At 50.4% G+C, this 104,234-nt stretch overlaps 2 protein-coding genes and 1 long non-coding RNA gene across 5 annotated transcripts; 1 reads left to right on the plus strand and 2 right to left on the minus strand.

Moving 5' to 3' along the window:
- Positions 1 to 14,221: 14,221 nt before the first annotated feature.
- LOC124525712 (uncharacterized) lies at positions 14,222 to 44,984 on the minus strand. Its single transcript, XR_006965545.1, has 4 exons — positions 44,831 to 44,984; positions 18,690 to 18,774; positions 17,767 to 17,901; positions 14,222 to 14,336 (listed from the first exon to the last, which is right to left on the minus strand). It is a non-coding gene; the product is annotated as an uncharacterized LOC124525712 (long non-coding RNA).
- A 433-nt stretch (positions 44,985 to 45,417) lies between these two features.
- Positions 45,418 to 51,635, plus strand: DGCR6L (DiGeorge syndrome critical region gene 6 like). Its single transcript, XM_047098236.1, has 5 exons — positions 45,418 to 45,611; positions 45,696 to 45,856; positions 49,554 to 49,654; positions 50,475 to 50,615; positions 51,080 to 51,635. The coding sequence occupies exons 1-5, from the start codon at positions 45,502 to 45,504 to the stop codon at positions 51,161 to 51,163; spliced, it is 597 nt and encodes a 198-aa protein (XP_046954192.1). The 5' UTR covers positions 45,418 to 45,501; the 3' UTR covers positions 51,164 to 51,635.
- A 616-nt stretch (positions 51,636 to 52,251) lies between these two features.
- Positions 52,252 to 76,096, minus strand: PRODH (proline dehydrogenase 1). Of its 3 annotated transcripts, XM_047098235.1 has the most exons (14): positions 75,682 to 76,096; positions 71,001 to 71,209; positions 65,538 to 65,572; positions 64,892 to 65,041; positions 63,362 to 63,426; positions 63,041 to 63,157; positions 62,584 to 62,663; positions 61,763 to 61,844; positions 60,273 to 60,365; positions 60,034 to 60,180; positions 59,053 to 59,228; positions 57,779 to 57,877; positions 52,904 to 52,992; positions 52,546 to 52,827 (listed from the first exon to the last, which is right to left on the minus strand). In XM_047098235.1, exons 1-14 carry the CDS (start codon positions 75,970 to 75,972, stop codon positions 52,640 to 52,642), a joined length of 1,821 nt encoding a protein of 606 aa, XP_046954191.1. In that variant the 5' UTR covers positions 75,973 to 76,096; the 3' UTR covers positions 52,546 to 52,639. The 3 variants fall into 3 exon arrangements, with proteins under 3 accessions (XP_046954189.1, XP_046954190.1, XP_046954191.1); XM_047098233.1 differs by having other exon boundaries at positions 52,252 to 52,992; positions 75,682 to 76,094; XM_047098234.1 differs by lacking the exon at positions 64,892 to 65,041 and having other exon boundaries at positions 52,252 to 52,992; positions 75,682 to 76,094.
- Positions 76,097 to 104,234: the final 28,138 nt, after the last annotated feature.

A 104,234-nucleotide genomic window follows, 5' to 3' on the forward strand; every position in this document is an offset into this window, starting at 1 on the left:
TGCCATTGAAATTAATCTGGTATGAATCCAATTAGAATGTTGGAAATTAAGACATTAGTTGTAATCTCCAGTGAAACTACTAAGTATTCCCTGAATATATAGTAAAAGAAACAACATGGGAATTTAGTTGGTACACTAGAAAATAACACAGAAGAAAGCAGGAATGGAGGAATATTAAAACAAGAAGATACAACATATACAGAAATAATGAAAAAACAATAGATTTCGATGCTACCTGATAAGTACTTAAGGGCACATGGAGTTTACATCCAATTAAGAGGCAGATATTGACAGAATGGGTAGAAAACAACAATCTCTCTCTATGCCATCTACAGGAGAGTCATGCTTTAAACCTAAGACACAAAGGCATTGAAAGTAAAAAGGATGGAAAATATATACCAAGCAAATAGTAATCAAGAGAACTAGACTGGCTTTGTGAAGACAAATAAGCTTTGTGACAGTTTTTTTCTAGAGACAAAGAAGGACATGGTACAGTGACAAAGTGTCCATCCTTCAAAGAGATCATTGTAAACATTTTGCACTCAAAAGGAGAGCGTCAAAGTACATGGAACTGACAATTAAAAGGAGAAACTGATCTCTCAACAATAAAACTAGGAGACTTCAATATTACACTTCTAATAGTGAAGAAAACCTGTTAATTCTGGTGATGCTCATGAATGGACTGTGGGGTGGGCAGAGAAGGGGCTGGGACCTATATTTTATGGTTCAGGGCATTGACATTTAGAGAGATTAAGTGGCTCACTCAGAATCACAGCACTGATGACTTATGGTTCAGAGGCAGGGGATACAGACAATTTCCTGAGGACAGAGATCTCTGATCACCTGGATAGGAGATCATGCCCTGCATACTGAAACCAAGCCCTTTCCTCACTCCCTGGCCCACATCCTTTGGCTGCAAGGTTGCTGCAGGCCGACAGCTGGCTCCCTAAGGAGGTGCTGGCCCAAGAGAATGGCCCAAAACCCAACCCAACTCCTGCCTCTCTATTTCAATCCCTGACCCAGAAAACAATGCCTTTTCCCCCTGATGGATGGGGCCTGGGAAGGTGTGAGAATGAAAAACACATCCCCATCTCCCCATCCCGTGCCCCCCAGTACTTAATGCTACTAGCTGCCTTGCTGGTGGCCAGGTGACCACCCTGAATGACCACTGGTCTGTTTGACTCCCAAATGTCTCAGAACCCAGAACATTCCAAACCAACTGCCCACAGGACAGTTTCCCAGTGAATTAGCGTCATCTTCAACTGACCCAACCTGGGTGATGAGCAGTTGATAGTAGCTAGGAAAGGGGTCTGCTAGGTTGGTGCTCTGGAAGATGAAGTCTAGAGGCCCCGGTGTCTCCCTGATGAACAATCTGACCCACCATCTGAGCAGCCTGGATAAAGGCATGGCTAGGAGCGGGCAGGGGCTCCCTGCCTCTGAGTGTACACCTTCCCTGCTCCTTTCATCCTCACCAACATCCAGTCTCCACTGTACAAACTACCCTTACTCCTCTTGAATCTACTTACTGATTTTATACCCACACTACCTTCTTCAATGGAGTAGTCATTCATTGGGGTGTTATTTGTGGCTCGACCCTGTTGTTTGGAAAGATGTCCATCTTGATGCTGCTGAAGCACTGCTGGGGAAAGCCAGTAGATTGTCTTGAGCACAGATGCCTTTCTTGTGAGTCCTGTGTTTGAATCACTTAGGATCCTCTCTTTTTGTAATCTGAGCCATGATCCTAGAAAATACACTAAAAAGGGAGAGAACTGTTAATATGCACCTAGAATATTCATGCATCCCTAGGTCACACTCCCATTCTCCTTGTTCACCAGTGACTGGGGAGCCAGCTGAGTCTGAGCTGGGCTTAGAAGAGGGGTATTGCGATGTGGTATGCACTTACCACCCCCAGCAGACTTGTGCCTAGGGACCTGACATTAGATGAGACCATGTAGAAAGGACAATACAGAGGACAGTGACAGAGAGCCTGGGAGATGGTGCCTGATAACCTGTATCAGATCATACTAGAAACCACACATACTTGGGAAAGTTACCTAACCCCTCTGACCTCAGTTCCCTGTTCTGTGATATGGGACCTACTTACTAGTATTATAAAGCTTACTATAAGAAAATCCAAATAATGCCTAAGGAAAATGATTGGGACCTCCTAAGTGCTCCATATGTGACCCGATATTGCATGCCTGGAAGAACAAGCAAGAAATGTAGGAGTGGTTGCCTGCAGAGAGGAAACCTGGATGGCCACAGGGCAAGGGTGGGTGGAAGGTAACCTTTCCACCTTAATGTGGGTATGAGGCTTTCCTGGTCATGGAGAATATCTGCCATCATCTCCTGTGATCCCCATCAGACTCCATGGAATGCACAGAGCAGGGCATTAACCCATATTTTGTAGTTCATGACACTGAAATTCAGAGATTTTAAGCAACTAGAGTGAAGAAGCTGATGACAGGACAGTCTGGGACAGGAATGTAGTTGGTTTCTAGGGACAGAGATCCCGGAGTCCCCAGAGTTCTCTAGCTCCTGTTTTCCCTCTGATCCCCAAACTCTCCTGCTGTGAAATTCCAAAGGGAGCACATGCCTGCCTCAGCCTCCACCCATAGGTTTCGATCCCTGACCCAAAAGCAACGTCACTCCGAAAAGGAAGTCCCTTGAAGGGTCAGGGTGTCCCCTCTATGACTCTCCTCCTGCAGCATCTTCACACATCAGTTGTCCAATGTGAGCTCCTGGGCATCTGACTAGTGGTCTACATGCCCCCATGCAGCTCAGAATGTGGGCATTTCCAAGCCCACTACCCACATGACAGCTCTCTAGTGAATGAGCTTGGTCTTCAACAACCAACCCCAGATGAACAGCACTGATTAATGAGGGCATGACTTGCTGGGCTGGTGTTTGGTGCTTTAATGGATGAAGCTGGCATGTCCCCCACTGCCTACTGACCACTAATGTGAGCAACTGTCAGAGCAGCCTGGCTGAGGGAGGGCAGGGGCTGCACTGGCTCTGAGTGTGCAACTTTTCTACTTCCCTATGTGACAAAATCTCTCCAGACTCCTTGTCCTTCTCTGGCCCTGGCAGTGGAAGGGGACAGAGTCCCATGTCCTCTTAAAGGGTCCCCTCCATAGCCACAGCCTGTGACACCCACCCCAGGGCTCTCCCTGAGAGTCACTCAGATTCTCCTTCCCTCTGTCATCAAATATTTATTCCACCAACCCAATGGCACTGTCCCTTCTCACCACCCCTGGGGCAACACGCAAAGTGCCACTGACCCTGTCCACATCCACCCACTGGAACCCCACTGTGAGATCTCAATTTGCTTCCCAAATCTCCAGATTTATGCTGTATGGTTTTGGATTTTGACATCTACATCCAGGAGAGTTGACCTGTGTGCCCCCCTTTCCTGTCATGCCTACTGCTGGAGTGGCATCAATTTTCTTCTGATCCAATGAAAGCAATGTGGGCATATTCCCTCTGTATCTGTTCTCTGGAAGAGTGTGTATTTCCGTGTCTGGAAGGAAATTTCTCTGGAAGAGACAGGCATTTCCATCTTCAATGTTTGTTTGAAATTAAAGGAAGCCACCTGGGCTTGAAGTGTGCTTCATGTGAAAATTTATTTCTTATATTGCCTTTTTTTTAATGGCTGCTTTATCTATTGTATGTATAGTGCACACATCTTAAGTACAGCTTTATGGTTTCTTATAAACATATCTGCTGCGAATCCTAGTTCCACATACAGAATGGCTCTAGCACCCTGGCAGCCTCCTGTAGAAGGAGATAAAAATAATTGCTAACTTATTAGGTTAAGGAATGAAATCGGTTACCATGTATTTCCCAAGCATGATGATTATACATAATTAGGGCACAAAAGAGTGTGGTGGCACCCTGGGAAGGTAGTGGAACAAACTGGAGAGCTGGGAGGATCCAATTTCCACTGTGCAGGCATGGCGGCAGGGCAAAGAAGCTGGAAGACGCTTCTCAGAAGCATTTGTCTGAATCCCCTTACTTGGCAATGAGAAAGAATGAAATCTAGCCATTTGTAGCAACGTGGATGGAACTGGAGGGTATTATGCTAAGTGAAATAAGTCAGGCAGAGAAAGACAGATACCATATGTTTTCACTCATATGTGGATCCTGAGAAACTTAATAGAGAACCATGGGGGGAGTGGAAGGGGGGGGGAAAGTTACAGAGAGGGAGGAAGGCAAACCATAAGAGACTCTTAAATACCGAGAACAAACTGAGGGTGGATGGGGGGGGGTGGGGGAGAGGGGAAAATGGGTGATGGGCAGGGAGGAGGGCACCTGTTGGGATGAGCACTGGGTGTTGTATGGAAAGCATTTTGACAATAAATTATATTTAATATAAAGAAAAGAAAAAATAAAAAAAAACCTAAAAATCTATTTTAAAAAAAGAGAGAGAAGCATTTGTCTTTCACAGAGGGAAAATCACCGCTACAGAGTGTGGTGCCCACGGTAATTCAGCTTCTGCTACCTATGCATCATGTGCTTTTGTGTGTTTTATTTTACATAAAAATGACTTCAAGATAAAGCAGGCAAAAGATACATTTTTCTTGATATAAAATCCTCCAGAATTAACTATAAAACATATCTCTGCAACTAAGGCAGAATCTATACAATTCACATGCTCAGAGGCTGGCACTGAGTTAGCGGGTAGCCCTTCGTCCATGACCTCCTGTCTTCTTTTTAAGCTTCTAGACACTTAGGTGCTCTGAGACCCCAGCCGACACTTGCTTAGTGCTTCCTTCACAGGTGTCAAAGCAGCAGCAAACATGGGTACCCTATTCCCTGCAGAAGCACAGAGGTGGAGGGAGGAGGGGTGCCTGGGGTGGGTGTGTGGGACCCCGAAGATTCCTCCAGTCTTGGAAGGTGACCTTGGGCCAAGACACCGCCAGGGGCCTGTTTGGGGTTCTTGGCTAAGGGGATTGTCGTTGGCTGACAGTGTTAAGTGTCCTCCAGGAGAGATTTAACCTGGGCATGTGGCTGTGCAGCCCTCAAGCATCTGGTCCCTTGAACAGAGTATTGGAGCAGAAGAAAGGGGAGGCTCCGGACTGCAGGAGGAAAATCCCAAGTCCCACCCCTGGCCTGTGAGGAGCAGGAGGTCTGATGACACAGGGCTGGAGGGGGAGAGGTGATGATGTCCCCTCATCCACCTGTGATAGGGCCTAGCATGACATCTGCACCATCGAAGTGACACTTCGAGGGCTTCCCTTTTCTTCCTCAGTATCTTTTCTCCCCATTACATCCAAATGCCTGACATGTGCCTTTCCATTTAAAGAAGCTTATGATGAGGTAGTTAAAAAATAATAATCTTTATGGCTTAATGTGTTTCAGTGCGAAAAGGCTACAGAAGACACTACTGTCTAAGATGTAATGAAACCTTAAAAAAATAAAAATAAAAATAACACAAATGGAATTAAACCAGTTATATTTGAATTAATTAAAAAAATTAGAAAATAAAAGAAACATAAGCAATTTGCAATTCAACTCCTTACAAATTCCCTAATGGACACTGCACTGAATTTCCCTTCATTTCCATGTGTGTGTTGATTTTTACATATATATATATATATTAGAACAAAAAATTATAGAACCCCAGTTTGAGGTGATCCAGGCTGTCCACCGGGCTCCGCAGAAGCTGACAGACCCCAAGGGCTTGGGCTACTCCCAGCCTGGGCTGGAGGCTGCGGTGGCCCCTACTTGATGCCCAGGCTGCTGTGTGGTCACAGGTCTGCAGATCTGGACCTGGGGAGCCGCCCTGCTTGCATGCCAGGGAGCACAGGGCCTCTGCCTTCACTTTTCCCAGGAGGCCTGACTTGGGCAGAGTCAGGGCCATGCACCCCTGGAAATATGGAGCAGGTATCCGTTTCCAGGAGAGATGTGCTCAGGGCATCCCTCCCCTTTCCTGCGCTGGTTGTTACCACCCTCCTGTCTCTCCCTTGCACGATCACGTGCAATATGGCCGCCACGGGGCTCCCTTCCCTTTGGTTGCCTTTCCCGAAGGGCCAAGAGAAAGGGAAGCCACGGAGATGTGGGCCCTTATTTGCCTTCTGCTTTTGCTCCCGCCCTCTCCACATTCCACATTTCCTCTTATTCTTCCACTTTATTGCCTCTCACCTTCTTCACCCACCCCCCTCTTGAGCCTGGGGGAAGAGACTTTCTGACCCCTGCCAGCTGGTGAGAAGAGAAGGATCGAGCCCGTCCAGAGCACCATGCCCTTCCCCGGGGCAGGAGAGCACCAATTGCGCGGTTCCTGGAACCCCCAGTCTTCTGGGGGAGCCTCTCAGGCAGATGGGCCCATCCATCCTCCGCCCCCACCCTGCTCCCAGTCCACCACTCAGGGTGGCTGAGCAGGATCCAGGAGTGCAGACTCAGGTCTGGACCCAAGGCGCTGCTCGGAAAGCGGGTGAGGGGGTGGTGGGAGATCTTATAGACACTGGAGATGTGAGGATGTCCTGTGCCTGGACAGGACCAGGTTCTTCAGGATGAGAATCATTCAAAGAGGGAGTGGTGAAGAGCCACAGAAGAAGGAGCTTAAGGATGGGAATGCAAGAAAGTGAAGGACATGACAGAGGAAAGAAATTAGGTGCAGGATTTTGCTCCCTTTTTCTGAGTCTTCATAATCTGCAATTAATCTTTGGCATGGACCATGGCAGCTGTGGCCTGGAAGGGGTGGCCTTGGGAAAGGACAGGGGACAGTGAGAACTCATACTCACTGCTCCTGGCAGGATAAGGGCTGATCTCAGGCCCCATTCTGACCTCAGCTCTGCACTCCTCCCTGGGGCCACGATGAGGGACTGGGTCTCTGATCTCCAATGTACTTTTCCAGCCCTCACATTCCGTAATTGTGGCCTGGAATGAACGCTGGTGTCATCTTGTCCTTCTTAGAAGGCAGCCGCTGTCTCCATGCATTTCTGTGCGTGACGTTGCCTTCCTCAGTACTCACAACCTGCTGCTTCCCTTCTATCTCCCGTGATCAGTGTCCTTTCCCTTCTCCTGTCACCTCCACTGACCAGACTGTTGTGTCATATGGGTGGAGGGGGGGAATGATCACCGATATACAGCCAGCCTCCCTAACCAATCAGTTGATCAAGTAACCAATGCAGCCAACCCCCCTGGGATACCTGCCACAGGCCTGGGGTTGTGCTGGGCCCTGTCAGAGGGAATGGCAACCACTGCCACACACAGAGTGTGTGTTCTGTGCCTGGGGTGACCTTAGGTTCTTGGAGATACTTAATCCTCAGAACAACCCTGTACCTTTCCTAGACCCTAAGAGGATAAACATGAAATTAAAAGTACTTGGTCCAAATTCCCCTAATCCACAAGCAGCGTGATAGGGGTTCTATAGTAGGTAAAGCCACATGAACACTGTACCTGCCAGCCTTTGCCTGAGCCCTGGAAAGACTGGGGGGAGACCCCGGGCAGGCCTGAACGGAGGTCACAGGATGGGCCAGGACTGTGTGGCTGGAGCAGCAGGTTGTGACAGGGACAGGGACTCCTGTCTGCTGCTCGGAGTCTCTGGGCCTGGTCAGTCCCAGGGGAGAGTTCAGTGGGGCCGTTAGAGCCAGTGTGTGTGGCCAGCCCAGCAGCCGTCACACAGGCTTCTAGAATTCCCGCCAACCAGGGAGGGTCTCAGGGCAGCTGCACACAGGCCTCTCTCACATGGACTCACATGTGCAGGATTTATTCTGATCCTGAGAGAAATGTGCTCCAGGGTGCACCTCCCACCTCACTTCTGCAGGAGGCTGAGAGGGTACATTTTCTGTGATGCCCACTCCGGGAGCATTCTTTCACCAAGGGGCAAGGCTGAGGGTGTCCCATGCAGGTGCTGGTCTGAGACCTGAAGGTGCAGAGAGAGAGGGTCCCCACATCCCCAGCCTCCAGCTCACATGGTAGCACTTGGTCTCCAGTTCAAGTGTGTGACAGTGTGTCTCCCCAGACTTCTTCTGTCACAGGTCATACCAAACCCAATGTAGTAACTTCCCTGTTCAGTTTGCAAAATGTGCAAACCAAATGTAATTGAGGCTTTGATGCTCGGTGGAGAAGCAGAAAAGAGCTGGTCTTGGGGGAAAGATAATCTTGAAGAGCAAAACACACTTGAAGCCCATACACATAGTATCTCCTACTGTTATGATGCTGACACATGAAAAACAAAACAAAACAAACCTTCACATATATTTCCTCCTTCTCTCGGATTTCATACCCCATTCCTCAGTCTCCAAAGCAGCAGGGATATTCAACTGCTTGAATGTTTAACTTCATTTACTTTAATTAACTTAAGCATAAGCAGGCACATCTGATCAGTGGCTGCTCCCCTGGATAGCGCAGTTAGGGACACTGGTGTATGGATTTCTGTAGGATATTGTCACGGTGATGCACGACATTATGCATTTGTGAAAATTTATAGAATGTCAAAGCACAAAGAGTGAATTTCAATGGAAGCTGTGGACTTTAATTTAATGAAAATGTGCCATTATGATTTTGCTAGTTATACCAAAGGTACTACACTCGTGTTAGATGTTATCAGTTGGGGAAACTGGAGGGGTAGAATATGGGAACTTTCTACATTATCTGTTCAACTCTTACATTCATCTAAACCTTCTGTTCTAAATAATGCCTATTAAGGTTCTTAAAAATCCAGGGGCGCCTGGGTGGCGCAGTCGGTTAGGCGTCCGACTTCAGCCAGGTCATGATCTCGCGCTCCGTGAGTTCGAGCCCCGCGTCAGGCTCTGGGCTGATGGCTCGAGCCTGGAGCCTGTTTCCGATGCTGTGTCTCCCTCTCTCTCTGCCCCTCCCCCGTTCATGCTCTGTCTCTCTCTGTCCCAAAAATAAATAAAAAACGTTGAAAAAAAAATTAAAAAAAAAAATCTGTAAACACTGTTTTAGGAAGAGATCTATTAGAGCCAATGTTCACAAATCAGCTAAAGGTCTATACAACAGCTAGAGATGTTGTTTAGTGTAAAACGTGTGCCCAATCTTGAGTTAGAAATGTATCTTGACTTCTATACAGTTACAGCACAACTGATTGCCTTGATCATCCCCCTTTGCATACAGAAGAATATGGTTTAAATTGTTATGGTTTTCTATTAAATATGGGCCACTGACTAAAGTAGAATCCTTCTTCTTGAATGAACTTAATGAGTGAATTTCCACAATACCCCAATGGGGTCATTTATAGAGTACACCCTGTTGTTTGCCAGATGTGGAGTTTTCTGAAGCACTGCCTGGTGCCAGTTGATATTCTTGACCTCAGGGGAACATTTCTTCTTCTTCATCCTTGAAACAAGATCCTGGGAAATGCATTGCAATACAGAGAACTGCTGACACCTTGCTGTAGAAGTCCATAGGGAAATTAGTGATAATGTATTCACAATCAATCTTTTGATTCCATTATTCGCCAGCTGACCAGCAGAGCCTTGTGAAGCCAAGTTGGACGTCTAGAGATCTTGCAACTGGGTGTACACTTCGAACACCCAACAGACAGGTTTTGTGAGCAAATAGCTTTATTTCCCTGAGGCATTATAGAAGCACAGCAAGTACATAGTCCATGACTGAAGGCCTGGGTCAAAACTCTGCTTAGAAGCTCCATGTACCTGAGAAAGTTGTATAGACCCCTCTGTGACTTGTTTCTCTGTTCTGAGATATTGAAATGTTAATAGGGCCTAATTTTTAGTATTAAGTTGTGAGCTCAAAATGATTAAACACAAGTAAAGTCTTCAGAAAAATAAGTGGCTGGTGTTTCATAACTACCCTAGGTGTTCAATCACTAAATAAGGTAGACACTTGGTAGTGGTTGAATCCAGAGAGGTGTTGTGGATGGCTCCACAACAGGGGAGGATGTAAGCTTCCTGTTAGCCTTTATATGGAGAGATGCTTACAGCTCAAAGAGAATATCTGTGATCTCCTGTAGTTTCTGTGTCAGCCCTGTTGAGGTGGGAGGCGGCAGAGCAGGGCCTATCATCTGTATTTTACAGTGGGGGCATTCAAATTTAGAGAGAAAAAGTGACTCACCAAAAGTCACTAAACTGTTTAGTTGGGTGTTCAAGACAGAAATTTAGCTGGTTCCCTGGAGAGAGAGATCACTGAACACCTGAAATCATGCCCTGCACCCCTAACCAGGGGCCCCTCAGTCTCTTCCTCAAATCCTCCTGCCCCATTTTCTGTGAAGGAGACAGTTGTTGCCTTGGAGGAGGTGCCTGAGCCAAGAGAAAAACCCAGATCCTAACTCAGTTTCCCATCTCTAGGTTTCAATCCTGGACCCAAAACACGATGCAGTTGCCCCCAAGTGAAGCCCCTCTGAAGGATGAGGGGAAGCCCAATGTGGGCCATCCTTCCCCGGCATCTTCACACAATCAGCCATCTCACATGGTGCCTTCCAGGTGACCAGTTGAACACCCTCACTGAGCAGGGTTGTTTGGCTCCCAAGCTGACTCAGAAGCCAAGACATTCCAAACCAATAGTCACATGATGGCTCTACTAAGAATTAGCTTCCCTTCAACTGACCAGCTCTGGATGAGCAGGTATTGTGAAGTAATTGGGAGAGTGGCCACCTGGGCTAGTGCTTTGGTGGCTTCATAAATTGTCTGTGGCCTTCCATGTCTCACTGGCTATTGATTGAAGTGTCTAAGCTGCATGGACTAAGCCTAGCTGTTCTGGCTCTGAGTATCCACTTCCCTGCTCCTTCCTTCATCCCCCAGATCCAGTTTCTACAGACTCGTCATCCTTTTGATGAGTCTAGACCCTTTTGTGGCAGGGGACAGAGCCTTATCTCCTCTGGGAGTGCCTTCCCCATAACCACATCTTGGAGACCCCCTCCCTAGGACACTACTTGAGGATCACCAGACATATTTTCCTACTTTCTTTTTCTTTCAGGTAGCATCTATACTGATAATTTCCAATCTTTCTGACCTAGGATGGCCTCGATTCAATTTTAAAATCTCTAGCCCACACCATCTCGACTTTCTTACTCAGCAGTTCCACATGGTTGTTTCAGAACTTGGTCTCAATGTTTCCAAAGCTGAACACCAAGACCACAGAACTTCTGGAACCAGATGCTTGCTGGAGAAGTCTAGGGAGTTGAAGGGAATGGGAAAGTTATGCATTTCCAGAACCACCCAAATCAGGAAAATACCAGTGTAAGGAGTACTTGAGCTAGAAGCAGACTTCAGTGGGTCCCCAGCAGGGTGGGCCCAGCACTCTTGACTTAGCCCAGCTCCCTACCTGAACCATTCAGTGTTTTTTGACACTACTCAGTGTTGCTGTGGATACAAATAAAGATGAAACAAATGATAATAAGTACAGGTGATTTCTTCAAAATTTGCTAGAGCAAGGGAGTCAGCCACTATCCCTTGCCTTTGGGCAGACTCAGAGATGGACAGAAGTTAGAGAAACTTTGTAGAGACAGAATAATACAAGGCCTCAGTGATGCAGGAGACTATTGGCGTAAGGAAGCTATGGTGAGTGTTCTAGAAGAAGGGCATCCTATATCATTGTTAGGGGTGCATCTGTGGTTTTATCTGCTGGTCTTAAGTTGCAAGTGAGGACAAAATTCAGGGATACTCGCAGTGGCAAATCAAGTCTTGGCCATTTGGGGCCAGTCAATTCAATACAGAGGTTATTATTTAGCTTCCGGGGCTGTTTGCTCGAGAGAGTGGTCTGACACCTACACGTCTGACTTCTAGGTAATATGCCAAAACTGAAGAAAGTGGGTTGATTTCCTGGGCCGGTTGCTGCAGACCTCATGTCAGAGTCCTATTTTTATATATGGCCAGGCCACTGTCCTTTTGTATCTTCCATTCTCAGTCCCCCATTTTGGTTATGATCTCACTTTTGAGAGGTTGGCCCATTCAGAGAAAACCTGAGATCCCATACTTTGCTGCTGGACACTGTCAGCCATCTTCATAGTTAACTGTCTTGGAGGATGACCTTCATGACCAGTTTGTTCTCATCACAGCAGTCACCTGATGCGAGATCATTTTACATAAATGCATTTAAGACTCCAGATAGAATGCAATGGACCAGCAACATGACTGCTACGAAACAAAGAAACAAACAAGCAAGAACAAATAACAGTCCATGTTAGGGCCAAAATCATAACCTCTATGAAACAAACAAACAAAAAAACTAGAACAATTAATACTCCATGTTAGGTGCTTCAAAACCAGGAACTCCAATGGCCTAACCCAGGCCAAGAGAACAAATCCCATAAGCCCCGAGGGTCAGCCTTGAATCCAAACAGCTTTTTCTCAAGCACTTTATACCCTATTTTGCCTACCTGACTTTATTGGTCCAAGCACAAAAAGTGTTAGCAATGGCACAGATGCCACCATGACTAGCCAACAAGAAATCTAGGGCAACGTGACTCTCCATTACTACTCATGCCAATTGGTTGAGACTGGTGTGTATTCCAAACAGGGCATAGATTTTATTATCTAAATTTTGCCAAAATTCAAGATAGGTTTCTTTTTTAAATGTTTATTTATTTTTGAGGAAAGAGACAGAGCACGTGAGAGTGGGGGAGTGCAGAGATACAGGGGGACAGAGGATCTGAAGCAGGCTTCACGCTGTCAGCAATGATCCTGACACAGGGTTTGAACTCACAAACCATGAGATCATGACCTGAGCCAAAGTTGACACTTTACTGACTCAACCACTCAAACGCCCTTTAGAGGTAGGTTTCTTACAGGTATGTTTTTGTTTGTTTGTTTTTAAGTAGACTTCACCCCCATCATGGAACCCAGCATGGGGCTTAAACTTACGACCCTGAGATCAAGGTCTGAGCTGAGATCAAGACTTGGACCCTTAACTGACTGAACCACCCAGGTGCCCCTATAGACATCTATGCAATTTCCACCAAAGGGAGCATTGTCCTAATATTTTTCATAAGAACTAATTCCTCCAGTAGTGCACATATAATAATGACAATTGAAATATTGAAAAACTGAAATATTAAAAAATATGAGAAATGAAATGTGGCCTCATTTTGGAGCTCATATATGAGTTGGAATTTAAACCCTTGGTGATTCATTTCATTTGATGAAACCCATATTTCCCAGAAGTATTTACCATGGGGTCTGATGATGGATGGCATATCCAGCATTCAGGAAGACTGAGGGTGATGGCAACTGTTTGGGTCTCTTCTGGCCAACAATGTTTATAACTAGCATAAGGATTATAGTAAGAAAAAAGGAGGGGCGCCTGACTGACTCAGTCAGTAGAACACATGACTCTTGATCTCAGGGTTGCAAGTTCGAGCCCCACGTTGGGTGGAGATATTACTTAAAAAGAAAATCTTTTTTTTTATTATTATTATTTTTTAAATGGGCTGGGGGCCCACAGAGAGAGACAGAGCATGAACGGGGGAGGGTCAGAGAGAGAGGGAGACACAGAATTTGAAACAGGCTCCAGGCTCTGAGCTGTCAGCACAGAGCCCGACGTGGGGCTCGAACTCACGGACCGCAAGATCATGACCTGAGCCGAAGTCGGACGCTTAGCCAACTGAGCCACCCAGGCGCCCCGAAAAAAGAAAATCTTTTAAAAAAGAGAAAGAGAAAAGGAGTAAAGGGGTAATGATGGGTGGATGTCAACAAAGAATTTATGGAAAATGAGCAGAATTGTTTTAACTAAGCAGATGCAAAACAGAAAAAGAATTAGATGGGAGGTTTTGCCCAACATCTTGGGTGGAAGCTGCTCACTATCCACCACCATTTGCCTGATTTTAAAAAATATTTTACGTTTATTTATTTATTTTGAGAAAGAGAGAGAGATCATGGGAGGGACAGAGAGAAAGGAACAAAGATAATTCCAAGGAGGCTCTGCACTGTCAGCACAGAACCTGATGTAGGGTTCAAACCCACAGACCTGTGAGATCATCACCTGAGCTGAAAACAAGACTCGGACGCTTACAAAACTGAGTCATCTGGGCATCCCCATTTGTCTGTTCTGAAAACCTTGGGTCAGCTGTCTGCTTACAGAAGATCTCCAAGAAACCTGTTTGAGGTCTCCCAGTTTGAATAGCCTTCTAATTCTGAATATACAAATATATATGCATATTTAATTACACACACACACACACACACACACACACACACACACACACACATAGATACACATACACATGGTGAAATATGATGCCAAGGGTGAATCCCAGGAGTTTCACTGCTTTATTTAATTTAAACAGTACCTGATTGGGGCCTATTCCAATGACGTGTAAGAGCAGTTTTGCTCTGATGTCTGTTCCCACAGAAAAATCTCCAGTTGAAGATCATGAAGAAGCTTCTAGGAAGATGTTGAAGGAAGGCAGCCTTAAGCTGTTGGTGAAAAACTTGGGTATTAGTACAAGAGTTCTTTGCAATCTTTTGCCTTGTCTGTATGCAGTAGGGCAGTCTCGTCTGGGTGGTGAAGTTCGCAGATACATGGGTCTTCCAGCTACTAAGGTATAGTGGGTTATCCAGTGTGTTCCCAAGGGAAGTGACTGGGTAGCCATAACTGCTTGTGTGTATTTGCACCAAGGGAGCTCACAGGTTTCTGAGAGTTTTTGCTAATCTTAATGGAAGGATGGAAGTGTTTCCCCCTCTTTAAATAGGTTATGTCTGAAATAATGAACTGTGTCTGGCAAAAATGTAATTTCTTTGGAAACTCAATTATTTCTATCTTTCTAAGGTTGAGAGCAAGTAAATGGAAGCCCTTTTATAGGATTTTTTTTGTTCTCTCGACAAAGTGGGAGATCATTTACATATTGTATGAGAACTGAATTACAAGGGAAACTTAGGTTTTTTTTAAGTGTTGGTGGAGCACATGGGAAAAGTACATGGGGCATCGAAGTTCCTGGGCCATGGCCCTCCACTATGCTACTGTTCTTTCCAGGAGAGAGCAAAAAGTATTGACTCTCCTGGTCTAGAGAGACATTGAAAAAGGCAGAGCAAAGATCCATGATGCTGAAGCAAGTAGCTTTGAAGAATTGACAACAGGATGGTATTTGGGTTAGGTACTCCAGGGAAGCAAGAAATAACAATTTTGTTGATGACCCTGAGATCATGAACAAATCAGTATCCTCATTCATTTGGTGTCTTTACTGGCATAACAGGGATATTACAAACACTAGTAGAGGGTGTAGGAGGACTTTCAGATAAAAGGCTTTAAACTGCAAGTTTGATCCTTTTTTTTTTTTTTTTCTGGCTTGAAGGGATATTGGGGAAGTTCAAGTAGTGGTTTGGTAGGCTCTACCTAAACTTTTATAGGTTCTGATCCAATTGTTATGCCTATGTCAATGGGATTTTTAGCACATGGAGTGTCAGGTACAGCAACAATATCCTTATCTAAGGTATGCCTTACATATCATGGAAGAGGCAAAGGTACATCCAGAGCAGATACAACTTGATTATACACAGACGTGTAGGATCTCAAGAAATTGTCCTTGTGGTGTGCCTTCAATATTACAATTCCACGTGCAGTCTCTCCCTATTAAATCTGCCTGGGTGGAATCCTAGAGAAGTGGAGGTTAGTTTTTTCAGCTAAGGGGTCTCAGGTTGTGGTTAAGGGTAGGGAGACAAGGAAAATATTTGGGTTATTTGAGGCTAATCACATGCATAGCATGTTTACTCCAAGGAAGAGGATAAGCAGCAATGGCAGCATTTAACATCCAAATAGTAGCACCCTTATCTTCTAGGTATTGATGAAGACGATCCTATTTGTATTTAAGTCTTGCATGCTTAAGCATGTAGCAAGATTGTGAAAGCTTCTTTTCCTTGGAACACCCTCACTTATCTGATTGGAGGGATGTTTCTTGGGTCTTGGTTTCCTTTCAGCACAAGGGACCATCTAATTCCCAGTGCTGAATCTGTTGACAATATCTACAAATGTCCTTCTCCATAGGTAGTTGGTTTAGGGAGTGGGCCACCTAACTGTGTCACCCGCATGGCCACCACTTCTCCTTGTCTTGTTTTTGTTGTAAAGCCCTTTCCAAATGTTCTCCCAGGTCACTGTCGTTCAGCTAAAGGGGTTCTTTTCCCTTTTAATTTATGTTATGAAGTTAGGTCTCCAATTTCAGGTGTAACTCCATTGACAGAATGAGATGAAAGGGTTACTGTTACAACAGCACCTTTTTAAACTCATGAATGAGAATGAAAAATATTTCCTAAAAATACCTGAATTGGTATTTGGTATTTGGCTTTTTCATAACCATCACCACCCCTTTTTTGACCCTTTAGTTTATGGTAGAAAAGAGGGTCTTGTAGGTGTCTTTCTAGGTCTGTCCAATCAGCTTTTTCCGTTCGAGATTTATCATCTGAGAGCCCAACCAATATGTGTACTGGTTGATATATGTCCGTTAATCCTGGGTCATATATGCACCTAAAAGAATTCTAAATGCTTCTATGAATATTTGCTGGTCCTCTTTGGGTTAGAAACATCTTGAAGTATAAGCTCTTACAGAAGTTCAGTTTTAAGATTTACACGGTGTGCTGTTGCCTTCACACCTTGCTATGGGAGGAACAGATCTTTAGAGGCCAGGGGCACTTTGGTGTTTTAGGTGAATTTGGAGGGCAAAGTGAGGGATCTATAGAAGGGGAGGGACAGGGAGCAGGTGCAGGAGAGAGACCAGATGCATAAGAGGAGAAGCAGATACAGGGACACAACTAGGGCATGAGGAGGGGAGGATTTATTAAAGAGGTTTTTCTACTTTATTCTTGTTTAGGTGTGTCAAATTGTTCATTAGTTTTGTCCAAACAATCTTTCAGTGAGACCATTTTTGATTCAGAATTTCCTTTGGAGGTCTCAACATAGCAACCAAAAGGTATTGCCAATTAGGGTCCTTCCTTTTTCTAAGATGCTTCTCAAATGAATGATTTTGTTCAAATCAGCTAGTCCAGAGTTGGCCGTGGAGATCCAAATCATCATCGGTGAAGTCGTGGGGAACAAGAATTAAGATTATAATGAGGAGTGCCTGGGTGGCTCAGTCGGTTAAGCGTCCAACTCTGGATTTGGGCTCAGATCATGATCTCACAGTAAGTGAGTTCGAGCACCACATCAGGCTCTGTGATGACAGCACAGAGCTTACTTGGGATTCTCTCTCTCTGCCCCGTTCCTCCCTGCCCCTCCCCCACTGACCATCTCTTTCAAAACTATATAATCATTTTTTTAAAAGATTGTAATGAAGTATATGTGAAAAGCAGTAATTTTTTTTTCTGGCAGGGGAGAGGGTTTAGGTTTAGAGGATCCCAAAAGAGCTGGTGACATTTGTTAGAAATAGAACATTTGTGGACCTCATGCCTTGGGCCCCCAAAGTGACAGTTGGCCAACTGCCTGAACACAGACCCAACAATCTGTACTCCCCAGCCTGTGGGAAACCAGAGGGAATACTCTTAGGACACAACAATCAAGGTGGTGAGAGAACCTCAGCTGGCTTGATTGGTGACTTTCAGCACAGTTAATCCGGGTTGATACCAGTCTGGTGAGATCATCAAAGTCACGGTTCTGTGAGGCTGGCTCAAAGGGTCTAGACTCACAAGGGCCTGTTTGTGGCTCTATGCTCAGATTCTTCTTATAACACACAACACTTTTACACAGCACAGCACAAAATAGTAACACAAAAGACAGCATGAGGGGACAAACAAGGGGCCAGATTCCACCAAGGAGACCAAACAAACGGGAACCAAGAATAAGACCCAGGCACCAGAATGAGTGTCAATAGCCTAGAAACTCACTCCAACAGAGCAAATTTCAGATGCAGTGTTCACTCACCATGGCATCAGGGACTCGACAAGCTGCAAGCAGCAAGGCACAAGGGGCTTCTGTGGGAACCACACTTGCTTGAAGGTTGGGGTCTTGCAGAAACAGGCAGCTCAGACTGGGTCTCAGTGGGGCCTCTGTGATGAACTGCCCAATAAACAAAGGCCAACCAAATGAGCACAAGCAAAGAATATTTGTCAGAGCTTGCTAGAACAAGGGAGTCAGCCACCATTACTTGTGTTTTGGCAGAGATTCAACATCATGGAGGAGACTGGGAATTCATTTGAGTGGGGCAAAGCGAAGGCTTTAGCTATGCGCTAATGGGAGGCTATTAGCATGGGGAGCCTATAGTGAGCTGTCAAGAAGCGAGGTATCCTATGTGAATCTTAGGGGTACATATTTGTCTTTTCTCTGGTTCGTTGGCCCTCTGTTGGAAATGGGGACCAAAATTCAGAAATGTCTCTGTTATAAATATGGCCATTTGGAGCCAATTGTTACAAGGTTATGGTGTACAGTCCCGAGCAAGTTGCTAGATACAGCAGCCAGATTTCCTACAAGTCTGACTTATATATAGTAGACCTGCTTCCTCAGCAGAAAACAAGATAATGGGTCGGTTCCTGAATTAGTTGTGGGTCAGAAACCTATTTTTACATATGGTCTGGCTATTGCCCAGTGGTGTATTCAACCTTTGGTGTGGATGTGGGGGAGGGGGTCAGAAACCAGGGAAATGCTAGGGAAGTTGTTGAGCACGGCTGAAGGCAGAGGATATAGATTTGAAGATCCAAGGACATCAAGTGCCTAGATGGGACCGGTCCTTCAGGATGAGAGTCACAAAATGTGGGAAAAAGGAAATTAGTCAAAGCTACATAAAGGAGCTGAACAAGAAGAAAGAGTGAGGGTAAAACAGATGAAATAGAAAAAAAAAAAGTACCTACCTATTGTTGATCTATGTATCAGAATCTTCCAAATCACCAGAGACGTCTTCCTTGTGTACAAGGACAGGAATGGGGATGGGTTGTCCTTGGGTAAGGAAAGGGGACAGTCAGGGTGAGGTGAGAACTTGAGCTGGTGCTCCTGGGATTAGGTTGCTGACCCCAGACCTCAATTCTGTCCTCAGCACTGCAGTCCCCTCCCCCCTCCCCCTGCCCCTGCCCCTCCTGGGGCCATGATCCCTTCTTCTCTGTGATGGGGAAGTTTTCTAGGATCTTTGGGCCCTTCTCAGCTCTCAGACTCCATACCTGGGACCAGGGAGCAATGCCTATCACCCTGTTCCTCCAGGAAGCAGTCACTGTCCCCATGACTTTTATGCGTGGCATTCCTTGCCTCCCACCTCCTTCCACCTTCTCCCTGTCTTCCTTCTTCTTCTTTCTCCTACTCATTTATTTCTCATTTCCCTTCTCCTTGTCACCTCCTACAGCCAGATTGTCCTGTAATAAGGGAATAGTGTAGAAACAATCATGGGTTTACTGTCACCTTCCCTAATCAATCAATCAGTTGATCAATTAACCAATCCAGCCAACACAAGAGCACCTGCCATGGGCCCAGGGTTGCTCTGGGCCCTGTCAGAGTGACCACTAACTCAGCATATCAAGTGACTTTCCTGTGCCTCAGGGATCTTAGGTACTTGAGACACACTTATTCTTCATAACAGCTCCTAAGTTTCCAAGCCCATTGTGGGGATAAACATGAGAGTAGAGGTAAAGTAACTTGTCCAATTTCCTACAGTCTAAATTTCCTATAGTCTGAAAATGGGATGATGGAATTTCTAAAGCAGGTGTGGCCATATAAACATCGGTGCCTGCCTGCATTTAGCCCAAAACTGAAAGGACTGGGGTGAAGCCCCAGGCAGGCCTGAAGGAAGGTGACAGGGTGGACCATGACCGTGGTGTTGGGAGCAAGTCCATCACTGTGTGGCTGGAGCAGCAGGTACTGGCAAGGGCAGAGACCCTGGCCCCACTTCAGGGAGCACCTGTCCTGGGCCTGGTCAGTCCCAGGAGACATCTCAGTGGGGCTGCAAGAGCCAGTGTGTGCATCCAGCCCAGCAGCCTTCACACAGGCTTCTAGAATTCCCCCAACCAGGGAGGGTCTCAGGGCACCTGCACACAGGCCTCTGTCACATGGAGGCAAGTGCAGGATTCATTCTGGTCCTGGGACTGGGATTTGGGTGAGGAGAGGAGGAGAGAAATGTGATCCAGGGGTTGTCTCCCACCTCAATTCTGCCAAAGGTCCCGGGACAACTTGCAGGAAGCTGAGAGTGAACATTCTCTGTGATGCCCACCCCAGAAGTGCCCTTTCACCCAGGGGTAAACCTGAGGGTGTCCCATGCAGGTGTTGCTCTGTGACCTGAAGGTGCAAAGGGAGAGGGTCCCAGCTCCCCAGCACCTGACTCACAAGGAAGCACTTTGTGTCCAGTTCGAGTGTGTGTGACAGAGTGTGTCTCATGAAATGGCCTCAATATTAGGTCAATGCCAACAACGCAAACCAAAAATCTCTTATGCTCTATTCCCAAGAGATTCTAATCAAACATAACCAAAGACTTTGATGCTTGGCAATGGCAAAGGTACCCTGAACTGGTCTTCTGGGAAAGATCATCTTAAATACCAAACAACAAAAAAAATGATTACACCACTGTTGTTCAATGACAGCAGTGAGACAACAGAAAGAAATAAAAGGCTTACACATTGGCAAGGAAGAAGTCAAACTTTCACTCTTCAGACAACATGATACTCTATGTGAAAATCCAAAAGACTCCACCAAATGAGAGACCTGGGAAGATGGCGGTGTAGGAGGATGCTGGGCACACCTCATCCTGCTGATCACTTAGATTCCACCCACATCTGCCTAAATAACCCAGAAAACCACCAGAAGACTAGCGGAATGGTCTCTTCATAGACAAGAGGCCCACGGAAGAGGGTAGGAAGGGCGGAGAGGTGGTGCGTGCTACACAGACTGGTGGGAGGGAGCCGGGGTGGGGGAGGGGCAGCTCGCCTGGCAAGGCACAGCCCCCAGAGTCTGGCTTGCAAAGGTGGAGGGGCCGGACTCCATGAGTTCTGACAGCCAGCAGGACTGAACATCTGGAATGTTAAAAGTGAACAGCTCTGCTCTCGGAGAGTGGGGAGGGCAAGAGGACGCCAGGAGGAAGAGTTGTTGAGCCCCGGAAGACAGAGCTCAGCTCAGCGGGGAAACAAAGGCACTGGCAAGTGCTATTTCCCTCTCCCATCCCCCCAGCCAAAATTCCAAAGGGAGCCAGTTCCCGTCACCGAACTTGCTTGCACTGCGCAAATGCCCAAGGCTGTGCTTCTGAGGATCCATCCTTCTGACAGGCCTGCCTCCCTCCAGGTGCTTCAGGGCCCCTCCAGCAGGGGAAGACCGAGGGCAAAGTGACCTAAGCCTGCCCCTCCTACCCCTGTGCACCTTGCGGATCCACCCCAGCTAATATGCCCTTGGCCAGATCCCATCGAAGCAGCACCACAAGCCTGGCAGTATGCAAGTAGCCCAGACAAGTAGCCCACACTACTCCACAGTGAGTCCTGCCCCTGGGAGAGGGGAAACTAAGGTACACAACAGTCTGACTGTGGCCCCAGTGGTGGGCTGGGGGAAGACATCAGGTCTAACTGGGGCCCCACCCACCAACACAAGTTACTCCGGACAGCACAGGGGAAGTGCCTTGCAGTTTGCAGCTATCTCAGGGACTACCCAAAATGACGAAACGGAAGAATTCTCCTCAAAAGAGACTCCAGGAAGTAGCGACAGCTAACAAATGGATCAAAAATGATTTAAGCAATATAATGGAACAAGAATTTCGAATAATAGTCATAAAATTAATTGCTGGGCTTGAAAAAAGCATAGAGGACAGCAGAGAATCTATTGCTACAGAGATCAAAGGACTAAGAAATAGTAATGATGAAATAAAAATGCTATGAATGAGGTGCAAAATAAAATGGAGGCGGCCATTGCACGGACTGAAGAGGGAGAGGAGAGAATAGTGAATTAGAAGATAAAACTATGGAAAAAGAGGAAGCTGAGAAAAAGAGAGAGAAAAAAATCCAGGAGTACGAGGGGAGAATTAGAGAACTAAGGGATGCAATCAAACGGAACAATATCCGTATCATAGGAATTCCAGAAGAAGAAGAAAAGAGAGAAAGGGGCTGAAGGTGTACTCGAACAAATCATAGCTGAGAACTTCCCTGATCTGGAGAAGGAAAAAGGCATTGAAATCCAAGAAGCACAGAGAACTCCCTTCAGACGTAACTTGAATCGCTCTTCTGCACGACATATCATAGTGAAACTGGCAAAATACAAGGATAAAGAGAAATTTCTGAAAGCAGCTAGGGATAAACAGGCTCTAACTTACAAAGGTAGACACATAAGAATAGACCTATCTACTGAATACATAAGTAGACCTATCTACTGAAACTTGGCAGGCCAGAAAGGAGTGGCAGGAAATCTTCAATGTGATGAACAGAAAAAATATGCAGCCAAGAATCCTTTACCCAGCAAGTCTGTCATTCAGAATAGAAGGAGAGATAAAGGTCTTCCCAAACAAACAAAAACTGAAGGAATTCATCAGCGCTAAACCAGCTCTACAAGAGATCCTAAGGGGGATTCTGTGAGTGAAATGTTGCAAGGACCACAAAGTACCAGACACATCACTACAAGCATGAAACCTACAGACATCACAATGACTCTAAACCCATCTCTTTCAATAATAACACTGAATGTAAATGGACTAGATGCTCCAACCAAAAGACATAGGGTATCAGAATGGATAAAAAAATGAGACCCATATATTTTCTGTCTACAGGAGACTCATTTTAGACCTGAGGACACCTTCAGATTGAAAGTGAGGGGATGGAGAACTATCTATCATGCTACTGGAAGTCAAAAGAAAGCTGGAGTAGCCATACTTATATCAGACAAACTAGACTTCAAATTAAAGGTTGTAACAAGAGATGAAGAAGGGCATTATATAATAATTACAGGGTCTATCCATCAGGAAGAGCTAACAATTATAAGTGTCTATGCGCCGAATACGGGAGCCCCCAAATATAAACAACAATTATCACAAACATAAGTAACTTTATTGATAAGAATGTGGTAATTGCAGGGGACTTTTTTTTTTTTTTTATGAAGTTTATTGACAAATTGGTTTCCATACAACACCCAGTGCTCATCCCAAAAGGTGCCCTCCTCAATACCCATCACCCACCCGCCCCTCCCTCCCACCCCCCATCAACCCTCAGTTTGTTCTCAGTTTTTAACAGTCTCTTATGCTTTGGCTCTCTCCCACTCTAACGTCTTTTTTTTTTTTTCTCCCTTCCCCTCCCCCATGGGTTCCTGTTGAGTTTCTCAGGATCCACATAAGAGTGAAACCATATGGTATCTGTCTTTCTCTGTATGGCTTATTTCACTTAGCATCACACTCTCCAGTTCCATCCACGTTGCTACAAAAGGCCATATTTCATTTTTTCTCATTGCCACGTAGTATTCCATTGTGTATATAAACCACAATTTCTTTATCCATTCATCAGTTGATGGACATTTAGGCTCTTTCCATAATTTGGCTATTGTTGAGAGTGCTGCTATGAACATTGGGGTACAAGTGCCCCTATGCATCAGTACTCCTGTATCCCTTGGGTAGATTCCTAGCAGTGCTATTGCTGGGTCATAGGGTAGGTCTATTTTTAATTTTCTGAGGAACCTCCACACTGTTTTCCAGAGCGGCTGCACCAATTTGCATTCCCACCAACAGTGCAAGAGGGTTCCCGTTTCTCCACATCCTCTCCAGCATCTATAGTCTCCTGATTTGTTCATTTTGGCCACTCTGACTGGCGTGAGGTGATACCTGAGTGTGGTTTTGATTTGTATTTCCCTGATAAGGAGCGACGCTGAACATCTTTTCATGTGCCTGTTGGCCATCTGGATGTCTTCTTTAGAGAAGTGTCTATTCATGTTTTCTGCCCATTTCTTCACTGGGTTATTTGTTTTTCGGGTGTGGAGTTTGGTGAGCTCTTTATAGATTTTAGATACTAGCCCTTTGTCCGATATGTCATTTGCAAATATCTTTTCCCATTCCGTTGGTTGTCTTTTAGTTTTGTTGGTTGTTTCCTTTGCTGTGCAGAAGCTTTTTATCTTCATAAGGTCCCAGTAATTCACTTTTGCTTTTAATTCCCTTGCCTTTGGGGATGTGTCGAGTAAGAGATTGCTACGGCTGAGGTCAGAGAGGTCTTTTCCTGCTTTCTCCTCTAAGGTTCTGATGGTTTCCTGTCTCGCATTCAGGTCCTTTATCCATTTTGAGTTTATTTTTGTAAATGGTGTGAGAAAGTGGTCTAGTTTCAACCTTCTGCATGTTGCTGTCCAGTTCTCCCAGCACCATTTGTTAAAGAGGCTGTCTTTTTTCCATTGGATGTTCTTTCCTGCTTTGTCAAAGATGAGTTGGCCATATGTTTGTGGGTCTAGTTCTGGGGTTTCTATTCTATTCCATTGGTCTGTGTGTCTGTTTTTGTGCCAATACCATGCTGTCTTGATGATGACAGCTTTGTAGTAGAGGCTGAAGTCTGGGATTGTGATGCCTCCCGCTTTGGTCTTCTTCTTCAAAATTCCTTTGGCTATTCGGGGCCTTTTGTGGTTCCATATGAATTTTAGGATTGCTTGTTCTAGTTTCGAGAAGAATGCTGGTGCAATTTTGATTGGGATTGCATTGAATGTGTAGATAGCTTTGGGTAGTATTGACATTTTGACAATATTTATTTTTCCAATCCATGAGCAGGGAATGTCTTTCCATTTCTTTAAATCTTCTTCAATTACCTTCATAAGCTTTCTATAATTTTCAGCATACAGATCCTTTACATCTTTGGTTAGATTTATTCCTAGGTATTTTATGCTTTTTGGTGCAATTGTGAATGGGATCAGTTTCTTTATTTGTCTTTCTGTTGCTTCATTGTTAGTGTATAAGAATGCAACTGATTTCTGTACATTGATTTTGTATCCTGCAACTTTGCTGAATTCATGTATCAGTTCTAGCAGACTTTTGGTGGAGTCTATCGGATTTTCCATGTATAATATCATGTCATCTGCAAAAAGCGAAAGCTTGACTTCATCTTTGCCAATTTTGATGCCTTTGATTTCCTTTTGTTGTCTGATTGCTGATGCTAGAACTTCCAGCACTATGTTAAATAACAACGGTGAGAGTGGGCATCCCTGTCGTGTTCCTGATCTCAGGGAAAAAGCTCTCAGTTTTTCCCCGTTGAGGATGATGTTAGCTGTGGGCTTTTCATAAATGGCTTTTATGATCTTTAAGTATGTTCCTTCTATCCCGACTTTCTCAAGGGTTTTTATTAAGAAAGGGTGCTGGATTTTATCAAAGGCCTTTTCTGCATCGATTGACAGGATCATATGGTTCTTCTCTTTTTTGTTGTTAATGTGATGTATCACGTTGATTGATTTGCGAATGTTGAACCAGCCCTGCATCCCAGGAATGAATCCCACTTGATCATGGTGAATAATTCTTTTTATATGCTGTTGAATTCGATTTGCTAGTATCTTATTGAGAATTTTGGCATCCATATTCATCAGGGATATTGGCCTGTAGTTCTCTTTTTTTACTGGGTCTCTGTCTGGTTTAGGAATCAAAGTAATACTGGCTTCATAGAATGAGTCTGGAAGTTTTCCTTCCCTTTCTATTTCTTGGAATAGCTTGAGAAGGATAGGTATTATCTCTGCTTTAAACGTCTGGTAGAACTCCCCTGGGAAGCCATCTGGTCCTGGACTCTTATTTGTTGGGAGATTTTTGATAACCGATTCAATTTCTTCGCTGGTTATGGGTCTGTTCAAGCTTTCTATTTCCTCCTGATTGAGTTTTGGAAGAGTGTGGGTGTTCAGGAATTTGTCCATTTCTTCCAGGTTGTCCAATTTGTTGGCATATAATTTTTCATAGTATTCCCTGATAATTGTTTGTATCTCTGAGGGATTGGTTGTAATAATTCCATTTTCATTCATGATTTTATCTATTTGGGTCATCTCCCTTTTCTTTTTGAGAAGCCTGGCTAGAGGTTTGTCAATTTTGTTTATTTTTTCAAAAAACCAACTCTTGGTTTCGTTGATCTGCTCTACAGTTTTTTTAGATTCTATATTGTTTATTTCTGCTCTGATCTTTATTATTTCTCTTCTTCTGCTGGGTTTAGGCTGCCTTTGCTGTTCTGCTTCTATTTCCTTTAGGTGTGCTGTTAGATTTTGTATTTGGGATTTTTCTTGTTTCTTGAGATAGGCCTGGATTGCGATGTATTTTCCTCTCAGGACTGCCTTCGCTGCGTCCCAAAGCGTTTGGATTGTTGTATTTTCATTTTCGTTTGTTTCCATATATTTTTTGATTTCTTCTCTAATTGCCTGGTTGACCCACTCATTCGTGAGTAGGGTGTTCTTTAACCTCCATGCTTTTGGAGGTTTTCCAGACTTTTTCCTGTGGTTGACTTCAAGCTTCATAGCATTGTGGTCTGAAAGTATGCATGGTATAATTTCAATTCTTGTAAACTTATGAAGGGCTGATTTGTGACCCAGTATATGATCTATCTTGGAGAATGTTCCATGTGCACTCGAGAAGAAAGTATATTCTGTTGCTTTGGGATGCAGAGTTCTAAATATATCTGTCAAGTCCATCTGATCCAGTGTCTCATTCAGGGCCCTTGTTTCTTTATTGACCGTGTGTCTAGATGATCTATCCATTTCTGTAAGTGGGGTGTTAAAGTCCCCAGCAATTACCACATTCTTATCAATAAGGTTGCTTATGTTTATGAGTAATTGTTTTATATATTTGGGGGCTCCGGTATTCGGCGCATAGACATTTATAATTGTTAGCTCTTCCTGATGGATAGACCCTGTAACTATTATATAATGTCCTTCTTCATCTCTTGTTACAGCCTTTAATTTAAAGTCTAGTTTGTCTGATATAAGTATGGCTACTCCAGCTTTCTTCTGGCTTCCAGTAGCATGATAAATAGTTCTCCATCCCCTCACTCTGAATCTAAAGGTGTCCTCAGGTCTAAAATGAGTCTCTTGTAGACAGCAAATAGATGGGTCTTGTTTTTTTATCCATTCTGATACCCTATGTCTTTTGGTTGGCGCATTTAATCCATTTACATTCAGTGTTATTATAGAAAGATACGGGTTTAGAGTCATTGTGATGTCTGTATGTTTTATGCTTGTAGTGATGTCTCTGGTACTTTGTCTCACAGGGTCCCCCTTAGGATCTCTTGTAGGGCTGGTTTAGTGGTGACAAATTCCTTCAGTTTTTGTTTGTTTGGGAAGACCTTTATCTCTCCTTCTATTCTAAATGACAGACTTGCTGGATAAAGGATTCTTGGCTGCATATTTTTGCTGTCTAGCACCCTGAAAATCTCGTGCCAATTCTTTCTGGCCTGCCAAGTTTCAAAAGAGAGATCAGTCACGAGTCTTATAGGTCTCCCTTTATATGTGAGGGCACGTTTACCCCTTGCTGCTTTCAGAATTTTCTCTTTATCCTTGTATTTTGCCAGTTTCACTATGATATGTCGTGCAGAAGATCGATTCAAGTTACGTCTGAAGGGAGTTCTCTGTGCCTCTTGGATTTCAATGCCTTTTTCCTTCCCCAGTTCAGGGAAGTTCTCAGCTATGATTTCTTCAAGTACCCCTTCAGCACCTTTCCCTCTCTCTTCCTCCTCTGGGATACCAATTATGCGTAAATTATTTCTTTTTAGTGTATCACTTAGTTCTCTAATTTTCCCCTCATACTCCTGGATTTTTTTATCTCTCTTTTTCTCAGCTTCCTCTTTTTCCATAACTTTATCTTCTAGTTCACCTATTCTCTCCTCTGCCTCTTCCATCCGAGCTGTGGCGGATTGCATTTTGTTTTCCATTTCCTTTAAAGCGTTTTTCAGCTCCTCGTGACTGTTCATTAGTCCCCTGATGTCTGTAGCAAGAGATTCTCTGCTGTCCTGTATGCTGTTTTCCAGCCCAGCGATTAATTTTATGACTATTATTCTAAATTCACTTTCTGTTATATTATTTAAATCCTTTTTGATCAGCTCATTAGCTGTTGTTATTTCCTGGAGATTCTTCTGGGGGGAATTCTTCCGCTTGGTCATTTTGGATAGTCCCTGGTGTGGTGAGGGCCTGCAGGGCACTTCCCCTGTGCTGTGGTGTATAACTGGAGTTGGTGGGCGGGGCCGCAGTCCGACCTGATGTCTGCCCCCAGCCCACCGCTGGGGCCACAGTCAGACTGGTGTGTGCCTTCTCTTCCCCTCTCCTAGGGGCGGGATTCACTGTGGGGTGGCGTGGCCCGTCTGGGCTACTTGCACACTGCCAGGCTTGTGATGCTGGGGATCTGGCGTATTAGCTGGGGTGGGAAGGCAAGGTGCACGGCGGCAGGGGGGGCAGGCTTAGCTCGCTTCTCCTTAGGTGATCCACTTCAGGAGGGGCCCTGTGCAGCCGGAGGGAGTCAGATCGCTGCCGGAGGTTTGGCTCCGCAGAAGCACAGAGTTGGGTGTTCGCGCGGAGCCAGCAATTTCCCTGGCCGGAGCCGGTTCCCTTTGGGATTTTGGCTGGGGGATGGGCGGGGGAGATGGCGCTGGAGAGCGCCTTTGTTCCCCGCCAAACTGAGCTCTGTCGTCCGGGGGCTCCGCAGCTCACCCTCCCTTTGTCCTCCAGCCTTCCCGCTTTCTGAGCAGAGCTGTTAACTTATGACCTCCCAGACGCTAAGTCGCGCTTGCTGTCGGAACACAGTCCGTCAGGCCCCTCCGCTTTTGCAAGCCGGACTCGGGGGCTCTGCTTGGCCGGCGAGCTGCCCCTCCGCCCCGGCTCCCTCCCGCCAGTCCGTGGAGCGCGCACCGCCTCGCCGCCCTTCCTACCCTCTTCCGTGGGCCTCTCGTCTGCACTTGGGTCCGGTGACTCTGTTCTGCTAATCCTCTGTCGGTTTTCTGGGTTATTTAGGCAGGTGTAGGTGGAATCTAAGTGATCAGCAGGACGCGCGGTGAGCCCAGCGTCCTCCTACGCCGCCATCTTCCTAACTTCCTGCAGGGGACTTTAATACTCCACTGACAGTAATGGATAGATCATCTAGACACAGGATCAATAAGGAAACAAGGGCTCTGAATGATACATTGGACCAGATGGACTTGACAGATATATTTAGAACTCTGCATCCCAAAGCAACAGAATATACTTTATTCTCGAGTGCACATGGAACATTCCCCAAGATAGATCACATACTGGGTCACAAAACAGCCCTTCATAAGTATACAAGAATTGAGATCATACCATGCACACTTTCAGACCACAAGGCTATGAAGCTTAAAATCCACCACAGGAAAAAGTCTGGAAAACCTCCAAAAGCATGGAGGTTAAAGAACACCCTAGTAAAGAATGAATGGGTCAACCAGGCAATTAGAGAAGAAATTTAAAAATATACGGAAACAAATGAAAATGAAAATACAACAATCCAAACGCTTTGGGATGCAGCGAAGGCAGTCCTGAGAGGAAAATACATTGCAATCCAGGCCTATCTTAAGAAACAAGAAAAATCCCAAATACAAAATCTAACAGCACACCTAAAGGAAATAGAAGCAGAACAGCAAAGGCAGCCTAAACCCAGCAGAAGAAGAGAAATAATAAAGATCAGAGCAGAAATAAACAATATAGAATCTAAAAAAAACTGTAGAGCAGATCAATGAAACCAAGACTTGGTTTTTTGAAAAAATAAACAAAATTGATAAACCTCTAGCCATGCTTCTCAAAAAGAAAAGGGAGATGACCCAAATAGATAAAATCATGTATGAAAATGGCAGTATTACAACCATTCCCTCAGAAATACAAGCAATCATCAGGGAATACTATGAAAAATTATATGCCCACAAACGGGACAACCTAAAAGAAATGGACAAACTCCTAAGCACCCACACACTTCAAAAACTCAAACAGGAAGAAATAGAAAACTTGAACAGACCCATAACCAGTGAAGAAATTGAATCAGTTATCAAAAATCTCCCAACAAATAAGAGTCCAGGACCAGATGGCTTCCCTGGGGAATTCTACCAGACATTTAAAGCAGAGAAAATACCTATCCTTCTCAAGCTGTCCCAAAATATAGAAAGGGAAGGAAAGCTTCCAGACTCATTCTATGAAGCCAGCATCACTTTGATTCCCAAACCAGACAGAGACGCAGCAAAGAGAACTACAGGCCAATATCCCTGATGAATATGGATGCAAAAATTCTCAACAAGATACTAGCAAATCGAATTCAACAGCATATAAAAATAATTATTCACCATGATCAAGTGGGATTCATTCCTGGGATGCAGGGCTGGTTCAACATTCGCAAATCAATCAATGGGATACATCACATTAATAAAAGAAAAGATATGAACCATATGATCCTGTCAATTGACGCAGAAAAAGTATTTGACACAATTCAGCATCTTTTCTTAATAAAAACCCTCGAGAAAGTCAGGACAGAAGGAACGTACTTAAACATCATAAAAGCCATTTATGAAAAGCCCACAGCTAATATCATCCTCAATGGGGAAAAACTGAGAGCTTTCCCCCTGAGATCAGGAACACGACAGGGATGTCCACTCTCACCGCTGTTGTTTAACATAGTGTTGGAAGTGCTAGCATCAGCAATCAGACAACAAAAGGAAATCAAAGGCATCAAAATTGGCAAAGATGAAGTCAAGCTTTCACTTCTTGCAGATGACATGATACTATACACGGAAAACCCAATAGACTCCACCAAAAGTCTGCTAGAACTGATACATGAATTCAGCAAAGTCGCAGGATACAAAATTAATGTACAGAAATCAGTTGCATTCTTATACACTAATAATGAAGCAACAGAAAGACAAAGAAAGAAACTGATATCATTCATAATTGCACCAAGAATCATAAAATATGTAGGAATAAACGTAACCAAAGATGTCAAAGATCTGTATGCTGAAAACTATAGAAAGCTTATGAAGGAAATTGAAGACGATACAAAGAAATGGAAAAACATTCCATGCTCATGGATTGGAAGAATAAAATTGTTAAAATGTCAATACTACCCAAAGCAATCTACATATTCAATGCAATTCCAATCAAAATTGCACCAGCATTCTTCTCCAAGCTAGAACAAGCAATCCTAAAATTTGTATGGAACCACAAAAGACCCCGAATAGCCAAAGTAATATTGAAGAAGAAAACCAAAGCGGGAGGCATCACAATACCAGACTTTAGCCTCTACTACAAAGCTGTAATCATCAAGACAGCATGGTATTGGCACGAAAACAGACACATAGACGAATGGAATAGAATAGACTCCAGAACATACTTAAAGATCATAAAAGCCATTTATGAAAAGCCCACAGCTAACATCATCCTCAATGGGGAAAAACTGAGAGCTTTTTCCCTGAGATCAGGAACACGACAGGGATGCCCACACTCTCACCGCTGTTGTTTAACATAGTGTTGGAAGTGCTAGCATCAGCAATCAGACAACAAAAGGAAATCAAAGGCATCAAAATTGGCAAAGATGAAGTCAAGCTTTCACTTCTTGCAGATGACATGATATTATACATGGAATATCCGATAGACTCCACCAAAAGTCTGCTAGAACTGATACATGAATTCAGCAAAGTCGCAGGATACAAAATTAATGTACAGAAATCAGTTGCATTCTTATCCACTAACAAGGAAGCAACAGAAAGACAAATAAAGAAACTGATCCCATTCACAATTGCACCAAGAAGCATAAAATACCTAGGAATAAATCTAACCAAAGATGTCAAAGATCTGTATGCTGAAAACTATAGAAAGCTTATGAAGGTAATTGAAGAAGATTTAAAGAAATGGAAAGACATTCCCTGCTCATGGATTGGAAGAGTAAATATTGACAAAATGTCAATACTACCCAAAGCTATCTACACATTCAATGCAATCCCAATCAAAATTGCACCAGCATTCTTCTCAAAGCTAGAACAAGCAATTCTAAAATTCATATGGAAACACAAAAGGCCCCGAAGAGCCAAAGTAATTTTGAAGAAGAAGACCAAAGCAGGGGGCATCACAATCCCAGACTTTAGCCTCTACTACAAAGCTGTCATCATCAAGACAGCATGGTACTGGCACAAAAACAGACACATAGACCAATGGAATAGAATAGAAACCCCAGAACTAGACCCACAAACGTATGGCCAACTCATCTTTGATAAAGCAGGAAAGAACATCCAATGGAAAAAAGACAGTGTCTTTAACAAATGGTGCTGGGAGAACTGGACAGCAACATGCAGAAGGTTCAAACTAGACCACTTTCTCACACCATTCACAAAAATAAACTCAAAATGGATAAAGGACCTGAATGCGAGACAGGAAACCATCCAAACCCTAGAGGAGAAAGCAGGAAAAGACCTCTCTGACCTCAGCCGTAGCAATCTCTTACTCGACACATCCCCAAAGGCAAGGGAATTAAAAGCAAAAATGAATTACTGGGACCTTATGAAGATAAAAAGCTTCTGCACAGCAAAGGAAACAACCAACAACATGAAAAGGCAACCAACGGAATGGGAAAAGATATTTGCAAATGACATATCGGACAAAGGGCTAGTATCCAAAATCTATAAAGAGCTCACCAAACTCCACACCCGAAAAACAAATAACCTAGTGAAGAAATGGGCAGAAAACATGAATAGACACTTCTCTAAAGAAGACATCCGGATGGCCAACAGGCACATGAAAAGATGCTCAACGTCGCTCCTCATCAGGGAAATACAAATCAAAACCACACTCAGATATCACCTCACACCAGTCAGAGTGGCCAAAATGAACAAATCAGGAGACTATAGATGCTGGCGAGGATGTGGAGAAACAGGAACTCTCTTGCACTGTTGGTGGGAATGCAAACTGGTGCAGCCACTCTGGAAAACAGTGTGGAGAAAATTAAAAATAGACCTACCCTATGACCCAGCAACAGCACTGCTAGGAATTTACCCAAGGGATACAGGAGTGCTGATGCATAGGGGCACTTGTACCCCAATGTTCATAGCAGCACTCTCAACAATAGCCAAATTATGGAAAGAGCCTAAATGTCCATCAAGTGATGAATGGATAAAGAAATTGTGGTTTATATACACAATGGAGTACTACATGGCAATGAGAAAGAACAAAATATGGCCCTTTGTGGCAACGTGGATGGAAGTGGAGAGTGTGATGCTAAGCGAAATAAGCCATACAGAGAAAGACAGATACCATATGTTTTCACTCTTATGTGGATCCTGAGAAACTTAACAGAAACCCATGGGGGAGGGGAAGGAAAAAAAAAAGAGGTTAGAGTGGGAGAGAGCCAAAGCATAAGAGACTCTTAAAAACTGAGAACAAACTGAGGGTTTGATATTCCATTGGAATGGATTGTAGGGTATTTCTATTCTCACCTTTCTGATGATCCTCCATACTGTTCTCCACGGTGGCTGCACCAGTTTGCATTCCCACCAACATTGCAAGAGGGTTACTTTTTCTCCACATCCTCACCAATAATTGTTGTTCAAGAAATTTTTAATCGCAAGATGATTACTTAATTTGACTACAGGCCTTTAGTGATAGGTTATCTGAGAGGTCAAGCTCCTGTGTACATGGAATTGGTGGATTTAAAATTCAATGACATGCCTCTTCATGTCTTTTGCAGATTTTGTAATCAGACCATTTGTTTTTCACCACTGCATTTAGAGAGTTTTTGTAGCTTCAGACACCTGGCCTTGGTTGAGTGTGTGGTTTGTAAATACTTCCTTTCAGGATGTATTTTGTTGTTTCATCTTCTTAAAATGGTCTTTCACAGAGCCTAGGTTGTTAATTTTAATAAATTTCAGTTCATCTCTTTCTTTTTATGGATCACACTTTTGGTGTCAAGTCTAAAATCTCTTTGCCAACCCTAGACCCCCGACTTTTCTCATAGACTTTTTTTTCCTAATGTTTTACATTCTACAAATAAGTGTGTGATCCATTTAGAGTTAATGATTGTATGGGGTGTGAGTTTTAGGCTTTTAGCATAGTTTAATTTTGCCCTGATGTCCACTTGCCCTACTTCCATTTGATGGAGACACCCTCTTTCATCCCATTAATTACTTGGGCATGTTTGCCAAAACTCAGTTCAGCATATTTGTTTGAGTTTCTATTCATTGCCATTGATCAACATGCCTATCCCTCTGCCAGTACCACACATAATTTACTAGCTATGTAATAACTGTTAAAATAGGAGAGATTTTATCCTTATGTTTCAAAATTGCTTTAGCTATTCTAATTCCATTGCCTTTCCATGGGGGTATTTATTTAAGGTGCATTTTTTTTCCAAGAGAAGCTCTGAAACTTGCTATTTTCATTATCAGGTCATCATCAACCTCTTTCCATGTCAGTACCTGTAGATCTACCTCATTTATTTTAAGTTTATTTATTTATTTTGAGAGAGTGAGAATCAGGGCAGGGCAGAGAGGGAGAGAGAGAGCATCCCAAGCAGGCTCTGCACTGATAGTGCACAGGGCTCCCCACCAACCTGAGCTCATGACCTGAGCTAAGATCAAGAGTCAAATGCTTAACCAACTGAGCCAACAAGGGGCCCCTGGATCTATCTCAATTAAAAAGCAAAAATCAAAATAAAATAAAATACATCTAGTACATCATGGCATTGATGTACTAGAATTTATTTAAGCTGGTCCTTCTTAACAGCAATTATTTCCCCCCAATTTCCTGCTATATTAGGTAATGCTGAAATCAGTATCATATTCTACATGTGTTTGCACAAATGTTCCCCAAACCTGTTTGTTGCCATTTGACTTTGTTTGGGCTTTGTGCAAAGATCCATTTTGTTTAAACGTTGTGAGGTCAAGTTTATTGATCATTTGCCTAATGGCTTCTGGGCTTTGTGTTATGCTTTAGAAAGAACTTCCCCACTCCAAAATTGTAAATAACAATGATTCATCCATGTTCTCTTGGGGTACTTTCACGGTTTCAGTTTCCCAGTCCTTGTCCCGCTGAGCCCCCTCAGAACTGACCGAGTCTCCCTGGAGACCAGACCGCCTGGGCTGCTCTGGGGAAGCCCACGCAGCGCACCCTGGCCGCCAGCCTCTCAGGGAAATGTTCCAAGAACCCCGTGCGCAGCAGTGTCGTGCCTTGCCGGCCAGCAGCTCTCAGGAAGAGGCCCCGGGACGCCCTGGACGCCTACTGCCCACCCCCAGGAAGACAGATGCCTTGCGAGGTGGGCTGGGAGGAAATTACCCTATTAGACTGCCAAGGTGCACCCTCTCCAGCACCTAGACTGTGTCGTCCCCTCGAAGGCTAATAACTGTTCTATGGCGCCATCTGGTGGCCACTTTTATATACTTTTCCACCGGCATTCAGGCGAAATCTGCAAGTGTGGTGTTTTGGCCTCTGTGAGCCAGGCAGAACTCCAGGAGGCCTGTGGCACCTGCGGCAATCTTCCGGGTCCTACTGGGAGTCGGAGCATTGATGCCTATCCATTTGCTGGAAAATAAATAGGCAGCGTTTTGAGGAGTGACCGTCGCTGTCCTGCCAGGTGTGGACCACAACCTGAGGGTGCCCCTTCACACGCGGGAACCAACCAAAGTCGCTATGGTGTAACGGGAAAAAAGTGTTCGGCGCCCAGACACCTTCACACACGTGGCTCCGCCATCGGGTCTTTGTGCTATCCGTTTTTTCCCACTCCCACCCGAGGTGGGACTGGGTCATAATGGGAGGACAGGCTTGCACATCGCAGTGTCAGACGCCAGCCCGCGTGTGTCCCAGCTGTCAGCAAAAATTGTTTTCCAAGGCCCCATTCAAAATGGTAGGCCGGCACGAGCCGTCTGTGAGGGACAGAACAGGGCTCTGGCTGGGCTCAATTCCTTCGTGGGATCCAGTGATCGGAGGTGCCTCCAAGGTTTCCCGAGTTCCACTCCAGAGACACGGACCTGCTATTCCCGCACAGATGGCCCGGGAAGGTGTGTGTCCGGGCCTGGAATCGGCCCTGCGTGGGTATCGGTTGCTGGACTTTCCCATCAGCTTTTCCGAGTCCCGCTCTGGAAGTGGAGATCAGCTTGAGCCCCATGGGTTAAGTCTAGGTAGGGCCCTTCATTCCAGGTGCCTGTGTGGAACGCGGCCTTCGGAACGCCCCCACATATTCCAAGTCCCTTCTCCGGAGCTGTGGCCTGGACAGGACGGCCGATGCGAGGAGGCCTGCGAAAGGCTCTCCTGGGCCTCCCAGTCCTCCGTCATCTCACCCTGACGGACCGCGACAAGGCCAGGCCAGGCCCACAAGACCGGGGGATGCGCCCTCCTGCTTCGTGACCCAAATCCGTCCCGGTGCGGTCAGCAAAGGTGGTACTACGCCACTTGGCGGCCCCTTTTATATCGTTTTCTCCAGAGCTCAACTTGAAAAGCGCTAGGAATAAGTGCGGAGGCAAAGCCCAGAGAGTGGCCACAAACAAGGACAGGATCCTTCCAGTGGCCTCCTGAGCCCATGGGGAGCGATCCCAGAGATCGGACCGAAATCCCGGGAGGGGTGGGGGGCCGGGGAGCAGCGTCCTTCCCGCCATCCTCCCAAGCGGCTGGCTAACGTGGCGCTTAAGGGTCGACCAGCAAAAGGAGGCGTGGGTGGTTCACAGACTGGATCGCGTCCTGCATGGGCTTCACTCATTGGAGGTGCAGCTCAGAAAATTTTCCAAGTCCCCATTTACAGTCAGGGACCAGCACGGGCCGCCTTGAGCCGTTGGAAGCGGGTCCCTAGCTAGGCTGCCGTCCCTCTTGGGGTCCAGTCTTCGGAGGCACCTTCTGGGGAATGTTTCCAAGTCTCACTCTGGGACACGGACCAGCCCCTGCAGGCGGGGTAGCTGAGGAGAGGACACCCCTTGCTGGGAAATACTAACTGGGAGGTGGCTGTGCACACGGAGGGGTCAGGAGGGAAAATAGTGTCTATGAAGATAAGTTATTGAAGGGGTTTACTGTAATAGAAAATGAAAATCCTGAGATTTTTAGGAATAATGATTGCTACTATTGATGTTACTATTATTCATCATTATCGTAATTATTACTTTTTTTTTTCTGGCTAATTGTAGTTGTTGTAAAAACACTGAAGTTTCTACTCTACCCAAGAAGAGTGTCTGGTTGAGTTAAAATGATGAAGCATGGGTTTCAGTCCACAAAATTTTTAAATATTGAAATACAATTGGCATAACAATGTATATTAGTTATAGGTGTACAACGTAATTATTTGATATTTGTATATCTTGCAAAATGATCACCACGGTCCAGTTAATATCTGTCACCATACATAGTTAGAAAAATGTTTTCTTGTGGTGAGAACTTTCAAGATCCAGACTCCTAGCTACTTTCAAATATGTAGTATGATATGATTAACTATAGTCACCATGCTGTGCATCCCCATGGCATTCATTTTATAACTGTTAACTTGTACCTTTTGACTCCCTTCACCCATTTGGCCCCCCTCAGGCCCTCCATTCCCTCCTCAAGTAACCACCATTCTGTTCTCCATATCTCTGAGCTTGTTTGTGTTTTTTTTCCCTAGATTCCACATATAGTAAGATCATATGTTTCTGTTTCTGTCCGACTTATTTCACTTAGCATAATGCCCTCAAGGTCCATCCATGTTGTTGCAAAGGCAAATTTTCATTCTTTATTGTGGCTGAGTAATATTCCATTTGTCCCACAGAATTTTCTAAATCCCCTCAGAAGCCCGGGAGCTTGCTTGCTCCAACCAGTGAGGCCCTACCCTGAGAGCTGCAAGACCCAGCCTGGAAGGCCAAACCACAGCCTCCACAACTGGACCCAAGCAATCAGGACCTGATCAATATCTGACATTTTCCCCTCAATGTCCCTTTTCCTCAAAAAGCTTCCAAAATAGAAAATGGAAGAAAGCCAAGTTTTCTCCCCCTCACCAATCTTGTCTGACCTTGAGTCAGCCTGACCCTCCCATCAGGACGTGTCTTCCTTTTGTTTCCACCAGAAAGTTCTCCCACTCCTCCACCTGCCTTGGAGTCTCTGCAACTGCTGGTGGCTGATTCCCTCGCCATGTAGAGCAAGCTCTGAATACATGGTGCTTGTTCTCATTTGGAAGGTCTTCCTTTATCTCAGTAGTGGGGGAACCAAACAAAGCACTCAGAGAATCATACTGTTCCCCATGTTAACTCTTAAAAAAATATATATGTATGTATTTATCATATAATTTTTTAATTGAGATATAATTCATATACCATAAAATTCACCCTTATAAGAATGAACAATTCAGTGATTTATACTCTATTCACAAAGTTATGTAAATGTCACCACTGCCTAATTCCAGAATATTTCATTGCCCTAAAAAAGACATTCCTTCCCATTAAATAGTTTCTTTCCATTCCACCCCCTCCCCAGACCCTGGCAACCACCAATCTGCTTTTTTATCTGGATCTATGGATTTATCTGCATCTCTGTATTCTGGATATTTCATGAAAATGAAACCATACAATATGTGGCCTTATGTCTGGCTTCTTACACTCAGTGTCATGTTTTTGAGACTCATCTATGCTTTATCATATATCAGTGATTCATTTCTTTGACCTAATATATTTACACTTGAAGCCATTGGGACATTTTTTTTTTCCTGCATGTTAACAAGTCCCTTAAAAAAAAAAAAAAAAAGGTAGTAAAATGCCCATTACGTTACATTTAGATTTTTAATCATTTTAAGCTTAACTACAGTGGCATTAAGTGTCACCCTCCTCCCCAGACCCAACCTGCCCCACATACCTGGAGCCACTGGCATGCCCAGTGGACACCATTCCAGCCCAGTTGCCCCGACTCAGAATGCTCTACTGCACCCATCTACCTGAACTAGAACCTCATGGGTGGGCATCCCAAAGAGTATCCAAAAGGAATGCTATTAAAGGGGAGAGACAAAGAGAGGCTCTGGGGAGGTTGGCAGCTTCCCCACAGGACCACGGCCATGCACGGGCTGGCCAGAACAAGGAGACTATGCCTTGAGGCTGACAGTCACCCAAAGAGCTTCAGGAGGTACAGTGACTATCACTAAAGGTGTGTTCACCTCTGATTCCAGTGCCCATGCAGATCCAAGGGTGCTTGAAGGGTCAATGGCAGAGATGCTGTTTGCAGCCTTTGGCAAGCCCCTATTGGTGAACTACAGTGCAAGCCTTCAGGATTTGGGAGTAAGGCCTGCCATCATCTACAGATAATTACACTCCTTTTGAGAAACAGCTCTTAGCCCACTACTGAGTCTTAGGAGAGACTGAACACTGAACTATGGCGACCAAATTACCATGAGCTGCCCATCACCTGAGCTGCCCATCATGAACTGGGTGCCATCTGACCCACCAAGCCACAACACTGGGCATGCACAGCAGCACTTCATCATCAAATGGATGATGTCATTGGGCCTGATCAGGCCCTGAAGACAAGTAAGTTACATGAAGAAGTGGCCCAAATGCCCATGGTTCCCACTCCTGCTACACTGCCTTCTCTCCCAGCCTGCACCTATGGCCTAACATGGGGAGTTTCCTATGACAGAGAAAGAGAAGATGTGGGCCTGGTTTACAGATGGGTCTGCTTGACCACCTGAAAATGGACCGCAAGAGCACGAAAGGTCCTGTCTGGGGCATCCCTGAAAGACAACGGTGAAAGGAAACCTTCGAGTGTGTGGAACTCCTAGCAGAGCACCTGGTTGTGCACTTTGCTCAGAAAGAGAAATGGCCAGATGTGCCATTACCAATTCATAGGCTTGGCTGGATGGTCAGGGACTTGGAAGGAACATGACTGAAAAATTGGTAACAAACTTGGGGAAAGAGGTGTGTGGACAGACCTTCCTGAATAAGCAAAAGAAGGAGAAGGAGAAGAAGGGGAAGGAGAAGAAACGTGTGTCCAATGTGAACGCTCACAAAAGGGTGACCTCAGCAGAGGAGGATTTCAATCATCAAGTGGATAGGATGATCCATTCTCTGGATACCAGTCAGCCTCTTTGCCCAGCCACCCCTGTCACTGACCAATGGACTCATGAACAAAGTGGCCATGGTGGCAGGGGTGAAGGTTACATATAGATTCAGCAAAATGGACTTCTACTCACCAAACTGACTTGGTCATCACTGAGTGCCCAATCTGCCAGCAGCTGAGGCCAACACGGAATGCCAATATTGCACCACTATACAGGAGTAATGTCCAGCTACCTGGAGGCAGATTGATTCCACTGGACTCCTTCTACCGTAGAAGAGGTACTGTCTAGTCCTTACTGGAATAGACACTTACTCTGGATACAGATTGCCTTCCCTGCACACAATGCTCCTGCCAAAATTACCATCCGTGGAATTACAGAATGTCTTATCCACTATCATATATTCTATACAGCATTGCTTCTGATTAAGAAACTCACTTTATAGGGGCGCCTGGGTGGCTCAGTCAGTTAAGCATCCGACTTCGGCTCAGGTCATGATCTCGCAGTCTGTGAGTTCGAGCCCCACGTCAGGCTCTGTGCTGACAGCTCAGAGCCTGAAGCCTGTTTCAGATTCTGCATCTCCCTCTCTCTCTCTGACCCTCCCCTGTTCATGCTGTCTCTCCCTGTCTCAAAAATAAATAAACGTTAAAAAAAAATTTTTTTAATAAAAAAAAAGAAACTCACTTTACAGCAAAAGAACTACAGCAATGAGTCCATGCTCATGGAATTCACTGCTCTTACCATGTTTCCCATCATCCTGAAACAACTAGCTTCACAGAATTTTTTTTTTCTTGATAGAGAGAGAGGGAGAGAGAGGGGGAAAGAGGGAGATAGAGAGAATCTTAAGCAGGTTCAATGCCCAGTACAGGGCCTGATGCAGGGCTCAGTCTTACAACTGTGAGATCATGACCTGAGCCGAAATCAAGAGTCGGACACTTAATCAGATGCTTAACTGACTGAACCACCCAGGCGCCTGGACAGAATGATAGAATAGACTCTTGAAGACTCAATTACAGTGTCAGCTAAGTGGCAGTATCTTGCAGGGCTGAGGCAAGATTCTCCAGAAGATTGTGTACTCTCTGAATCAGCATCCAATGCATGGTGCTATTTTTCCAATAGCCAGAAGCCATAGGTCCAGGAACTGAGGGATGTAAACTGAAATAGCACCACTCCCATTACCTTAGTCACCCACTAGCAAAATTTCTGATTCCTATTCCCACAACCTCATGCTTTGCTGGCCTGAAGGTCTTGAAACACAGAGGGAGAAAGGCTTCCACTAGGAGACACAATGATTCTATTGAACTGGAGGTTAAGACTGCCACTCAGCCACTTTGGTCTCTTCATGCCTCTGAATCAATAAGCAAAGAAGGCTGGTTGGGGTGATTTACCCTGACTACCAAGGGCAAATTGGACTACTACTCCACAATGGAAGTAAGGAAGAATATATAGGAGATCCCTTAGGGCCTCTCCTAGTGTTACCATGCCTTGTGATCAAGGTTAGTGTAAAACTATAATGACCCAATTAATAGGCAGGATTATTAATGGCCCAGACCCTTCAGGAATAAAGGGTTAGGTTTACCCACCAGGTAAGGAACAAAAATTAGCTGAAGTGCTTGGTAAAGGCACAGGGACACAGAGGAGTAGTGGAAGAAGGTAACTATAAATACTAGCTACGACCACATGATCAGTTAAATGAAGACTATAATAGTCATGAATATTTCCTCCTTATTTTACTATGAATACATTTGTGTCTGTCTTTGTTTTCTTTCCTCCCTTACATTATTATCATGTAACATAAGATGTACCAATTTTTGTTATAGGATTTAAGTATGGCCAATTCTACATCATAGTGTTTAAGTTACATGGTTTCAAGGAGAAAAGTAAACATCACTCAAGGACTTCCCTCCTCCTCTAGGGAAGGAGTTAGTGCCTTTTTGGTCTTACAAAGGTTGTATCATGCTAGACAGAATCATGACCTTGTTACTGTCCTTATTTGGCATTTATTTATGGCTTAAAGATGTATATGGGTGCCAAATTGACAAGGGGTGGGCTTAGGATGGTTAATTTTATGTGTCAACCTGACTAATCATCGGGAGTCTATATTAAACATTATTTCTGGGTATGTCTGTAAAGAAATTTCCAGGTCAGAGCAGCATTTCCACTGAATCAGTGGCTTCCAAAGCATATTGTCCCCACCCTGTGTGTGGGCATCATCCAACCCACTGAGGGCCTAAATAGAAACAACAGAAAGCAGAGGAAGGAGGAATTCAACCCTTTTTCTTTGCCTTGCTGTCTGAGCTGGAACATCTCATCACATCTCCTGCTCTCAGACTGGGATTTTTATCATTGGCTCCCCTGTTCTCAGGCCTTCAGACTCACACCAAATTACACCATCAGCTTTTCTGGGTCTCCAGCTTGCAGATGGCCAGTCATGGGACTTTTCAGCCTCCATAATAACATGACCTGACTTCACGTACTAACTTCATAGATATCTGCAGCGCACACTGACAAACCCATCATGTGTTTGTCCTTGCCTCACACACCAAAAAGGATGACAAAGAAACAAAAGGGCCAGAACTGCAGCAGGGGCTGTGGTATGCCCCATCACTGAGAAGCCCATTAGGGAGCCCACACCTCAGCAGAACTCCTCAGGAGTCAGGTTGTGAGTAAAAAGTGACCTCAAAAGAGCCTCCACAGGCCTCCCCAGCATTCTAGAAGGTTCACAGATGTTCTGCCAAGACTTCCATCAGCTGTGGTTCATGCCTTTGTCTGCATGGCCTATGTGGATGTGTGCAGGGTGCCAGGACACCAGGGCAGAACCATGTCTCTATGTACACAATAAGACACTCACACACAAAAACTCAAAGCACACACAACACTCAAGCACCAACCCCTATAAAAACCTCACAGTGAAGCTTTTAGCCCCGACACACATAGATACACACCCCCTCACGCCACAGACTCAGCTGTGCCTGTTCAGGCACACAGTCAGAGACAGGGACTGTAGCTCCCCAGCACACAATACAATCAACTGTACCCGCCTGATATTGAAGAGTCAGCCCAGTGTGCTCCAGTCACCGAAGTGCTACCAGCCAGGTTCTTAGGCTTGGGAGGTCAAGTGGAGTGGACAGATAGTGACTACAGAGTGAAAGTCCATGGTAGACACTATCCAGTGTGTGAGTGTTATGTGGCTCCACTGAGTCCAGATACACAGGGGATGTGTACCCCCACTGCATGTCCCAGCTACATGCCAGTCCCCTGTTCCTGCAGACAAAGCTCCCAGTGGTGCCAAAACCATCAGCCCTGGGGATCTGGCAGTCAGAACACCTCCCTCCAGACTGGGCCCTTGTGATGACCCTGAGGTAGCCCAGGAGTCCCTGTGCCTGACTGACCCACTGTCTATGTCCACACTGGGGAGAAGGACCCCTAATGCAGGTCAGAGTAGGGTTGCCAGAGAGGGCCTTCCTGCTCCAGCAGCAGAACAAGACTGTGGAGCAGCCTCCAAACCAGGTCTGCCTGACTTTGCCCACCTGGCCTTCCCAGGACTTGGAACAACCAGATACACTGAGCTTGTATGGGCAGAGGGGCCTTATGGTCACCCAGATGACACAGCACAAATCCCTATCTTAGACTCCAGGCTTCATGCAGGTACCCTTCACAGATGGGGAAATGAGAGGTGGGCCCAGACTGAATCCCCATCACTTCCCATCACCCAGGTCTCCTTCAGAACTTGGGTGGGCACCCTCACCCAGATGCTGCTATCACCCTCTAACCATGACCTCCAGGGAGGTGACAGCATCCTGGCCTAAACCAGCCCATTCCTCCAGCCACTCACAGCTGCTCAGTGCCCAAGTCGCAGCTTCTGCTCCTGCCACCAGCTAGGAGAGTGGTGCAAGGTGCCAGTGTGCACCTCCAGCTATGGGTTTTGCCTGTCCTCCATACTCTACAGCACTGGCCTGAGTCCTTGTCATTCATTCATTGTATTCATTCCTGGCCCCAGACTCAGAGCACATGTGGGGAAGGGAGAGCCACTCCTGCCAGGACTGAGGAAACATCGTGGAGAAAACTGTGAGGACTAACTGGGGACTTCAGTACAACCCCAGATGGCTCTAGAACCCCACCTCCCTGTGTTGCCTTCCCCTGACCCTGACCCAGGTGAAGCCCTGTCATCTCACCAGCATGGTGGCTACTGAATGGCTTGTGAAAGGCAAATCTGATAATGTCTGTGCCCCCAAACCTTCAGATCTCCCTACTGCTCTTAGGACAATCCCTCAGGAGCCTCTGTAACATGTACCCCGCTGCACTCTCCCTTTGGTTGCTGCAGCCCAGCCACATGGGTCCTCTTGAGAATAGGAGAGTAGGGGACAAGGAATCTGATCGGTTTCAAGGACAATCAGATGTCAAAGGTAGGGAATTCTCTCTAAACTGACTTACCAGGATTCTTGCTGCAACTAGACTAGGCAGGCTTAAGACAGGGCCCAAGCATGAGGCCTAGTTAAAAAGAGAGCTAAAGGGAGCCTGACCAAAGTTTGGTTAAGGAGTCTTCTTCAAGGAATCAATCACCCCAGAAAACGCCCTAGTTAAGCTGCCTCCTCTCCTTGGTGCTGATCCTACATAGCCCCCAGGGGGTCAGCATGCGTTTCTCCTCCAAAGTCTGGGCATTCTATCCATAGTCAGTTGGATTTGTCTGCTCAAGTTGGCCACACAAGCCTTCTTTCTGGTTGTCTTCTTCATGAATCTACCTACTTTTGCATTTCGCTATACAGCAGCCTCTTCCCAGTTTTTGGCAGCACTGAATACTCTCCCACTGAGATGAAGAAGACATGATGCTAGTTCTCCATGGCGGGAATCCCCTGCCCCCATGAGTCCAGCAGGATATTCAGCAATCCAAACTTTGTTTTGTATATTTTTGTGGCTTATGAAGAGTGTAATTGTGGATTCCAGGACTTTTATTCTCAATGTTGGATTGAGGCATTGGGCCAGGTTTTCTTCGACATGTTGACGACGCTGGTGGAGGCAGATAAGGGGGTGGGGGGGGGTGGGAACAGAGCTCTCCCACGAAGGTGTTGGGGTTGGGGAGGGCGAGGGACTCACCGCCATCCTTCCTCCAGCGCGCAGACCCTTCCTGCACCGCCGCTGCTGGAGCTCCCAGACCCCGTGTCAGAGAGGGAGAGAGGGGTCTCGCTTGACAGGTAACCCGGACAAACGCCCCATGAGTGGAAGACAAGGAGACTGAGGCCTGAAGGTGACAAAAATGCCCCAAGGTCACGCCGCTAGTATTGGTGGAGCTCGGGACTCAGTGACTCAAGCGCTTTTGGGGGGAGCAAAGAGGAGCAAACACTTTGCGACAGCAGCAACCACACGGCATCCCAACAGGCGCATGCGCTGGACCACACCCACACCCTCGCTGAGTTAGCCCAGTGGGGCGGGGCCTCGGTCCGCGCCGACTCAGGGCGGGCAGGGTGGGCTTCTTCGAAATCTCGCGATTTCGAGGCTGTGGTGTTATGCCTCAGGTCGCGTGGGCCAAATGGCAGGATAAGGGGCGGGGACAATGAGGGACCCTCCTAGGAACCTCTGCGTAAGAGCGGAGCGAGCCTCGTACGGGAGGGCGCAGGAGGTGGGCCGCACCGCCTCAACTGTCGTAAAAGGGGGCGGGACGCGCCGCGTTCGAGATGGTCGTAAAATGGGCGGGATGCGTCTCACTCGGGCCTGACGCAGAAGAGGCGCGGGTTGCTCCGGCCGGCGGCTGGCTGGGCGCGACCACTATGGAGCGCTACGGTGGCGCCTTCGAAGAGGCGGTAGATGGGGCCCGGCAGCAGGAGCGGCACTACCAGCTGCTATCTGCACTACAGAGCCTAGTTAAAGAGCTTCCCAGGTGCGCGGCCGCGGGGTGGGGCGGAGCGGGCGGCTGAGGCGGCCCTGGGTCCCGCCCGCGCTCACCGCGTCCCTCTGCCCGCAGCTCTTTCCAGCAGCGCCTGTCCTACACCACGCTCAGCGACCTGGCCCTGGCGCTTCTTGACGGCACCGTGTTCGAGATCGTGCAGGGGCTGCTGGAAATCCAGCACCTCACCGAGAAGAGCCTGTACAATCAGCGCCTGCGGCTACAGAATGAGCACCGAGGTGCGCGGGGGAGGCGGGACGACGCACGCTTCTCCTCCGGGAGTTTAGCTCTCGGTGTCTGTGTAGGCCGAGTCCTTCCCTGGGTGTCGCTCGGATGAAGACCCTAAAATTGACCAGGTCAAGCGCGCGGAGACCGCTAGCCCTTTTTTGGTGACAAAAAGGTCAAGGCAGTTTAATTTTGTCAGTTGCACGACCCCGCATCAACATAACATCGACACTCCCTGCCCAGACTTAGCCTTGTCTCCACCCTCGTCCACGCAAGATGGCCCAAGGCCTTCCTGTGTGGTCAGTCCGTGGGCGGATCCTGGTGGTGGCGGTCAGCGGTAGCGGCTGACTACCCTCGGTGATGCTCCAAAGTGTTGACAGTTCTTCCGTGCTTTAGGGTCAGTTCCCCTTCCAGCAGCGCAGAGCCCCACACCACCCCTGCCCCCTCACCCGCACTATGCCCTGTGTCACCCTTTGGAACCAAAAACTTCTTCACTCGAGCCACACCCTCAGCCCTTGGCTCCTCCCAGGCGTACCCACTCGGGGGTCTCCGGAGCCCCTTCCTGCAAGGTATGCTGGGCAGCTCTCCCTGCCCCCATGAGATTTCCTACCTTTGTTATTGTATTTTTACCAAACTTACTTATTTAAAAAAAAAAAAAAAAAGGTTAAAATATTTAGTAAAGTTGGAAGAATAATGTATACCTGTATCCCCTCCAGGTAGATTCAATAATTAACATTTTGCCGAAGTTCTTAATACCTCTAAATATATATGCAACACCATAGGGTTTCACCCTGGATCTTCAGCATTCCTCTAGACTGGGGTTTTCTAACACAGCACTGTTATTTGTGGCTGAACAAGTCTTAATGGTGAGACAGTGTCTTGTGCATTGCAGGATGTTTAGCAGCATCCGTGGCTTTTACCCATTAGATGACAGTGGCATATTCCTCCAGTGACAGCCAAAAATGTCTCCAGACATCATTGGGGGTCAACTTTGGCCCAGGATTGGGAACCAGTGCCCTAGAACAAGAACACTCCAACGTGACCAGGGACAGCATCCTGAGAATTTAATCATTCCAGGGTGTCTTCTGACCTTCAGTCCACAGTCACATTACCCAACTTGTCACAAACTGTCTCTGTAAGGACAGTGTAGGTTTATGCATTGCATTTGGTTACTTTGGTCTCTGCTCCTGGAATAGTCTCAAAACATTTACTATGGCATTGACTTTTTGAAGAGAATGTCCCCATGCTGGGTCTGTCAGATTGCTTCCTCATGCTGTCATTTAACCATTTCTCCACCCTGTTTCCTGTAAACTGGACAGCAGTTGCAGACCCAATGATATGCAACTTAAACGTTTATGGCAGAAATTAGCATTTCTCTCAGAAATCGACATTGGATTTTGTTGAATCCCCTTTTCTATATCTATTGACATGATCATGCGGCTTTTTGGTTACTATGGTGAATTACACTGATGTTTTTAATTCCTGGGATAAATCCTAGTTGGTCAGGATGTACTATCCTTTTTGTCTATGTTGGATTTGATTTGCTAAAATCTTAAGAATTTTTGCTTCTGTGTTCATAATGAACATTAATCTGTAGTTTTTTATAATGCCTTTGCATGGGGTATTAGGGTAAGGCTGGCTTCATAGGATGAGTTGGGAAGCGTTCTCTTCAGGTTTTTAAGTTTTTATAGAATTGGTGTTACATTTTCCCTGCTGTTGGAGTGGTTGTCTTTGTAAACATTTCCATTGAGGCGTAAAATGCATACAGTCAAAAATCCAAAGTACATAGCTCATTATTCTTTATAATGCTCAAATTGGGCCACATACAGTCAGTGGGAGAGCTCTTGGGCTGGCTCCTGTGTTCTTTTGATGTGTCCCCATCATTCTTGGAGCACTTCCTTGCTTTCTGGTACAGGAAGGTGTTTAGGCTCATCTTTTCTTGTCTTTCCCTGCCTCAGTCTGTTTCCAGCTTCAGCAGCCTCCCATCAGAATGGACCTTTCCCTTTGGCCACCAAAAAGCTTTCCCATTCCTCCTGTCTGTGGTTGAGTCTCTACAAAATGCAGGCAGTGATGGTCACTTACTCTTGCTGTCAATAAGTAGTTCTCATTCTCATGTGGGTGACCTTTGTTTATCCACAGAGATTACTAGTTCAGGGAGTGAATAAAGCACTCCGAATAATAAAGGGGGGGGGGGGCAGGGAGGGCAGCAGTTTCTCCAGAGTCCTGGTTCCTTTTAGTGAAGATTTTTTGATAATCCTCTAGACACCTTGCTACTTGTGCTTCAGAAGTTTTGGACAGGTTTTGATGCCACCAGCAATGGTTTAGCACCCTGTGACTTTCTGCTTTTCCTTCCCTCTGACTCAGCAGGTGGTGGTGATTGGCTGCCATTGCTTTCCTTGGTCACTGCTAAAGCCAGGCAGTGGCCACAGCTCTCGTCTCACCCAGTGGAAGCTGGATGTTGTCCTGAGATTTGCAGCAATGTTTGATAAACAAAGTGAAGGAGATAACGTGTTCCTGCATTTATCTATTTATTTCCTCCCATCCTGCCTCCACGTGGTGTAAACATTAACCAGGGAGCATCTTCCTTGTCCTTGTGTGTATGCAGGTGTCTCAAGGGTGGTTCTTGGTTTCACACTCATTTAATGTGATAAATGCCATTGTTGAGGTGTACACAGAATGCCAAGAAACAGGAGATTGGTAAGGTTCGGGGCACAGCAGGTGCCAAACCACTGGCTAAGAGGTGTCTGCCTGAGACCTAGTGTTGGGTTTGTTTCCTTATGGCCAAGGACCCCTCCTTACAGGAGAGATCTAGCCATTTGACATGGGTCTAGGATCTATGCTGTATAGTTTTGTATATTCTGTTTTGTGATTGGTTTCTTTCCATCCCATGATACCTTTCTCCTCAGTCCAGTCCTATCAGACTAGACAACTTTGCTTATGTTTATGGTATGATTTAGTGGCAACTGTAGGAGCTTTCCTCAGTGGCCTTGGTGAACTCCTCTCCAAGTAACATAGACACCCCCCGCCCCCAGCAGAGGACCTCTAATGGCTCATCTCGTCCTTGGGCCCATCCTACTCCCTCTAGGAGTGGTGGATGGGGTGGGGCAGGTCTGCCCACCCTGAAGGGCAGCTCTGAGGGAGGGACACAACCATGCCTCTGGAAGCAGAGACCATGCCATGCTTTGGCACAATGACTCCTCATCCTCCTTTTCCCAGACCTTTGCCTGGGTGGTCTCCTGGACATCTCTGTATATATCACATGGGTGATGGGCAGCTCACACCCAGGAATGCTGGCCTGTGGCCATCTGAACCTAGAAGCCTCCAGACCGCAGTCTCCCACTCCTGTTGGTCTTCTGACCCCGGGCTTTAGCCCTGGCCCCACCCCTACGCCAGCCTGCCCTCGCTCACCCTCCTCTGTTGCATTCTTGCACCGAGTCCCCTCGATCCTCACTGCTAGAGAATGGCCCTGCCCTGGTTGAGGGAAAGACTGAGTGGGCTAGGGGATTGGGCATCCCCCAGAACTCCATCCAGCTGCTAGTGCAGGGCTTCGGGCAGGCTGGGTCATCAGGCAGGGCTTCATGTCTGCGCCTTGTCCTGGCTGCCCCATGGTGGGACAGCCAGGGCAGGTGCTGAGGCAAGAGGTGTTCCCTGACCCCCTCCCATCTCACCTCCCACCACCTACCTGACTTCTCTGGTCTCATCTCCTCCTAGTGCTCAGGCAGGCACTGCGGCAAAAGCACCAGGAAGCCCAGCAGGCCTGCCGACCTCACAACTTGCCCGTGCTCCAGGCAACTCAGCAGCGTGAGCTGGAGGTAGGGGTGTGGGCAGGGTGACTGGGCCATGGTGGAGGGGGCCCAGGGTGGAATGGGAGCTGCTGTCTCCTCTGGGCCTCAGCTTGGGTGGTCCACTAGAGACCTGATGAGCCCCCAGTATGGCTCTTCACTGTGGGGGTTGGGATGTGGCAGAACTGGGTAAAAGCATATGATTCCCTGCTCCCTGGGGCTGCAGCTGCTCGTGGCCCGGGCCTGTGCAGGGCAGGTGCTGAGTGGGAGGCTGTTGTGCCCCAAGGCTTTAGAGGTGCAAGGGCAATGGTGGGATTATGAGGCCTGTCCTGTTCCCAGATTGCTCAGGACAACCAAGAGACCCATATGTAACCGAGAAGCCATGGGTAGTAGGAGTGCATGGAGGGATTTGTGCGGGGTCCCAGACGGCCCCGAGCCAGGGCATACAGGGAAGAGGTGCTGAGCTGGGGTTGGCTGGCAGTCCCAATGGGGAGGGAACATATGCAAAGGCACAGAGGTGGTTGGCAAGTTGATAGTAAGCAGAGGTGGATCTGGCATCTGGCCAGCTCATGGTGGTCCTGAACGGTCATTGCTGGGCAAAGGAGGGACACCTGGCCGGAGGTCCTGGAAGGGAGAACATTTGGGGTGGGGCAGCCGAACTTTTCTCCAGGGTTCAGTGTGGCCGAGGAGGGAGCAACCTGGTGCAATAAGGGCACCATCAGTGGCCTTGGAATGATTGGGAAGGTGGCGGGGGGGGGGGGGAGGGCTAAAGGAAGTGGCAAGCCACCAGTGTATGTTTGAGGCATTGATGGGCAGGGGGCTAAGCCCCTGAGCTGCCCTCACTGTGCAGGCAGTGGAACACCGGATTCGTGAGGAGCAGCGGGCAATGGACCAGAAGATTGTCCTAGAGCTAGACCGGAAGGTGGCAGACCAGCAGAGCACACTGGAGAAGGCAGGGGTTGCTGGCTTCTATGTGACCACCAACCCACAGGTCAGTGCCTCAGGTCTGCCCTGGTGCAGCCCAGGGGATGCTGGTTCCCAAAGGTCCAATTCCCTCTGGGGTTTTATCATTGGTCACTGGGGAGCCAGGCCCAGGGTGTGTAGACGGAGGGGAGGAGGGAGAAATTAGTAAGGCAAGTCCCACTGCCTCTGCCTCCCCTTCCCCAGGCCTGCTACTCACAGGACCCTCATCTCCTCCCTACATACATCTCCATGTGCACCAAGCCTGGACAACTGCAGCCTTGTTGGGGGTGGCATCCCCACTTTTTCCCCTTTCTGGCAAGCCATGGGCAGGATTCACTGGAAGTCAGTCCCATGGGTTCATTGCTTGGCACTCTTAGGCCCTGGTAGCTGCCTGTGGGCTTTTGGGAAAAGGAGGCTTCTGCCTGGGGCTCTTGCCAGTGCAGGAGAGTCTAGGTGTCATGCTGGCCTCACAGCAGCCCTTCTGCATCTCAGGAGCTGACACTGCAGATGAACCTATTGGAACTCATCCGGAAGCTGCAGCAGAGGGGCTGCCAGGCGGGGAAGACAGCTCTATGACCAGATGGGGTCCCTGCCAGTTACCTGCTGCCCATCATAGCTGAGAAGACAGCCCTGTTCCTCAGTTGCTACAGGCAGCAGAAAGCTGAATGGAACCTGGCCACCACCTTCCCAGCTGCCTGCAGGAGGAGTCAACCCTCTGAGGAGAGGCCAGATGGGACTCTGGCTGTACCTGCCATCCACCTTTGCTTTTGTCCAAAGCTAGGATGGTATGGTAAAGGGAAGAGTGGGCCTATCCTGCTAATCGGATGCCTCAGAGCTGAGCACAGTAGGGCTGGAGGTCCTAGCACCTTCTCACTCCACTGGGCGCACCCAGTCTCTGCCATGCTTCAGGCTTCATGCTTGTTCTGGTCTCAGCCCTTCCCTTGGCAGATGCAGCCCAAGTCAATGGGAGAGGCTCCAAGGCCCAAGCCCTCTGAGGCCCAGAGAAATAAAGGTGCCACAGTGTGGCCTGCACGTGGCTTATATGACAGCTCTGTGGTATCTGCCATGACTGGGGCCCTCACCTGGTAGCTCCATGGCCTATGGAGGAGCCAGCAGATGCCCCCACTCCCCATGTCACAGAGGTTCCTCCCAGGGGCACCCCCTCTGGAGCTCCCTCCTGGAGCTGCAGGCCCAGCCATACCACTTTCCCCCAGGGCACTAAGACTACATCTAGTCTGCTCTGGGGCTGAGGACTAGAGGGAGGAGGCAGCTTTGAGTCAGCTCTGGTCACAATACTAGGAGCCTGATGGGTCATTAGGACAACTGGGGCGAAGGGCACCGAGCAGCAAGTGTCGGGGGGGGGGGGGGAAGTCCAGGGTGGGGAAGCAGCAAGCCCACCCCAGGAGCATCCCTGTCTGCATTGGTCTGTGCTCAGGGGCGCTGCTGTCTGTCATCTTGGGGTGGGAGTGTCTAGCACCCTACATAGCCAAATCTGTGATACAGCCTGAAGGAAGGATTGGTGGGTCCACTCCACCCATGGTGGGCCTCACTCCCAGGGACACATGGTGCCAGAGAGGCAGAGCCATCAGAACCATTCTGTCTTTGATGCTGACCCCACAGGAGGACTTGAGGGGGAAAAGCGTTGCAAGAAAGAAGTTGAGGGCTGCAGGAATAGTGGTTTATTGACCAGGCCAGCTTCCCCACTGGTGACTACCCGAGGGGCTCGGTATGGGCTGGATGAACTCTGTCAGAAGGTGGTCCTTTGGGTCCAAGGTCATGGGGTTGTGCCCACTTATTGAAGGGCAGTCCCTGACAGTTCCCAGTGGCTCTGGCAAGCATCAGACATGGTGTAGGTGCCCATGTCCTGGGCAGAGGCCAGAGGGGCACCGAGGCCCGACTTCCAGTGGATCTCATAGTCTTGGGCATAAAAAGGTGAATCCACGTGAAGTTTTGGTTGGGCTATAAATGTGGCATTGGCCTGGGAGGCCACAGCCCAGGCAAGGGAGCATCTGAAGGCCAAGTCTGAAGGTGGGTGGTGGTGCCCCACGAGCACTAGGCTGGACGGTGAAAGAGGCTGCCTGTGCGGAGCCTCCGCTTGAGCTCCTGCCACAGCAGCTGCCTCTCCCGCCAGGCACCCTTCATGACACCACTGTTCTCCAGGGCGCGGCGGGACAGGTAGGGCAGCACTTCCATCACAGGGCCATAGGGTACATACTTGTACACGGGAAAGCCCGCCTGACCTGTACACACAGGCAGAAGCAGTGAGTCCCAGTCCTAGACTTCCCCACCCCTGCTCCCCTGGGAGACTCAGCTCACCTAGTGGGAAGCTGATCTGATCACACATGCCCAGTAGCTGTCCAAAGTACACCTGACGGTCAGCAGGGTGCAGGCCCAGCTCCTCCATCCTGTAGACAGACAAGATGGCAGGTGAGCCCCCAGGGCAACTTGAGCTAGCTCTGAACCCTCCACTTCCACTCCCAGCTCTTCATACACTTTAGCTTCCATCCCCTGCAGGGTGGGGCATAGGTTTAGGCTCTGTGCTGCCCAGACCAAGCATCTGCCCTGCAAGTCCCACCTCAGGTCATGGCCACCAAGTTCCCTCCTCTCCCAGCCAGCCTCCCCCTCCCACTATGCTTGCTCCCCATGGCCCCTTCCCTCTCCCCTCTCGTCTGCCCTAACCTAGTGAGGCAGGCCTGCCCCAAAGCCTGGCCTGGGTAAGCCATCAAAAGACCCTCCTCCAACCCCTTTTTGAGCCCCTCTCCTTCAGTGCCACATCCCCTCCGTCCCACCCGGTCTCTTGTCCTCCCCTTACTGGCTGCTCTGTCCCATACAGCAGCACCAGCCACTGGTGCCCGCGGAGTCTCTGAAAGTCAACTGGTCTAAACTGAGATGTGCTGGAAGTATCTAACACACATGGGATTTTGAAAACTGGAAAAAAGAATGTATTGTTTTTCTGAAATACTGAATATAGGTAATATTTTGGATATGTTGGCCTAATTGAAAGGTATTACTGAAATTAACGTCATCTCTTATGTGGCTAGTAGAACATTTAGAATAGATGTGGCTCACATTTCTCTTAGTGCTGCCCAACATCTGGCCCCCAACTGTGCCCAGCACCCTCTCCTGACTTCATACCTCCCTTGTATGGTCTTAGAAAAATTTCCAAGGTTTGCAATGTCTACTTACTGAGGATTCTTATATTTTTACCTCCAGCTTGCTGTATCCACATGTCCAGACTCAATTACCAGCGCTCTGGAATCTGCCCTCATCCTTCCACCTCCCTCCAAGGGCATGTTTAGCCTGGGTCCTCCTCACACGCACCCAGGCTGCAGGCCAGCAGTGTGCTTCCCTGTCTCCAGGGTCCCCCTCTTCTCACTGTCTCAGGCCCCTCACTCCTAGAGCATTGAGGACATCTCACCCCGGCCCTCCACATGAGGATCATCCTCCAGAGGTCCTCTCCCTCTTTCTGTCAGAGTGGCTCCAGTGTGGGGGCCACCTACTCTAAAGCAGGCCATGGTCTCTACCATGTGGCCCCAGTCTCCAGTTTAAGTATCTCTGTCCCTCACTGGAACATGAACCCTGTGAGAGCAGGGCTGCCACCACGTTGCTGCCCACCTGACTGGCAGTGGTGGGGACATTCACGCGGTTCCTGCGGAAGTGGCTGCTGACCCCTCTCCACCCGCTAGGCCATGTGACTGCAGCTTCTCCCAGCTGGCAAGGTTCTCCACCTGGCTTCTGAGCTAGGCCTCCTGACTTCCTCTGGCCAAAAAGAGAAGAGCAAATGTGATGTGGGCAAAGGCTTGCCCTCTCAGGGCTTCTGGAAGCCTGAGACCACCATGTGGCAAAGCCTGCACTGGCCTATAGGAAACTAGATGTGATGCAGTCCCTTTGCTGCCCCAGCCATGAATGAAGCCATTTAGGTCCAGTCAGGCCTTAGCTGACCACAGATACAAGTCAGATCTCAGGGCAGGGCCAGCAGAAGCAGTCCCCAGCTGAGCCCAGCGAACACTGCTGGCCCACAGAACATGCTGTTGTTCAGGCCTCTTGAGTTCTGGGTTGGCTTGCCACTCAGCCAAAGCTTACACAGGCTGTCTGAGCTCCCTGATGTGGCATCAGAGACCCACACTACTTCGTCAGGGAAGGTAAGCCCAAGCTGCCATGGGCTCCCCAGCTCCCAGTGCAGGAACACAGAACCATGTCCTGCAGGAGCCAAGCCTTCTCCATGATAGTATTTGTGGAGCGGGGCACGGGCCCTGGGGGCTATGAGAAAGGAGAGCGCACTCAGCCGGCACTTCAGACAAAGGAAGCCGCGTCCAGGGCAGGAGCCTCCCTGGCTAAGATGCCAAGAACAGGCTTATTCTCGGCAGGAAGATTCAGAAAGCAGAAGAGAGGAAGCCCTTCTGAGGGCAGGTTATATACCTTTAGAACTTTCACTCTTTTCTGTCTAGCTGGTGAGTGGCCTACCTGTGACCCCTACCTAAAATGGGAGTGGTCAGGCAAAGCCTGCTGAGCTCATAACTGAAACCTAAGTAGATGCCACTTGTACATCACTGACCCTGTGGGCCTGCCACTTGTGTAGGGGTGCAGGTTCCCAAGTGCCAGGCCAGGGGCACAGGGAGGCTCTTTGTGTACATCATCTAGTGGATGATCAAGTTTCCATCACGGAGTAACAGAATATTTTTTAAGTCTAAGGGAAAACCAGGTTTTAAGATTTGCAACTTAAACCATCTGTTTTAAAAGTCAAACCAGAATTTTTTTTTTTTTTTCACCAAGCACAAAAGGTACCCCTGGCTCTCTGACATCCAGTCACAAGGCTGGGGCATCCAAGGCAGTAAATGAGCAGCTGGGAAGTCCCCAGGGATGGAGGGAAGAAGGTGGAGCAGTCCTGTCCAGCTAGGACTTCACTCAGCCCCTCACCAATCCCACAGAAACAGCCAGACCCTGATCCTGGCAGGGACTCTCAGGAGGGAGACTTACCACAGTCTTACTCAGCCTGGGTGGCACTGGTGGCCTCAGCACTCACATCCCCACCCTGATAGCTGCAACTGCTGTGCATTAGAAATCATGGTTTTCACTAACGGGAAAACATGCTCAGCATCACTCATCATCAGGGAAATATAAATCAAAACCACAATGAGGCACCACCTCACACCTGTCAGAATGGCTAAAATTAACAACTCAGAAAACAACAGATGTTGGTGAGGATGTGGAGAAAGGGGAACCCTCTTGCACTGCCAGTGGGAATGCAAAGTGGTGCAGCCACTCTGGAAGACAGTATGCAGGTGCCTCAAAAAATTAAAAATAGAACTACCCTAGGGATGCCTGGGTGACTCAGTAGGTTGAGCATCTGACTCTTGACTTCAGCTGAGGTCACAATCTCAGAGTTTGTGGGATTGAGCCTGCTTGAGATTCTCTCTCCCTCTCTCCCCCCTCAATCTCAAACAAACATTTAAAAAATAGAGCTAGCTACCTACAATCCAGCAATTACACTACTATGTATTTATCCAAAGGATACAAAAATTCTGATTTGAAGGGGAACATGCACCCCAATGTTTATGGCAGCACTATCAACAATAGCCAAATTACTGAAAAAGCCCAAATGTCCAACTGACGAATGGATAAAGAAGATATGGTGTGTATGTATGTATGTATGTATGTATGTATATTATATATATATACACATACATACACACACAATGGAATATTACTTGGCGACCAAAAAGAATGAAATCTTGCCATTTGCAACAATGTGGATAGAACTAGAATATATTATGCTAAGCAAAATAAGTCAGAGAAAGACATATCATGATTTCACTCATAAGTGGGATTTAAGTAACAGATGAACATAGTGGAAGGTAAGAAAAAATAAGACAAAAACAGAGAGGAAAAACAGTCCATAAGAGACTCTTAAATACAGAGAACAAACTGAGGGTTGCTGGAGGGGAGTGGGTTGGGGGAATGGGCTAAATGGGTGATGGGCATTAAGGAGGACACTTGTGATGAGCACTGGGTGTCATATGTAAGTGATGAATCACTAAATTCTCCTGAAACAAGTATTATATGTTAAATAGCTTGGATTTAAATAAAATTTTTAAAAAATAATAGTTTTCAGCTGCAATTTTAGGCTGTGAAAAAGCAGTGCCATCACAAGCAGAGAATAAGCACTGCTTCACCAAATGGGTGTAGAGTGACCAGAGTCAGCTTGTCAGGCAGCTGGCTGTGCCATGCCTTGGCTGTTCATTCACTGCTTCTTCTGGAAGCCCTGCTTGGCCACAATTTGGCTGCCCTGCTTTGCTCTTGGAAAAGGCGAGGGCCACCAAGGCCACTGCCACCGTGCTTCCTGTAGGGCCTCAAGCCCAGGAAGGTGGAGACTGGGGAGCAGGAGGAGTGGCTAGGACCCCTCATGTGGTGCTCCTTGGGTTAAGATAGAAAACACAAAAACATGGTGATAACACTGGAATATTTAAGAATTTACTTCATGGGGCACCTGGGTGACTTGGTTGAGTGTCCGACTTTGGCTCAGGTCATGATCTCTGTGGTTCACAAGTTCGAGCCCCGTGTCCGGCTCTGTGCTGACACCTCAGAACCTGGAGCCTGATTCAGAGTCTGTGTGTCTCCCTCTTTCTATGCCCCTCCCCCCTCTCATGCTCTCTCTCTGTCTCTCTCAAAAATTTAAAAACATTTAAAAAAAATTTTTTTAATTTACTTCACCTTATTCCTATATCAGACTTGCATGGATTCTACCAAAGTTTTGCCCCACAAGACACACACTTAAAGAGAAAACAGACTATATTAAGTTCCAAATGCAGTTTAAAATGTTAAGAGTAACTATTTATAAATAAGATGATATGCTGAAGGCGTCCTGAGGGGATCTGACATTGCACATTGTACTTGTGCACTTCAGTAAGCTATTTAAATCACCGAATGAAATTTAATTTCTGATTTGAAATTTCAATAAGTCAGGTATTAATTTTTAAAAACCCAAGTCACTGCAAATAGCCTTTTTGCTACTGCAGTGCCAATGGCCAGCTGGACCTGGGGAGACAGGAAGCTTGCAGGACACTAAAGGTGCCACTCTAGCTCATCCCACAGACATCACCCCTAAATGCCACCACTCTGCATAGCTTCCACACCACCCATCCCAAGCCTTCCCTCACTAAGGAACACCAGACAGCTGAAGAGGGTGCCTACCTGCGCAGCGTGAAGCGAACTGTGTCCTCATTGTGAGAGGCCACCATCACTTTGGCCTTGGCATTGTGCTTCAGCTCCTCCAGGACATAATTGAGGCACCTGAAGGGAGTGCCACGTAAGCCCCAGCCTGTAGAGGCCACAAGCAGGCCCATGGCTGTCCAGCAAGCCCACTCCAAGTGTGGCCATGGTAATGGGACCAAGGCTGTACTTGTCATTCCTCAACACCTCGTAGGTAAGAAAGAAAACCTGAGCAGTACCTGGGGCTAGACATTCAAAAGGAGACTACCTGGGACACAGTGCACTCAGGACAGATGGAGCTTTGCTTCCAGAAGGGGTCCATAAGGAAATTGAAGCCTCCCTGAGCATAAAGAGTGTGAGGGTTCTGCCATCTGGCAGCAATGGTGTGTGTCCTTATGACCATTTCCAGGAACATGTGACAACTATGTCTTTGCCCGTGAGTACAGGAGACAGGGGCAAAGTGTGCTATGAGTCACTACTGTAATGACCCGACAGCAAACCACCAAAAGCTCACAAAGATGGGCACTCTGCTGGCTGTTGGGTTAACACTGTGGGCCGGCATGCTGACACAGGAGGATCCAAATACGTGTTACATGGAAAAGCAAGGGCACAGGACTGAATGCACAATGCCAAAGCAGATGTGGGTATACCCATGGCACACTTGGATACTCCCAGAAAGCAGGGCACTGCCGGGGAGGGAGCGGGAGCCAAGGCACTCAGAGTCTATTTGCGACACACACACACACACACACACACACACAACCTCACAAAGAAAAAGCATGGGATCTGCCTGTCCTTGCTGCAGGACAAGGTCAGCAAGACAAACACAGCAAAAGCAGATGTAGAAACAGTTGATGATCCTGGTGTGTAATTTGGAAAGCAAATGGGCTGCATGCGAGGCAGGAGGGCTGCTCAGGGATCTCTTGTCCTAAGTGTCAACAAGAGCTGGCTGGGGGACCTGGGCCAGTTTAGTTTTATTCAGTGGACTTTTCTGTACTAAAAATCCACCTTAAAAGTTTTTAGAAAGGGTAAAACAAAAGCTGAGGATTCAAAAAATAAATAAAAAGCAGAGAAGATAATCAGCTCTGGTCTCAGGACAGAAGTCTTGCCCCTACAGAGGCTTCTGACACACTAGGCTGCTCCACAGTCAGATAGGGGTCACGTCAGGTCAGTTCCCCCCCCCCCCCCGCCCTGTTTTGTCATTCCCCTCCCCAGGAAGCCATGAGGCCCCCAGGGGCCAAGAAGGGCTAGCGCACCTGTGATACATGGCATGAGTGGCCTCGTACGTAGGGTTAATGGGGTCCTCATAGCCAATCTCCGCGGCACGGGCGCGTTCCTGGGCCATATATGCACCCCGCACCAGCTTGGCCCCAAAGCACCAGCCCTCACGGCGAGCCAGCTCCACATCCAGGGTGACGTTGTCATAGGCGTCCTGTGGGACCAGGGCCAAAAGTTGCTGCTGACCAGGATGGGGCCCCCTCCAGCCTGTGTCCCCTGAGGCCCAGGTGCTCAGGGAAGCAGGGAGACAAGTGTGAGTGAGGAAGGCCCTCCAATCTCCATCTCTAAGAAATGGTGACTCCTCAGTGTGGCCTGAGGACAACTTTGTTGGGGGACAGACTAGGTGCCAGCAGCCACGGTATTCTCCGGAGTCTTCTCAGGCTGACTCAGGGCCAAGGGATGTTGCCCCATCCACCCACCCACCCACCCACCCACTTCCCCCGGCCATAGAGCCTTGACACCCATCCCACACCATCTCCTCCAAATACCTGGCTGGTCCCAGCGCAGCCCAGCCCAGGTTTGTGCTCAGCGACCCCACCCTCAAGCACCCTGGGCTCCTGGAGGGTACATGCAAGATTCTCAGCAAGTCTCTTTGTGGGAAGGGGACCAGAGATTTCATCTGATCCTCAGAGGGACCCAAACTAAAAAATGGCAGGAAATAAAAATGGCAGGAAAAAACTTACTCATGAGGCCTTCAAATTTTAGGGATTAAGGCACATGAAGCATACTGCAAAAAGCCTCCTTCATCTTCCTTCTACCCCTTCAAAACCCTGTCTGGGATCTGAGGCCCAGAGAAGGGGCCAGTACACAGCCGGTAACAGAGTCCTGGGGCCTTTCCTCCCACTCAGAGGCTGGCACACTCAGGCAGAGGCCTCTCCCAGCACCAGCACAGGACTCAAGTGAGGGGCATCACCTGCAGACCGGTGGCGGAGGTGGGGGGCAGTAGGCAGGGGCCATACCTTGAGGTAGCACTGGTATGTGTTGAAGATGAGCGGCTTCTCTATGTTGAACTTGCGCTGCATTTCCAGTGTCAGGCGGCTGATGGCTGGCTGGAAGTAGGTCTGCTCGGCATCCACCATCAGCCGCACGCCCACCTCGGTGGCTTTCTGAGAAGTGCGGGGTGGGACAAAAGGTTTGACTGGGATCAAGTGAGACAGGTGCCCCCCACCCTCTCTGGGCACATCCCAGGGTCCTCAACCTTGGCCAGGATGTCCATTCTTTGCAGCATCCTCGTCATCTGCAGCTCTTCCTCCTCCGTGAACTGTGACAGGAGAGGCTCCAGCTGTCCTGTCTGGGGCAGCATATGGTCAGGCCACAGCAGGGCTCCAAGCTCCCACCTCTCAAAGCCACAGCTCCCTCTGCCTGAGGGCACCCACCTGCCCCCATGTGCAGGTCCTACCAATACCCCAGGACCAGCAAAGGCTACCCCATCCCCTGCCTTGGTCACATGGTACCCCAGAACCTTGCTGCCAGCCAGCACCCTCTGACTCACAGGGCTAGCCGCCCCAGGTCACACCTACACCCAAGGTGTCTGCTCCCACACAAGGGTGAGGAAGAAACCCTTGATCCATCCGATCACCCAGAAGGACTCAGCCCCTAGCAGAGAGAGGGATCGGAGAAAGAGTGGTGGCTACAAGCAGGAGGGAAAAGTTGCAGGAGACAGACAACACAGAGCGGGGACAGAGGCACCATCTCCAGACAGTGGTGGCCTTCAGGGAGCTGGCAGGTCAGCAGAAAGCTGGTGCTCAGCAGCTGGGGTGGGGGTAGGGGTGGGGGTGGGTTTGCGGGTGGGGAGCACCTACCCTGGAGGCCTGTGCAGCCCTGGGCCCTCTGCTAGACCCAAATGCCCACTAACACTGCCCGGGGCACTCTTAGTGGGGCCTCAAGCATGCCCTTCCATTGGCCCTCGGTGTCTTAGCTTGGGGACTGAGCCCTCCATCAGCTGGGGCCGGATACTTGTGGAAGGCAGTATCTGTGGGATGTTTTCCCAAGGGACTTCTGCTGCTTTCCATCCCAGCTCAGGGGTGGTTTCAAACAGGGCACAAATTCCAGGCACCTCCCACAGGCAGGATGGGGCAGCTGGGTGGGGGGGGGGGGGGTCTCATTCCTCTCCCCCTGAACACAGGCTGGCCTAGTAACTAACTTTTAACAAACAGAACTGGGCATAAGTGATGCTGTGGGACATCTGGAGCTAGGTAATAATGCTTCCGCCTGGCTCTCAGGGGACACTCAACCTAGGAACCCAGCCACCACATGGTAAGGAAGCCCTGGCCCACAGCCAGCATCAACTGCTGACTGTGTGAGTGGGGACCCACAATGACCCCAGCTCCCACCACCCTCTGAGAACCGCAAGGGAGACCTTGAGCTAGAACCACCCAAGCTGAGCCCTGTCCTTCCAGAACTGTGACGTGGGATAATATGATTACTGCCATTTCAGGCCAGTAATCATATTAGGTTTGAGGTGACCGGACATGCAAGGAGAGAGGACACAGGTCTCTCTCCCCTTCTGTGGGGCACTCATGGATCTGTCCTCTTCCTCCAGACCACAGGGGTGTTACGCAGCCAGGAAGGACTCTGGTTTCATCCAGCTGCGACCCCAGCTGCTGCCTCAGGGAAAGCAACAGGGAACATTTCCCTTCTCAGCCTTGTGCCCCTGTGAGACAGGGTGAGCGGGCGAGGGGTCATCACCTGCATGTTAGGGACCACCAGGTGCTTAGAGAGCTCAGTCCTGCTGTCGATGAGGCTGCTCCAGTCCAGTAGGTCCAGAGTGCTGTGGAAGAAGCTGCATCAGCACACGGGTGCTAGGATCTGTGGGGGGGCCTAGGCCCCAACCAGCCCATTCCTTAAAAGAGCATCCCAAGCCCAACCCCCACAAAACTTACCTCAGCTTTCAGTTTCAAAGGACAGACAAAATGTTAACATCATCCTCTGTTTACAAAATGGAAACCAAAACCAGAACATTCTTGCGTCAGGGTGGTGGCAGCTATAAAAACCCAGGGAGAACACCAAGAACACCACAAGCCATGTCAGGCTTGGGAAAGAGCCAAACACGGGAGGCCAGGAAGGAGGCAGACCCTGCACGTAAGGGGACAGCCTCTGCCAGTCCAGGGAACCTGGTGACCTCAGGTCCAGCCCCCAGGTCTCTCAGGATGAGGCATGGGCCCCTCCAGGATCTCAACTGCCCTGATCCTCCACCTACCTGCCGTGTGGGTCCCAGGAAGGGCTGAGTGTGGCACCCTCATGCTAGGACCTGAATAATTCTGTGAGCAGCCCTGCCGGTTGTTGTCTAAGCTAGCCCTGGGCTAGCTGCAGCCCCAGCCCCCAGGACTGCAGACTCCCTGTCAACTCCTGCTGTATGTCTCAGGGAACAGGTCCTTCAGCATTGTCACCCCAGGCCCATGCTCTTCAGGAGGGCAATCAGGACTGGGAGAAGCCGTTGCGGCTCAGCTGGAACCATGGCTGAACCAGAGCATACACTCCCAAATTCCCAGCTAGGGGGCTACTCTTACCCAGACACGCCCAAGGTCTCCGCAGTGAACCAGCTCTCAATCTCCGTCCTGGATGCGATGCCCATCTTTGCCACACTTTCCTTGAGAAGTGAGAAGGTGGCATTCCCATGGACGTGCCCCAGCCCCATTCACTAACATTTCCTGTTTCCCTGAACATTTGTGTTGCTCTTTTGACTTTATTACACCATTAGCAAGAGCAAGATAGTTTTGGCCTGTGTTTCTGTTCCATAGACAGGTCTAGTCCTACCTGTCCCTGATGCCCCTTCCCAAACCCAAAGCCAGCACTCAGCCATGTGCAGGGCAAGTACCCCCCTCCCTAAATCCTGCCGCCCAGCATGTCCTCAACCTCTGGGAACCCACCTCAAACACTGCCTGGCGAGGTCCCCCCAGGCAGGGCTCCTTCCCAAGCCCCCACTATGTCCACCCACTCATACCCACGAGGGCAGGGCTATCCCACCTGTAGCACTGCCACCTCCAGCTTCATGTCCATGGCAGCCAGCCCAGCCTTCCCTTGCTCTGCAGCCATTTGGTGAAAGAATCGTCTCCACTTGGTCAGCACGTCTGAGAACTGCAGCTGCAAGTGCAGGCCTGAGGCACCGGCTCTGGCATATGCCCAGCTCCCTGCCCCCAGGAAGCATAGCTCCAGGCCCCCTCCCAGTCCTTCCTGTGTGCCTGGCTCCCAGCACCAAGGTACCAATACATGAGCTTTCACTTAATGCTCATAGCAGCCCCAAGTTCTTACAGACTGTCTCTGCAGGTGGAAGGTTCTGGCACTTACCAGAAACTGGGGTCTCCCCAATGCGGTGAGCTTGATGGCTGAGAAGCCATCATCACTGGCTCTGCCTGTCAGAAGCCACAGGAATAACCATTAGGGCTCCACAGGGGGATGAGGAAGACCAGGAGCCTGTGCCCAGAGCATATACCACTCAAGAGTGACAGACATGTGACAGACTGCAAATGGCTGGCGTGGCCCCCTCTTCTTATCAATTACCTACAACATACATGGTACTGGGTCTCCCTGACAGATGGGCCCCCAAGACCACCAGGGAGCCTTGAATGATCCAGTTGCCAAAACTGATGACAGTGCAGTGGGACCAGCAGATCTCTCCCCCCTCCCCCATCCAAGCCTAGCAGGGGCTGCAGCAATGTCTGGGTGGGCTGCCTGCTCCCCAGCATGCATGCCTTACCCTCCCTAGAAGTAGTTCTAGTGACAGCTCAGCAATCTCAGGCTAAGGTGGGTGGCACCAAGGATCCCTGCTGCCCCCTGCCCCCAACAGGAGGGGACAGCCCAGCAAGGAGTCAGATATCCTGGGCTACTGGCTAACCATTTATGGGCAGAAGGACCATGTTTCTACCAAGCCCATAAATGCCCATGTACACAGCTACTCAGATACCCCACCTTGGAGGCGGGAACAGGCAACTTGGCAGGGTTTGTTGGCCACATGGGCCCAGGAATGCAGTGGGCAAAGGAGCCAGTGAGACTGGCCCATTCTGTCCCTGCCTCCATGTCCTCTCCCATGCCACTGGCACCCCAGGCTGCCCGTGGGGGGATTCACAAAACACAGAAATGCCCAGTGAAGCACAGGATGGAGCACCGAAGGCACTCAATCACACTTGCCTCTCTCCTCCCTTCCAGAAACCCATGACCCATCTTGGCTTCTGTGACCTTTGCTTCAGGCAGAGCAGGCACAGAGGTAAGGAGGCGCACCATGCTCTGGACCCTCTCTGCCTGGCATCTCCCCAGCGCTGATCTCAGAAGGCTGCTTCTGAGTACAACTCACTCCTGCTCCTTCTAGCGTTCAGAAGGTACAGAGCCCACTGATGGAAGGGCTGCTAGGGCCACATGGTGGGCTGCACTGTGGCTGGGGGGATGTCCTAAAGAGTAAAGGACTCAGAGGCCCACTTAACTCACCTCCCTTGGCAGGCTCTCCACATAAGGCCAGGCAGGAGGAGTCCTCTGTGGCAACAGCACAGCCATTGGCAAACCCCAGTGCCACATGTGGTGAGGCTCAAGCCCCTGACCTATATGGGGGTGCTGCTCGGCCCACTGACAGCCTTACTGAGGTTCACATCTGGGCACTAGTATCTAGGAAGGGGCAGGAGGTGCTAGGCTCCTTGGGTAGGAGCTGTACTCAGGCGTGACCCCAGTGTGACCTAAGCCCAGCCTATCTTCCCCAGTGTCACCCATGGTCATCCCTCATGACTGTCCAAGCCCCAGGCAAGTGCTCTAGCCTGGCCTTGCTTTCACCCACCAGCATCTCTACACAAAGAGGTTGAGCCTCCCTGGCAGGTGTACAGCCGGCCCCACCTGAAGCCTCAATGCAGCGCAAGAACGTCTCCATGTGGCTGTCACACTTGGCTTCATTGGCATAGAAGTAGGTGCGGGCACTGATGACACCATCCCTGCGGTCTCCAAAGGCCCGGTGGGCCTGGTACTGCTTCTCCCTCTTACTTGTACCTGGAGGGATGGGCACATGGCCTGAGCACACACAGGCTCTGTGCTGTGCTCTGGCTCCCACCCCACTCTAGGCAAACATGGGGCTTCCCCTGCATCCAGCAGGACCTGCCCATGGCCCACAGCCCTCTTCCCTCAGGACAGGCTCCTTAGCAGCCACAGCCCCCCTCCACTGTGCTGCCCACCACTCCCTGCTCCTATACTCAATGTTCCTTCCCCCTGGCCAAATCCTAGTCACATGGCAAACTCGGGCCAAAAGGCAGAACCCAGACCCACTTAGGACAAGGGGATGAGGACCCCTGGGAAGGCCCTGAGGATGTCAGCAGATCTGGAGTAATGGCCTGGGTGCACACAGGGAGAAGCCACATAGGCACAGGGAGGAGCCTTGGCCCCAAGTCTTGCCTGTGCCCTTGAACCTAGGTCTCCCAAGTAGGGGTGGTGAGGGTGAGGGGGGCAGGTGGTGAAAGTATTTGTTCCTGAATGGCCTCCTCATACTCACCACTGCCCTCCCTCTCTACAGCCGATGTACAGGACCTGTGGGAAGGAACAAGAAGGTGAGGGTGGGTCACACCACCTCAGGCTGCAAGTGACAAGCACGTATTCCCTTTGAGCAAGCAGAGGTGAGAGGAAGCCAGGAGTGGAGTCCTGAACCTGACCTGACATGGCGGACTGTACAAGAATAGCTGGGTTAGCCTGGGCAGGTAAGAGTGATTCAGGTGCCCCACCTGCCTCCTTACCCACCCCAGGCCTGCAGGGTCACCTCCCCTGAGCAGGGCAGGGCAGCAGCCTCACAGACCAACTTGGCCTACAAGCTCTGCACCCTGGAGAAGGCTCAGATTCCTCATGGGTAGGTGAGGAGTGAATAAAACTAGCTGATAGCCCAAGGCAAAGAGGAGGTGCTTGATGAAAGCTAGCTATGGGGGCATTCCTTCTGAGGGGAAGACAGAGCCTCAGGGCCAGCCAGGACTGATAAGGAACGGAGCCCGACAATTACCAAAGTACAAAATTCCCAAAGCTGAGGCCGCTTGCTCTGCCCTAAACCCCCTGCATCCAGGCACCTCCAACCACTAGGAACCCCAGGCCAGGCTCTGGGCTCCTGCCCAGATGCACAGCTAGCCCCACCTCCAGCCACTGCCTGCCAGCGCCCTGCTTCAGTCTTGCCCCTTAGGTGTATCTTCTAACCAGTAATCAGAATTTTTCTTTTAAAATGCAAGCCCTCCCCTGGCCTCCCATCACAAGGGAATAACACCCCCCAGTCCTCATGAGGACAGATCAGTGAGGCCAGTCTGAGAACATGGTTGCCTCTGCCCACCCTCAGGCCTCCCTGCAGTCCCTTGGCCATGCCCTCGCCACCCCTGCCTGGTCTGCCCCCACCCAGGTGCCCCCTCACCCAGAATGCCTGCCAGAATCACAACAGACACCATCCCCCTCTCAGTGGCTATGACATCTGGGACAGCAAATGTCATGGCTAAGCCTACTCAGATGAAGGAGCCGCTCACCATTACTGTCCTGGAGTGGCATTCGAGCAGCTTTGTCCATCATCTGACTTTGTATTTAAAGCCTCTTAAATCAGTTCCCACAGAAAGAGTGCAGCTGAAGCCCTGTGGCTTATCTGGTGAACTCCTAAATGCTCAGACCCCTGGGGGCCCCTGAGGTTCTGCCCATACTTCACAGGAAAAGGACAGTGTTTTCCCCGTCCCCCACCCCCTGCACTGGGGCACTTGAGACAGAGGTAAAGCCAGCGAAGCCACAGAAAGCTGATTGCACCTGTGGTAGCCTCAAGCTGAATCAAAGGTCTAAGGCAGCTTTTGACCTCCCTGCTCCTGCACCCAAGGGCTACCAGCCGCCTTCCAGGGAGCCCTCCCTTTAGACCCTGGTTCCTGTGTAACCCCAGGGCCCATATCTGGCAACTGTGAGCCAGGATGCCCAGGTCAGGACCCGGGAGTCCCAGTAGCTGGGACAGTTCACAGGGGCCGCGCACATGGCTACACAGCCCATAAGACCCCCACCTGGGAACAGGGGACAAGAGCCACTTCATGCCAACTAGACATATGTGCTTGACATACAGAAGAGGGTGAGGTGTGCCTGTGTGACAATATCTGACTCAGTAACATAAGGGAGGGGGTCAGCCCCACACACAACATCCCCACTGGGAACAAGGAGCACCTGTAAGACCATCCCCAAGCTGTGGTCCAGGTACAACCAGGCAAATAGCATGACTCAGGACCCACCATCTGCACTAAGGCATGGGCCTAACCAGCAAGGACGATGGCTGCTGGGGACTCGGGCCTTCTCTGTAACCACACAGCCCATGGCTCAGGGAAACACAAGTATTCACCTTCAAGGTCCCTGCCTTCTAGGTAGGCTGCATTCTTTCACATGGGCCCCCAGGGACCCAGCACTGTGTAAGGTGCCCACTCAACATTTCCACAGCTGGCCTACCCACCCTCCAAGCCCCAGCCAGCCTCCAAAGGGTGTGGGCCACTCCCATCCTCACTGCCAGTAGGTTCAGTGGCAGGAAAGCAGTCAGAGTCTGTGCTATTTCCATCCATGAACCTTCTGGGCACAAACCAGAGAGGAAGCACTTTAGAAATGGACTGAGCAGAGGAACTGGGTCGGCTGCACAACCATGTGGTCAGGGGGACAGCGGCCTGTCTCTGAGCAGATGGCACTGAGAAGGATCAGGGTCACACTGTCAACCAGACCTGGTGGGTGGGTCACGAGAAGACAAAGATGGCAGCTGCCAGGTGCAGTGGAAGGGAGGAGGGTCACGTGACTGGCAGGGAACGGAAGAGACCGCCCAGTGCAAGCACGTGCACACACACGTATGCACACATGCATGGCCCAGGATGTGAAGGAGGGAAGAGAATGCGCCAAGGGGCAGAGGGGAGAAGAAGATGAATACAAGTGGCCCAGGGGGTTGAAGAGGCAGTAGGGAGGCCCTGACCATCTCTTGGCCACCTCCAAGCTCAGCTCACTACACTGGGTGATGTGTTGACTGGACGCCTTTTAGAAAAAAGCAGAAAGTGAGGGGAATAAGGTAGCAGGAAGGAGTGAAGCACAGACAAGCCCAGTGGAGCTCATTCCTGCCTGCACATCCACATCCCTAGCCCCTCAGACCCTGGTTCCAGGCAGCACCTGAGTGTTCTGCGCATACCAGTCCTATAGAGCTGCCCCCACCTTGGGGCTCCACCGCCAGCCAGTCCTGTGTCTGCACAGGCAAGACAGACACACCTGCCATCCACACTATCCTCAGATGTCCTCGTCATAGTCAATCATCAGGAGGTACACTTTCCCTATCCCCACAGCTCTCAGCTTACTGGGGAAACCCTATGGGGCTCCTGCCTTCTACCAGGTGTTCTGAGAAACACCGTCCCGCCCCCGCCATATGTGGCTACTCTCTCCCTCTGCCACCTGTAGCCTCCTACCTCCTGCTTCCTGCCCAGGGATCCCTTCCAGGATCCCCTCCTCAGAACTTCAGGAGGCCTGCTGGGCCTCCTGTGCATTCAGACACTTCTATCCTTTCTGTGCCTCACATGGTTATGCCCACAGCAGGCCCAGCACCACCTGTACCCTTCCTACTCCAACCCCTGTGGCCTTAATTTGGGGTAGTGGCCTCTATATCACTCCCCAGAGCAGGGTCTACGTGCCTCGTGACAGGATTAGCAAAACAGACCTCTGGGCCCCACCGGGACACAGAAGTAGTTCTCTGCATGGGGGGCTGCATGGATGAAGGCTGCATGGTAGGAGTCACTCTTGACTAAACACCCAGGAAGCCAGGCAGACAACTTGACAGTATAGATGTTCAACCAGCACCCACAAGCCTGGTTCTGTCACCCTGGTCCAGGCCTCTCCAAAGGCACATGCCTGGCAGCAGACCTGGGCATGAGTGGACACCTGCCACTGGCATCAGATGGTGGGCACCATGTTAGGATGGGAGGGACCACCACTCACATCCCAAAGCCCACCAAGCAGGGCTGCTACATCATGATGGGTATCAACAGCAGCATGGCCCAGGGGCACAGGTTCCTTGGCTCCAGGACAGGGCAAGGCCAGCCCACATCCCGATGCTCCCCCTGCAGGACAGGAAGGAAGCCAGCCAGATCACCCTAGGAAAGAAGTCTTTTCACACCAGAGGGAGAAAATCCTATTGTGAAATCACTCTGCCCTCAACTTAGACACAGCGGGAACACAGAGTCCCTTAGTTATTCAACAGGCAGCCTCACTGAAGGCTGCAGCCCCAGGCCACAGTGAGGAACACACAGAGGGGTGCCAAACTGGAGAACCCTGCCTTTAAGACAGCAAATGGCTAGACAGGGGCTGGGCTCCCCAGGCCAATCCTCTGCTGCTGTTGCTGCTTGGCTTGGACATTCCGTTCCCAGGGCAGGAGCCTCATGTGATGCCTTTCCCTCCCCTCCCCTCCTGTCCCCATGCCAGAGCAAACACCCCAGCATGCGACAGGGCAGGTTACTCAGCAGGCCTGTCTCGAGCCTCACGTGGTTGGGCACAGCTGCTATCAGAACTAAGGGTCCCAAATGCAAGCAAGGGCCTGGCATGGAGGGGTGCATGTATCAGCACAGGAACCAGGCATTTTGCACAGAAAGGGCTGGTCTTGCCGGGATCTACTGTGAGGCCACCTCTCCTGGAAGCAGAGGGTGACCTTGTCCTCTAATTTTTTTCTGTGGCCCAGAAATGTAGGTCAGGGAGGTACCCATCTGTCCCTATACCCACTGCCCAGAGAACAGGTCCTACAGCAAGTTGGTGATCTCAGGAGGAGACCCCAGGCCAGCCCGTCACACTGCTCCTGGCTGCACATTCCCTTCTTGGACCCCTGGGTAGGCACCAGGCTTGACAGGCTCCATACTTACCAGGCAGGGCCCACCTGCTAATTAGAAAATCCTCCCAAGAGCTAGGCAAGGTTGGGCAGTGGTACCTGTCCAACAGATTAGCAATGCCTCAGAAGAAATGCTTTAGTAGAACAGAAAGCCGGAGCACCTCCTACATCAGGGTCAGAAAACGGTTTTTGTAAATGGTCAGGTAGCTTCTATCTTCAGCCTTGTGGGCCATATGGCATCTGTCACAGCTACTCAACTCTGTTCCTCTAGGTCAAAAGTGATTTGAATTTCATATACTTTGTTTTCAAATGTTTATTTTTGAGAGAGACAGAGAGAGAAAGAGAGACAGAGCATGAGTAGGGAAGGAACAGAGAGAGAGGAAGACACAAAATCCAAAGCAGCTCCAGGCTCTGAGCTGTCAGCACAGAGCCTGCCGCGGGGCTTGAACTCATGAACTGTGAGATCATGACCTGAGCCGAAGCTGGACGCTTAATCGACTGAGCCACCCAGGCGCCCCGAATTTCACATACCTTTAAAGTGTCACAAAATAGGGGCGCCTGGGTGGCTCAGTCAGTTGACCATCTGACTTCTGCTCAGGTCACGATCTCACAGCTCATGAGTTCAAGCCCCGCGTCAGGCTCTGTGCTGACAGCTTGAAGCCTGGAGCCTGCTTCAGATTCTGTGTCTCCCTCTCTCTCTGCCCCTAACCCACTCGCATTCTGTCTCTGTCTCTCTCAAAAATAAATAAACATTAAAAAAAAATTTTTTTTTTAAGTGTCACAAAATAGTATTCTTGTTTTCTTTCAACCATTTAAAAAAGCAACAACCAATCTCACTTTGCAAATCACACAAAACCAGGCAGGCCAGCCACACTGGGCTGTGGGTCATGGTTTGCCAACCCCTATCCTTGCCCCTCCTCTAGGCTTGTGCACGCAAGACCTTTTGTGAAAGCCCAGAGCTGTCATCCTCACAGAGCAAAAAATACAAGAACCCCAGGCGGAACACAGGAGGGCCACTGGTAAGCAGACTGACCAAGCCCTCCTATCCTTAGGGACCTCCTCCCAGCCCAGCCCCAGGTGGCCCCAGGATGCTTTGGGGTTACAACCCAATGCCCAGGCAGGCCTTACTCCATCTCCTTGTGCTCCGCCTCCTGGGGGCTCAGATCCTCCTCCACCCCGTAGTCCAGGATGGAGCCCACGCCAAAGGCCCTGTTGTGCTGGATCAGGGGCCGGATGGACTCCTGGTCCTCACCAGCCACAAACTGCCCATAGAAGGTCATCTTCATCAGCTTGTCAAACAGCCTTTGCCCCAGAAGTCTCCTGGTGAGATGGAGCAGCTGAAAGGTAGAGGGAAAGGGCTGTCCTGGCTGCCTGGCCTCCCCCATCCCAGCAGGACACCCCTGCTTCCCCACCTACTTTGCTCCAACCATAAAGCCTTGACACACATCTCCCAAAGTCAAACACAACTCAGGGCCTTGATGTAACGGTGGACACCACCGGAAGCAGCTTGCCTCTCCACTTGTAGCTACTGTCAATCTACTCATCATGCAGGGCAGAGGTCCCAGTGCCACCCCCACGGCCACTCACACTTCTCTGCCCTGCACACTCACGGGTGACCCAAGCGGCACATAGCAGTGCCAGACTATCATTTGGTGGATAAAGAAATGAATAGCAGGTCTCTCTGGGAATAGCAGTGGGTGTGTTCGTAACATCCTCTGTCTTCATACCTCAGTGGGTTATGCCAGGTAGGAGGATTCGGTACAACTTTCTAGCAGGCAAGCACCCAGATTTTTTAATATTTTTTTCACTGCTTATTCCCAGTCCCTAAAACAGTGTCTGGCAAGGGGCCGGCCCTCTAGTAGTTACTGAGCAGATGAACACATGCTAAATTCAGAAGGAGTCCGACTTCAACTGGAGCAAACATTAGGCGAATAATAAGCCAGGTGGCCTTCTACGAAGTACACAGTCATCCAGGGCCACAGCAGACCCACAGCTAGAGTGGACATGCCCCTGAAGAAGACAGTTGCCCATAAAGCACTCAGCTCCTCTAATCACATTTCACCATATCCTCAATTTCTGCCATCCTTTAAACAAAGTCCTGAGTCACTGCTTTGTGCCCAGTACAATTCCAGGCTAAACAAAAGAGAGAAGGAGCTCACATCAAGTCGGGAAGAGACCTCGATGGAGCGAGGCACCTCCACGGTGTGATTCAGAACAGGGGGTGAGGGAGTGACTGCCAGAGCACGGGTGGGAAATGTTTGCTAACTTAGACCCAGAGAGGGGGGCTTGCCAAGGCATGGAGGTGGAACGGAGTTCCTGCAGTAAGAACAGCCAGGGCAGGAAGGAGTGAGGACAATGGAGGCCCCTGAGCCTGGAAGGGATGGCTGCTTGGAGGGCACGTCTGCCACCTGTCTGGGAATTCCTATGTGTCCACTATCCCCCTCCACTTATCTCCAAGACAGAAAAAGCCTGAGGTCTGTCAAACCCAATGGATAACAGAACCCCTTTTGTGAGGAACATCTCTTGATTCAGGGCTTCAAGGAACAATCTCTAGTTTAAGCAGAAGTATGAGTAAATCAAACACCTTCATCCCCAAACCAGTCCTGAGCAGTCAGACACACCCTGAATCACAGGTGGGCATGTGGTGGAGATGCCTCAGGACCACACCTGAGGGCACCACAGGGCGTCCCAAGGACAAGGGTTTCCAGGCCATCACCTCTGCCTTGCTGCGTCCTCTCTGCAGTCGTGTCCGATTTTATTGCATCTCATTAGGATTTTGTCTGGTTTTTTTTAGAAAGAGATACAGGGAGAGAAAAAAAGGGGAGCAGGGCAGAGAGAGAGAGAGAAAATGGATCTTAAGCAGGATCCGTGCTGGGCAATGTGGGGCTCCATCTCACGACCCTGGGATCATGACCTGAGCCAAAATCAAGAGGCAGACACTCTCAACCGACTGAGCCACCCAGGTGTCCTGCATCTCATTGTTTTTATAAAGAGGATGAGAAAAAATTACAGCGCCAACTCGGGAGAATAGGACAGGGTGTCTCGACACCATACAGCCTGGGCCAGTGGTCAGGGAGTCCATCGGCCAGAGCAGCCTTGCCAGTGGAAAAGCCAGGTCTTGATTATATCAAAAATCACCCTAGTGGCAGGTGGGGCAGAATCTGACACCCCAAAATCATTATCTGGCTCTGGGAAACCCCGACATTGTACATATCAGCTCTGAGAACTGTCAGAAACCACCATGTGCAGAAATGGGCCAGTCTTCTACTCTTGGCCCAGCAAACTTTCCTGTACAGGGCCACATGGTAAATAACATAGGCTGTGTGGGCCACACAGTCTCAGTCATAACTATTCAGCTCTGCTGACAAAGCACAAAAGCAGCCACAGCCAATGCTAATAGAAGAAGCAGGAACAAGACAGATGCTGGAATTTGGCTCGGGGCGGGGGGGGGGGGGGGGGGGGGGTGGTGCCCTGGGCTGATAACCTCCCGCACACCCTGCACTTCGCACTGACCAGCTCCTCAGGTGTAGGCGGGGCTCAGAGGGAATGACAGGGAAGGCCACCCAGGTCACTGAGCCGGTCACTTACCCTCTCACTCTGCCAAAGGGGAGGCCAGCCTATCACAGAAGGTTATGGAACCACATGGGACAGGGCTGGCAGTTTTCAACGTTTATTTATTTTTGGGACAGAGAGAGACAGAGCATGAACGGGGGAGGGGCAGAGAGAGAGGGAGACACAGAATCGGAAACAGGCTCCAGGCTCTGAGGGGCTGGCAGTTTTAAAGCTATCTCCAGAGCAAAGCCGCCCCTTTAAAACCATCCTGGCATCAGGTGCATCCCTGGATGGCACAGCCTGAGATGAGGGTGGCGTCCCCTCCTCTCCAAGTAGGGGCATCCTTCATGGGTTTAGAAACTCACACCAGGAACACATATACTCGCTTTCACTGTAAAAGACTCAAACAGATGTGTGCAGATCAAGAAGGGGTAAAGCCAGTTCTCTGTCCCACAAAGGCCACCATCACCATCCATCCTGTCTCCTTCCCTTTCTGTTACCCTCTTCTGCACTGGCTTATACCCAAGTACAGAAGCCTTTGTCATGGAAGACTTGGGTTTTCTAAACTCTTGTCTTCTGGCAAGGAAGGGACAAACTGGGTGCCAAACCAATGCAGCATCTCCAACTGAGCTCCTGCAGGCTGATACTCCCTGGGAACGGATTTGATGATCCCCCACCCCGCCCCACCGAAGGTGCCACACAGACCCACACTGCTCAGCAGGAAGAATTTTCACTGCAGGCCAGAGGACAAGGTAAATGCTGGTTCTGAAGAGCAGCCTACAACCCTGCAGCCTGGTCTCTGCCCCATTTCCTCCAGCACCTTGCACCGAGGCCACGGCACCAGTGTGACCCCTAGCAATGTTGTGGTGGAACAGGTCCCACAGGGGGCAGACAGAGTGCCGTTAGTGGGCTCCCTGAAGGCACCCCCAGGACACCGGTGGGACAGGAGGGGAGCCTGGGATAAGCCTCCCCACACCTCCAGGTACCTACAGTGGTCCTTGCACTCCAGCACTTTCTGGCACTTGGACAGTGGTCACCCACAGCACCCCCACGGTCTTCAGCTGTGCTGGCTTCTCTCTGGCTTTGATCCAAAGGAAGAAAGCTCAGAGAAATACGGCCTAGATGGCTCCAGCCTTCACTCCCTCCCTTCCAGTCACATGGCAGCAGGCACAGCTCCTGCACCACTTCTGCCCCATGCATCCCAGTCCCACCCAGCAGTCCCATGATGCCCCAACAGCAGGAGCCAGGTCCCTGTCCTTGTCCTCCACGGAGACTTCATGGCCAGCCACTTTCTCCCCTAGTCGTTCCCACCCACCACCCCCGCCCCAGCTGCCTCCTCCCTCCTGACCCCTGCACCTCCAGAACTTGCTGCTCCTTTCTGCCCTTCAGACGCTGGTGCTCCTCAAAGGGTCCTCAACACCTCCACCCCTCACCAGGCTCCTTGAACCCCAAGTGTTCCTTTCTGCCCTCCTCTCCAGTTGGCCTGGGCTCTCCACAGCCACAAATTTGCCTCAGGACATCCACATCTACTGCAAACACAGATGACTTCCAGAAGCCTCCATAACTCCAGTTCTGCCCCTTCCGCCTCCTTCAGGGACCAAGGGAGGCAGTTATGATACCCTCAGCACAGCCCCGCTTGAGAAATCAACACCACCTGCATAAAGAGCCTTCCAGACACTTAGCACCAACATGCACCTTTGCAAACTGTTTCCAGGATCACCCTGAAATAACTGTCATCTCCATACACCCAGACTGACAGTGGCTAAGACGGCGTTCTGCTTTTTACTTCTCCAAAGCCCACACACTTTTCACAAGTCACTATATTGAAGTAATAAAAGCTGTAGTTCAAGGGGCTTCCCATTTTCCCTCAACACTGTTCGAAGTGGCTGTGTCTGGCGAGCTCCTGAGTCACAGTTTCTGAGAAACCAAGACCCTTCAATACCACCAAGACTCCCTTTTAGGCAACATTTAAAACACTCAATTTTCAGGTGACAACTTTGCATCACCACAAGGAGCATATAGCTTAAAAATTCAGAAACTGGTCTTTGTTTTTAGTTGGTAGTAACTGGCATTAGGAAAATTCACGAAGCTCAAAAGACAATGCAGGAAACACCTCCCCTTCCTGACTTCCCGGCTACAGGCAATGCTCAAGGCGCTCCCCCGCTTTACAGTGAAACTCCATAACGGCTCCCGGAACACGCAGAGGATCCGGCGCGCTCCGCTGCGCACCTACCCACCCACATGCCCACCGGCGCACCTGCTCGTGGTGCGCCAGCAGCGCAGGTGAGGCGCACAAGCGCAACACCAGCAGGCTGCGCGCCAGCTCCCAGCTGCGCCGGCTGCGGTACGCCTCCTGAGTGTTGCCGAAGTCCACGACGGGCAACGGCGGTCGCGCACCTTCGGCCGCCCGGCATCCTGGAGTGGCCTCCCGGCCTGCGGCGGACTGCTCGCCAGCCGCGGACTGCTCGCGAGCCACGGGCGCCGTGGACAGTGGGGCGACGCGGGGAGTGCCGAAGCGCAGCGCAGAAACGATGCACCTCAGAGCCATGGCGGGGCGTCCGCAAGCGCCAAGACTGCTTAAGTACGCGCGGCCGGCCCCGCCTCGCCCCGAGCTCAGCCGCGCTCTCTTCTAAAGGCCCCGCCCCAGGACCCGCGCTTTCTCTTCGGGAGGCCCCGCCCGCCCTGCCTTAGGATGCGCGCCTGATGCTGAGCCACGGCCCTCTCCGATAGACCCCCACCCACCCAGCGCCCTGAGCCACGCCCCCTTGCCAGGAGGCCCCGCACCACGCCTTGTGCCGCTTGGGCTCCTTGTGAAGTCCCGTTCCGTCCCGCCCCGCTCCAGGACCCGCGCCTTCCGCCCTAGAAACCCCGCTCCGCACCCTGAGCCGCGCCCTCTCCTGGGGGTCCCCGCCTCCCGCCCTTGAGCCACACCCCCACGTTGGGAGGCCCTGAGTGACGCCCTCCCCTTGGGAGGCCCCACCCCGGCCTAGGATCTGAGCCACCTTGCTACGGAAAGCCCGCCCTGGACTCCGCGCCGCGCCCTCTCCCCTAGGAGGCCAGACCTTTGAGAGTTCCCACATCCGGTACGTTCTGCGGCCGCCTCGGTCACCCAATGGCGCCAAACGCGCTTGAAACCCTCCTTCTCAGCCTGTGGCCACACCCTCAAAGAAGACCCTGCCTTCTTGGATGCCTATTCCCAGCTTCATCTTTCCCCTAAGAGACTCCGCGCCTCCAGGGACTGGGTCCGCAACCAAGTGTGCGATTTCTCCCTGAGTTTCCCCGGTCCACATGCTGGCCCTGTGGGTCCGGAGCCCGCGCGTCGGCGCCATCACACACCTGCATACCTGGGCTCCTGCGTGGTCGTTGAGCCTCACGGACTCACAGCTGAGGCCGGGAGGACGTAGAAGCCATTAAGGCTGTAATGTGGTGTCGTTCCTCGTGCGTACAGGGACGTTTAGGAGGCCATCTGGCCTCCTTCCCAGACCTATGGCGTGAGCGGGGAAAGGAGGCCCATTAAGGGCTTGCCCAATTCTGTTCCTCTCCCGTCCGTCCAGTCCCACCGCCCACCCAACGTACAGGCATGCACCTCCAGCTTCCTCTTGGAACCGTTGCAGCCCCCACAGTTTCTACCCCCAGCCACCCCTTCAGGCCCTCAGTGCTGCCCTTGGGGCTGATAGCAAAACCATCTGCTATGCTACCTCTTTTGGGCCTCCCTTCACTCATAAAAGCCTTCCCAACCTCTGCCCCTTTGCCTCCAATGCCCTTCCTTCCAACATTGTAGGTGGCCTGCCAACGGAGCCCCAGATATCCTCTCTTGGGAGGGACCTGCCCTGACTGCCAGCCTTAGCAACTTCTTCCCCTTCGCTCACCCCTTGGCCCCTCCTACCTCTCATCAGGACATTCTGGCACCCCCTCAGCTGGGTCTGACTGTGGGTGGCAGCCTCTCTCAGCCTCACTCACCTGGTGCTTCATGCATCTTGGGGCATTGGATTCCCTGAACTATTTGACAGTGTTGACATTTAGGGCTGAATAATCCTTTGTTGTGGGGAGGATCTGTGCATTGCAAGATGTTTATCAGCCTCCTTGACCTCTACCCACCCAATGCCTGTAGCATCCTTCCCCCAGACCTTACTAATGTTCCCTGAGGGACACCATCACCACTGCTGTACACTAAGGGAGACTTCCTGAGGCAGTCATGGTTTTTCTACCAGCTCTTGCTCTCATTGGGGCTGAAGAGAAAAAAAGGGAGAGACAAAAGGGGCAGGTGAGTCAAGGCCTCGAGGCAGGAACTCGGGGATTCCTACAGCAGCTTAAAAACAACTCACAAGAGTAGGTCAGCGTTGGCAGCTGGCCATGGTCACCAGACTACTTTTCCTTTCACAGATGATCTTCCCTCCTCCTGAAAATCCTTCAGGGGCTCCCCACTGCCATCATAGCAAAGCTGCATGGCTGTCTGGCTCATCCACCATCAGCAGCCCTGCCCACACCCACGATACCTCTCTTACCCATGCTGGTCATTTCACCAGCCCCCCCCCCCCATGAGCTCCAGGCCACTTGAATTCTGCTCTCAGGCACCTGTCCCTCCCCCTGCACCCCAGCCTCCCTACTACTCCTCAGGATCAACCTCCCTACTACTCCTCAGGCATGTCCCTGGCTGGGCACCGACTCGGCCACAACACCCTCTTCTTACACATGTTGCTGGTTTTAAACCTTAAAAATAGGGACGCCTAGGTGGCTCAGTCGGTTGAGTGTCAGACTCTCGAATTAGGCCCAGGTCATGATACCAGGGTCTTGGCATCAAGCCCTTATGTCAGACTCCGTGCTGAGCTTGGAGCCTGCTTAACATTCTCCCTCTCCCTCTGCTCCTCTCCCCTGCTCATGCTCTATCTAAAATAAAAAATAAATAAACCTTAAAAATAAAACTGTCCGTTAAAACAAAAATGGGTTTATTCGGGGATCTCAGAGAATTGCAAAACCATAGGCAAGTCTGGAACACAAAGGAAAGTACTGCTCTTTTATAGAGGAAGGGGGGAATTGGGGAGGAGCTGTTATAAACAAGAAGTCCATTGGAGAAAACTGGGAGTCTGAAGTATACTGGCTCTTCATTGGCTGAGTTGTGACAGTCTCATTGGCGGTCCTGTTGCTGGAGGAAGAGAAAAACCTTTCTCCTGCTAGGGTAGTAAAGCAGCTAAAGTAGTATGGACAGGCAGGGAGCAGCTCCTCCTTTTGAGCATGAGAGCTCCCCCTGCTGGCTTCCATTCTCCATTTATAAATGACTTCTTTTTATTAATTTTCACACTGGTGACCCTGACTGCTGAGTCCCAGCCACTTGCCATGTTCCCCCACACTGCCTCTTTAATGTGTCTTTATTGAATGAAGGAAAGAAGGAGCATGTGTGGTGTGGGAACTCAGTCTCTAGGCAGGTGGCTGTGGGTTTGAGACCTGTCCTCTGGGCCCTGCCCTGACCCCTGAATCACCTTGCTCCACATCCAGCCCTTGCCCAGCATCCGGGCTCCTACTTTCCCATGAAGACACCCCTTTGGGGCCACATTCTCTTGTGTGTTGTGCACACCAAATTCCCAGGCTGCAGTGTTCCCCCAACAGCATCTGTACCCAGGTACCATAAGTGCACCCAGGTTCCCAGCACTCAGCCTCCACCCCAGCTTTATGTGTCGGGAGAAACAGTGCAACTGAGCAGGAGGCACAGTCCTGCCTTGTGGTCAGGTACATGTGCCAATCAATGAACCCAATGCACCAGTCAGTGTTGCTGCCAGCAAACACAGGGCTGGAGAAGGTGGGAAGAACTGACCCTAACCCTCCCCCACCAGGAGCCAGTACTGTGCTCAGCCCATCTTGGGTAGAATCTTATTGATTTTATCTGCTCCTGCCTAGTGACCTCTCTCTGATACACTCATATTAGGGGCAGGGAGAGGGGAGTACCTTGGCACCACCAGCTGTGCCACCTGTCACTGCCCTGATAATGGAGAAGGCTCATATGGACTTTTGGCAACACAACTGAGCACATGAAATTCCATGTTAGCCCACAGTCTAATGGTCCCATGCTCTTTCCCCCAACATTCATGGCAAATGCCAGGCATCTCCATCCCTGCTCTGACTCAGGAAATATCAGAGAGGAGTCTAAACCAAAACACAACTGACAAGGTCAAGGCTAGGTCCAGGCAAAGATCACATATGAGATGGCCATTGTCTTGTGGTGGTCAATGACAGGGTCCAGCCTAGCACCAGGACCCCAGACACCCAGGACAGTCCCTGGGGTTACTCAGTCCAACCTCATGCTAGGAGGAGGACGCATTGGGTTCATCATCTCTTACAGAAAAATGTTCATTCTGTAGCCTCTGGCTCAAAAGCAAAGGAATTGAGGACGGGCTGTGACAACAGTGGAGTGGAAAGCCCCAGGCATTTATCTCTCCACTGAATGAACAACAATTGAACTAAATGAAACTGTCTTAGGCAACTATTTTCTGGTTCTGGAGCCTAGTAGACTGCTTGCAGCCTGCAGGGAACAGCTAGATGAAGAAGTTAGTAAATTTCAGTGAATTTTAGCCAATTTCCACCTTTCTCACAGCATCTACCATCCCCCAATCCCTGAGCCAGGGGCAAGCAGCCTTGGGGGAGAGTGACAAGTGGTCCTGGCTCATAGCAGCACTAGTCATAATAACCATAATAACTAAAAGGTAGAAGCAACCCAAGTGTCCACTGATGAACGAATGGAGAAACAAAATTGTGGCACACTCAGATGGTGGAATATTATTCAACCATAAAAAGGGAATGAGGTACTAATGCATGCTACGATATGGATGAACTTAGAAAATAGTATGCTGATTGAAAGAAGCTGGACACAAAAGCCACATGTTGGTAATTCTATTTATATGAAGTGTCCAGAATAGGCAAATCTATAGAGACAGAAAGTAGATTAGTGGTTGCTACTGATAGGTATGGACTTTGGGTATTAGATGTTCCAGAACTAGATAGTGGCGATGTTTGCTCAACATTGTGAATATATTAAAAGCCCTTCAGTTGTACCCTTGAAATAAGTGAGTTGTATAGTGTGTGAATTGTATCCCAATAAGCTGTCATGTTATAAAAAGCAAAAAGCTTACAGTTAGGGCATTTGCTTTAAGGAAGCCCATGACCTGGGGAGAGGATACGGAGGCAGGGCACACGGTGTTCGCCAAGACTGTCTGCTCACCTCCAGACTGAGGCAGGACAGGGATGAGCATCGCAATGCACAAGATCCCCAGGGAAGATAATCTACCTGTGAGTGTGCTTGCAGAGATAAGACTGGCCTGCAAGATGCCAGCCTAGTACAAACATAAATAAAACAACTGAGTTTCACAGGTGCTCGGTCAATGCTAAGAAGGCAATTCTGCTGGGAATAGCTGCTGGCACATTTTAAAAGAAGGACGGCCCCAGGGCCATCAATTCTGGTGGGAGTTTGTGTGGGGGTCTCCAGGAAGTGAGCCCAGGAGGCAAAGGGCTGGGCTTCTGTCCTCTATCTCAGAAGACTGAGGCATATCCAAGAGGGCCAGACCTCAGTGGATTTGGTCATGTGGCAGTCACCTGGTGGTCACCTCCTGGGGTTAAGCCAGTCAGCAGGGCCAGGGACTCCTGGGGAGGAAGTACCCAGGGGACAGACCTTAGCAGGCCACCTGGCCAGGCATCTCAGGACACTTACAGACCCCCTTTTGCTGCAGTCATGTGCCATGGCTCTTCCCAGACAACCCTCCCTCAGAATTCCTCCCGTGTCCTGTCTCCTACAGATACTTGGTGAAATATTTGTTTTCACTTCAGCCGTGAATTTGACATTGGAACTCTGTCAAAGCTATTATTTTGCCATGTGCCTCTTACCCATATTTCCTGAAATATCTATCTACCTGAATAGTCAGAATTCATTCTGATTTACTACGTTTTGCTGCTTGCTCTGTACCCATTTTTACTGATATATTTGCTCCGTCTGCTTGCAGAGGAATTCATTCACATTTGTTTAATTTGGGGCTTGTTTTCCTGTTATCAGCCTGCACCAAACACAAGCCAGTATTTGTGCCCCCATCTTGTAAATTCCCTCATCGGCACATTATCCCTTATCCACTCCATGCCAGCGTTCATGGATTCTGCTCAAGCTCTATTTAGCTAAGAGATGTTATTCATTGTTTTCAGAGCTAGTAAAACATGATTGTGTTTCCTGAAGTTAAGATTGTCTGCTAGATCCTTTGTACTACGTTTACATGAATGCAGTCACACTTTGCCACACCAGCCACCTTGTATGGTCACTTCCAATGTTTGTGTGAGAAAAGGCGCTTACATCCCTTCCCCACCAGATTCCTTGTAAAATCAGGGGGTACTCCATATGTGCACAAGTGTGGCAATCACAACCTTCCCCTACAGGAGCTACAATTACTGCCCCATTTTGTGCAGGGGAAACTGAGGCTCAACAGAGGAGGAGCTACCTGCCCAAGGGTTCACAGCAGGATGTGTGGCCAAGGTGGCTGTCCCTAGAGCCTTCTTCCACCTTTTCCAATTGTCAATTGTCAAGGTCCACAGGGACCACCACCTCCCATGGGATCCCTGGCTGGTGGTGCCTGGGGAAGTGGGAACGTAGGAGCCCAGCGTAGGCACAGGCCTTGAAAGGGGGCCAAGCTGGAGGGGCCCTCAGCCCCTGGCAACAGAAGGGAAGGAAAGACGATGGATGCCTTTAACAGGACCAAGTAAATGTGTGCTAAGTGGAGACTGGAATAACACAACAATTACAGCAGTGGTGACCCCAGCTCCCATTATGTCCCAGCACAGTCTTGCACCAGGAGCACACGGATGGCAGAGCCGGTCCACAGATGGCAGTCTTGGACCAGAGAGAGCTTGGGACTTTTTGTATGGGGAAGTAAGAATAATCACAGTACCCACTCCTCAGGGTCATTGCCAAGATTCAACAGGCCCCAAAGGTGTTTAGCACAGGCCTGGCACCTACTAAGCACCCGACAAACCAGAGCTGTGCTTTTGCCATCTGTGTGGGACAACTGAGAGGTTCAGGGAAGCCTTAGGAGACCAGGTCCCCTGCAAGTGGGGAGGAGCCCCAGAGGAAATCTGGCTGCTTCCTTGGAGGGGTCAAGGCAGGGCTTGAAGACGAGGAGGTTACAGGTAGGGGGACCCCATGTGGAAAAGGATACCCTGCTAGCATTAATCCCAAGAACACGGATGTGACAGTGTCCCCCCCCCCACACACACACACAGCTTTCCTGCATGGTGGCTGGTAGCCTGGGGGTGGTGTCAGGTCACCAAGGATCTGGACCTTTGGAGGGATGACAGGTTTTGGACCAAGTCTCAGAGGCAAAGCCATCCTGAAAAGCTTGACTTTGGCCTCCCTGCAGCCCTTTCTGAGGGCCTACACACACACACACACACACACACACACACACACACACACACACACACACCTTATATCTGGACAGGATGTCACAGACATGCCACATGGCTCCTATGGGGTTGACCAAGAGCCAGAATGCTTGGTGACACTGGGCCAGCCACACCCTCTCTGCTCCAGCCCTGTGATGGTGACCCCAGCTTGGGTGGAGACTTCCCCAAAGAGAAGAGCCTGGCTGCCCCACACAGGGCCCCCAGGGGACTCTCCTGGAATCTCCCCAAGGCCATGGGGCAGGATGCAGAATGACACCCGTGACAAGCTGCTCTGGTGGCTTCAGCATGTGCCCCAGACCCAATAGGGTTTCCTAGGAGGAGTGAGGTAGGACAGAAATGGTTACTTGTTACTCTATTTCAAGCTTTTTCTCCCAAAAAACATGTGTGACTTCTGTGATAAAAAAATATTTTGGGGGGCGCCTGGGTGGCTCAGTTAAGCGTCCGACTTCAGCTCAGGTCATGATCTCACAGTCCGTGAGTTTGAGCCCCACGTCGGGCTCTGTGCTGACAGCTCAGAGCCTGGAGCCTGCAGCCTGCTTCAGATTCTGTGTCTCCCTCTCTCTGCCCCTCCCCTGCTCATGCTCTGTCTCTCTCTGTCTCAAAAATAAATAAAAACATTAAAAACTTAAAAAAATATATTTTTAAGTGCATAAATAATAGCCATAGAAAGAAAAGGCACAGCAGTGGCTTCTGGCTGAAGTCCTGGACACTCACGAGGGGCTGGCCTGTCTGGATTACGTGACCAGCTTTTCGTAGCTTTGGACACTGGTGGAAATGGCCTTCACTGAGCCAGCTGCCTTGCATCGGTAGAACCTCCTGCTCTCTGTCCTTGGCAGTGTGTCCTCTCAAGGTGGGTGGCCCCTGGTGTTCAGGGATGAGCTTGTCCAGTGTCCCCAGAGCCCAATCTGGATGTGTGTGTCAAGCTGGCTGCCAGCAAGGGCCTCAATGCTGGCTGTATTTCCTGGGTCCCCATATAGGGGATGGAGGGCTTCCCAGAGGAGGTGACAGATGAGTTGAGACAAGGAGGACTCTGGCTTGGTGAGGAAGAGCTGGGGCCTCAGGGGGTCACAGTGAAACTTGGAGATGGATAGGCTGGTACCCCTCCTTTACCAGCCAAACTCACCCTGAGCTGCCCCTCTAGCCAGCAAAGTGCCTGGGGGTGACTCACAGTCTCTGCTTCTGATTTCTGACCCTTTGCCATGGGCACCTCATGCCCCTCATCTCCCTCTAGCCATGCAGGGATGAGCCCAGCTCCCAAACTGAGGGTGCCAAACTATGGCCTCTCATGAGAGTCTGGGCACAGTAGGAGGTTGGGGACACCCTGCTCTACCCCCACCCCAGTAGATGCACCAGAACTTCCACCAGGGTCACTGAGCTGGGTCCCCTGGTAGAGCTGGGATGGAAGGGAGCTGCACATAGCGTGGCTGAGGGCTCTGGTTCCACCTGCTGCCCGAGAGCCTCTCAGAGGCTTCAGGCCTCCTGTAGGGCTGGCTCCTTGGGCTTCATGGGAGGCATTTCAGCCCAGGTCTTGCTGGACCTCGCTTGAAGGCAGGGGCAGAGCAGGCCTGGCCCACAGGTCCTGGGTGAGGTCTTGGACGGGGGCCTCTCCCCGAGCCCCCTGATAAAAATGGTTCAGGATATCCTTAAATGTCACCACTGGGGTTGAAGGGCCAGGAGCACCATGGGGCATCCACACAATGATAACATGAGCATCTATTTGGGTGCTAACACCTTTACAGGTGAAGCTGTATGCCCACAAAGGCAGTGGGAAGGGGGCAAGAACACACAAACTGATGGGGCACCTGGGTGGTTCAATTGCTCGGGCATCCAACTCTTGATTTCGGCTCAGGTCACATCTCACAGTTCATGACATCAAGCCCAGCATTGGGCTCTGTGGTGACAGTGTGGAGCCTGCTTGGGATCCTCTCTCTCCCTCTCTCTTTCTCTCAAAAAATAAATAAGCATTAAAAAACATTAAAAACATAAAAATTAAAAAGAACACATGAACTGAGGAAGGCAAGACTCAGGATGACACTTGTTTTTTTATTTTATTTTTTTAAATTAATTTTTTTAACATTTATTTATTTTTGAGAGGCAGAGCATGAGCAGGGGAGAGGGAAAGAGAGGGAAAGACACAGAATCTGAAGCAGGCTCCATGATCTGAGCTGTTTGTCAGCACAGAGCCCAATGCGGGGCTTGAACTCATGAACTGCAAGACTATGACCTGAGCTGAAGTCTGACGCTCAACCGACTGAGCCACCCAGGCACCCTGACACTTGTTTTTTATGGTATTGTGCTTGTATTAATTGCTTTTTTATAAAGAATCTCTATCACGTTTTACAAAAGTTATAACACCATAAAATAACCCTACGGCTTGGTTTTTAATGTGTGATAATTTGGATGAGTTGGAGATGTGGGCCCCTAGGCAAACCCCTAGCCAGTGCCCTTCAACCCAGGCTCTCAGGAACTTATCAGAGATTGATTGACTGGCACTGTCCAGGTGTCTCTGGATGCTGTTCAAGGCCTCTGGCTCCACTCTGGGAAATGCTCCAGTGCCCAGTCAGCACTTTTGCTCCATGTGGGCCAGAAGCCTGGCCACCCCCACCAGGGATGTCCAGAGCCCAGGTGGATGGGCTCCCCTGGCACTATTCATCAGCTGCCCCTCCTGTAGGTTCCCAAGGTAAATGGAAATGTTCTTAGGGCATGTGGAACCCCCATTGCTCTGGCACCCCCACCCCATCTGTGCCCCTGGCCCTGTCCTTGTTCCTGTCTGAGTGCATCTGCAGCTGCGGCTAGTCTCTCAGCCCGACATTGATTTTCATTCCTCACTCTGGCCATGCTTTGACGTTGGTACATGCTGTACCTCCAGGTGCTGAGAGATGCTGACCTTGGCCTCTTTGCCCCCGGCAAAATACACAGCTGACGTCCACCTGTGCATCCTGCCACTCTCCTGAAGAGGCTGCAACCAGCACCAAGGCATAAACAACCCGGCCCCCCAGACATTTGTGTTAGACTCTGTTATCACAGACAGCAGCCCAGATGGACCTCCCTCTCCTCTGATTAATGTTTAAACACACATGGGGGCAGGGGGGAAACAAAGGCCAGGGGGAGTCTGGGGGGAGGAGAGTTGTGTCTTCTGCAAGCCCAGAGGCTGCCAGCTGGTGAGGCTGAAGGAGCAGTAGGAAACCATGGACATTGGGGGGTCCATGGACATGGGAGCTGGCCCTAGGGAATGAGGGTGTCTATCCCAGGCAAGACCCAGGGGCCAGGGGTGAGTCTGGAGGGACTGGGATGGGTGCCCTAGGGCAGAGCAGGGCTATGGGGCACAGTGGGAAGGTCCCACCTCCAGGCCATAAGGAGGTGAGCCAGGAGGAACCCAGGTGGAGACTGGGAACCCAGAGGTTGTGGGGTAGCTGGTAGAGAAATGTAATACATAAACACATGGTTCTGAAACAGAGCCTTGCAGGGTCCCCCCACCCTCAGTGCTGTGCCATTTCTCCCTTAATCTTCATCCCAGTTTCCAGGAACCTAGCTCTGGCCTCACCCTCAGCCTCTCAGAGGCCTTGGCTTGCTTTGAACACCACCTGATGTTTTGAAAAAGCTCATTTCCTTTCTGATTATAGAGCTAGTATGTAGCTTTTAGTAGACATCTTGATAAAAATCTGAAAAGGTAATGGACACAACAGCATCATCTGAGGTCCCAGCACCCAGGGCGGGAAGCCAGAGCTGAAATTTCTGTATATCTCTCTCCAATCTCTTATCTTTGTAGGCACGACACACATGTGCACATACATCATGTGTGTACATGCACAGATCCTCACACACCTGCATGTGCACGCTCAGCACTCTCACCTCACGCCATTCATGTGGTTGTGTATGTACACCCGCCCTCCTTTCTGGAACTTTCCACCCCTCCTGCTTCCTGGCTCCTGCACTCCTGGTGCCTTCATAGCATCCTTGTCCTCAAAAGGGCCTGTTTGCTTGCTTCCCAGGACAAGCCATAACCAGGGGGCTCCTTCAAGATGAGTTCTCAAAACACCAGACAGCCCTGTGCCAGTTCATAGCAGCTCGGTGGGTACAGAGGCCCCAGGGAAGCCAACAGACCCCTTCAGCACCATCCCTGCCAGCAGCCTTCTGGGAATGTGGTCCACCACAGGACTGGCCTGCACCCAGCAAGGGTGGATAAGATCAGGAGTAGTAGCTACGGGGAACATGTGACAAGTTGCCGCTGAAAGAGCAGGACAGGTTCTGGGTGATGTCCTAGAGGAGCAGGAGCCTTGGAGGTGCTGAGGGAGGCTGTGAGGGATATCCTGGGGCCTCAAGAGCTTTTCAGTAAATGGCTTCTGTCTGGGTCACAATGCTTTCGTCCTGAGCCCTTCATGACCCTACCACCATGCCCACAGGTGAAGACCCAGCCTTAGCTTAGCCTGTGGCTGCTGAGAGCCACCAAGCTCCACAGACATGGAGAGATGGGGAACAGCAGTTACTACCTTGTGACAGCAGCCACCACTCACTGATTGATTACCCGAACCGGGTACCAGGATGAGTATCGAAGTCGCTGGATGTATGGAACACCATTAAGATTGATGGAATTCACTTTTTCTTGCATAGAGCTCTGGGCACACGGAGAGAGGGCCACCATAAAGGAGCATTCTCCCTTCAACATGCTGCTCTTTACACAGTGGGTTTGGGTGGTGAGCCTGTGGTGGGCTGGGGCTGGAGGAGCTTGACCCAAGTCCAGGGTACAGTTGGAGACAGAAGGCAGGGGGCCCTGACCTTAGCTTCCCTTAGAGCCCCCTCAAGGGCCGAGAGTCGGGAGCCATAGTGCAGAGCGCACAGGGTGATGTTTCAGGATGTGGCCACAAGGAGGCCCTCCCGAAGCTGCCTCTCCTCAGAGGGCATATGCCAGGTTGGCCCCTGCTCTCTGCCAGATAGAATCCATCTGGACCTCCTGGGGGAAGTGAGGCTGGGTATAGGGCTTGACACAAGCTTCCAGCCCCCTCGGACCTCAGATGTTCAATCCCTTACTGGCCCCCAGCACCACCTGGGCTCCGTGGATCCAGGCCCACAGTAGAGAGAGGGGCCAGGCCCACAATGACAGAGCTGGCCAGCAGAGGGCAGCAGAGGGTTATAGAGCCACTTTGTCAGAGCCCCCTGCCTCCTGGGACTTTGTCCTTCTTCAGGGACACCTAGGCCCTGACCTGCAGCTGCAGGGGGATGGCAAGTTTCACCTCTCCCTCTCTCCACCCCAGGCAAGCTGCTAGCCTGGGGGCCACCTCCCCTTCAGATCATTCTCCTGCTGCCTACCCCTAGCACAGGGCTCTTGGCATCCTTCCTCACCGCCTCTCTCCCCCATCACACACACACACACACACACACACACACACACACACACACGCATGCACGGGTTGCCCTCCTGGACACTGTCCTGGCCTAGCCTGGAGCCCTGCATAGGGTATCCCTCCTGCACACCCGAGCCCCAGAGGATGGGGTGAGGGTCCAGAATGTTTCAGGTGGTGTTCATGATAAGCGCATCCCAGGGGCCATAAAGCACGTTTATGTTGCTGCTGTACCACACAGCCCTAAGAATGTACCTCCCAGCAGCACAGAGACCCCTGCTTGGCAGGTGAGCTGATGGCACTGGTTTGTGTTTGTGGACACACAAGGCGCTCCGCCTCTGGACAAGGTCCTCCTCCGTAGACAGGGAAGGCACAACAGTCCCCATGGCTGGGCCAAGGATATTCAGGGTCCAACAACTTCCAGTGGGGGTCCCAACAGAGGTGACCCCAGGATGGGCCCATGTGAGGCTCCCTCCCACCCAGCATCTTGAGGGCTGCAGAGCTTCATTGCCGCGAGTGATGGTCAGTCCCTTTTCATCCTCCAGTGATGGGGAGCTCACCCTTTTGAGGCTGCTGGTACCAGGACTTTCCACAGGTCCTTCCCATCAGCCCAGGCTCAGATATATCAGATCCCTCAGCCTCAGGGATGGTTTTCCAGAATTTGCTGTCAATAGTCTCAAGCCCCCCTCCTCCCTGCTTCTACTGTTGGCCCCATCCCAGTCCTGGGCCCCTCCCTGCACTGTCCATTTTCTTTCTCTGGTGAGCACATCTAGTGTCTTGGCCTTTACTAGGATCCACCACCATCACTAGTGAGGTCCACGGTCCTATCTCCAGCCTGGCCACTCCCAGGACCCACCCCTGGGCCCAGTTGGCTCCACACCTGACCTATCTAAAACTAGCTCCAGCCCTGTCCTCCCCAGCCACTAAACAGCACTACTGGCCCTAGAGACGTTGCCCCCAATTCTCCTTCACTCACCCGCACTTCTTCCCTTCTCTTCCTCCTCACCCACACCACTTGGCTGACCTCTGTTCTGGACAGAAGCTCCTAACTGCCCTCCAGCCCCCACTTATTCCTGAGAAATCTCCCAGGGCCACCCACTTACAATGAGCCTCAGCCGCCCCCCTCCCAGTCACACCAGCACCATTCCTACCCCACCTGCAGCAGCTGTGACATTGCTGGGCCTGGCCCTCTCCTGTTGTGAGGACTAGAGCCTGGCTGGGCTCAGCTTGAGCCCTATGACAAGCACAGACTTGTCCCTGCCACAGCAGTTGGTCCGGATCAGGCAGAACCCAGGCTAGCCAAGTCACTGTGTCCTACCCTGGGAATGGTGATGATCCAGGTTGGTGCAATGAGAATGGAGCCCAGGGTGGCTACTGGATGGCTAGGTTAGAGGTATAGACTGTGGGCAACCTGGATGGGGAGTTGGGTCCACAGGGCAATACAGCTGAGGAAACCCCAATGAGCAGAGCTGAGCCCTGATCAAGCATCACCTGAAGCCCATCCAGTTACACAAGCCCACAAGTTCCTTTCACCATCCCACTCAGTTTGCAGTGAGTTTTCCGTTTCTTGGAGCCAAAGGCTCACTGTGGGTGTATCATCACTGTCCATCCCCACTCGCCCCTACCTCACACCAAAGCTTCTTCTGCAGCATGCCGAGTGAGCTCCAACTGCAATACCATTGCCCTTATTGCCCCAGTCTGGAATGTGCCCAAAGACTGGCTCCATGTCTTCTCTCCCCCCACTCTAGCCAGGCTCTTTGTTGAGTGCTGGACACTCATTATTTATCTCTCACACCCCTCTCAAGTCAGAGGTGAATGGAGCCACCCTAGGAGAGCCATCCTTCCCAGGAGGTGGAACAAGCTAGGGGCACTGCACCCCCAACCAGGAGCCCCTGGAACCAGGAAGTCCTTGTTCCCCCACCCATGCTGGGGTTCACCCTGCTGATCTCTCTTCTCAGGGTCATTGGGGGGTGTTGTGAAAATTCAGGAGAATCATGTCAGGGACAGGGTACAAGGATTCCACCTGTTTTAATAGGGAACTCATGTTTTGGTTTTATTTTTCTATTTCCCAATTAGGAGTGAAGAGGCCTAGGAGGGAGTGTGGTTGCTGACCCCACGGTCTGCAGGATGAAATCCAAATATCCCCTCCACAGACAAGGGGCTGTTCTAGGCCACAGTGAACTCTGGTTTAAGGACCATTGTAGTTTTCTAAGAAAGAAAAATGGGGAGGCTTTTGGGAGGTGGAGGGGTGGTGGTACAAATTTCACTTCTAGGGTCCCAAGGCATCTGCTCCCCCACACCTCAGTTGCCAGGAAAACACCACCTCCCTAGGCCGACAGTGGTACACCGGGGCTCCCAATTAGCCATGGGGGCATGGTAAGGCACTAAATTCCTGAGTCCCAGTTTGGGAGGACGCACCCCAGTGCTCGGTTCCACGAGCCGGCCTCGTTAAAAAGCCTTTCTTCCCAATTATCTGCAGTCGGCTTGCCTTGGGGATAATTGGCTCCCTGTAGCTCTTCTCAAGGTCCTCTGCCTCCAGAGAGCAGGCGAGGGACAGGTTGGGCAGTGCCCACCTGAAAACCATCACATTGGCCCACAATGAGCCCCAGAGGTGCCCAGCGGCCCCAAAGGGCCCAGTGCCAGCCAACAGAGATGCCCATCTTGAAGTCATTGATTAGAAGAGGAGAATGCCCTCAACACAGATGATCAGGTCCAGACTCTGAAGGGACCCATATGGTCCCACTCCCCTGTTCCATTACCCAGGGGAGGCCACCCCTTGGCCCTGCTCACTGCCCCTGCCTGGGTCCACAGCCTTGTCCTCAAGGTCCTGCAGCCCCACAGCACCTTTGTCCAGCCTCCTGAGCCCACACCAAGAGTCTGCAGCCCCCTGCCCCACATGGGGAGAACCAGGAAGACAGGCCAGGCCTGATGTGTCCTGAAGTGGTACTGGGCTTGTGGCCAGGCAGGTCCGTGGGGCACTGGCCATGGTTGGGTCTCTGATGAGCTTTGAGAGGCTGGTGAAATATATGGGCTCCCTCTAGGAATGGGTACAAACAAAACTCCAAAGCCTGTCTCCCTCCTCAGGGTGTTGGGATGGATACCCACCCAGGACACAAATGTGGGGCCCCTCAGCAAACACCTGCAGAGTAAGTGACTGCCCAAGTTGGCAAATGAGACTCAAGCCCAGGACCCTGGTCCTGGTGATGCCAGGCCTCCTGTCATCTGGCAGGGCCTCTGATTCGGGGAACATTCCCTGAGGAACAGCCCCATCAAGTCAGGGCCCAGCAGAGTGGTCACCTCAAGCCTTCTCCACAGGGGACAGATCTAACCCGGCTTCACCTTGCTCCTTCCAAAGCACTGTGTTTTCAAGGATAAGGGCATTTTGTAATGAAAGGATTTGATGAGTAACGGAAACAACTTCCCACTTACAAAAAATTGAATAGAGCTGCTGCTACAGGCTCCCCATTCAAACAGAGGCCTCCTACCTGGCTCTGCTCTCTGGAGGGGTAAGCTAATCCTGCCGTCCCCCTCTGCCCCTGGTGGCGGCCTTGGGCCTCCTATACTGTCACTAGGTTTCCTGGACCTCCTCATCTCCACCGTCCCCAGCGATGGCCCTCACTGGGTCCTCCTCCACGCCCCTGATGATTGAGGCCTCCAGCTAGTGCAGCCTTGTGCCTCTTCCCATCAAGGCGCAGGACAGTGGCCCCTGTCTCCCAGCAGTTGAGAGCACCTCCTGGCAGAGCAGCTTCCAGGAAGGGGGAGAGGATACAGTACCGCCCAGCCTGGTAGCCCATTAGCAGCAGCTCCAGGAGAGAAGTCGTGTGGGGGCCTGAGACTGTCCAGGGGAGAGTCTGGCCACACAGAGGCCACCAGGGACGAGACAAGCCCTGGGTGGCATTGACGGCGACACTCCCCCACCATATCTGTGGGTGGCAGTGTCCTGGCAAGAGAAAGACCTCAGTTAGGATCAGAGAAGTGTGGATGGGAAGCGGGGGAAAGCACTTGGCAGCCACAAGCCTTTTTTCTGAGCATCAAGAGGAGTTGGGGCTTGTCTGGGCTGGAGCCCTGCAGCGGTGGGCAGTGGCCACAGCTGGAATACATCGTTTGTTACCACTGACAGTGTGGTTTGGCGGACATCATTTACACTCCTTGGGCTGGAGTGTGCCATCTTTAGAATGGAGGGGCCAGAGGCTGTTCCAGACACAGTGCCCATGGGGAGAATGGGTTCTGGGCTATGTGCCCACTCCACCTTGGCCACCTTCCCCCACCGTGTGCAGATCTGTGCTGGCTGAGCCATGTCCTCTGGCCTGTCTCCTAGAGTCTCCCCTCTTCCCCTTCAGTCCTGCCTGGTCCCCAGGAGCTCTCTCTCCCCTGCCTCATGGTTCAGACCCCAAAGTCAAATACAGGAGAGATCAAACTGACCCACAGGGAGGGAGGCAGACTCCCTGGGCAGAGGTGGGAGTGGGAAAGTGTTGTCTCCAAATGTGATAGGAGGAAACAGCCCCAAGTACCCTAAACCACCCTGAGGCTGGTGCTCAGGGAGTCAGGAGCTGGGGGAAACACTGTGGAAGGTATCAAAAGCTCAGACGGTCACATGGGTCTCAGGCTCCAGGCTCCAGGCTCCAGACTCCCCAAAGGACTTGCAGTTTCCCAGGAACCTTGAGACCAGATCTCGGGATTGGAGAGGACACAGCATTTCCTACAAGCCCCTCTTAAGCCCCATGATTTGGCTTCTCAATAAACTCTGAAGACCCTAGGGGTGGGCATCCTCCCACATCACCCCCAACCTTGGCTCAAACCAGAAAACATATGTGTGGCTCACTGTATGGCTGGTTTTGAATTTCCAGTGAGGTTTCTCCAATTTCACAAAATAGTGCCTCAATCTAGACCTTTACAAGGAAAGGAGATGGGATGTGATGGCCGGGATGATGGGGAGGGACTGTTGTGGATAGGGGTGGAGGGGGAGCAACCGTGGAGCTATGACACTCATCTCTCTTCCCACACCCCCTCTATCTCTATGTCTATCTCTACTCTTGCTTGCTCACTTTCTCCCTCTCTCTCTCTCTCTCTTCAATCTGGCTCAAATATTTTTTTAAATGAAAATCTCTGCTCCACAGTGGTGGTTTCTGCACTGCAGCCTGGGTCTCTAGGGTCAGAAGTCCCCCTTGTGGCACCCTGTGTGCAGTTTCCTGTACTTTAGGGGATCAGAACTGAGGAGAAGGTGGGGTTGGCACCTGGACACCAGGAGTAGATGGCAGGACCCAAGCCTGAAGCAGGCGGGACCCAAGGCACCTGGTGCCCAGGGCCTCTGATGCCCAAGGAATGGAACCTGTGGCCAGATGTGTGGGAAGGAGAGGCTGCAGTGGGTGGATCTGCCCTGACTTTCCTGCCTATCCTCACATACTGGCAGTTCTGTCCTGCCTCAGGGCCTTTGCATTGCTGGTGCTTTTGCTCATGTCTGGCTCCTGGTCTCCTCTTCTGAGAGGCCCTTCATTAGTACTAGGAAAGCAGCCCCGGCCCGAGTTCTATTTCTGCAGCAACCTGTTCAGTTGCATTTCCTCACTGCCTGCACCTGCCCTAACACCTGGCATGCACCTGCCCTAGCACATGTGCCATAGAGAGACTGGGGCGCAGTGGAGAAGACTCCCTTGCCCCTGGGGGATCTCTGGGGTCATTTTGCAGGTAGATGTATGCTGGACTCTTGCCCCAGCTTTGCCCTCCATTTGTCCATGCTCTGTCCTCTTAGCCAGGCAGGATGTCTCAGTGGTCCTGGGAGGGTGCTAGGTCAGGGGCCTGCCTATGGGACAGAAAGCACAGCCTCAAGATCTTGGCCTGGTTGTGGGTGTGGGCACAGCCCAGCTCCCCGAAGCTCCCTCCCCATAAATAAAAGATTCCCTTCCTCCTTCCAGCTTTGCGCAGCCGCTGCCTGCTTGTTGGCCCGGCCCTTTGTGCCCACGCGTTGCCATGGAGACAGCAATTCAAAGGCCTGGTACTTCAAGGCTTCTTTCCTCTCCTGCAGGCTGGGGCTGGGGCAGGGGTAGCTGGTATGATTGTAGGTTCTGTCCCCTCTTCCCATCCAGCTAGAGGCCTGACCCTGACAGGGTTAGTGCACCAACTACCTCTCACTCCCCTTTGGGTGGCTGACTGGGCCCACCCGGGAACAGGTACGCTTTTACAAGGACCTTATTCAAAGTCGGCTGTAATGGGGAAACTGAGGCATGCTGAGCCCTGGTGAGACCTTGCTCCCTTTGGTCTCTCTGCAGCTCTCTCTGCTTGGCACGTGGAGGGTACAGCATGTCACACGACGGCTGTGTGACTCTGGACGTGCTCTCCCCACCCCCCCAATTTGCCCTCTGTACAGTGGGGTATTGTTTGCTTGGGCTCCCAAAGGGTTCCTGAAGCTCTGGGACACAGGCCTGGGGAGATGCTGCCCCTTCCTCCCTGCCCCTAGCACAGGACGGCCTGGGACTGGCCATGGGTGGGCTCCATGGGGCTCCTGATCCAGGACCAAGCCCATCCCTCCGCTCTTCCATGTTTGCTGTGTGAAGCCTGTTTCTGAGTCACCCCATCGAGAGCATAGCAGGGTCTTTGAGGCTCTTGCACTTTCTCTATGTCCTGTGCATCACTCACACTTTTTATCTCACCATAATCCACCTTTAATCATCTCCTCTGACTCCTGCAACTAGAAAAATGTACAGCAGAATTTTCGGGCTGCAGCCACCCCCTCCCACCCACTCTGGCATGGCAGGGGGAGAGGTGGCCATTTGGGATTCATTTCCCTCTCAGTGTAGCATTCAGGCACACCTGGGACTATTTCAAGCCTCAGTTTCCTCTCCTGCGTAATGGAAGTGTCAATCCACCCTTTAACAAAAGTCCACAGATGTGTGGGCCCAGGACAGGACACCCCTTTGCTTCAATCCTGGAACTCTGGTGAGGGTGGCCAGTCATAGGGTTCCCTCTTGCCCCCACCTCCAGGCCAGCTGGACCAGTCAGGCACTTCCCCAGGAGTTTACAAATGGAAGGAAAGAAGCCAGAGGAAGGCAGGAGAGCTGGCTGCACCCTGGGCTGACTCCCTTGGGCCTGAGCTTTGCACCCACCTTCCATGGCCTGGTCCCCCATCCAACCTGAACAGCGTGGCCCAGGGTAGCTCTCATTCTCGCAGGCTGCACAGATGGTGTCATGGTCCTGACCCCAGGAGCAGGCAAGTGGTGTGGACACAAACAAATTTGGTTGTGCAGGTCAGGTCCATGTGACAGGGCACAGCAAAAGCCAGGCAGCTTTGCTAGATGTTGTCCCAGCACAGCAACTAGGCGACCCTCCATGTTTTACCTTAACCTCCTGGGAGCAGGAAGGTGTCCTATGACTCTACCGGGCCCAATCCTAGCAGACAGAGGACCACAGCCACCCCTAGGCACTGCCTTCTAGTGTCTTGGGTCCACAAATGGGCAGTTTAAGTGGACGACCGTGCCCCACGGCTGGGTCAGGGCTCCAGGCTCCCAGGTGGGCCCCAGGTGAGGCCTCCAGTCTTCATAAAGAGAAACAGTATGTGTTAGCTGCCCCCCTTCTCAACCTGAGGCTGTCCTGGCCTCTGTTGCTTGGAGGCCTGCCCATCAGGCTCTGCTGCAGTCTGAAGGTATGCCCCCCAAATTCATATGTTGAAATCCCAACCCCAAAGGTGGGGCCTTCAGGAGGTGCTTAAGCAAAAAGGGTGGAGCCCTCACAGATAGGATTAGTGACCTTATAAAAGAAGGTCCAGAGAGGTTCTTTGCCTCTTCTGCCATGTGAGGAAATAAGAAGCGTGTGACGCAGCAGAGAGCCCTACCATGCTGGCACCTGATTTCAGACTTTAGCCTCCAGAACAGTGAGCAATAAATTTTTGCTGTTTATAAACCACCCAGCCTGTGGTATTTTGTTATAGGAGCCCAAACAAACTGAGACAGACTCAGTGCCTCTTCTCTACCGCATGAGCCTCCAGCAGGCCTGACCTGGGCCCCAGGTTGTGTCTGGGACAGACTGTAGGGGCCTCCGGCATGGTGCATCCTAGGGCCTGGCACATAGCAGGTCATTAAAAGAGCTAGGCCCTTCCCCACCCCCACCCCCACCCCCTATCACTCACTCACTCCCAGACATGAGCTCGCGGACATCACCAGGGCTAATTTAGGCTCCCCGGCCCAGTGAGCAGAGCCCGGCTTGGCCCCTCCTTGGGTGGGCACAGTTGGCTGAGCACCGCTGTCCCTAGCTACCTCCCCTGTTGCTGCAAGGGTGCTAAAGGTCGCCTGTTCTACCAAGGTCACTCAGCCAAGAAGGGTTAAGGGGGTTTGAACCCAGTCTGTCTGGGGGTGCCTGTCGGTCCCCCACCACTCTACTTTCTGTAGAAGAAATAGGAGGCCAGAGAGGCTGGGAGACACAGCCACAGCCTTGCAGGAGAGAATCAGCTGGGACTGAGCCCACTGTCCCCACCTCCTGGGAGTTCAGATGGGGCTACTCCCTCCATCTGCCATCTATATACGGGATCACCCATGGGGGAGGAGCTGACCTCAGTCCACCAGGAAAGGGGTCCAGGCAGATTCCTAGGTGCAGAGGTACCCTCTGCAGAGTAAGAGCCAGACCAACTCAGAGCTCATCACTACGTCCAACAATGTGGGATAGAAGGATGGATTACACTCTTGGGGCCTCCCACTGCCAGGTATAACAGTCCTGAGGATGTTCCAGGCAGGGCAGGTGTGGGTGAGAGGAGAACAGAGGAGGGTGCTATGGAACCAGGCCTGACAGGGTTAAAAATGGGCACTATAAACCGCTTGAGCCATGGTCTGGGTCACCACTGGAGGGAGTGTGATCCCACTGCTTAATTCTGTATATCCCAGATTTTTGCTATCAGACCTTTTTATTTTTTTATAATATTTTTATTTTAGAACAGCTTTATATTTATAGAAAAAAAATTGAGAAGATCGTACAGGGAGTTCCCATGTATCACACACCCAGTTTCTTCTATTGTTAACATCTTACGTTCGTATCTACAATTGATGAACCAATGTTGATACGTTATTATCAACCAAAGCCCATACTTTATTTCTATTTCCTTAGCTTCTACCTGATATCCTTTATATGGTCAAGGATGTGCCTGATTTTTAGTCACTGAGACTCCCCAAGAAACAAAGAAGTGTGGTTGGCTGGCTGGGCTTCCAGCGGCTACCTCCCCCTGCAGCACCCCCTGCCCCCAGTTCCCCAGGCACTCAGGGACTTCCCCAGAAGTCAGACCTGGACAAAGTGGAGAAAGAGACTCACCACACATCTGGTTTGTTGCCTTTCCCACTCCTTACTCCTAGGGAGACCTTCCTGGGCCTCAGTTTCCTCATCTGTGACAAAGGCCTAGGCTGCTGCCACATCCACAACCCACTTGGGCATACAGCAGAGCCTTCCTCCTGATTTTGGCTGTGGCCAGATGCTTTTGGGGCTGGACTACCCCCTCCCAGGAGCCTTGGTCCCCTAGACAGGGTGTCCCTGTCTTAGGGTCTAGGGGAGGAGGGAGCACACAGCCTGCTCCACAAGGGGCACATAGGAGGCATTTCCTGACCTGGCAGGTGGAATGGATCCTGGAGGCGTCTCTCCCAGTTCATACTCCCCCAACTGGTGCTGCCATCCTCCCAGCTCCAGCTCAGACTCAGCTGAAAAGGTGACCTTTTCTCCAGAAAGATCTGACAGGACAAGACAGGCTGGTGAGTTATGGGGCAGGGGAGAGCCACATGCTCTGCTTTGGTGAGAGCTACTCCCACATCACTCTGGTCCCTGAAGTTCAGCCCTAGGGCTGCCCAGAGCTCCAGCTTGTCAGGCACCCCCTGCTTGGATATGAGTAGATGAAGGGTGGACAGGCAGAAGTAGCCGGGTGTGTCCCTGCAGAGTGGACACTCAACCTTGGCTACCCTGGCCTGGCACTTAGGGACCAGAAATCTGGCTCCTCCAGGCAGCCCTCCTGGATCACCATCCCCTTGTCCCAGATGACTGGCATCTCTGCACCTCCCGGATGGACATCACTAGGTAGGCCCTGAAAACTCAGAGACCCTTGACCTGTTCTGGGACCCCCTGAGAGAAGCTGTTTCCCCCACGTTCCACTCCTCTTTCCCTCCCTGTTCCTGTTAATTCTCCCTCCTATGAAGTAGGTCTCACCCCATTTTGCCATCAGAGAAACTGAGGCTGAGAGGGACAGGGACTGCCCAGAGACCATGCCCAGTCTGTGGGAGGCCTGGGATTTGCTGCCCACCTGTGACACATGGGTCCAGACAGCTGAGGCTGATAATACAATATAGGCAAAGCTGACTGGACCCAATGAGGAGGGGCAGTGAGGGCCGGAGGCCAACTAGAGCACACCCAGTTGAAACTGGCACTGCTCCCCAGAAGCAAGACGAGAGACTAACTAAAGCAGGCCACTGCCAGCACAGTGCCAAATGAGGACAAAGGGGGAGCAGGTGCTTACGGGTGCTTGTCAGCAGCTCCCCACAGGTGGGACGTCCAGGAGAGCCCCTGCCTGCTGCCTTGGTGTTGGAGGCAGGCGGGAGGAGATGGTGTCATTAGTTTTATTTTAAAATAATGCTTTATTTCCTATTTTGGATCCCTGGGCCTGTGACATGGAATAAAAGGAGCACAAAGAAACTTCTCCCTCCCTCCCCATTTCCAGCCACCTGACACCCCCAGCCCTACCTTCAGGTGTCCTCTCCCTCCCCACCCCAAGCAATACATGTGGGTGTTCCCCTCATCATTCCCCCAACCATTTATACAGGTGTCCTCTCCCTCACCACTTCCAGCCATACATCCATGTGTCCCCTCCCTCATCTCCCAACAGTACCTGCAGGTGCCCCCTCTCTCACCAGAGTGAGTCCCCCACCTTGAAGAACTCCACTGCGCTGTCAGAGGGCAGGGTAACTGCATCTTACTGTAATTTAAATTCACATCTTTTTCATTTCAAGTGAAGTTGAGCCTGTTTATATGGGTTCATTTCAGGTCTTGGTCCATTTTTCTCTTGGGTTATTGGTCCTTTTCTTACTGATTTGTGAGAATTTGTTACATGTAACAGTGACCATTTGTGAGATAGTTGCCTATATTCCCAGTTTCTTGTTTATCTCTTTATTTTGCCCCTCCCTCCATGCCTTTTATTTTTCTGAGGATGAATATACCCATCTTTTGTTTTATGGCTTCTAGGTTTTGTATAATTCTTAGAATGATTCAAAATTACAGATTTTTTTTATCCTTCTAGTAGTTTCACAGTTTCATTTTTACTTTTTAAAGCTTTGATCCATTTGATACTTATTTTAGTGTCAAAGAGTGAGGTAAAGATCCAAACATTTCCCCCAAATGTCTGGTTAGCTGTCCTAAGATGGTATATTTGTTATATATTTTGAATTATTTCATGAATAACCCATTTTTCCTCCTGGATTTCACCTGCTCCTTTCTCATATTTGCACTGGAGTCTCTTTCTGGATTTTTTCCCCTGTCATCTGACTGTCCATGGGCTGTGTTAATTATTGTGGTTCTAGAACATATTTTAGGATCCCACATGGCTGGTCTACCTCGGTTGGCTTATTTTTAAAATTTTTCCTGGATTTCTTTGCTCACATATTCTTTCATGTGAACTTCAGAATTGCTTTGGCAGGGTCTCTTGATTTAATCAGAGAACAAGCAGTTAGAACTTTAGCAAGGCCCGAGAATACGCAACACCCAGGGCCCAGTTTTGGGCTCTTCTAGACGACCTGCGGGCCGCCCGCCCCTCGCCCCACCCCTCGCCCCCACCCCCTCTCTACTCTCCAGGCCGACCACGCCCACCCCTCCCGCGGTGGAGCGCGCAGGCGCAGTGCTGTCCAGGGTGCTGGGCTGTGGCTCTGTTCCTGGCCGTGAAAGAGGAGTGTCTCAAAGGAGTGGTTGAGGCAGAGGACCTTCTCTCTGGGTGTCCTCACTTGCCTATGGAAGGAGAGTTAATCGTGGGATTCTTTAGGCCTAAATGTGGGTCATTCTGTCACATGCACCTGAGCTGGACAGCAAAAACCCCCTCACTGTGGCCCCAGAATGGGTTTGTGATGCCTGCCCTGCCCTCCACTCCTGTCCACTCTAGCTGGCAGCTGTGGTCATACCAAGGTCTGCCTTCCTCAGCCCATTGGGTGCTCTCCCAGGTCCTCTCACCAGGTGCCCCCCCCCGACCCGGTTTTGACCGCCCGCTGGGCTCCTAGTGTGAACAGCGCATCCCAATTTAGCTGTCACTGCTGGGTGGGTGGCTCTGGAAGGATCCACATTCCCTGCAGGGGTGGAGGAGGGGCATGAATCAAGCACTGATGCCTTGGGCACAGCCATGGGACCCCACCTTCCGGAGTTCTGCCCCTGCATCAGACTTTGGGCCCTCAGAGACAGTAGTATCTTACTTATCCCTAGCTGAGAGACCACCAACTACTGCACCTGCTGGGAGAAAACCCTGAGCTCACCCTTCAGTGACCGCCAGGGAGCCCTGGGGTCTCACTCCACCCTTTGGAAGCCAGAAGGGGCAGATCTAGCCTTGAGGTCTAGGTTACAGCAGCTTGAGTCTCCTCCCTCTGCAGGGTCAGGCTCCCCTCCTGGAGTCTGGCCACAGGGGCTCCAGGTCAGTGGCAGGGGAGTGGGGGTAGTGGGGGAGGGAAAGGTGGTGTGGTGAGGGCTACCACTGTGCAATGCATACACCTTATCCACAGTCCTCAGCAACCTCTTGGAGGTGGAAGGCCTGAGGAGCACACCTATGGGAGGAGGCCCCTGTTCAGTGCAGAGGTTGGAAGCACTTGGAGATGAGCAGACCAGTGGGATTCCTGGGAATTCTGCCAGGGGTCAGGCTGTCGGCCCCTTCCCTATAATGATCCCGATTGCTGCTGTGTGTGGCTTTGATGAATAAAAGATGAAGAAACAGATTAATTATGGCTTAATATGCACCAAAATTGGGCAGAGGGACTCCTCAGGGGTGCAGGGCTGATGACAGAAGACCAAGACACCCCCTGAAGCCATGAAGTTGCAGACAGTGAGGGGCTGTGGGGGAAGCAGTGGCTATGGGCAAAAGTGGCCCTGGGAGAGGTTTCCAGGAGGTGGGTCTACCTAAACTCCCCTGACCTCCATTTTCCTGCCTGTAAAATGGGGAATGCTGGTGGTGTCTACACCACAGGACAGAATGGAACTGTGCACTTAACAGGCCTGGTGCAGAGTCGTCTCAGGCCTCAGGCAGGCAGCCACCCTCTGTGGTACCAGCAGATGGCAGGCCGGCGCCCCCTAGTTCCCTGGCACCAGGACCATATTCCCAGCCGCCCACTCAGAATGCCAGCAAGGGTCACATTGGAGCAGTGCCTGGGTGGTAGGCACAGGTTTGCAAGAACTTTGAGCTTCCTTCCAGGTCTCTCCCTGCACTGCCCTGGGGTGGCCCAGGATGTGTGCAACAGAGACCATGTTTCTTGCTTCCCCACCCCTCCCTGGGAAGGGATTGAGGTACTAAATGCCTGTGGGTACACCTCTGGGCTGCCCAAGCAAAGCCACCACAGGCCTGTCTCTCCAGGATAGAAACAAGCCTCTGGGAGCCTGTGGAAGCAGCAGCCTTCTAAGGAGGTTGAACTGTGTTCCTGTCAAACCAGGACCAGCCGCAGCAAAAGGGTCCCCTTGTCCAAGCTGGATTCTATAAGTAAATGTGGATGTTTGAGTGAAAAACCCCACCCTTCTTGTTAGGGCCCCAATCAGCCCTCCCAAGGGATAGGAGAAGTGGACAAAGGAGAGACATTGACCAGCTGACCCAGCCCAGGAAGCATTAGCATCTACCTTGTCTACAGACTTCACTGAGCCCAGAGAGGCCAAGGGGCTGGTCTGAGGTCACACAATCGGGAGAGCTGTCTCACATCTGACATGCTGATTGTGAAGGCTGGTCCCCAGGATGGGGGTGATGTTGAGGCACAGTACCAGGCCTCACTGGAGGGGTGTGGTGGGCTGGATGAGCTAGCAGAAGGCCATACCCTATGTGTGGTGTGTCTGAGGGGGGGCAATTCAGGCAGAAGGCCAGCCCAGGCAGGCAAGACAGGTCTGTTTAGCCTAGAGAGTAGAGCTGTCTATAGGCTTCAGACCATGCCTACTCTTGGTCCCCTGGGCCATGTGTCCAGAAAGACTAGTGAACTCAGATCAGTGGGGCCCAAATGGCCTATCATCTCTGCACCCTTCTGGGCCTCCCAGAAACTTATCAGTACAGACTGCATTAAAGGGGCAGTGTATGACCAAGCTCTTCCCATAAGGTCTCTGGCTTCCCACACACAGGTTGATCCCCTAGGGTTGGCTGCAGCCCCTGTCAAGCCCTCTGCCCACCCCCGACCCTTCACCAACTGGGGCCCTCTCTCTGTCACTCTTTGGACCCACAAAGAGTGATGGCTCCACACCTGCCCTCCTGGGAAGTATACTGTCCCTCCTGCTGTCCTGCACCTGCCCACATCCTGATAAATGTGCCTCATCAAACCCTTCCCATGTCTCTGGCCTAAGGAGTGAGCCGTATCCTGCTGGAGGCCAACTGACCTGCCACCCAGCCCTGCTCAGCAACCCCTCTGTCTGCCCTGAGACCCCTCAGTACTGGCTCACACCTACCCAACCCAGCCAACACCTGCAGCCAACACCCTGGAGTCCCACAGGCTGGGTGTCACACAAGGAGGATGGTGGCCAAGGTGCTGACTGGGAGCACAGGAAACCTGTCCTGTGGCCCAAGGTGGTGGGCCCTCACCACACAGACCTATGGGCAGGTGGGAGGCCCAGGCGCCAGCCCAGAGCAGCCAGAAACATCTGAGCTTGGCAGCTGGAGAGGATCCCGGTGCCAGAAACCATACTGCGACACTGGTCCCCCATTCCCTCTTATGTGCACTTGGGCCCCAGAATGGCTATCCCCAACTGCCACAGGGCAGTATTTTGAATCTACAGGAAGATAGGGTCACAGTGTTCAGCAGTGGTGAGCCAGCCTGGCGTCCTGGATCATTGTAGCCACCGAGGAGCATGAGATCCTGGTCCACACCAGCTCAGACCTCAGACTGATGGCTTATTATTTGGTCTAAGGCCATGCAGAAAGAACTTTTCCTGATTTGGGAGCTGCTGTATGCAGGGACCCTAGAGGAAGGGTGCTAGCATGGGGATAAGCCTCAGTCTCTTGCTGTCTCTGTGAGTTTGGCCTCAGGTTTCTCATCTGTACAATGGGGGGACACACCTCCTGTGTGGCTGTGCCAAGGATTCACTCATGGCACTAGCAACCAGCACCCACTGGAGAGGTGACTATGGGTGCATGGCTGGGGATAGGAGCGAGTGCACAGGCACTAGAGTGGTCTGGGCTCCACCTCACCTCCCTTGTGTCTGGGAATTGAATGTACTCCACCATGACCTGGTAAACCAAGGCTAGGATGAGGACAAAAGGGACAGAGCAGGCAAAGGTGTGCTCAGAGCCACAGTGCCGCCTGAGGGATCTGGGCAGTGTGGCCTCTACACTAGGTCAGAGGGCCAGCCCAGCATGGGCACCACCAGCGGTCTCCATCCCATGAGGTTGCCTGCAACTCTGTGCTCAGATGGGAGCACTGGGCTCAGAGAGTTCCCTGCTTTCCTTTGGTGAGGCCGGCAGGCCAAAAACCCTGTACTCTACTGACTTCTCCCAATGTCACCTCTATGGTCAACAGGCTTGGTCTGATGGAGAGGCAGAGTGCACTGGGCTTTCCAGTGACCAGGTCTCTCAGACTCATATAACCAGGTGACACTGGCTGAAATCCCAGGGGGACCACCAAGCCCTTGGCCAAGATGCTGTAGTCACAGGGAAGGAAGGGTCCAGAGCCTGCCCTGGGCACAGGGTTCTGCAGACCGGAACCAATTTTGCCAGCCAGTCTCTCATCCACATGGTCTTTTTACCCACAGGGTAGGCTCAGAGAGGCTCAGGCAAGGCTAATCAGCTCCCATCACTCCTCCATGTGCAGGGCAGCTGCATGGATGCTGGCCTGACAGCTGGCTGAAGATGCCAGGATGCACCCAGGAGCTTATTCCCTGG

This window comes from Lynx rufus, unplaced genomic scaffold (assembly GCF_022079265.1).
Source record: "Lynx rufus isolate CCGP_SWC_20201006 ecotype Redwood Valley unplaced genomic scaffold, mLynRuf1.p SCAF_45, whole genome shotgun sequence".
Lineage (NCBI taxonomy): Eukaryota > Metazoa > Chordata > Mammalia > Carnivora > Felidae > Lynx > Lynx rufus.

What these genes read in the sequence shown, in the direction of transcription:
- DGCR6L (XM_047098236.1), top strand. Translation starts at nt 45,502, where the DNA reads ATGGAGCGCTACGGTGGCGCCTTCGAAGAGGCGGTAGATGGGGCCCGG. An exon ending in CTCAGCAGCGTGAGCTGGAG is followed by an intron (nt 49,655 to 50,474) that starts GTAGGGGTGTGG and finishes CTCACTGTGCAG; the next exon opens with GCAGTGGAACACCGGATTCG. An exon ending in ATGTGACCACCAACCCACAG is followed by an intron (nt 50,616 to 51,079) that starts GTCAGTGCCTCA and finishes TCTGCATCTCAG; the next exon opens with GAGCTGACACTGCAGATGAA.
- PRODH (XM_047098233.1), bottom strand. Translation starts at nt 75,972, where the DNA reads ATGGCTCTGAGGTGCATCGTTTCTGCGCTGCGCTTCGGCACTCCCCGC. An exon ending in TGTAGAGAGGGAGGGCAGTG is followed by an intron (nt 65,042 to 65,537) that starts GTGAGTATGAGG and finishes CCATCCCTCCAG; the next exon opens with GTACAAGTAAGAGGGAGAAG. An exon ending in TGGTGGTCCCTAACATGCAG is followed by an intron (nt 60,366 to 61,762) that starts GTGATGACCCCT and finishes ATGCTGCCCCAG; the next exon opens with ACAGGACAGCTGGAGCCTCT.